A 144179-nucleotide genomic window follows, 5' to 3' on the forward strand; every position below is an offset into this window, starting at 1 on the left:
GCCCCTGCCCTTAGGGAGGGAGCTTCCAATCCCATGGGGATGACGACCGCCCCTCAACAAGCCATCACCAGCAGGACCCAGGCCGAGAACAAGATGCCAGGATGTTCCTGGTGGCACAGCTGGGATTTGAACCCAGATCAGTCTAACCTGTGGAGATGCAGAGATGGAGAAAGCAATGGCACCCCACTCCAGTACTCTTGCCTAGAAAATCCCATGGACGGAGGAGCCTGGTAGGCTGCAGTCCATGGGGTCGCTAAGAGTCAGACCTGATTGAGCGACTTAACTTTTCACTTTCATACATTGGAGAAGGAAATGGCAACCCACTCCAGTGTTCTTGCCTGGAGAATCCCAGGGACAGGGGAGCCTGGTGGGCTGCCGTCTATGGGGTCACACAGAGTCGGACACGACTGAAGTGACTTAGCAGCAGCAGCAAGGTGCAGAGATAGGGCCTGGCTGCCTCCCTGGGTCTGGGGCTTGAAGGTGGACCTTTGCCCATGAGGACTGCTTGGGGGCAGTTTTGGGCAGGGCTGTGCTGAAGCTGTGGGTCTCACCCCTCTCCCTGCCCCCACAGATCCACAACGCCCCCGAACTGGCCCTGTTCTGCGAGGGCTTCTTCCTCAAGCACATGAAGGCCCTGCTGGAGCAGGACTCCTTCCGGCAGCTCATCTACGGCCGCAGCAGCAAAGTGCAGGGCCTGGACCCGCTGCAGGACCTGCAGAGCACCCTGGCCGAGCGCGTGCACTCGCTCTACGTCACCTCTCGGGTGTGACGTGTGGGGGCGGCTGGCTCTGTCCCTAGGCCTCCCGGCGGGAAGAAAGGCTGGGAGCTTCCTGGGGGTGTCTGGGTCAGCACAGAGCCAGCACCGGTGGACACGCTGGGGCCCTGCTGGGCTGAGACTGGTTACCGGCACTCTTGGAGCCAGACTCGGGCAGGCCCAGAGCCTAACCATTTGCTCGACCAGGGATGAGCCAAGGGCAGGTGTGGCCACAAGTGGCCCTTCCCCACACCTGCCGCCTGCTTGCACCGGAGGGCTGCCGTGCACTCCCTCGTGTGCCCCTCCCGGAGGCCCGCGCTGATCCCCGCTCTGCTCTGCACAGCTTCTTGTCATGCCCTCCAGGCTCTAACCAGCCCACTCCCAGGGCCTTGGGCAGCTCAGACTGTCCTAAGTGGGGCTTCTGGGGGGTGTGGGCATTCTTAGGAATGTAGAGAGCGTATGTTCTATCTAGGCCCCAGGCCGTTTCAGTCAAAAGCTGGTGTTTGTTTTTCTCACAGTGTCACGTCAGACACTGAACTTAAGGCTGTGCCTTTGAAAGACCTGATGTGGCCTCCAGGGGGCCTGGGGATCCTTCGAAGAGGGTCATTTTCAGTCTATTTCCTTGGTGTCCAGGCTCCTTTGGGCAGAGGGACCGCCGGCCTGCTCAGTGAGTAGTAGAGAAGGCGGTTAGCTCCCCCCGCCAGCGCCTTCAAAGCTTTTGGTCTGAGCCAAGGGCGGCATGGGCAGCGTGGAGGAGCCTGGTGGCCTCCGCTTGTGTTGCTGCTGCTGTTTTCAGGGGCCAGTGTAAAGGGGATGATTCTGAAATCCCAAGCCTAGAATTAGGCAGAGTCCTAAACATCCCGCCAGTCCAGTCTCTCCAGTGAAAGAGTCCTTTAACTTGGACTAGGGAGCAGGGCCCAGACTTCCCATTGGGAACTGCGGGTCTTGGGGAACTTAAAGGTCGGGGCTTTGGTAGACGGGAAGGACTGGGAGAAGAGGTCCTTCTACTTCCCTGCTACCTGCCCCTGCCATCCTGTAGGCTCCAGGCTCCCTGCTACCTGCCCCTGCCATCCTGTGGGCTCCAGGCTCCCTGCTACCTGCCCCTGCCATCCTGTAGGCTCCAGGCTCTCCGGGGTGGGGACGCATCGCTGGGCCTGGACCCTCATCGTATTTATGTACCAGACATCTGAGGCGTCTTCCGGAACAGCTTGTGCCGGATGTCCCCTTTGGCTGTCTGGCCGTACCTTAGAAACTATTTATTCACCAGAAGCCCCAGGCACTTTAGGAGGTGTCCTTTCAGTCACCTTGAAAAACCCTGGGGGTTTACAACCCTGGAAAATATTTTCAACTAGCTGCTTGAGCTGGATGTACAAAGGAATAGGTGTTATTTTATTGCTGTAATATTGTATGATACTGTAACTATACATTAATGTTGTCACTTATTGTAAATGTACTATGGTTTTATTAACAATAAACACTTGTTAACAATGACCTTGGCCTCATGGCTCCTTATAGAGGGTTACCCAAAGTTCAGAGCTAGGGAGGAGCCCTAAGGACCAGGAAGAGAACCCAGAGCTGATTCCCTGTTACCTGAGACACCTGTGTCTCAGAGGGAACAAAGCCTCTCCCGGAAGCTGTGCGTGGCCAGCCGCTAACCCCTGCCCTGCCCCTCCCAGGACCTGAGCCTGGATCCAACCCTCACTGGGCCCGAGTCTTCCTGTTCTGTCAAATGGGGTAGGTGTGTTCCCATTCGTTAAGTACTTACATGGCGCTGAGCTGGACTGGAAGGACGGGAGCCCAATGCCAGGAAAAAGCTGTCAGATTTTGGGGACATCCGGACATCTAGTTCACAGAACTAGAACAAATAATCCTACAATTTATACTGGAACCACAAAAGACCCAGAATTGCCAAAGCAATCCTGCAAAAAAAGAAAGCAGGAGGCAAAACTTTCCCAGACTTCAGACAATACTACAAAGCCACAGTAATCAAAACAGCACAGCACTGGCACTTATCATATAAACAGACATATTAATCAGTGGAACAGAAGAGAGAACACAAACAAACCCACTTACCTATGGTCAGTTAATCTTCGTCAAAGGAGGCAGGAATAATGGAAAAAAGAAAAGTGGAAAAATGATAGTCTCTTCACCAAGTTGTGGTGGGAAAGCTGGACAACCACATGTAAATCAATAAAGTTTGATTTTTTGTGTATGTTGGAAGGGAGTGATCTAAGTGCCTTAAAGACTTACATATAAGACATAACACCATAAAACTCCTAGACAAAAACATAAGCAAACTATTCTCTGACATAAATCATACCAATGTTTTCTTAGGTCAGTTTCCCAAGGCAATAGAAATAAAAGCAAAAACAAACAGGACCTAATCAAACTTATAGGCTTTTGTAAAGCAAAGGAAACCATTAACAAAAAGACAACCTACAGACTGGGAGAAAAATTATTTGCAAATGAAACTGACAAGGGCTTAATTTCCAAAATACAGAAAGAGCTGTCACAGCTCAACATCAAAACAAAAGCAAAAAAACCCACTCAAAAAATGAGTAAGACCTAAAGAGACATTTCTCTAAAGAAGACATAGGCACAAGAAAAGATGCTCATCATCACTAATTAGCGAAATGCAAATCAAAACTATAATGAGGTACCACCTCACCCCAGTTAGAATGACCATCAAAAAGTCTACAAATAAATGCTGGACAGGATATGAAGAAAAGGGAAGTCTCCTACACTGTCGGTAGCAATGTAAGTTGGTGCAATCACGATGGAAAACAGTATGGAGTTCCTCAAAAATTAGAGAGAGTTGCCATATGACCCAGCAATCCCACTCCTGGGCATACATCCAGACAAAACTTTAATTTGAAAAGGTACTTTCAGGCCCACGTTCACAGCAGCACTGTTTACAATAGCCAAGACACGGAGACGGCCTACACGCCCATCAACAGAGGGACGGGTGGAGGAGATGCGGTGCACGTATGCAGTGAGACGCTACTCAGCCATGAAAAAGGATGAAATAAAGCCATTGCAGCAACACGGATGGGCCTAGAGATGATCATACTCAGTCAGTCAGAGAGACAAATCCCGTATGACATCACTTACAGGTGGAATCGAAAATATGACACAAATGAACGTATGTATGAAACAGAACAGAACTGTGGCTGCCAAGCGGTGCAGGCGGGGAATGGATTGGGAGTTTGGGATTCCCAGATGCAGACTATTATATATAGAATGGATAAAAAATTAGATCCTACCGTATACCACAGGGAACTACGTTCAGTATCCTATGATAGATCATAATGAAAAATATATTTAAAACTTAATCACTTTGCTGCATAGCAGAAATTAACATAACATTGTACATCAGCTACAAAAATTTTTTAAAAGACAGCCGTCAGGGACTTTCCTGCGGTGCCCTGGCCCCCACCACCCTGATGCGCAGAACTACTGCTAGGCTGTCAGAAGTTGTTTGCAAATCCTTCCACGTCCAATTCTGTGTGGCCCAGCACAGGGAGGAGGGGGCCTGATGAGGGACCCCTGCCCTCTGGTGGCTGCTGCCTTCAGGCCCCGCTGAGCGCTTGCTGGCTGTGTCACCTGTTAATAACAGGACAGAAGACCGGAAGCCAGTGACTCAGGCCCAAAGGCTTTCTGGAGTAGGTGGTAGTTTGTCTTAGGTGCAAAGTCCAGGTAGAAATAAAGGTTTTTAAAATGTTTCCCGTCTGAAGCAGGAGGAGAAATTCCTAAGGTCACTGGGAACACTGACGGGAGTGGCTGTGGTTCAGTGACCGACAGGCCAGGACTCTGGATTTGGGGGACAACGTGAAGACCCCACAGGGTCAGTCAGTCCTGGGAAAGACCCACTGTGGGCTTTGCTGAATGGGGGCCCAGGGGTGGCAGCTTGAGGCCCAGCCTGGGGCCCTGGCCTCAGTGGGCAGAGGGCTCACCATGGACCCATGGCGCCCTCTGGTGGCCTGAGGTGGGAGGCACACCCCTTGGCACCATCCTCCTGGGCAGAGGCTGCTGCGAAGGTGGTTTGAGGGTGGGTTGTCCCTCCCAGCACTCACCATCTCCAGGGGCTCCCCTTAAAACGTCTGTGCCCACCCTCCCTACGAGTTCCCCCACCCCTGCAGGAGATGCCTCAGTCAAGTATTCAGCCTAAGAAGCAGCTGGTCTAGTCCATGAGCTCCATATAGGAGCACAGCTGTATTTCCTCTTTTTAGGGGGCAGAAGATTGAAGGCAAGGTAACATAAGAGGAGCAAGGCCTCTTCAAGCCTGCGTGTAGCAGAAACGTGTTCAAAGCAAGCACTTAAATGATAATTAGAAAAAAAACCAGACATTCTCCAAGGAGCCAGGAGAAACTAGCGTGGAAACGGGAGTCTTGTCACCTTACCTTGCCCCAGTGACCAGGCTTCCTCCTCCAGCCACCGCTCAGGAGCGTGGGGGCTTCTCTCCTCTGCTGCCCACTTCAGGCTGTTAGCAGCCAAAGGCAGGCTGGGGAGAGGACGGTGAACTTCTCCTTAGCAGGGGACCCTGCTAAGGGAAATGAGGGGGTGGTTTCCTTCTACTCCAGTTGCCCTGCAGGCAGTTGAGAAGCTGGGCTGATTCAGGAAACTCATCCCGACAGGCCACCAAGGCTAAAGCCGAGTCTGCCCCCAGCTCCTGATACTTTCCTTTCCCTTCTGGTCCTGTCGGTTGGCCCACAGCAGCCAGATGTCGGGATTATCACAGCTTTCTCCTCCGCTGAACCACTGAAAGCCCAAGAAAAACCTCAGCGTCTCCCTCTCCCGCCACCCCCTGCCTTCTGCAGAATCTACACCACCTTTCGGCTTTCACCAGTTGTTTAGAGAATGGAGGGCAGCGTCTGGAATCGCCTATTCAGGCCCCGGGGAGGCCAGTCCCACCCTCTCCGGGCCAGGGGACTGGCGGCTTGTGATGGCCTCGGATAATGAGCCTACATTTATCCGAGGTGGCGGTCACTCCTCTCCTCCCCTCCCCCAGCCTCACAGCCCCCTTTGTGTCACTCCTGGTCACTCGAGGGTCCTCTGGGACTGTGGGGGACAGATGAGCAGTGGAAGCGCTGAAGCGGCCAGCACCGGCCCCCTTGCGGCTCAGCGGAGTGGCGGGGGGATGAGACCATTGAGGAATCTTCTTTGTTCAGGCTTTTTCGGCCCCTTCCTCAGCCTGGTGACAGCATTCATCGGCGGCCTATCTGAATTCATTTTGCAAGTGAGATTTCCTGAGACAGCGAGCTTTACAGATGTCACTCTGTCTGGAGGCCAGATGGTGAGGTCTGGGGGAGGCGTGCTTTCTCAGGTTTGGAGGAGAACCCAAGATCACAACCACCAAGGGCAGAGGCCTGTTCAGGAACACACACTTTGCACATAAGCACCAAGACTGTACACAGTAGGCGGAATGCTCACTTCCTTTTCATGCGCACAGAGAAAGGCCAGAGCACAGGCTGTGGTTTTAGAACAAAGCCCGGCGTCACTCAGTCCATCGTAGTGCTTGTGGGTAACAGAGCAGCTCCCCCGGGTTACACGTGCCACAGAACACAGAGCCTTGGTGAACGCCTGCTCCACACCAGGCACTGTCTGCTCCTCACAGCAGCCCTTCCAGGGAGGTGCTGTCATTACCACCTGCTGTTTACACACACGTGGACCTGGGTGGAAGAAGTGTGCTCCAGGTCACAGCAAGGGCCAGGCAGAGCCAGCATTGAGTCCACGGAACAGAGCAGAGGACAGGCTTTGACGCTAGAGGTGCTGAGCAAGGACTAGGCCAACCTGGGTATGATGTGGCTGGAGAGGTTTTAACACACCAGCCAGCTCAGATCATTTGGGGCTGTGACTGCATTTTAGCCACTCTCTTTAAGAAAACCCTCTTTGATGGGCTTCCCTTGTGGCTCCGTGGTAAAGAATCTACCCACCAACACAGAAGACGAGGGTTTAATCTCTGATCCAGGAAGATCCCACATGCTGCGAAACAACTAAGCCCGTGCATCACAACTACTGAATCTGCTCTTCTAGAGCCCAGGAGACTAAAAGCTCACATGCCTAGAGCCTGAGCTCTGCCACAAGAGAAGCCACTGCAATGAGCAGCCCTTGTACCACAGCTAGAAGAAAGCTCTCACAGCAAGGACCCAGCACAGCCAAAGAAATTAAGTTTTTAAAAAATCCTCTCTAAAAGGCAGGCTCAGGCACTTACCTGAGAAAAATGGATCAAAAAACTTTTTTCATCTCATTGAACTTTCCTGTAGGGAGAGGGCATGGTGGTCCCAGGCACAGGTGGTCAGAATCTGCTCTCCTCCCTGTGGCCATCTGTCCTGGGAGCTGCACATTTAATCCTCCTTGCTCCAGAAGCTCCTCTTCCTTCCCTGTCCACAGGCTAGACTTCTAGGAACCAGATAACCTACCAGGGCTGAGGAAAGGATCTACTTGGATTCACAGAAGACAGTCCTTTTAAAGTCTATGAAAAACCAACCAAGACTGCGGTAACCAAGGCCACCGCAGGAATTTTTTAGATAAAAATAAAAAATACAGAAGCTGAAATTTGACTCAGGGAGCTCGGAAAGATCACCAGCAACTCACACGCAGAGGCGAGGAGAAAGGTAGATCAGAACCAGAGCACGTCGGAGCCAACTTCCACTCTGAACTCTCCCTGCACTTGGTGACATGAATAGGGAACGATTGTACAGAATCAGCAGAGGGGGAGTTCCGTGGTGCTCCAGTGGTTAGGACTCCAAGCTTCCACTGCAGAGGGCCCGGGTTCGATCCCTGGTCAAGGATGGCAGGGTCCAGGTTTCAGTAACAATGGTATCGGATTTAGGACTGGAAAATAGATCCCAAACATTCCAAAGTACACATGAAGCCACCGCACTCCTGTCCACGAGAAACGAGGGAACCAAACGACGTGACAGGAGCTGGAGATGGAGCGAGGCCCCTCTGGCCGGCCTCCAGGTGCTGCACCAAGCCCTGTGGAATGACCGCAGGAAGCACGGGTCGGCGCAGTCAACTCCCCCCAGGCTCCCAGCTTGGTAAGCCCCAGCCACCCTGAGCCTCGATGCCGGCACCCTCCCAAGTGCACCTGCAGCCAAGATCCACCAGAAGAAACGGGCAAAGGCAACTCCCATCTAGGTGCAGTCGACGAGCACACAGGCCGCTGGTCTTTCTAGGATGTTATTTATTAAAAATAGATTCTCTATCTCCCGTCATCCCTGCTAGCAAAGGGGTCTTTCCCAACATTTTTTCCCCAAATGGATGAAATAACAGGTTTCGGGGACTCAGATATCATATCGTTCCCTAAGTTGAGAAGTCAAGCTTTTCTGGGTCACTGCTGGGGGAGGAAAGGGTCGGAACATGGCAGTGTGGGTCGCGGCGCTTAAACGTGGCTGACACGGCCGTATGGCTGGACTAGAGCTCCTGGGACTCCAGGCTTCAGGGAGCCTGGGCAAGTTCATGACGACAGGCCTTGATGCTCCCCCCACAGCCTCTGGGGTCTCCAGACAGCCGAGTACTTGATGCTTGAGAAGAGACGAGAGCCAGCACGGCTTCAACACGTGCAGGAAGGAATGGAGAAAGCTGAGCCCAAAGCGAAATATGAACGCACGGGAAAGGCAGGCCTGGACTCGGGGAGGAGAGACGGCACGGACGGTGTGCCAACTGTCGCGCTCTAAGCAGACCCCCTCGGAAGCGACTCTGCCTTAAGCCGTGTTCAGCCCATAGACTGAATTCCTGGCCAGCTTCTGGGTTTCCTGGGGATCCTGTTGCTTTTAATAGTCCAGTCAGCTGCTACTCAGTCCCACAAGTCAGGGTATTTCCTTACGAGTCAGCCGCCGACACCCAAGTGTCTGTCCACTATTTCTTCCGCTTCAGTTTCATATCTTTTTTGTTCTTCATCTCTCTGTTTTTCTTCAACTTTTTGTTCTGTTTGGGTTCTTGTTTGGCCTCCGGCTTCCTTTTCTTGTCACTGGAAAAGAAAAAACAAGAGTCGAAAGAAAAACACGCTGGATCTGTTACCTCTTTCAGACTGCTCTGCTTTGTCTGAAAAAGGGTTTCCGTCATCTGAAACTTGATGTAAGAATGTGCAGTCACACAGACGTGTTCTCTGTAGGCCTCTGGGGCGCTGTGCTGGGGGCTGAGGACACAACGCACCAACCCAGCTCCCGCCCTGACCAGGCTTAGTCTGTGGAGGGGAAAAAACCTACACCTGAACTCCTGAAATTTCCCCTCCTGAAACTTAAGAAAAATCCAAGGCATCACAAGAAGAGTTCATTCCCATCAATTACCACTGAGGAGTACCCTGGAAACCAGCCATATTATCCCAGTGACCGTGAGGACAGTCCCCACTATAATACAGAGCATGGAATTCCCAGAAAAACATACAGTTCTTCTTGATGTGCTGTTATCTTTCCTAAGTGAGAAGAAAACCCAAAGGAATAGGGACACACTTCAGCTGGCCACTGGTCCCTGACAGATTAACAAGAGAATAGCTAGAAACGGCCACCTTCCTTCCATCTTACAGGTTACAAATTTCTCTCCAGTCTCATTCTGCCCTGGAAACAAACACCTCCTTAGAAGAAGAGGGTGAACAATTCTGTCCGGAAACCATTAACATCACCTGAATGAAATTACTGCTAATAAAACAAAGAAAAGATGCCTCAAATGCATACATAATGACAGTCAGTGTTTTCACCTCCAAAAGCACAAGCTTTGACATCAACACTGAACCGTGGATGCACGAACAGCCACACGGGCTGCGCAGTAATGCAGAGGCTCCTCCAGGCAGTGGCAGCCAACCCAGAGGCAGGAGAGGCACAGCACAGGGCTAGGCCGTCACACACTGTGTGCTCAGCCAGCCTCACTCCAAAGCCACCACAGTCGAGGCGGCAGCCACCATCAGCCCTGGGCTATGTCTGCTTTTTCATCCAAACCAGAAATCAGGACACACCGACAGTGGGCTTTTGTGCCATGACAGAGACCATCATGAAAACGAGGCCAGCACTGATGGTGGAAACTTCCAGGCTGCACAGTGATTTATGGAGATGGCAGAGGAGGATATCCTGATTTCGGGGGTCTATGGCTTCTAGAGTCACAAGATGTCCTCTTTCCAAATAAACTTTTCAGCGGACCCTGTTGATGGCAATGCCAACAATTCACCCTCTCCACGAACCCCCAAGCCAACCCTGGAAGCCTCATCTCCAGAGGCCCAGGGTAGGGGAGGCCTCACGTGTTCCCAGGCAAACTCCAGTGAACGTTCCGGCCCACGGAACTGCTGCCATCCTCAAACACATGGCTCTGCAGAGAAGCAGCTGGGGCAAGGGTTTATCAAAAAACTGTCCAGGGAGTCCTGGAGCTCAAGATACCTCCAGGTGGACCCCAAAGTCAAAACTATTTTCAAGACAATCCTAATCATAATGTGCCTTTTCCACTTTCATTCTCTCCCAACTATTCTCTTTTCCAGGGGCTACCAGCCACATGATAGCACAGCAGATTGAAGCAGAAGCAGACTAGAGAATCCAGCTGCTTTCTAGTTTCCCAAATATTAGAGAGATTTGGAAAGACATAAATGTAAAACATTCCCACTCTTCTCACTGAAGTTTTTATGAAAAGACTATTTAAAAAAAGTTTTTAAACCCATAATGAGTCTGACTGTTAATTTTGAATGAGAAAACTTTTTTTTAAAACTTCTCAGTATTTCATTTCTAAAATGGGAAATATTGATAGGTACAACCAACATGCACAAAAGCCATTTGGGGTCCACAACCAAAAACGTTGGGAACCACTGGCTTAGAGGAAGGAGAGCACAGCAGGTAAACTACGGGCTTTGCAGTGGAAAGAACTGGTCCTGATTCTGGCTCTGTCTCTTACAAGTTATATGCTTCTTGGGAGGCCACTTAACACCAGAGAGCCTTGGTTGTTACTTCATCTTTAAAGCGCTGATATAAGTATGAAACTCCTAGAAGAGAGCACGGGCAAAACATTGTGACAGATATCATACCAGTGTTTTCATAGGTTGGCCTCCCAAATAGAAACGAAAACGAAAATAGATAAATGGGATCTAATCGCACTTACAAGCCTTCACACAGCAAAGAAAGTGAAGTCGCTCAGTCATGTCCGACTCTTTGTGACCCCATGGACTGCAGCCCACTAGGCTCCTCCGTCCATGGGATTCTCCAGGCAAGAATACTGGAGTGGGTTGCCATTGCCTTCTCCAGGGGATCTTCCCGACCCAGGGACTGAACCCAGGTCTCCCACATTGCAGGCAGATGCTTTAACCTCTGAGCCACCAGGGAAGCCCCACACAGCAAAGGAAACCATAAACAAAAAGAAACCTAAAGAACGGGAGAAAACATTTGCAAATGATGCAATCAACCAGGGCTTAATTTCCATTTCCAAAATATACAAACAGTTCATATAGCTCAATAAAAAATAAATAAATAAATAAATGGGCAGAAGACCTAGAGACCTTTCTCCAAAGAAGACGTACAAATGGCCAAAAGACACACCAAAGTATGCCCAACACTGCCAAGTATTCGAGAAACGCGAATCAAAAGCACAGAGGTACTACCTCATGCTGGTCAGAAGGGCCATCATTAAAAAGTCTACAATTAACAAATGCCGGAGCGAATGTGGAGAAGAGAGAACCCTCCTACACTGTTGGTGGGAATGTGAGTTAGGGTAATCAGTATAGAAAAGAGAGGATGAGATGACTGGATGGCATCACGGACTCAATGGACATGAATCTGAGCAAACTCCACCGGATGACGAAAGGCAGGGAAGGCTCGAGTGCTGCAGTCCATGGGGTCGCAAAGAGACGGACTGAACAACAACGGAAACCAGCGTGGAGTTTCCTCGGCAAATTAAAAATTACCAGATGATCCGGCAATCCCACTCTTGGGTACATAGCTAGATAAAACTATAATTCAAAAACGTATATGCACCCCTATGTATACAGCAGCACCACTCACAACAGCCGAGATATGGAAGCAGCCTACGTGCCCGCTGAGAGATGAGTGGGTAAAGAAGATGCGGTACGCATACACAGTGAGCAATACTCAGCCACAAAGAGAATGGAATACTGCCATTTGCAGCAACATGGATGCAACCAGAGATCATCACACTAAGTGAAATAAGTCAGAAGAACGACAGATACCATATGACATCACGATATCTGGAATCTAAAATGTGACACAAATGAGCCTCTCTCTGAGACAGTCACAGAAACAGAACAGACTTTGGCTGCCAAGGGGGAGGGAGGCAGCAGAGGGATGGAGTGGGAGCCTGGGATTAGCAGGTGCGAGCTGGTACATACAGGATGGACAAGGCCCGCCCCACTATACAGCACAGGGAACTACAGGCGACACCCTGTGACGAACCGTAACGGACAAGAACATGAAACGTACACGTGTGTATGACTGAGTCATTTCACTGCGGTACAGCAATGCTGCAAGTCAATTACACTCCAATACAAGAAAAGCAGTTATGTAAGAACAAAGCCACCTCTGCTGTCCTGAGCATGAAGGGAAAGCAGCATTAAAGCCCCCAGGAAGTGCTCAGTCAGCAGCAACTCCAGGGCTGTTCAAGCCCAGCTCCCTGACGTGTCTAGGAACATGAGGGACGCAGAGATCCAAGCCTCCAACTGATCAGTAGGAGATACGATACAGAAGGAGCAACCCTCAAAGCAGAGAACAGTGACTCCTCAAAGCACCTGCTCCAACCTCCTTTCCCAAGTGAAAGCTACTAGGGAAGCAGAGAGAAGGCCAGAAGGCCTCCCCTGCCTGGTGGATGCCGGGCCCTCACCTTTTCAGGCTGACGATTGATGCATTCTGCCCGGCTTTGTTCAAAACTTCATTCCATTCTTCATCGTCCCCACGGATTACATATCTAAAAAAATTAAAGGAAATATCAAAGCCTGCTCAAAGGAAGAGAAGACAGCTTAAAAGAAAGTAAGAGGGTGGTGATGTTCTCATCACACATGTCCTGCCACGAAAGCCAGGCTGAGATACGCCAGCGTCTGTACATCAGAGAGCAGGGGACGGGAACGTCACCGGAGCAAGCAGGGCCAGCAGGGGTCACGGGCATGGAAGGCAGCCACCCGACTTCTCCCAGCTGACTCAGCAACCACCCAAGAGAAGCCTCCTGTCACCCCCACCATCTCCCTGCTCGCCCCCACCTCCACAGCCCACAAGCCCCTAGACTGCGCCCTGCCCCCCCACCTCTGGGATCTAGCAGTCCTGGCAAGTCAAGGGTCTGATGCTGCAAAGCCAAGGGCAAAGCTCAATACCCTGCTCTCGGACCTCCAGGCTGCCTCCATCTGATGTCCAACCACCATCCCTAATGACCCAGCAACAGGACTAAGGGTCAAAAAGGCTCAGAGGCTACCAAATTCTGGAGCATTATTCACAATCTATGGGGAGGACACCACCATTGTAGCTGAAGCTCAAAAAGAGCTGTAACTTCCAGGGCATAGAAGGCTGGAGAGCAAGGGAGTTTTGTTGGAATGTTGGCCATAGAACCCTTTCTTCAAATTCACATCAAAAGCCAAGTATTAAAAAGTAGTCACTGAAAGTGGGTGCTTATGGATCAGCAGCCCCCTCCCCTAAGGGGCCTGGGACACAATACCATTTGCAAGCCATGACTTATAAAGTGGCAGAGCAGATCTGGGGAAAACAAATCTTTCAAGATTATGCAAATGGTGAATGGGGAGGTTTTTAGCTATTAGTGCTTCTAAGAACAATCCCATGAAACACAGCTTTCAGGGCACGCAGGATGTGAATTAGAAGAAAGGAGCAGAGCCTCTGTGCTTCCCGCAAGCAGCCGAGGGGCCTTACTGAGAGAGGTCCATGTCCTTCAGCTTCCCCACTTCTTTCCTGTGTTTCTCCTGAAACTCCTTGGCCGCTTCGTCCTGTGGTCAGTCAGGCAGGGGATAATCAGAGAGAGGTGAGGGAGGGAACACCGTCACACCTCTCCTTCACCACGTGCACCACCTCCCACCCCTGCAGAGGAAGCTCTTGCTAAAGTGTACACGAACGTTAAAACATGCCTTCTGAAAAATCTAAAAGGACAAATAAGTATTGCAACAGAAGCGGCCTGACTGCTGGCTCTCACACACACTCAGCGGGAGGCCTCGTCCAGGGCGGGGAGCACATGCAAAGGCAGGGAAACTTGGGGAGTGCGCTCCTCACACCCCTTGGACCCCAGCGCCCCTGAGCCGTGCCAGCGCCGAGGGCTCTTCTTCAGGGCAGAGAGAGGAGGTTCGGTGTTTGTACCAGGTCGTCGCTCAGCGTCTTCATCGTGGGCTCCATAACCACATCCTTCACTGCCACCATCTGCTCCTCGATGGCCTTCTCCTGCACTTCATTAAACAGCTACAAAAGACCAAGGCCGAGAAGCAGAAGATGAAGGAGCAGCCGAGACCCAGCCACTAGTTACTAAACCATTTAGCACACACTCCGCGTGGTTTAGGAGTCCATGCACTCGTGGAGGAGCAGGAAAACAGAGTGGAGACAAGGCACACTCCAATCAGGGGTGCCTCTGGGAGAGAATGTTACAGCTGAAGCCCCCTATTTCTGCGTGTGTGTGAGAGAGAGAAGATCCGAGGCAATCAGAACCAAATGTTAACATTTCTGCATCTTTGGGCAGAAAATGGGCCAAAACCCTGCCCTCGGCTGAGGTTACCTTCACAACCTTGCGGATGATCCGGTTGAAAAGTCCCATCAATTGGCCCGAGGGCAGCTCGATCTCCTTTTCCAGCTGGTCCACAGACTTGTGCTGCAGGCCAATCCCCAAGAGAAGAGCCTGGGGACAGGAAATCTGTTGGAGTGGCTGCCAGAACAGGCTTTTATCCATTAAAATGGCACTGAGAACCAGAGTTACTCTCCCTTGGTCAAAACGTCGACTGGCACTACTGGGAAATCTTCCCGCTCATCCACCAGGAAGCACGCCTTCCTCCTGAAATCCCCAGACTAACTTCTTATCCCGGCAAACAGCCGCTTCACAGCTGTGTGACAATACAGGGTGCTCCTGGACCTCTGATAAGCAGAGAAAGAATCGAGGCAGATGGTGGGGTAGAAGAATGTGGATTCAGACAGCAGCTCTTCTACTAACTGTTTTGCTGGGTGCATGACTTGACTAGAGAGCCCAAGGGTCCCCTACCTGCAAAAGGAGACCCCTACCCCCTCATCAGAACCATGAAGAAGTAAATGCTATCAGAACCACGAAGAACTAAATGCCCAGTTATGTCATAGCAGCCGATCAACTCCCAGCATATAAACTGTTCCACAAAGCCAGCACACGAGCAGCGGGTAACCTACCGACTGGGCCGCAGACAGGGCCAGGTCCCCAAGCTGGTTCAGGAAATACAGCCGGGAGATGGCTGGGATCATGTCCATGATGAGGTGATAGTCAACCATGTTCCGTGAATACATCTCCAGCCTCTTCAGATCGTAGGGGAGGAAGAGTGCTTCCAGCTCCTCCCGGCGCAGGGCTGGGCGTGCGACAGAGCCCGAAGGGTCAGCGCAGCCCGGCGCAGGGCTGGGCGTGCAACAGAGCCCGAAGGGTCAGCGCAGCCCGGCGCAGGGCTGGGCGTGCAACAGCGCCTGAAGGGTCAGCGCAGCCCGGCGCAGGGCTGGGCATGCAACAGAGCCCAAAGGGTCAGGGCAGCCCGGCGCAGGGCTGGGCGTGCAACAGAGCCCGAAGGGTCAGCGCAGCCCGACGCTCCTGCCGGAACTCCCACGTGGAACGCACAAGGGTCCCCGGGGGGCACCCAGCAGCTGTTCCTCCACTAGCGTTCAGCCAGAGCAGGGGAGGACCACCCGCAAGTGCTGCCCACCCATACAACACCCCGCCTCAGGCAGCCCTGACCTCCTCATGCAGAGGGGAGGCAGCCCGGGCTGTGTGACGGGGTGGGTGGTGTGTGACCCTCGTGTTGGCATGGGACTCTGAGCATTTTCCCCACTTCATCACTTCTCTTCAGGACCCAGCTTCGCAGGCAGCACACAGGCTCCCACCCTCAGCTCCAGAAATAGATTTTTCCACCCAAATATAATTGATCCCAAAAGAGACACACATTCACATAACAACCAACAGGGGGAAAAATCCCCACAGCTGTTAGCACTAATGATCCTTTACACCTTTTTTATATTTTAAGTATTCAAACAGAATCTGTGTGCCCAGAGCACTTCTGTGTGTTGGCTACAGAAGGCTGGCAGCAGATTCTTATTACAATTTCATGAATGAGGAAATGGAGCCTCAGAATCGAGCTAGTTGCCCTAGCTCACAGAATTTAGAACAGGTTCCAGAACTGACTAGCTGCAGGCCTTACATATGTCTCTGAAGCCAAGTCACACATGCCTCTAGTCCTGTCTTGGGGATGACAGGCACAGCGCATGACAGAGGCCCTGGGATGGGGCAGGGCCTGCTAAATGGAGGTGGCGGCGGGGGATACAGGCCTGCAGCTGGTCCCTCCAAGCCTAGTCTAGCCCGCGTCCTGGACCACACGCCCGCCTCTCATACGTTCCGCACAACCAAGCCCCTCCAGCCGCCCGTCCAGCTCACCCGGCTGCACAGGTTTCCCGATATTTCTGTTCTGAAGGATGTTCAAAGCCAGGGGAGGAGAGAAGGTGCTGAACTGGTAAGACAGCAGGGCTAGGAACCGCCTTCGGAAATCTGCGGGTCCAACCAGATGGAGTCAGAGGTCTGCAGGGCCCAGGGCCCGTCACCTGGCTGCCCCCCTATGTCCACTCCCCACTCACCTTTCCAAAAGGCGGAGAGCCAGGCGCCCTGGTCTGCCTCCTCCTCGTCCATCAGTGTCTTCAGCATGATGCACGAGTGCTCTCCGGTCAGGTCATTCTGGGGAACACAGATCCCTGACTGGTACCAAGGCCCCCTTTTATGAAGCCCCTGTCAACGCGCATGGGTAAGCGTGCTCTACGGACCCTTGCTTCCTCCCCAGAGGGAGGGGCAGCCTCACCCTCATTCTCGCAGGGCCCACTGCCTACGTGACAGCTTCCAGAGGCTACTCTGTCCTGATGGCCCCTGCGATGGAGCAAAGCTGCTCAAACCTTCGGAGCGTGCCTTCTGCTGTGAGCCCCTGGCTCACACCAGGTCAGACTATGAGCCGAGAGGCATTACAGCTTAAACACCACGTGACCCAGTCAACATGTTTTGGGCGCTCACAGCAAAGACTCCATGGCCAGCAAACAGGATGGCGAGGGCTCTCATGCTGGCAACAGGTTTACAGGGGCAGGCTCCTTTAGGTTCTAAAACAGTGGCCACAGGTTTTAAGATTTTTTACTACACAACAACCACACAGCCCAACACCATAAAAATATCTAACGGATTTCAACTGAAGGGCATTCAAGTAACAAAATGCCACCACCAAGTCACAAGCAAGCAATGCACGGCACCAGAACACAGGGAAGCACCGCGGACTGTGCTGAACTCGCTGGCTCCAGTGTGCTCCCTGCAGTCGACGGCCAAGGCCACGCCCCAGCCTCGACCAGCCTCGCTGATGAGGACCCAGCCCCTGCACAGCCGCCCCTGCCCCGTGGAAGCAGCCACACACCCAGTGTTCCTCACCAGTCCAGCTCTGAACACTCAAATGAGCATCTCCCTTGGATACTGACCTTGAGCTCTCCAAAACCACACCTCCCACACTCCCTCTGAGCTGCTGGCCACCCCTCTCAAGCCAAACAGAGCGATCAGGAGAACATCACCCTCCTGGCATGACCTCCACCAGCCGCCCGACGCCCTCTGTGCCCACACTCTTCACTGCCCGAGGGATGTGCTGGCCCCTCTCCTGCCCTCTGGCCTCTTCTGGGCCTGCAGTCCTGTCATCAGCCCCCTCACCTGTGTCTGCATGAGCTCTGCAGGACCACCGCCTGCAGCCGACGAGCATGTTCTGGAATCTCCCAGCTGACGAGCCCACCCCCAACTCCAATCTCCCTCCAGCGACCTATTCCTCTGGCCCCTCTGCCTCGTGTAGGAACCACCTACTCAGTCTATCTCCTCACCTCCTTCTCTTCTCCCGTCAGGGTAACCCCTCCACAGAAGCCACCTTCACTTCAACCACCAGTGCCAGAGTCCACTGGTCAAATGTCCTCAACTTATTCATTCTCTTGAGGGCAATGACTCCCCTTCTTTAAGCCACAGACCCTGCCCTTCTCCTACAGATCACAGCTCTTCCTCCTCAGCTCCCCACCTTGATGTATTTTCCAACTCATTCCTCTAAATGCTGGAACGTCCAAGGACTCACCTTTATTCTTAGCCCCTACTTTCAACAGCTTTAAAAACTTACTCACTGAACAAAAGTATGTACTGAACACACACTATACACAGCAGACGCTATTAAGTGCTGGGGTTACAGCTGTGAAGAAAACAGACACTGACCCCCTCCAAGATCCTTTATCCAGGAGTATATTCTATTAAGAACACACTGATGACTGAAATCTCTGTCTCCAGGCCTAGCCTCTTCTTCAAATTCCAGATTCCTGTGGTCAACTGCCTATTCCCTATGTCCACTTGGAGGTCTTATTAGACCCCAAAACAGTTCTCACTTCCACCTCCAAATCTGGTCCTCCCCATTTGAGTCTTATCTCAGCAAACAGCAACACCCAGTCTCTCAAGCCAAAAATCAAAGCACTACCCTCAAGCCTTCTGTTCACTCATCTTCCACATCTCCACCCTTCGACTCGACTCAGTTCACCTTCCAAACACCCCTGGCATCTGGCCCCTTCTCTCTCCTATGTCCCCCTGAGCCATGCCACCCCTCTCATCCGCTCATCTCCCCACCTCGACTGCGGTCCACTGTCCACATGGCAGCCCCAGAACCTTCCCTCTAACCCCTCCCTCCACCAGAAGAGGGACCATGACCCACCATCCTTTCAAGGGTCCTCCAGCCACACCGGCCTTGTATCTCCTTCAAATCACCAATGTCCTTTCCACCTCAGGTCCTCACATTTGCTGTGCCCTCTGCTTGGAAATGCTCTTCTCTGCGGGCAGGGCTGTCACACGGCTGGCCCACTCTGGCCGTTGAGGCTGCAGTGTGACAAGTCACCCCGGAAGCCTGGCCATTGACCATGCCATCGCCACCTGAGCGTTTCTTGTTTGCTCACTTTGTGCTGCCTATTTCCACTCATCAGAAAACAAGCTTTCCTGGCTTATCTTACTCACTGCCTGATTCACCACAGGTGCTACATATTTTTTCTGATAACCTGTCTCACTAGCTCTCCCACATTAACACTTTATTCTCTGTGGCTCTGTTGACCACACAATCGCATCCCTCCTTCAGATACCAACTTACCCCAAGCACTGCTAAAACCACTTTCCTTCCTGTTTTTTTAAAAAGTACATATTCGAGAAGGCCCCCAGTGATAGGATTCCAGAACCAGGGGAACAAGTCCGTGTACACCTCTGCCATCTCAGTCAAGCACAAAGCCGCTCGACTGCGTGAGGCGGAGATGGGGGCGGGAATGGGTGTGACCACGTGGCGTCTCAGTGAGGCCGGCTGCCCTGGGGGCTGTCAGAGCCAACCTCCTGGCAGCTCAGGGACGCCTGCTCAGAGTGCAGCCAGAGGAACCAGGGCTCTGCAAGGACACACCTGTCGCCAGCCCTTCTTTGCCACAGGCCTCACTCACCGGGGTCTGTCGCAGATAAACAGGAACAAACCCAGCTCGTTTCCAGAACCTGCAAAGACAGAGACAGCAGGTCGCCACGTGTGCATTCTGGGAGCGGCTGGCATACAAGGCTGGGAAGGGCCATGGGGAATCTTCGATGGCTGTTGCCCCAAGACAGACAGACACAGCCCATAGAGCGCAAGTTCTCAGGACACCAGGGCCCAGAGGACACTTACTTGAGGAGCCTGGGGGTCAGGCCGTAGGACACCCCCAGGTAGTCCAGGTGTTCAGCAGGCCTCTCGTTCAGCTTGAGAAGTAAGGGAGGCAGGTCCTTCCGGGGAGTGACGACTTCTTCCAACAAGCTGACGGCCTGGCGGACGCCGGGGGAGGGCATGTCCACCCAGCGGGGGAGGAGGAAGGTTAGCGACATGCCCAAGCACCCCAGCCACACCAGGCTCTGGACGAACACACCAAAAACTGGGGCGGGTTTCTAGGTTTGTTCCCATGGTTTTAAAAATGAAAACACACCACTAAGCCCAGTGATCATTCCCAAGAATCCCAAACCCCTAGACGAGCCTGGAATCACACTCCTCAGAACCCAGAATTCAGGAAACAGCCACATGTTTAGAAACACCGAACACAAAGACAGAGGCAGGGTTCTCAAGATAGGTTGAAGACGCAGGTCTGCCACCAGATGGCTGCAGTGTCTTGGAAGTGACAAACCTCTGAGCCTGACCTTAAATACAAGCCCTCCCCACCTCCTGAACAGGCACGTTGTGAAAAATCAAATGAACCCGCATGAAAAGCCACCCCAGTTCCTAGTGTTATATCCAGAAAGACGGAGCTTCCCTGGGTCTGGCTTCAGTACTGAGGGGAGGAGACTCTGCAGAGCTAGGGCTTCAAGCTCAAAGATGCATCAGCATCACCTGGGAGCTTGTTAAGACCCAGATTACTGGGTCCTGCCCCAGAGCCTCGATTCAGGGGGGATAGACTTAACACGTCTCCAGATGAGGCTGATGATGCTGATCCGAGGGCCTCGGTTTCAGTGTTAGCTGGAGAGAAAGAAGCGTCTCCAAAGCCAGAGAGGAGCTCAGCTGCTGCAGCCCACGGTAGCCCAGACCATGAGACTGCTCTTGAGGACGATCCCGAAGACCCAGAGAGAAACCTGGTCTCTGCCAGGAGCCGGTAGCCCAGCCAGAAGACGCTTACCTCACTGCTGACAGTGTGAATCTCCTGCGACGTCTCCAGGACCTTCTCCTCAAGACAAGGGAACCTGCCCTCGTAGTACATCTGCAGCAGCTGCAGGGCTCGGCTGCCGTAGCCCATCTGTGAGCACACATGAGGGAAACGGGAGAGGGGAGCAGAGATGTCCTCAGCGTCCGTGCACTTCTGCACCCCTGTACCGCTTCTAGAAAGCCTCACTCCGGGTCACCCTGCCCTTGGCAAAGAGAACCAATGAAACCCCCCAACAAGGTCAAAGCAGAGACCCTCAAGACCTTGTGTAGCAAGACCCTCGCTCTTGCACCATCTAGCCCACCCATCTGCCACCCGGGTGGGAGGCCGGCCGGCCACGCTTTCTGATCCACGGCTCAGCCAGCCCCAAACTGATAACTCTCCAGCTAACTCCTCAGTGGAGGCTTCCAAGACAGGCAGTCATGACAGTAAGATCTGGTTCCCCAGCCCTCTGTCCTCACAAAGGGAAGAGCAACCATATACAACCATCCCGCCTGCCCATCCAGCCCCAGGCAAACCGCCCACAGCACTGGGTCTGCTACTCCTTGACCAGCTTCCTATGTAAACAACCAAGTACACCTGGCCCACTGAGTGGCCAGCAACACGCCTGCAACTAATAATAGCACCAGGTTTGAAGGCACAAGGACACGTTACCCCTTGATAATCCGGGTGAACAGCAATGCGAACCACCCTTCCACCTGAGAGACCGCCAAAGTCTGGGTCTTGGAACTGTGAGGGAGGCACAAGCCAGTAACTTAGCAACAAAGACAGCCTCCAACATCACCAGCTTAGCCCCCCAAGACACACCAGGGAAAGCACTCCACCTGTTCTGACACTGTCCATGGAATCAGGTCACCTGAGGCCTTCTTGCCCCGAGACAGGCTGTTCAAGATGGACTGGCGAGAAATCTCCCCCTCAAGGCACACCTGTGGGGAAAGCAGGATGGTGCAGAGAGAGGCCGGCTCCAGGTGGAGCACCCACCCACAGAACCTCACCTGTGCCCTACCCTTGCTCTGCCCAGGCCAGCTGTTTCCACTCCCTCCCACACTTAACCCTGTAACCAACTCATCTGTTTCTAAGGGAAGTTTCATTACTATGTCCTGTGGGCATCCTGACACCGTCACCTAAGGAGGCAGAACACTGACATCCTCCTGGCCCAGAAAGCAAAACCACACTAGATGAGGGTCTCCACACACGGTGTACACGTGAGCTCATCGATTAAGACTCGGGAGGGTCATATGGCTCTGTACAGAACTGTGCAAATTCACAATGACTCATGCATGGGTAAACACAGTTAAACACGGTATGTGCATGTAATGAAATACAACTGTAACCCTTAAAAATTATGCAAATTATGAATATTTGACATGTTGGAAAAAAAGATTGCCAAATACTATGATCCCATGTTTGTGAATAAGAAAAACAATAAAGAAATGCATAAATATGTGCCAGGCACTACAAACATGTTTCCAATCTGCCTTTTAATTTTACAAGTACCATGGATTGCTTTTGAAATAGAGAGGAAAACAAAGTTCTGTTTCAGGAGCTATAAGTCAAAATATGCAAAGCCAGTTCTGCCTTTCAGCCATCCGTGAACAGTGAAGCTTTGGGTGTGTGTTAGGGTGGTGGTTTCCTTTGCACCCTAACTGCCTGCCTGGATACACCCAGTCACTTGGCTCCAGCCCAGGAATCAACAGCTTCTGCTTCTGCACTCCCGTTACTGAGCCACTAATCCTTGATTGCCTAAGCGGTTCCCAAATTGATGCTACAAGGACACCTCAGCTTCTGTACCTGGATGACGGCAAGCACTTCTGGAAGGGCATTCTGGGTGGGGGGCACAGGAGGCAGGAGGCAGAAGAGATGGTGAGCAGGGGCATCAGAAAGCATCTGAAGGTCGTTGGGAGAGTTCTGTGGAGCACAAACAGGGTCAGTGAGAACCCCTCCTCATCCCGTCCTTACTCGAGCGGCTACTCCAGAATCATGACTGCAGAACTGCCTTCCCGAAGCCGAGTGAAGTGCTGACGCCCAGGAAAGCACATGCCAACATCTCGGCTGGGCAGCCTGACACTCTCCACAAGGGCTTCAGTGCGAGGCGCCTCCTATGTTCGCGGTCACCTCACCATGAGTGCTAAGGCTGCAGAGCAGGGGTGGACAACTGCTTAGTTAGCACTACGCACCTCACAGCTTGGAAGCAAAGGTCCTCTTGATAAGAGGCTGCTATTTTAGGAAAACCTCTCAGGGCTTCTAACACCAACCCTTCAGCTTTCTATTAAAGGCTATTATTCATAAAAATGCTACCTAGACACACACAAAGTGTCCTTTCCAATGTTATCTTTTTAGTTTTTAAGACTTCCAAATATTCTAAATTCTCACTCACTGATCCCTGAAAATAGCCCGGGGGTGTAAGGCTGGTCTCAGGTCACAGAGCACCCCTCAGATTACAACTGCTATGTCATCTCAGCCCATCCATTCAGCCAACTGGCAAGAAATATAAGTACCCCTTTTAAAATGGGCAACACTTACCACCCTCTCCAGCCACCACACACGGAGCTACATGCAGAAATCCCATGCTCCGTATACAAAGCTGGAGCAAAAGACAAGCCTGAACAACGGGAAATGCAACTCTGAAGTAGAAGCCCTGGCCCCTGCCAACATCAGGACATTCTAGTCCCAGTGGAATGGTCACCTGAGCCACTGGGTAACAAAAGATGCAAGAAGTCAAGTAAAAGGCACTGCCAAGAGCTGCAATTCACTGCTGAAGTCCACATGAGGGCTGGTTTCAGTTACCTTGTAATGAGAAGCCACGTAGAGAGCCATAAGCCGTTGGAGGAAAACCTCGGAGGCCTTATGGTAGCAAAAGAGGGTATCTCTATTAACATAGTAGCTGGATTTGAGGTTAAGCAACCAAAACATATCAAAGAGAGCCCCGAACAAGGCACGCTACTTCCAAGGACAACCTGGATACGTGGGTTCCCTCAGCCTGGGAAGAGGAGGCCCTGGTTCTAAGCAGAAACATAGCAGGGAAGGAAGAGAAGGAAAATCGAGAACATTCCACCTTGTCCTCTTCCCAGAGCAGCAGCCTATGAGGCAAAGGGCCAGAACCTTCAGTTAAACTCTCCCATCACCTCCTTTCCCTTTCACAGGACGAATGGAACCCAGGAGGATACAGCTCACACGCTTCAGGCAAGGGGCAGCCGGAGACAATCCGAGTGATGTTGAGGCAATCCAGGCACAGCAAGTCGTTCAGCCACTTTTCCACGGCATCCCCAGGGGCGTATCGGATCGACTCCTGCAGGGAAACCTCATGCAGGGTTCGCACTGTTCAAAACACACGCAAGACTAAATACGTTTTGTCCAGGAGATCAAGGCAAATGTTCTACTTTATCTCTGTCACGTGGTACCCACATAAATATGGCTCAAGAATTTAAACTGAGTGGTTTTAAATTGTTCTAGTGGAAAAAATAAATAAATAAATTGTTCCGGTGGATGTTCAACTTGTCTGGACACCAACCCCCAAAGGTCTCACTACGTCAAGGCAACCAATGCCCCGAGATGGTGACAAACAGGAATCCAGTCACCAGAAGGCCCAGGTCAGCCTCCTGTCTGGTCACTAGTTTGCTGTTCCTCAGAGAAAAGCAACTTCATCTCTTGGGGACTCAGCCTCTCTGCCTGATCATCAGGTCTGCTATCACCCATAATGTCATGAGGGGAAGGATCCAGGAAAAGTGTGACGTGACTTGCTGTGCACCGCAGGCCCATCCAGAGCTCCGGGGGTACCTGATGCCAGCCTGGCCGTCGCCGTGGTCTTGTTCTCAGCGGTGGTGCTGACCTGGCTCTGGGCACTCTGTTGACGGAGCTGCTGAATTAGCTTGAGGGACAGGGACCGGCCAGTGCCCTCGTAGCTAGGAGAAAAAGCAAAGGCAGTTAGGCTCGAGGTGCCGAATCACCTCTGCAGGAGGGGACAGAGAAAGTAGTTCTCTGTCCTCAACCTGATGAAACCCCAGACTCCTGCTTGCTGAGAACAGCCCTTCACCTCTGAACTTCCAGCAGGGCATGTGCATGGCCAAAGGAAGCTGGGCTGCATGGTGGCTCAGCTCGGAGCCATCTAGGCCTGGGCTCAAGTCCTGGCATGTCCGTTTAGTACCTCTGGGCCAGGAACTCAACCTCTCTCAGCCTCCTCCTCAAAAGGGGACTAGTGTACACAGCTCACAGGGCTGTACTACGAACTAAAAGAGAAAGATCAAAAAGATGACGTGAACAAAGCCTGTAGGATAATGGAACTGCAGCAAAGATGAATGGTCGATTAACGAGAAGTTGCATGCTTGAAAGATGAACAGAGAGCATTTCCAGTTTGGAAAAATCAAGATTAAACAAATCCACCATCTTTTTTTTCATGACTACTTTCCCTTGAAAGAGGACATAAACTAGAAAATTTTTCTAATTTTCAATTAGAAAAATGAACAGAGGACCTGAATAGATACTTCTCCAAAGAAGATACACTGTGGCCAAAAAGCACATGACAGGACGCCCCACATCAGCCAACTAACAGGGACACACAAATGAAGGTCACACGAGCCACCATTCATGCTCACTAGGACGGCACAGTCAAAAAGGACATACAAATACTAGCAAAGACGTGGAACCCTTACACGCTACTGGTGGGAATGCAAAATGGCACTGTTGCTTTGGAAAACAAGCTGGCAGTTCTTCAGTTAGAAAGTTCCCATTTGACCCACTAGTTTGACTTCTAGGTATACCCTCAAGAGAACAGAAAACGTTCTACACAAAAACCTACACGCGAATGTTCACAGCAGCACTGTACTAGCCAAGAGAGAAATAAACGATCAACAGACGAATGGAAAAACAAGATGTGCATAAACACACACCGGAATGTTACTTGGCCAAGAAAAGGAATGAAGTACTGATATAAGCTACATGGAAGAACCTTGCAAACATTATGGTTAGAATCACAAAAGACCACATATTCAAAGATTCCACTTATATCAAGAGTTCAGACTAGGTGAATCCATACATATAGGAAGTTGATTAGTGATTCCCTAGAACTGAGGAAAAGGAAGGAATGGAGGATGATAATTAAAGGGTATGGAGTTTCTTTCCGGGAAAATGAAAATGTTCTAAATTGTCGTGATGGCTGCACAACTCTATGAATATACTAAAAATCACTGAGTTACACACTTTAAATGAGTAAATTGTATACTGTGTGAATAATATCTCAATAAAGATGTTACCAGAAAAAGTAAAATCCATCTTATTTAACTATTTTCAGTGTAAGTAAAGCAGTCAAATAATAAATCTAAAATATAGAATCATTTCTTCAAAATGTGACTTCCATATAGAAATCAACAATGAAGGCAAGTACACGTTGACCTGGGAAGATTTCACAGTATATTCTTTTTTTTTTTTCTGGCCACACTGTGTAGTTTGTGGGATCTTGGCTCCTTGACCAGGGATCAAACCCAGGCCACCTGCAGAGGAAGTTCAGATTCCTAACCACTGAACCACCAAGGAATTCCCAGTATATTTTTACATGAAAAAGCAAACGCAAAACATTATGGAAACTATGCTTATGTTCTTATTCAAAATGAAAAAGTAAAATAAATGTACACCAAAAAACAAGCTATCTCTAGAGAGTCAGATCACTGGATTTCTTTTTGCTTACCTTCCCTTTCTCACTTTCCCATAGCAAACAACTAAATATTTCAAAATTTTGAAAAAGCTCTTGAGTCTGCTTTCTTATGATAATTACACAGTTACTTTAATACTACATTTTCACATAATTCCAGGGGATAAGACATTGGTGCGTGTGTGTGCTAAGTCACTCCAGTCATGTCCGACTCTTTGTGCCCCTATGGACGGCAGGCTCCACTGTCCATGGGATTCTCCAGGCAAAAATACTAGAGTGGGTTGCCCATGCCCTCCTGCAGGGAATCTTCCCGACCCAGGGATGGAACCTAAGTCTCTTACGTCTCCTGCACTGGCAGGTGGGCTCGTTACCACTAGCGGCACCTGCGAAGCCCAACACACTGGTATCGCCGTCCATGTGCTCCCTAGGAGCTGGTCAGACCTAGACAGCAGACGCTCGTCAACTGGGTGATGAAATTCCTGTCTGGTGTTGCCTGTTCTGGTGGGCTATAGCTCACACCAGAGGGAGCTGTAGTTCACTATGAAAGGGTAAAAGAGAAGGCCGATGAGAGAGTGAAGCGGGCCCAAAGACTCAAACTTTAGGTATCAGCCCTATCCACCCAGGCGCAGGTCACGTTCACTAAATCCCACCCAACTGGCAACATCCTGTAAAGGAGGCAACGGCTCCTGCCCGGTGCTCACCCATTGATGGTGGATGCCATGAAAACAAGGTAGGGGCCCAGAAGACTCTTCACCAGGGGAAGGGGGATGGCAGCAGCTTCATCAATCACAACGAGCTCAGCCTGGCCCAGTTTCACAGCATCTGCAGGATGTATGTACTGCAGGAAGGAAAAATGTACATTGTTAGCTTGGCCGCCGATACCATGGCTGCAGTCGCTGGTGAGTCACCATAAAGGCCCTCTCTTTCCCCTCTCCCCCGTCCTCCGTCTTCTTTCTCTCATTCCTTCCCTGATAGGACAAAGCAGGGACAGCTTAGAGTCAGATGCCTGGGGCCTAACAGTTCAACCACTGACTGTGCGGCCCTTCTTCTCAGAGCCTCAGATTCCTCTCCAGAAAATGGAGGAAATACTGATGGCTGCTTGAGAAAAAAATTAGGTAAAATTAAGTAAATCTGCACCAATGCTCTGCCTAGGACCTGGCGAGTGACAGGTGATGCCTCTACTTCCTTTCTCTCCCCTCTTTCTCATACTTCCCCCAGCCTCACTCTGACCTGTGGGCCAGAGGCAAGCTTGGCCCCAGCGATGGCTGAAGCGGAAGACTTCAGGTTCCCAAGCATCTCCGACACGCTGCGCACCGTGTGTCCTGCTGTGACACCGTCTCTATTAAGCCCAAATCTTCCTGCACTGGTAGGGGCACTTCTAAGACTCATGGTCTTCTTACTGCTCGCACACTTGTGTTATTAGCCTGTCACAAACTCGCCACGAACTTGGCTCCCTTACGCCCATCAACAACCTCTTCAGTCCCTTCAGGGGTTCCTGCTTCTTTCAAGTTTGCAAAAGACCACGAAGAGGTATTTTACAGGAAAGGAAACCTGAAGAGCCAATTAACATCAACAACAGTATTCAACCTCACTGGTAATTAGCACAATGCTGAAGACAACAAGGAGATCCTATTTCCTATGCATGCGGGCAAAATTTAATTAGCAGTAAAACACCAATGTTTGTGAGGACATGGGGAAACAAGAACTCAGCAAAGTGCTGGGTTGAAGGTAATCCCGCACAAACACTTGAAAGGAGAATCTGGCAAAATCCGAGAAAGATGGAAAGCTATGCATATTCTAAAACCCAACAATTCCAATTCTAGACACATATAAACTCTAATGTACTCACACAGTGATTAAAAATGAATCAATCAGATCTCAAGCTTCAATCTGGACAAACCCGAAAACAAGTGTTGAGTGAAAAAAGGCATGCTGAAAAAGTATGCCTATACGGTATGCTACCATTTATGGATACATAATTACGTAGGAAAATATAAACACATGAATTGAAAGGAGATACGCAATCTCAGAGCAGAGTTATCTAAGGGGAGCGAAAAAAGGGAACGGATGGGGAAGGGTACAAGAGAGACTTCCACACTGAGGTTTTAGATCTTTAAAACACAAATATAAATGGCTTTTAAGATATGAAACAAACACAGCAAGCAGCAAAATGCCAGCATTTCTTAGGCTTGAGTGCTGGGCACCTCGGTATTATGTTACATCGGTCTCTGTGCTTTTCTGTAGTCTGAACTATTTCATTACAAATAAGATTTTGTAACTGTTTTGCAAGAAGTTGAGGGATCAAAGAGGCAGAGACCCCTCTCATTTCCAACAGTGGGATACATGTCCTCAATGGGGCCCCATGTCTTGGATTTTTACAGAGAAGAACTAAACAAGCACCTCATAAAAGCAGCAGACCCTGGAGAGGCGGAGCTGACTTTAAACCTAATATTCTTCTATATCTCATTTCCAACAAGAAGAGGCCTCAAAGGGACATAAATGTGGCCTCATAAAATCAGGTCACCTCTTCTGCACTTCAACTCCAGCCTAGAGACAAAATGACTCTGGTAATACGAGAGGGTCTCTGAAGACAGACCCCAGGAGCAGCGAGGGCTGAGCCAGGCATTTCAGGGCAAGGCTTCCCTTCTCTGGTCTGTGTATTTCTCTCAAGTTTCAACAGATCTCTGTATTCTCACGGCCTGCAGCCTGCCCCTCACCCCTACCCCAACACTGGCCTTTCCTCCTCGAAGCTGAGAGAACCAGACCAAAGTAGGAAGAAATTACAGAAAGAACAGTCTAGAGACTCAGCAAGAAAAAAAATTACAGTCCTTGAGGAAAAAGGCATGAGCACTTAACATTATTTATAGCCTAGATCTTTGATGAAAGGTGTACCTACTTGACAGACATATACACAAAGGTCAAGGGTGTAACCTGCCACGTTTACCTGGCCCACTTCCCACCCCAGCCCAGCTCCAAAAAATTCTCAATAGACCTACTCCATTAGGCGCCCATAGGGCCCCATCCCTTCTGCAAGCCTGTCATGATTTAACAAAATTGTAGCCTTTGGACAAGTACAGACCATTCAGGCTTACAAAGCACAGGAGATTTATAGAGCTTTCGGGGAAACACTGTTTAAAAAGGAAAGTAGGCCACTGGCTAAACCACAAAGATTCAGAGTACATCTCACAAAGACCTTTTCTTCTTTCAAACGGTAAGGTTATTGTTCTAGCTATAGATGCATGGTTTCAAAACCTGCTGTAACTAAGCAGAATTAGAAATGACGTCAGAGAAAATGATTCCATTTCTCTTAGTTGATTAGCATACTCACTCAGTTTTCAAGGGACAAACTACAACTTTTCGATCTGGCTTACATACATCTGTTAGTTCGTTTGAATGTTTGTCTTTAGAAGAGGCTGAAAATATGGAACAGGTTTACCGTAAAGCAACAACACTGTCTAAAACATACATAATTACACATCACATAAAACAGCTATAAAAGGAGACATCTTAGAACACTTATACACAGCGGCACACTGGCCCCACGTGGCAGGATTCGGAACAAGCCTCACCTGAATGGTCTGCCTGTGCTCCCGGAACACGTTCACTCTAATCACTGCTTTGTTAAATTCAGGATTGAGAGACTGAATGATCTCGTAATCCAGATGCTCCTGACGGGGAAAAAGCCAAACCAATGCCAAACGTCAGAAACAAGCTTTCGAAACGAAAATAAGTTTGCATTCTACAGACTTCACCTGGATTTATACTCAGCATGGAATCAAAATAAGCTCTTATCCTAACTTCCTACCTGATACTGCAGAGCATCAAATCCTTTAAACACAAATTCAAACAGAGTGTGGAGGTTATCCGGGCTCGGGGAGGTAACAAAGATATTGGAGTACCTGTTGAACAAAAGGAGGATTTTTTTGCTTTTAAGTAATTAGGAAATTGAAGAAATGTTAAGAGAATTTAAAAAAAGAAAATATTTTTGTTTGCCCCTGTTACACAGGTGATAACAAGAGACAGTGGTGGGGGATAAAAAAATCAGGACACACATTTTGAGGAGGAAAAGTAAAATAACTGCAGACCTGAGGGTATTTTTGCTCCCAACCTAATGAAAACAAGTTGCCAATTTGAAGGGAGCACACCCCAGCAATTAGCTACCAGCATCCATGAAAGCACACTGCTGAGGGCACAATGCTTTCAAACTGTGGTCCTGGAAAAGACTCCCGAGAGTCCCCTAGACTGTAAGGAGATCCAACCCATCAGTCCTAAAGGAAATCAACCCTGAATACGAATGAGAAGGACTGATGCTGAAGCTCCAATATTTTGGCCACCGGATGCGAAGAGCCGACTCACTGGAAAAGACCCTAATGCTGGGAAAGATTGAAGGCGAAAGGAAAAGAGGATGAGATGGTTAGAGAGAATCACCGACTCAATGGCCATGAATTTGAGCAAACTCCAGGAGACAGGAGAGGACAGAGGAGCCTGGTGTGCTGCAGTGCATGAGGTCGCATACAACTTAGTGAGTCAGACACAACTGAGCGACTAAACAGCAGGAGGGTGCCCTGGGGACCGCTCCCTCAGTGTCAGAGATGGCACCGGCTCCCCAGTCCTGCACCCCTGGCCCAGAGAGGGCCTCACGCTCATCACTAGCTATGCTGACAGGTTTTCAAATCATGCAGCCAAAGTGCTCCGTCGTGAGCAGGCGAAGGCCACAGTGAGCCTCTGAGGGATCCTTGTTCAGTATAAAGGATGCGAAAGGCAGAGGGCCAGGTGGTACCACTAGAGCAGCCAGAGTAACAGAGTCAGAAGCTGAGTTCAGTCCCAGCACAACCAGCACTGACTTGGGGGAACCTTGGGTGAGTCACTGAAACTCCCTGAGCCTGGGTTTATCCATCTATGAAACACTAACATTACTCTCAGGAGCACCAAGGAAGATCATGTATATAGGACACGGTAAATCCTAGTCCATTATTTGTATCTGCGAAGCTGTAAACACATGCTTTCCTGGCAGCTGCATAAATCTTCTGTCCAGGACAAAAGAATGGCAAGTGATGCCACACTCAAAGGCAGCTCCTCAATGCAAACAAGATTTTCTATTGATCAAATCATTAAAATGACAAACCTGTATTTTTCTCGGTCAGCAAAGCTGGTCATACACAGGCTCATTTCCTGAGAGTTTTAAAGTTCCTTACCACCATTTCTTTGCTCTTGTGTGTTTGTTCAACTCTAAATAGTTGTCACGAAGGCCCTGGTATCTGTATGCCAGGACACATATACGCGTACCTTTGGGATCTGGGGATAACAGCATTGTTCTTTCAAGCTGTTGCTGTTTAATCACTAAGTTGACGCTGGGAAAGACTGAGGGAAAGATTGAGGGCAGGAGGAAAAGGGGGTGGCGACAGACGATGAGATGGTAGGATGGCATCATCGACTCAACGGACATGGGTGTGAGCAAATTCTGGTAGGTTGTGAAGACAGGGAAGCCTGGCGTGCTGCAGTCCATGGGGTTGCAAAGAGTTGGACACGACTTAGCAACTGAACAACAACTGAACAAGTCACTAAGTTGTATCCAACTCTTTTGTAACCCCATGGACTGTAGCCCGCCAGGCTCCTCTGGGATTTCGAAGGCAAGAACACTGGAGTGGTTTGCCATTTCCTTCTCCAGGGGCTCTTCCCAACCCAGGGATTGAACCCGCATCTCCTGCACTGGCAAGTGGATTCTTTACCACTGAGCCCCCAGAGACACCTGCTCTCTCTAGACAGGTGCCCAAGATCTAGAGAAATCACTCAGGAGCTCGCTTACACCAGGAACAGCCCCCCGACCCCTCGTCCTGCACACAGATCCCGCAGAGCTCAGGGTGCCTGAAGCCCGGGATCCCCCTTACCCAAAAGCCACCGCCCCAGCAATAGCCAGTCCCAGGGCTGCAGATTTCCCCCTTCCTCGGGCAGCCGTGAGCGCAACAGTACTCCTCAGGGTCTTTTCTGAGATCCCCTCAATGAATTTCAAGACAGCTTTGGCCTGTGGAAAGAGAAACATTGGGTGAGCTGTGAGAAAGGCTGAGGTTCAGCCACTTAAACTGAAATTGCGGGGGAGCAGGGGACAGGGGGCCGCTCTCGCCGACCAGCACCTAGACTCTTACTCCTGTGATCATGTCCTCTCAGTCTCCAGGCTTTTAACACCAACCAGATGCTGATAACCCCGCAGTTCACATCTCCATCCAGACCTCCTCCCCCACCCAGACTCTCCCACACACCCAACTGCCCCCCTACGTCCACCACCCATCTCACACTCAATACCTAACGTCCCCCCAGTCCTCCTCCACCTACCATCTTCCCCAGCTCAGCTAGTGTCCAACTATTCAGGCCAAAAATTGCCTCCATTTTCTCCTCATACCCGACTCATCAACAAATCCTGTCCTTCAAAACATAAAAATCCCACATTCCTCACTATCCTCTTCCTCCACCACTATGGTCGAAGCCACCACTGTGTCCTGCCACCATTTCTACAGATACAGCAGTGGGCATTATCTCTAGGATACATTTCCAGGAGAAGAGCTGCTGAGTTAGAGTATGTGTGCATTAAAATGGGTGTCATGCCCAGTTATGGAACCCCCACTCATGTATGAAAGGCCTTCTTCTCTGCAGCCTTGCTGTCTTGCTGTATAATCCTGCAACTATGCCAACTGTCTCCCTGTTCACACTGTGCACATTGTTTGCTGAACCCGTGGTAGGCAAGGCGTGAGCAGGGAAGCTGGAAGAAAACTCAAGGAGTCATAGGAACTGCAAATGTTTATTCTCTTCTGACTGGCACAGAAGCCGTAGCAGCAGACTCACTACGCTCTCCTCTCATGGTTGACCCCGTGGACACAGCCATAAGACAGCCATAATGCAGACACAACCGAGTGGCAAAGGCTTTTCAGGTGGACCTTATGTATGCTGCTGCTGCTAAGTCGCTTCAGTCGTGTCCGACTCTGTGCGACCCCATAGATGGCAGCCCACCAAGCCTCCCCATCCCTGGGATGGGTTGCCATTTCCTTCTCCAATGCATGAAAATGAAAAGGGAAAGTGAAGTCACTCGGTCATGTCCGACTCTTAGCGACCCCATGGACTGCAGCCTACCAGGCTCCTCTGCCCATGGGATTTCCAGGCAAGAGTAGTGGAGTGGGGTGCCATTGCATTCTCCAAGCTTATGTATGTTTACAGAGCAAAAGTGGCCTGTCGCCAAGCAGATACACCATGATGCACAACCAGCCTGTTGGGATTCAGCCCCAAGTGGGTGGCATCACTGCAGCTGTTTTCCATCATGAGGGAAGATCCCAGGGCTGACAGGCCCGTGCTGCTTGTCTGCTCAGGCTGGATCAGAACTCTGAACACACCTGACAGCCTGCAGGTCTCTGGGCCATGTCTATTCAGCTCCCATCGCCATCCAGGAACCACCAGAAAAGCCAAGTTATATAACTGTATATTTACAAAACGTGGGGCGAGAGTGAGAGGCTGTGGGGCAAGAGGGTCTGATGACCACCATCTTGGCTAATCTGCTCTCTCCCCACACTTGCCAACACTGGGTACTGCTAAACTTTTAAGTCTTGACCAACCTGAAATGGGAACGTAGGATCATTGTTTCAATTTGTGTTACTTCAGTTATGACAGAAAGCAGGCACTTTTTCAAATCGATATAATTACTGGCTATCTATTTTGTTTGTAAATTACTCTGCTTTTTTTCATTTATTTTAGAATATTATTTTAGAGTACATTTTTTGTCCAAATTTCATACCCTTTTATTATGTTCATGGATTTTTCCATGTACATTTTATCAGAGTGCTTCACTTCTCTATTCTAGAGCAACAAGCAAAGGATATGATACAGGGTTCAGCAAAGGCCAGGTTAGGGTGAGTAGGACCTGGATCCCCTCTGAGTGTTTCCAGCTGGAGAGACTTGAGCTTCCTCAAGCCCCACCCCTTCCTCCTGCCTGCGCCTAAGTGTCACTGCCCAGTCGTGAATGTAGAAGGTGCCCATGGGGAGACATGAAGAGTAGCACAGAGGGCAGGGGCGCCAGGAGAAGGGAGGGGCACTGCCAGTCGTGGTCACTTCTGCCCTCTCCCCATCCTCTCTCTCACTCCCCCTCTCTGATGATAAAGAAGGTACCAGGAAGTAGCTCAAAAGCAACCTGGAGCCTGCAGCCTGGGCCGCAGAGAGTGCTGCATAGCTGGTGATTCTATTTCCAGAAAGAAAAGGGAAACCAGCCTGTTGGGATTCAGCCCCAAGTGGGCGGCGTCACTGCAGCTGTTTTCCATCACGAGGGAAGATCCCAGGGCTGACAGGCCCGTGCTGCTTGTCTGCTCAAGTTGGATCAGAACTCTGAACGCACCTGACAGCTTGCAGGTCTCTGGACCATGTCTATTCAGCTCCCACCGCCATCCAGGAACCACCAGAGAAGCCAAGTTTACCAGCCCTGGTCACTTGGGGGAGCACAGAAATGCATCCTGGAAGCTCCCTCCCAGCCTGCTGTCTGTACCTACAGACCAGGTGGACCGGGTACCCTCATCACAGGGCCCTCCTCAGCACTCACACTGGAGCGGGGCTGAGTACTAGGTGCCTCCAGCCCTCCTCAGTTAAGAACAAGGCATAAGCAAAAACCTATGTCATCAACACTCAGTGAGAATGAAAGAATGCAGGTCCATCAGCCTGTGCTGGAGGGGTTCCTCTTTAAACACAACCCGTCTCCTCCCGACCCCAGCTCCTTGAACAAACAACAAACAACAGCTACAAACAACAAACCAGGGGGAAGGGGCAGATAAGCCCAGACTTCTGTGCTATGCTGGTGCTGCGTGCCCACGTGTGAGTAACAGAAAAGGCCCTGCCCCACAGAGCAGCCAAGCCTCATCCTAACTTGGCTTCTGTTCTCTGCTCGCTGTCTTTTCCCTCTGTGTGCTTCAGACAGGGATGGGGGTGTTCCGAACACATGTCACCTGGTCGAGGGTCTTGCAGCAGTCCACCAACACGCCCACAGGCTGGGTGTCCTGCAAGCTCTCCTTCAGCTCCTTCAGCTCCAGATCAGAGGGACCGAGACTCTCATCCTGCCAGAGAGGAGGAGGAGAAGGTTCACCGCTGCCGTCGGAGGGTCCGCCAGGAAACACAGCCTCCCCCAGATTCCCGGGCCCTGGCAGCTCACCGGCGTCTGGGGAGGCAGGGCCTCAATGCTGGCGGCGTGGGAGGAGATGGGCAGGATGTTGAGCTGGTCATCGATGACAAGACACTTCTTACATGAGGCCAGAGAAAGAATAAACCTGAGGAACAAAACCACCGTTGTGAGGTGCTGGGAGCAATGTCAACACGACAAGGAAGGGCTTTTCTTTAGGAAAATTATCCAGCCCACGTCTCTACACCATCGTCTGTAGAACAGGGCTGGATGATTCCTGCCTCCTTTACAAGGCACCTGAACATGCTATGCAGAGGAGACCAGTTACAGGGAGCTCTCTCGAGAGACTGATTATGAGTGCTCTTTCTGTGCAGAGCCCCTCAGCTCCGGGTCCCCTGGCCCTTCCCACATCCTCCAGGTTCACCCTTTAGTACTGTCTCCTTGAGCTGGGAACCCCAAAGCCACCCCACATATTCTCACCAACCACAGAGGCAAACACACACACACAAATGGACACCCTTCTGCCACAGTGAGGGAAAAACAAAGAAAAGGGTGGAGAGGACAGCTCCCTTTAGCTGTAGTGCACAAACATTTTTGCGTGTAGAAAAACATGTTTGGCTGTAAAATCCACAGCTGCAAGAAAAGGGCCTCCTGCTCTACTTTCAAGGGCTTCACTCCCATCCGGCAGCACCGGGTGACTTCCAGACCCGCACCTTCCACTGAGCAGCTTCAGTGGGGTTGAAACGAGGCCCCACAATTCCCCCAGGCCAATTCCTAAACTGCAGTAGTACTGACACTATGGGCCAGACCACTTTTCTTAGGGGGGGGTGGTGGTGCTTTTTGGCCCCCTTTCAGCTTTTTAGCAGCATCACTGGCCTGTACCTTCCAACGCCCCCCACCCCGCCCCGCCCAGCCAGGTCCCACTATCCAAGTGTCCCCAGATACTGCCAAGTCTCCCAAGGGCAAGACCGCTCAGGTTGAGAACCACTGCTCTAGACCATGGCTTATCCCTTCTTAAAGCTGTCGAAAGTTGCTGACTGGTGTTCCCTAAACGGGGCTCTGGGTCAAATAAACTGGGGTCCCTCGTGCTGGGAGACTTTTCAGAGGCTACAACAGGCTCACATGATTCTTCAGAAAGGAAAAACTGTATCAGCCATTTCCTAGACATAGTGGGCTAGAAAACCCTTTTGTCATAAGATCCCTCCTTAAACACCAGTGTTCTGTGAAACACATCTGGGGAAACAGGATCCAGACAGATTACCCCTCTGACAGCTGCACAGGCGAAAAGCCAGAGTGGACAGCGACTTGGTGAGGGCCAGAAGCAAGACAGAATCCAGGCCCCAGCCTTCCACTCACTCTACCGCTTCCAGTGAGCTGCACGACTACCGCTGTGATTGGGGACCTCACCGTCTGGGGCTCCTGTACCACCCTCCCTCACATACAGCATGGCTTTCAGCCGCATCCAAGACAAAAACGCGCCCACCCCCCAACCCCCATGTCTCCCACAGGTGAGAAAGTGGAAAATGTGTTCAGACCAACCTCTCATTAAATCTTCCCACCACATCCTGATGGGCCTCTGTCCTGTATCTCGAATGCACGTCCTAAGAGAGACAACGCCCATTAGTAGAGGCTAATGGCACTGAGGCTCAGCGTCCAGATGTGAAGAAGTTTCAGCAAGCAACCCTGGGATAAAAGAGGCACCAGCGATGCTGCTACAATCAAAATCCATTCCCACCTAACCTGCTGTGCTAACCTGGCTGAATGCGATTTGCTGGAGCTGGAATCAGACGCTAAATGCAGTGTTTCTCATCACAACAAACATCCCCTCACTTCATCTTTAGCTTTTCCCACATTTTATCTAGCATCTCAAAATATATTCATTTGCTCAACAAAATGCACATGCCAACACCAGACATGAGGGGTACACACTGGAGTTTGGTAAAGCATGACCCCTACTCTCATGAAGCTTATCATCAAATGGTTGAATGGAGACAAGTCAATAGAAATTTTGGCAAATGCTACGAATGAGAAACAGAGCATAGTGACAGCTAATGGGGTGGGGTGAGAAGGGGGACACCTCACACAGGGTAGTGAGGGAAGGCCCTCTGAGGTGGTAAGCAGGCGGCCAAGTAAGAGCAGGGGGAGAATAAAGAGACACCTTTGTTCACAGATATTTTAAGGAGGGCTTACTAAAGGCCAGGTACTCTTCCAGGGTCGAGGAATATACCAGGGAGGAAAACTGAGTCCCTGCTCCCATGAAGTCTGGAGACTAGCACAGGAAGCCAGATGATAAGCAAGTACTGTCTGACTTTAGAGGTCTGTAACATGCTTTGAAGAAAAATAAAACAGGCTGAGGAGTGATGGGAGAAACACATATTCTACAGGGGGTGAGAGAGAGGGCCATGCTAAGGAGGTGGAATCTCGGCAGGGACTGCACTGCAGTGAGGAAGTGAGCCAGCAGACATTCCCGTGAGAAAAGCCAGTGGGAAGGGCCTCGGGTAAGAGTGTGATGAGGGGAGAGGACATCTGAGGACCTCTGAGGAGGCCAGAGGGGCTGGGGTGAGGAGAAGTGGTGGTGGGAAAAGGTGACAAGAAGCGGGCTCTAGATCTGAGGAAAGCCCATTTCACCAGATGAAGGCAGCTCATGAAACCCCGAGGCAAATCCTAACAGTTCCCGAGCAGCTGGCCATGGACATGATTCAAAACCTGCCGCGCAGAACACGACACCCACGTGGCAGAGCCGATGAGTCAGAGACCAGCTGTGCATCCAGGGGGACACTTTCCTCACTTACAGCCAGGTCCAAAGCTTGGGCAGAAAATACTCCCCCCACCCCACCACTTGGAGTCGAAGTTTCTGCCAACCTGGGGGTGGAATGGCAGTGTTCCTTCATCACCTACCAGGGAGAGGGCAGGGGAGGACGTCAGGACACGGTCCCCTTTCCGCAGTACACAAGTGCAGGCCCTGGCGTGGCTCTCTGTGGAATACTACTTCAGAAATTTAACTACACAACAGCCGCATCCTATCTGCATCTCGCTGGTGTAATATTTGCAAATGCCTGAGAGCAAAGGCACAATTCACATTCCCCAGCAGACCCAGGGCCAGTGAGACATCTCTGCAGTCACTTTTTCCTTAGTTGCAGTTAAAGAGCTCCCAGCCCAGAGATGATGCTGACTGTCCACTAGAGTTGCTCAGTAAGAATTCTTAAAAGAAAGTAGAAAAACACAGATTAACTTGAACCCCCATAATCAAGTTTAAAAAAGCAGGGACTTACCATGGTCATTGTGTACAACTGCTTGAGTGAGTTCATGGTCCGCAAGAGGACAACCACCAACCCACCGCCTTCCACTGTTTCTACAGTCCTGGCCAGCAAATTTGGAGTCAAAGCTTCAAAATCCTGGAAGGAGGAGACCTTAGAACTAGCTGATGATGCAAAGAGCACGGCGGGGAAGCTTAACCAGGAGGCAAAGAAGGCTTTAGAGTACAAACTCAAGATAATACCCCCTACCAACTCACCAGGACCCCCATACACACACACAGTGCTTATTTAGGACTTATTTAGAACAAGTGTATCTGGTTTTATATGTCAAAGTGTTTCCCATCATCCCTGATAAAATCTTATTTGGAAAGAAGTTCTCCAGTCTTCATTAATTCTCACATGAATTTCAGAAATAGCTCACATTCATTTTCTGCTATGTTCATAGGTGGAAACTGACAAAACTCTACTGTACCACACGGGGGAGCCACTGCCTAAAGGAGCCATCATCATTGCATCTGGTAACTGGTGAGCAGAAGCAACTCCCTAGCAGTCAGTGATGGGGTGAGAACAGGCAAAACGCTCTCCTCAGCCTCCAAGGTGGGATGTAACCCAGCAATGCATGGACAACCCACTGGACTGCAGAAAGAAAAAACCAGAACTTCTATTCAGAATTTCCCATCTCATTTCTTAATTTATGTTTTATAAGGTATGTTTTATAATACATGTAATTATAGCAGTGCATGCATATAATAAATACATGATGAAACAGTGGGAACCTGAGCTTAAATGTGGAGATTTGTGCTTGAATGTTTTCTTTCGGGGGCAGGAGAGGGGGCAATGGATGAAATCACAGGTGTCAAAAAATCAAAGAATAAAACAAAGACCACCAGAGCTCAAAACAAAAATGTGAAACAATATGAACTTGCCAGGCAAGAGAAAATATATGCCAGTGAAGAAACTCACCAGAGTTTTCTGCGGGGGGGTTGGGGGTGGGGGGGTGGAGTGAGGGGAGTTTAAGAATTAGACGGTTGATTGTGGGGGCTGGTTGTTCAGTCAAGCACTTTGGATAGGATATAAGAGTGCTCAGGTCTGTACCCAGTGAATTAAAACAAGTCTGACTCCTGTCTGGTCTTCAGTTAGTTCTAAGAAGACAATAAGTTCTAATAAAAGCCTTCAGTTGGTTCTAACAAGGTCTGGGGTTCTAGGGTCATGCAAAGTTCTGTGCTCTATCAAGCTGGTTAGACCCAGGTGTGACGGAGTGTCACGACCAGTCTGGGTATCTCTGGACAAGTGCTGCTTTAGACAGAAATGCTCTTTTTATGGTGGTGAGTTACTAAGTTCCTTGGGAAAATGATAAATTCTGGGGGAAGAAGAATACACAGGCATCTTCTCTCCTCTCTGTCCATCTGTTCTCGTGGGTCACCAGGCGGCCCGAGCACCCCTCAGTGCTCTGCCCCCGGTTGCGGGCTGGGGCAAGTCACCCACCTGGAGAACACACATGCCAAACGTGTTGCCCAGGATCTTGTGGGTCTCGCTGTAGTAGCAGTAGCGAATGTTGGTGGCAGCTACGAAGAGCTCAAAGGGGTCATCTTGCTTTATGTTCAGCGTCCCGTTCTTTATTTTTTTCTGCAGCTGTCGCATTCTTTTCTTCCGATGACTGTAATCACCCCACCCCACCCCCAACCCCATGAGAGTCAGTTAACTGGAGAGGCTAGAGTTGGGAGAAGGGAATAGACCCAACAATCCCCCACTTAAGACTTTCAGAGCTAGAAGGGAACTTGGAAATTGTAGGGCTAATTCCCTTGCTTTAAAGCTAAAAAAAATAAAACAAAACTGGAGAGGCATTAGAAGAGAAGGGCTTCAGAGGAGGATAGTATAAGTCTGTTTGTGAACCCTGCCATTTTGATACTTCACTTAACAAGAAGGGTAATGGGAGTCCCTAAACCCCACATTTAGCCAGAGCTTGAACCTAAACCCTGGTGGACTCATTATCTCAGTCTCAAGCCAATGCTTCAATTTCATGGCACTCCTTCCCAGAGAACCGGAGAGGCATCATGATGGTGGGTTACTTTATTCGTTTTTCCTAAATGAATTCATCCACTTCCTTCCCAGGTGGTTGGATCAAGTCCTCAAGGGCAGTTCTAATCTAAGACAACACCGACAGAGGATACATGAGTTAGAGTGGAATCTGGACATCTCCTAGACATCCCTGAACTTCTCTCTCATCCTAAACATCTCTGAATACCCAAGTGTCAGTTAACTTCTTTAAGACTTTTTCTGCTGTGGACCGTTTTTAAAGTCTTTACTGAATCGGTTACAATACCGCTTCTGCTTTACATTTTGTTTTTTTTGGCCTCCAGGCACATGGGATCCTAGCTGCTGGACCACGGGCTGTGAACCCCCAGCCCTTGCACTAGAAGACAAAGTCTTAACCACTGGACCGCCAGGGAAGTCCCAACTCTTTCTTTCAGAGAAAACAGAGAACAAGAAAACTCCAGAACCAAGGGGTACAGCAGACCAAAATTTTATCACAGCTTTCTAACTGAAGAGGAAGGCCAAGGCCTTCCCCCTGGGCCTCCAGTTCCTCAGCCTGTGACTTAGCATCAGCTTTAACCTGATGCTCTGCCACATCTAGACAGGGCTGGGAGAGCTACAAGAGGCACAGGAGGGATTTTTTTTAAAAGTGAGATCAGGTGGGTTAAGTTCAAAGGCAAATCTGCCCAGAATACCCTGAATTGCCATTCTGACATTTACCAAGTGTACAGCAATGAGAATCAGAGCACCAGAAACTTAAAATTCTGCTGAGAGGCAACAGGCCTTATTCTCAATCTGTATTAAAAATGGTTACCTGCCCAATTATGAAAGAATATACCAATTATGGCTTAAAAATACATACTGCATATACAGCTAAATGCTAACAATGCCTAAGTATTGAAAATATGGTGCTTTTTATTTTCACCTTTAAGATTTTTCTGTATTTTTCATATTCTTACAATAAAGCTTTTGTAATGTTTTTAAAGCAAAACTATCTAATTCAAAATCTAGTTTCCTTTAAGCAGAATCAAGTCTCTTAAAGACCAAAGGATAAGAACTAATCAAATATAGCCTTTGGTACTTAAGTAAAATTAAAATGTTAGAGCCTGTTAACAATACACTCAACAAATAGTAACTGAGCACCTAGTAAAACATGGCAGATCCTTTGAAAATATGAAAATATAAAGATAAGCAGGAGAGGCCTCCTCGCTAAATGAACTTACTTACCAGTGGGCAAGTGATCACATCTTGAGGGAGAGAGAAGGTAAGGTGCCAAGCACTGTACAAAGAGACAAGGGCTAAAGAGGGCAGCAGGGCCACGCTAAGTCTGAGGGCCTTAGGAAAAGCTTCCTGCAGGACACAGGCCCTGAACAAAGGGGCGCACCCGAAGGGAGCACCTCAGTAGGTGAGTACAGAGAGGTGGAAGTGGCACCCCAAGTGGAGGAGGGAGCAGGGGCAAAGGCAGGGGGTTTCACCGGAGCAGAGAGCAGCCGGGGCTGGAGACGCACCCTCGGAGTCCACCCCAGAGACAAGCTTTACATCTGGGGATAATGGAGGGGGAAGAGGCCCAAGGACAGAACCACACAGGTGAACGGGTTGTGGGGGGAGATGAGAGCAGAGAGAGGGAAGCGCTTAGGAAGGTGGTCGGAGTAAAAGGAGAGCGTTTCTGAGGTGGTGCTATAGTGGGATATCTGCCAAGGATCAGCACCCCGCACCCCAAACTCCTCCCCACACACGGGCGTAGGTAGAACTGCCAGGCTCCTACTCGGTGGCCCACCCCATTGCCTCTGGCCCAGGGCTGGATATCTTTCCAAAAGAATTTGGGAGAAAGATGGATTTCTGTGTTGTTGAACCCAAACCACGTAAACCTCAAGGGCAATTTCTGCAATGGGGACCACAGAAGGCAGAGAGCTGTCCTGAAGTGGGAAAGAATAGAGCATTCACGAGGGATGACACAAAGACGGGGGACAGGGCAAGGACCAGGGTGTCAGCACTGCGGCTGTTCACCACCCCCAAGGCAAAGCTGAAATTTCACCCCTGTAGGCTTCAGGAGCTAACCCGAATACTGCTGACCCTTGAAAAACCTGAGGGTTAACCTATGTCTGACTTAGAGTCGGCCCCTCTGTAACCATAGCTCCTCTGTATCAGAGAATTCAACCAACCACAGACCACAGAGTACTAAACACATCCACATGTAAGTGGAGTCCTGCAGTTCAAACCCACACTGTTCAAGGGACAACTGTACTTCAACAGATCCCATTTGTGCCTAAGTATGTTTGTGTTAGAGGTCTCATATTTACTATAAGAAGTCTTAAGTTCAACAATAAAAAAAAAAAAAACTAGCCAATTGTCAGACAGCAGACTAGGAGAAGAGCTCTGAAAAGAAGAGAAAAGCTGCTGCATTAGGCATCAGGTGGAACCAGCATTATTAGATGAGCTCGATCAGCCAAGAAAACTAGGAAGAAAAATGGCATGCAGAAAGCAAGGAACTGGGCTGGGAACATAAAAAAGCATGAAAAGATTTTGAAATTTATTGTCAGGAATGAAGAATGAACATCAGTTCTATTATTTTCTCTACTGGGAAGTGTCCTCAGAGACAGCACCTTTACTAACAATCCCTTAAAACCTAGGTCAAAGAATCATTTCCTGGCATTTAACTAAGGATGGGAAATGGGATGGGACACTCAAAAGGGGCATGACTTACCTGCTAAAGCCCAGCTCTTTCTTATAGCACCACAGCACCGAAGGCCGAGCTTTCACAGTTGCTTTGGACAACATGTGATGGAGTATGACTACCTGCCAGAGAAAAAAGCCACAGAATCTTAAGGACAAAAGAGACCTCTGGGATGGCCAGGCCCAAGACCACAAGGCAAGCAGCACCCAGGTTGGGACTAGAAACCAGATCACATACACTTACTCTTGTGCTCAGTATCAAAAGCTGTTAACCTATCTGCTAATAACTCTAAATACTGAGTATTCATCACTTTCAAGAAACAAAGGAATGTTCCCACTAGGCAGTTCACTTAAAGAAAACCAAAGAGACCTTAATGTCATTATGTGTAAAACCCCAGATGGTCCATAACATGCTGACTCTCCGGAACAGGACACAAAGCCAGGAAGCATTTACCAGGTCTTACCTGATCCTTCCCTCGATCTCCAACCACAACAAAAAGAGACCTTTGCCGCTCAGCTACCCCGTTCTCAATGAGAATCCGGATTCGGTTATCCACTTTCTTCCGATGCATGGTGAAAAATTATCACTAAAACAGAAGGAAAGGAAACACGACTGGACATGAACATCCAGGTTCTGGGTGAAAACCATTAGCTGGCTGCCTCCTGTGGGATAGGAGCTGAACTACACACATTTAAAAGTATTATTTTTTTAACCCTCAAACAGCTCCCTAGGGAAGACATCAGCCTCGTTTTTTATATTAGGAAACTTAAGCTTGTAACCGGAGAAGGCAATGGCACCCCACTCCAGTACTCTTGCCTGGAAAATCCCATGGATGGAGGAGCCTGGTAGGCTGCAGTCCATGGGGTCACTAAGAGTCGGGCACGACTGAGCGACTTCACTTTCATTTTTCACTTTCATGCATTGGAGAAGGAAATGGCAACCCACTCCAGTGTTCTTGCCTGGAGAATCCCAAGGACGGCGGAGCCTGGTGGGCTGCCGTCTATGCGGTCACACAGAGTCGGACACGACTGAACTGCGAACATGTAATCTGACTCCATCACAGCATGACTGAAGCTCAGAAAAAAAAGAGATGAAGGAAGAAAAATTCAGGAAACAGAACTTCTAAAAATACCTCAAGAAATGTATAGATTAAAAGAACTGTGTGACTTTGCTATGTATCTTTTGTACATTTTCATGCTTTTAATCTTAATCACAATGCTAAGGACATTCTGATAACATTGTTTTGAAATAGCTGTTTTGATAGTCTTAATAATAAGCCATTTAAGATTTAGCTTAAAAACATTACCAAATAGTTGACCTAGGGTATGTCCCCTTGGGCTTCCCTGATAGCTCAGTAGGTAAAGAGTCCTCCTGCAATGCAGGAAACCCAGGTTCGATTCTTGGGTCCAGAAGATCCGCTGGAGAAGGGTTAGGCTACCCACTCCAGTATTCCTGGGCTTCCCTCATGGCTCAGCTGGTAAAGAATCCGCCTGCAATGCAGGAGACCTGAGTTTGATCCCTGGGTTGGGAAGATCCCCTGCAGAAGGGAAAGGCTACCCACTCCAGTATTCTGACCTAGAGAATTCCATGGACTGCCAAAGTCCATGGGGTGGCAAAGAGTTGGACACGACTGAGCAACTTTCACTTCACTTAGGCTTGAAAGGTGAAGAAAATGTTCCCATAGGCATGGAAAGCTATAATTCACACCCCTCTGGAGGAGTTTTTTAAAAATCAGAAATAATGTTTAAAAAAAAAAAAAAAAAGAATTAAAACCTATGATATATCCAGGGGAAAATAAGGAAGTTTTCAAAAATATTTGTTCAAAATCACTTTCAAGATTTATCTAAGGATATGGATGTAGATGCTTATTAGAGGATAACACAGCAAGATATGTATATGTATATATCTTATACACACATTTTTAAAAAAAACTGAAATGTAGTTATTAATGGACAGTGAGATAATGGATGATTCTTATTTTGTTCTTTTGGGGAGTTTGAGTTTGTTTTTTTTTTCCTAATTAACATATATTACTAACAAAATCAGAAAAAGAAATCAATGAATATTACTATGATGGAATGTGTACAATTGCTTCCTCAGGGGAAGGAAAACTATACCTAAGCCTGTACAAAGAGATTTCAAGTTATTGTGATTACATATGATAGAACATTGCATCATTACCATAATAGACACACCAAAAAACACCAGAAATATCAATTATGTTTCTACAATTAAAAATAGAAATGACATGTTACTTAGATTCTCCAGTGTTAGCTGCATTCTACACACAAAGCTCATTAACTGAAATTTAACCCTGTACTGTCTTCCTAAACTCTCAATCCAAACATGGATTTTAGCAGTTCTTTCTTACTGTAAAACACTATGTCACAACCAATGGCTCTTATTTTATGAAGAAAGGACCCAGTATAAATACTCAAATACCATCAAGGAAGAAAAATGATGGGAGACATGATTCACGTTCAGGCGCCCTCCTGATTTCAAAGTATGAACTGTTTCCAGTTCACCAACCAGCTTGTGAGCTCAGTTGCCAGCCACACAAAAAAACCCCACCACCAACCAACAACCAATTATTGCTTTTTGTTCTAGTTACTGTGGGAGTCCCCGAAGTAGTACCAAATAAAGTCCTGACTTCAAAGAGTTTTCACTTTCCTTAGACAAAATATTTAAGAGAAAGAAATGAGGGATAATCTGCCTAAAGACAGATAAAATTAGATGTAAAACTAATTGTTACAGACAGGTGAAAGTCTGAGATTACTGTGGGCTGCAGTTGCTAAGGAAGGCTTAATGGATGAGGAAGGCCTTGATGGCAGAGAAAGATAGTTATTTTTCAGTATTCATTTATCAGTCAAACAAATATACATATTATCTATGCGCCAGGCATCATTCTAGGTGCACTGGTAAACAAAATAAAGTCCTGAGTGTTCCTGCTGAATACAGAGTATAAACGAATGAGCATAGTGATGTAGCTACCAGCTTGGGAGGATCTGGATGAAATGAGATTGTTTCTGTTCAATGCCAGGTGCTGCCATCAGGAACTGTGGACAAGCTCCGCGGAAACCAAAAGTGTTGTCACTCACCCACTCAACCTACCCCACTCCACCCCAACTATAGCCCCTAGAGGGAAGCGATCAAGTCACGCAACCCCCAAGAGCGCTTAGATGACAGGACCCTCTGCGAGCACCCGGATGAGGCGGCAGTCGTGATGGAGCGGCAGTCGGCATGTGTCGGGCACCAGCACTAATGCAAAGCCTTCGTCCTGGAGCCAGTCTCATCGGGCCCAAAAAGGACGCCGACGCCGACCTCGGCACCCGCCCCCAGCCATCCCGTGAAGGATACCTGCGCCCCGAGCCCGGCAGACTCCAGCCAGCAGCAAAGCGGAAGCACGTGGGGACACCGAACTTTTGCGGAAGAGGCGGGCGCAGCCTAGCGGATGCCTGGCCGCCGGCTCTCACAGATCACCCCTCCGCGACGCGCGTCTCGCTCGGGCGCTTGAAGGCGGGGCGTGCGCCGGCGCACTAAAGGAGCGGCGACGGCGAGAAGGGACCTTTTCAACCCGGTCGCTGAGTGATGACGTCCGAGCTCGCGGGGCGGAGCTGTAGCAACCGCGGCTGTATGGTTTGTCTCCGCGGGCTTTAGCAGTGGTACTGGGAGTGTCGTCTGCCTCTTCAGGTCAGAATTAAGATACCGTGGCTACGGAGGGCAGAATAAGTAGATGTTCGCACCCGCATGGACTGTCACTGCGTAGAGCTAGCTCGGGTTCCCAGACAGGCCTAGGTTTTGAGTGTTAGCCTGGTTATGCGAGATGACTGGCTCCCAAGATGTGCGCATAATTTTGAGTCCTCTTATTTTAAATAACGTCCTAATGTGACAAGAGAGGGAGTCTCAATCAGCAGACCTTTCTCGTTCAGCTCACTTGACCCTTCTCATCCTGTCATGACCTCGTAGATTTGTCTGGGAGTCCGTAAGTTTTCTACCCAATATTATTGCCGCTGTACTTTGCAGGCTCTTTAGGCCTGTACCTGGCTGTCAAACGCTGGAGTTCTTATGAAAACCAGCTCTAGGGTTCTGCTGTTTGGTTACTTCCCTCTACCCCACCCCCAAGCGAACTGTCAAGCAGTTCACTTAAAAGGCCATATATAGTCATGAATTTGGGGGCCAGAAGGTTGAATTAAACACATTCTGCTCGACTTTTCTCTGATGCCTCTATCAGCCAAACTAATTTCCCTTTCTACCTTAAACTCCGTCAAATCAAAATGTAATTCTGTAGCTACAAACCTAATCAGCACCATCCATGAGGTCCAACAACCATAATTTCATAATTCCCTCAACAAAATGTCAATATGCTAGACGAGATGAAAGTGATCAAAATTTTCCTATCCCTCTTGAAGTTTAACATAGTCTAGGTAAGAAAAAGGTGATCAGAAAAAAGTATCCAGTGACTAAAAACTAACACACACAGAAGACATGGAAGGACTGTGAAATGGTGACCTGGAGCAAAGACCTTAAAGAGAATGAGCTTTTAAACAGTTGAGTGGAAAGCTTTCCACACATGAAGTTTCCAGGATGGTGAAAGTCTCAGCAAAGCGTTCAGTGTGGCCAGAGTACAGTAACCAAGATAGAAAACGGTAGGAAATTAGGCCTGACACATTAGGCACATGGACCAGATTTAGGATTCTAAGTGTGGCATGGTTTCTAGGGAAACTGGAGTCTGAATAACAGGGAAGTGACAAAACCTGATTTGCCCTCTAAGGCTCAATCTGACTGCTATGCAAGAAAACTATACTACAGGAGAGCAAGAGTAGAAACAGAACCATCATAAGCTACTATTGTTACCTGTTCTGATAGTGGTGGTGGTCACAAGTGCTCGCTGACTTAGGACATATCCTATTTTTAAGGTAGAATCATATGCATTTGCTTAAGGACTATAGATACAAGGTATGAAAGGAAACCAATGATATCCAAGGTATTTGCCCCGAGCCACTGGATATACGTCCATGAACAGATAAATCTGAAATACTCATGACATTCAAAATCGAGACATGAAGTTTGGGTGTGTTTGAGGGAGTTTGGGACCTAGAAATACTTCAGAGTGACTAAAATGATGACTGTAGTCAGTAATGGGATTGGTTAAGATCAACTAGGGAAGAATGTTTGCTAGAGATGGAGTCTGCAACCAAGTCCTGGAAAACTCAGTAAAGGATACTGAGCAGTGGCCAGTTAGATAGAAATGTGCAGAACCCATTCACAACCACCCTGCACTTTGTTGTAATCGTTTCTTACACGGGCTACACCAAATCATCTCTTGCACCCTAGTATTTTGCTCTCAACACTGTCGTCTTTGCTTTTGCCACTGGACTGCCAGGAAATCCCCTGCCTTGAGTGATACTAAATGGCAATTTTATTAGGTGACCCACCATCCTCTCCTCCCCCAATCCCAACCACTATACACACAGCTTAAAACTTACTGGTTTCCAACTCCCAAGAAACAAAACTTACCATGGAATAGAACCACAAAGCTGTTCTGAGTAGTCCTTACCTGTTGCTTCAGCCTCTCTAGCTCTATCAAACCTATACTTCACTCTAGCCAGTTTCTCAGTCACTGGCGATTGGACTTGGACATGCAGTTCTCTCCCGTTCTTTACCAGTTTACTACTCCTCATCCTTCAAGTCTTAACTATTCACATCAAAAATGTCTTTCCTGATCATTTTGACTAGGTCATATCCTATCACAGCCTTAATATCTATCATCAACCATGTTGCTGCATCATGGCTTTTGCTGTATTTTAGTATCATCACATCAACATCTTTGATCAGATTGATGAGAGCAGGAACCAGCGATTCTATCACCACTGAATGCTTAGTGCTTGGAATGGTGACCTGGCAAAGAGGACCCAAATTTGCTGAATGAAGCTTTGGTGTACTGACTTAATACAGTGACTCCCTCATCTAAATACAGTACTTAAAGAAAACCAGTACTAAAAGAACAGTAAAAACTGCCTTCACTGAATCAGGTTATCTTTCACTGCTTACATACTCAAGGAGCCAGTCTTCTGCATGAGACTGGATTAGGCTTCAGAACCACTGTTTAAGGTATTAAGATCCCAATTGAGAAGAATTGTAGTAGTCTAACAAGGTGAGGCTAACAGAAATTTAAGGTTTTTCCTCTCTTCTCACAAGTAGCACTTCTTCACTTAGAGCTTTGCTCAGTGGTATAAACAACTAAAGCAAACTTCACTCAAGGACAATTAAGGTATCAGGTTTTAATATGATTTAATCTAATGTAATTTAAAACATTCACTAGTCTTTTCCAGTATATTTGTAGAATTCAAAATGAGAAAGGGTATAGAATGAGCCTTAACAAATTATTTTCATATTCCTGAGGGTTTTCCCTCCCCCCATTAACTCTTTAGAAGGGATAATAAGCTTAAGAGCAATACTGATTTTTTAATATAACTTAGTCAATAAAACTTCAGAGTGCTTAATAAGAACTCAAATGGGATGAGATTCAGAAACTCAGATGAGATGAAACGATGGGTTTTAACTTTGTGCTTACCTGTATCCAATTCCCCCTAAGATATATTATTGAAAATATAATGAACAATACAAATTTCCTAAGACACTTAGGAGGCTGAATATTCAACTACTTTCTACATTTTATGAACTGGTTGTTAACAGAACATCTGTTAATTAACTTTCTGAGAATAAATACACATTCTCATGTCTCTAAGTGACGTCTCCCACATCACGGAGTCATATATATATATACATAGGAGGTTAAAGAACAGCAGAAGCTAGCTGATTAAAAATACTTAACGGATTTTGTTTTAATATGAAGATAACGATGATCAGAAAACCTCTTTCAATAATATTCTTTAGGGATATTAAGATCTGAAAATAAAATTGCCCTAGCCAAGGTAATCAATGACACTGTAAAGCTTTAAAACAGAAGTCTCATTATCCACATGAGATGATTGATACTGTGCATTTAAATGAAAGTACTTTATATATGGCATCTTGCTATACCAAGCCACAGTGCCACATGTGACAACCATCTCTTTTCAACTCTGCTAGAATATGCATTTGCCCACGCAAGGCCTCCTGCAGGGAGGATAAGCATCAAGCATCCACAAATTATACAGAACACTTAGTACCAAGACTCAGATCTTAATGGGACTTTTTAAAAAGTTCTCTGCACCACAGAGAGGTGCTCCTTTAAAAAATATAGTCTAAATTGAGGCATAAAAGTTTTAGGTTTAGACTACAATGGTAGAATGCCAAAAAAAGGTATAATATCTCAAAAAGAACAAATGATTCTTTTAAAAACATACATAGAAATAATCAAATTACTAATATCTTTACACATTCACAACATCTGCACTAATGCATAGAAGTTTGAAACCTAGAAAGCATTTCTCCCCCATCCCATCTCTGAACTGATTCAGAGAGACCACTGTATAAAGAACTTATTTCAATTCGGATTTTAAATGTCATGAAATTATTTTCTACACAGATAGCAAAGTTAGTTTTATATATAGAAAGATTGTAAGCACACATCATCTAGGGATTACCCAGTAAACCACAAATATTTTATCTATCTGCCTAAAATAAAACAAACATATGGTTGTGGTACATCCCAGGCAGATGTCATTTAAAGCACACAAGGGGAGGTGCTAGCAGAAGAAATACTTATTTGCAAAAGTAAACAGATAACCCTTCCAATATGATGTACCACAACCACACATGAGAAAAGTCAAGAACTTCTTTTATTTTAAAATAAACATTGAAGATTCCCCCCTTCCCCACCACCCTACAAAACTTTGAATGTGGAATGTTCAATAGCCTATCCATTTTAGAAGGTTACAAAACCAGCAAAAACTCCAGTTGTCTAATGATGAATGTTTGAGAATAGTTTTATGGGTTTAAGTAGCTGAGCACCTACTGGAAAAAGTCCTTAGCTAAAGGCTGAAAACTAAATTCAATTTCTGCACAGAAAATACCATTAACTTAGTAGCCTTTGCTTAATATAAGGTGGGGTTCATTTCCCATGAAGTCAAAGTGGGATACAACAAGCAGCATTAAGTTCACAGGCACACACAACTAGTGCTCCAACTGCTGGCACAAATTTCAGCATCGCACATAAATTACTAAACTGTCCACCGTCATCAGGCTTGGGACTCTCCCTATACATCTAGGGGAGGGAATCACCACTTTGAATATAAATACCTCCATGTGAAACAGATAATTCAGTTAGGGTTAGACAAAAGGTAAGTGCAAGTACTGTAGAAATAGCTGCTGGAGATAACCATAAAATTTGTAACACTAAACTGCATGGGTGAACCACATAAGCTGCTAACTGTTGAACACCAGTGTTTCAAGATACAACTTTTATAAACATGTTTTATTTGTTTGCTTATACCATCAGAAGTGAAACTACTGACTGTCATTTCCCTAAAATAGGGAAATCAATCTAAAACACATACTGGTGCTTTTCAAAAGATAGCAATTTAAAAGGGTGGCAGCAGCAGGCATTTGATGTCTTTTTCTTATAAAAACTTTCAGGCTGCAGGAAAAACATGTAACCAAGAGTGTTATGATTATCCATTAGATTTTCATCAGTACCTGTACCAATTTAGGTGACAATACAGCAAGATCCAAGGATTAGTGACAGACAATGTAAGTCATAAGGAATGATATTTACTACCAATCCTTACAAAACTCATTGTCAAAGAAACTGTTAAGTGTTTGAAAGGTATCTAAATATTTCACATTAAGTACAGAAGCGGCCATCCAGATTATATCCCTTAATTGTTGCATATTTTTCGAAAAGTGCCAATCAAAGCCTAATTTTGCATTTTGGCTTTGTCTTATACAGTATCAGCTGTTAAAAAGCAATTTACATGTCTTGAACCACAGTCGTCTGGCCAGAGGGTGAACAGTGCCGTGTCAAGCCTAAGGCTGGCACCAGCCTTGTCTGTGTGATTAGGGCCCATGCATAATTCGGTATGCATCTAAATGTTCAGTGCTCCAATTTAAGTGGAAAAGCTGTGAAATGCAGTTGTTCTGCCAAACCACACTCCACTCCTTCCATCTTCCTTTCAAGGGAAATATTTTAGTTTTGTCAGTTACCACTGAATGACTCTAGGGCTGATTTGTAGATTTTATCCAATGTCAGAAGTCAGTCTTGCTTTATCCAAGCCACTTCAAATAACTATGGAGATATCACCCCATTAAAGTATATTATGTTTTACTCCTAAGCAAGGGTGAGGAATCTGAGTTATCATGTGCAAGGCTCAAGATGACGCTTAGGACAGAACATGCAGAGTAAAAATAGTTTCCTTCCATATCCAGGTAATATAAAGCTGACAATTGTAGTCCTGTCTTTATGGGATGAAAACAGTCCCTTTACAATAAGTTTCCTGAAAGGGAGAACAAATAGATAATAACTCTTCTGGTAACATATTATGGTACACTGGCCAGTGTGTTTTTGGCGATTAAACATAATCCTGTGAATCAGATTAATTCACTTGCTGAGTGTTCATTTGCGGCATCCCTCTGTTGGGTCTTGGGGGCCCTCCACGACCTAGAAGACAAAAATGGCATTTGGTTTTTCTTTCAAATATTATTTGTTTTGCCTTCAAGCAGATTTTCATGTGAAGTCAAGAAGCATGTGGGCAGCTTGTCACATTATTAGGTTTAAGAGGTCAATTCTTCAGTGTTCAAGTTTCACCTGTCCTGGAAGTTGTCATGCGCAAATTTGCTCATGTTCTCTAGTTAAAAGAAGAGTAGAGCTAATGGAGTATTCCACCAGTACTCATTCATTCATTCATTCAACAAGTATTTATTGAGTGCCTACTATGTGCCAGGCACTGTCACCAGGCGTTGGAAATAGATACAGCAGTGAAGACAGACAAAGTACCTGCTCTCGTGGAGCTTACATTCTAGTACACACGCTAGCTTACATTTCAGTGGTAACATCATACTATCAAAATTAATAAAAGCACCAGAATGAAAAACAGACCTTATTACCTAAACTGTTATAAAGAAACTACATAACATTCAAAATTGTATAATGAGTTGTAACAGATAAAGTAACTTTTTACATGCTGTTAAAACAGATTTTTAGCTACCAGTCAACTCAACTTTCATTGAATATGCTACAAGGTGAGAAAGAACATAACCCACATTCACATGCAAATATCCTTTGATACTTCAAGTCAGTAATTCCCAAGTGATCCATAATTAAAAAAAAAAAATGCACCTTTTTTGCTGGCCAGTTTCTACTAGCATTGAAATTAAAGAATTTTGTAATTCCTCCTTAATATACATTTGTATACATATTATGGCCAATATCTAGAGGAAATCAATTCAACTTCCCTCAAATCAGAGAACCATTTAGAACTTCAGATCGTATGAAATGCTACCTCTAATTGTTACACAGATTGACTTCCTACCCAAATAGGAAGTAGTTTTCCTATATTAAGAAACAAAACAAAAAACTCTTAAACCTGTAATTTTTAAGTATAGTCCTGCAAGTTGGTTATGAATTTGGAGGCTTTGTTTAAAAGTCAGAAATAATGACATTTATATCACTAATAGTGGCCCAAAAGTCATTGAAATTTCAATTTTCTATCACTTCTAAATGGTTCTCTAAATGTAACTATGGCTTATCCGGCCATTAAAGGGTTTCTGGCCCTAAAATATAATAAGCATGTTTCAAAAATTAAAGAGGAATAATAAATTTATATAAATGTTCAATCTCATTCCAAAAATGTCTTACAAAAATGTTTCAGTTTAAGTACTTCCTAAAAACATTTAGCAGGTTTTAGGACCTGAAAAATAATTTGCAGTTGGAAAAACACTTTCTGAGGAGGAGAAATGTTCTAGTTTTCAAGACAGTTTATATAGTAACAGGGATAATCATTCAAAAAATTAAATTTGGGTTCAAGGTAAGTTTTAGAAACAGAGCATTTCATTTAATCCCTAGCAACAACTCTGGAAATGATAAATGTATTCCTAACATGTAACCTACATGCAGACTATGAACAGCTCTTCCAAGGCCAGAACAGAAGCTCCACTTAGGAGCTAGGATCACCACCACAAAATATTACCTCGTGGGGCTCCCCGTGGTCCACTCTGCCCAGAGCCTCGCTTGAAATTCTGCTGATATCCATCCTAAAAGACAAGCTAGTTAGTACTGAAGAAAAGGTAATTTTTAATGCTTACTCTATTCTTACAGTCTTTTATAGCATACAAAATTCTGTTATTCTTTTAGACATTTAAACATAGCATTGCTGTAAGATATTCCGTAGTAGTACTTCTCTTATTTTCAAGATCAATGAGATACACTTCTTTGCTCATAAAAATCATTGTGTTTATAAAACTCTATTAAATGAATCCCTATACTGAGTGCTAAGGAAAGCAAAAGCCATCATTCTCCACAAAGAAGTATCTTGTACAGAGGTTCAAAATTAGCCCCCAATTACTTATTCTAGTTCGTCAAGCAACTACATTAGTCCCTTTCATTGCGGTACTTAGGTCAGGTTTATATTTTTAAACAATTTCACCTACCCGCTGATAGCCAGAGTAGTCCCGGGGAGCACTGAATTGAGATTGTGTATAACCACTGTTTGGAGTGTTAGTAGAGAATGAAGGGCGGTAACCATCATATCCTCCTAAAATTTAGGACAAGAAGAAAAAGAATATATATATTTTTTTATCTTAAGGAGTTTTTACCTTCTCACTACTGACCAAGGAAGAACTGAAACCTGTAAGCCATGCTAGTTATTCAAACTAATTTCTAATTTCCTACCCTGATCTATTTGTCTCTATTGCCTTAGAAGATGAAACTAGTTACCTATACTTGCACATACACACACAAAAACAACAAATCTCCATAAGGTCTCGTAATTTATAGAAAGCACTATCCCTTACAGGACAGTGGTAGATATGGGTTTAATAGATACAAAATACTCAGTCCCAGTTCTGCCAACTTAAATAACTCTTATCAACACATACAAAAAAAAAAAAAAACTGGTTTACACTGTACATAAGAAGCTAATGCAGAGAGATACAATTTTTCATAAACAACATGACGTATTTCTATATACTGTGCAAATCAGAAAATATGAACTTTCTTTTGGGGGGTTTTGTCTTTACCTCTGAATCCATTAGCAGGTCCTCTGTATCCATTCATCAAGCCTCTAGCACCACGGGAACCTCCACGAGACACACCACGACTGTTGTAATAGGGCTGATTGCTACGTGGAAATCCAGTGTTCTGCTGAGGAGGCTGCTGGTGGTTACCAGTCACTTGATGGGGCTGGTCCTGAGAACCATGATAAGTGCCAACCACTATAACAGAAAGAAAAAAATACATATATACATGTATACACACACACAGATACACACACCATTACAATTTGCCTGATTTCCTATATGCTTTCTCGCTTAAGAAATGTCTTACAGTCTCCTCAAAGTTTAATTCTGTCCTTAAATTTTCATATTAATAACAGAGAAAACTACACATTAATGAAATCCCTGTCTTGCTCCTACCCCTGTACTAAGCTAAGAGAATGAAATTCTCCAACAATAATTCCAGACCTCTGAGAGCACACGTTGTGTGAAAGCACACCATTCTACCCTTCCAAGTGACTTGAAAGGCTGTATTATTTAAACATCTTCTGAGAGGCACCTCTGTATAGCACAAATGACCTACAATAATCAAAAGATTTTATGTACTGAAATACTTAGATTCTGTACCATTTAATTATTTCTTTTCATTATAATAAAGCTCCTATCGCTAGTTTTCTTATTCCTCGAAATTTCCCTTGATATTTGTTAAAACATACAAAAACATACCTTCCCATAGCTAAGCAGCTATAGCTACAATACTCAGTTACAAAGATAAATCAGCAGAGGCCTTCAACATATACCCTATCATAATACTTGAGTACATTTCAAGTATCTTTAATGCACAGCCAATTTAGAAAAGAATTAAATAGTACTCACACTGGCACTTAACCCCCTGAAGTGAAGGTTCTATTATTGGAAGTATGGAAGTATTCTAGTATGGAAGGTTGTCCATACTCTTAGATCCCTCCTCCTTCCACAATGGGGAGAAGCCTAAAATCTAGAAACCTTCAAAAATAAAATAGCAAGGTACATTCCTGGTATTACCCCAATGTTCATAATTCACAGGAGAGAAAAAACAATGCTAACAGTAACTTTGGGAGATAAGGAAGGTATAGACCAAAGGAAGAGCCATACTCAAGGAAGAAAAAGTCAGCAGCCTCTAGTCAGCCCAAATCTCGTATGTTTGGGCAGAGAGAAAAGGTAGTTTGAGTCTTGAAAATTTATCTGACCTACTTTGTATCTTCAAGAAATCCATGTTTATGAGTTCTCAGAATGCTATTTTGCAATGAAAAAACTAGAGAATGCCTAGGAAGAAAAGGCTCTTTTTTGAACCATGTAATGGACCAAATACACCTAAGCACAATGTGATCTTTCTATATAAATTATCTTTTACTACATTCTCAAAACATAATTATAAAGCAAATATCAGAAGTACCAGTAACATTTTCTATCCATAAAGATTCACTCAGGAAATTCCCTGGCGATCCAGCAGTTAGGACACGGGTTTGATCCCTAGTGGGGGAATTGAGATCCTGCCATGCCACATGGTGTGGCTAAAAAAAAAAAAATTTTTTTTTTTTTTTTTTTAAATAAAAAGATTCATTCATACGCAAGTAGAAAATGGTCAGAAGAAGTGAATTTTCGACTTTGTCAGTAAGAACTTTATTATCCTTGGTCAAATCTCACTGCAACAAACTCAAAGCAGAACAATTAGTGTGATCTTTAAAGATCCTAGTTAAGTGCACATAAAGCATAAGCACACACTTTTAGTCCATAAAAAAAAGTCAAATATCCTTGCCAGATCTTTTTTTCAGGTCATTCTTGATGAGATACTAATCCAAAACTTCTGGAATGATAGGGGACTTTCCTGGTGGTCCAGTGGCTAAGACGCCACGCTCCAAATGTTGGGGGCCAGCCCCCTGGTTAGGGAACTGGATCCAACATGTTGCCACTAAAGATCCACATGCCACAGCTAAGACCCGGTGTGGCCAAATAAATTAAAAAAAAAAAAAAAAATGTCTAAAACGATGGGATACACTGACTTAATCAATGAATATCGTTTAACGCCCTCAACATGCCAAGCCAGGTCCTAGACACAAGGGATGAGATAGTTTCTGACGCCTAATTCTTGCCCATAAGGAAGTTTTAATAGTAGGAAATAATAAGTGAATAAAACATACATACAAGTAAAAACATCTATATTATTTCAGGTAATAAGAGATTAAGCAAAACACCAAGTAGGGTAAGTGAATAACTAAAGTAAGCACATTATATTTGGACAAGGCAATGAAGGGAGGTCTCTGTGAGGTGGTATCTGAGCACAGGCTTAAAAGTCACAAAGCAAGGTATGCAAACAGTGGAATAAAGTTTCAGGCAAAAAGAAAACAAAGCATAAACGACTTTTTCTTTACATTAAAGAAAGAAGAGAATTTGTGTCTGTGGCTGTTTGTTTGGGCACATAAAGAAGAAAATAGGACATACAACAGGATCAAGGTAGGGGCCTAGATCATGGATCTCGTAAACTAAGGTAAAGACTGGGTTTCTTTTCTAAATATAATTGAAAGTCACTGGGAGGCTCTGAATAGGAAGAGAGACATCTGATTTACATTTTAAAATCACTCTAGCTACTGTGTAGAAAACAGACTGGGCTAACGTAAGAGTCAAGGGAGAGAGTTGCAATATTCTAGATAAGAGTTGATGGCTATCTAGTGGTAGTGTGGATGTATTTGAACAAAGCATATGGGGCTGATTTATTTTGTACTGAAAATCTCTGTAAATGTATTGAAGTTAATTTTCATTAATAACATATATTTTGACATGGTAAAAAAAGATTATCTAGCATCAATGCTTCATAGTCAATTAGTGAAGTTGAGTAGAATATAAGATAGCTTGAACTCAACTGGCATGAAAGGCAAAACTAACCAAATCAAATGATAAATCAAATTGATAAATTTATCAATATGATAAACCACATATTGGTAATTGTCACAATATTTCAAACTGTTTCATTATTAGATAAGTTATGGTGATCTGCAGTCAGCAATCTTTGATGTTACAACTCAAGTGAGGTCTTGGAGGATGGTTAGCATTTTGGGGCAATAAAGTATTTTTTAATTAAGGCATGTACACTGTTTTTTAGGCATGATGCTATTACTGCACACTTAATAGACTATAGTATAGTGTTAAGAGAATTTTTATATGTACTAGGAAACCAAAACATTCATATGACTCACTTTGAGGTATTTGCTTTATTGCAGTGGTCTGGAACCAAACCTCAAGGTATGCCTTTACATGGCACTGAATAATTAAAGAAGCCTGAGAATGAGAAGTCCAATTTTATCATTCAGAAGCATAGACTGCATAACTGCCAAATTTCTATCAGAGTATGGTTGATTCAAACTCTACTGATTAGTGATGCTAACTACCACAGGGATATGTAAGAAAAATTATTGTTGACCCAAGTCTGTCAAGAAATCAGAAGAGTTATTCACATCAGTCAGGTTTACTAGTTTGCTGTGGGATTCAAATTAAATCTCTAATTATTTGAATTGAATTAGCAAAGACCTAAAAATATATATATATTTATGTCTTACAAATATAAGAAACCTACTATTGTGAGAGATATGGTAACCAGCCAAATTGTGACCTTATTTGCTGGCAAGGACTTTGTTTTAACCTAGTCTACTAAATGTAGACTTACCATGCCTTTACTGCTTAACTTTGTATAACTGACTTGCTGCCAGATATCATGCTACCAGGCTTCAATTAATTAGCAATTAAAACCAAAGTTGATCCTAATTCAAATATCAAGTTTAATTCCACTAAAATCACCAATGACATAGGCTATTATGAAAACTCACTGACCAAAGGAAAATGGGCATATGGTCTCCAAAACCTGCACATAATTCACATACAACAAATATGGACTTGATTGTACTCAGAATCAGCAATGAAAAATTAATTTGTTTTGGACTACTACCAAAATAAAAACTCTTGGTCACTGCCACTGTCAAATCCAAACTCGCCTAACAATGTCAATCACTCCAGTGGAAAGCAAGAAGCCAATGAGTGAGTGACACTGGTTTTCCTACCTGTTTGAAGCTGTTCTTGCTGAAGCTCTGTTTGTTCTACTTGGTGAGGCTGACTGGAAAAGCTCTGGTTGTAACTGGCCTGGTACTGATTTTGCTGTTTTAAAGTTTCTGGTTCATTAACAGGAGGAACTGGGGCATTCATATTGAATACCTATAAGTAAATAAAGTAAATGATTAGTTCTTCCCTTTATGCTAATCATTTACCTACTTTTAACGTGGCAGATTTCAATGTTGGTTTTAACTGAGATGTAAACAACAAGTATCACAAAAGTCTCAAAGATATTTATTTCTCTTTCTCTCATACACACACACACATGTCATACAGCACTTTTTAGCAGAGTATAAACAGGGATTAAAAATCTGAGAAGACACAGAATCAGAATCCTTGGAAATGCTATTATAAATGAGAAATCTTAAAAGATGCAAACCCCTGAGACATTATCACTTCGATAAATTAAATCTATGAACTTAAAGTTGACTATTTCATTATATTTTAATCGAAAATTAGTATTTTAAGCATTTGACTATGAATTTTCCTGTGAGCACTGTTTTAGCTATATTCCATTGATCACAGGATTTTCATTATCATTATTTTCTAGAAATCTTGCAATTTAGAGATGCTCACTGAAGAACCAAAGAGTAGTATCATAACATCTATTACTCTGAGATATAATTCTGTAAATTAAAAGATTCAGTAAATATGGTAAAGTGTAAACAATTGATCTCTAGGTAATGATCTGTGTTGTGTGTATGCTCCACCGTGTCCTACTCTTTAGGACCCTATGAACTGCAGCCCACCAGGCTCCTTTCCGTGGAATTTTCCAAGCAAGAATACTGGAGTGATTTGCCATTTCCTTCTTCAGAGGATCTTTCTGACCCAGGGACCGAACCCACACATCTTCTGTTTTGGGGGGCAGATTCTTTACCACTGTGCCACAAGGGAAGACCAATGATATATATCAGTCTACTTTTTTCAAATTTAAAATTCTGTTAAAGGGTGAAACTACAAAACAAAATGTAGGCACATAACTCCTAAGATTCAAGTTTATCTCTGTGAACAGAAAAAAATGAGTTTTATGTTCAATTAAACATAACCTAAAGTTACAGTAGATGCAGACTCAAGCACAAAGTTTTTGTGACATTTTGCTGAGACTCTACATGAAGATAGTACACACCAGGCACTTAATGTCAACTGACTTAATCTGCTTACCGTTTGCATGGATTGGAATGGAGCTGCATTTACATTGATTCCACTGCTATGTAAAGGTTTGCTTGTCCCAGCCTGGAACACTTGAGGCTGAGAAGCAGCAGGAAGGGATGATGATGCTGTAGTCTGGTCTGTATTTAAAGAGATCGTCGCCTAAACACAAAGTGAACAGATGCACTTTAACAGATGCAGTGAACTAAGACCATACGTATGTTAATAAACGCAACTATCTTATGAAATAAAAATATAGTGAATGTGTTAGGTCCAAAATAAAGAGATACTGTATTAACAGTTATTTGCCTCCACCCAATTCAAGTGCCTCATCAAGTTTATATGACCTAGAAACACAACTTGCCTGAATCTGATCAATCGGTTCCTTTTGTGGTCGTTGGTCAGTAGCATGAGAAGGTTGGTACAAGGGTTGAGATGCTGTATATCCCTCACTTGTGGATGAAACCAAAGGAACCTAACAAAGAAGTAAAGAAATCAAAGCTTCATTCTGTTATAAACCAACTTCATTACATATAGGGCTAAGAAATAGACATTCATGTTAAAGAGACTATAAAACCTAACAACTGGGAAAATACATATATTATTAAAGCTCAAAGTTAATAAACCCAAGCCCAATTACGAAGTTCCCTATAAATGCAGATAATATCTACACTAAATTTTAAAATTATGAAATCTAAACTATGTCATCTCAAATTCTCAGTTTGAAATTTAAAAACTTCATTATAATTAAAAACCATAAGGATTAACAAATAAATTGTTTTTATTAGTTTATTAAAAGAAAAATAAATGTAAACATGGAAATAAAAGTTGATAGCTACTCATGCCAGACTTGACAGTGATCAAACTCACACTTGGTTTTCATAAGCTAGCTAAGAAAGAGACCAAAGAACAGATTAAAAACAAAAACTACAAAAATATTTCAGTCTTACCTGTGTAGCTTCTGGCTGTACAGAAACTTGATTAGGTTGAGCAAGTCTAGATTCAGAATGAACTGTAAAATTGACCAAAAAAATACTGTCATACAAAATAAAATTTCTTCAGAGATGTATAAATATCTTTTACTTAGTCTCTAAAGTCAATTTTCTATAGCCAAATCCTAAATAAACTATTTAGCAATTAGGAAAATAAATGGGGAAGTACAGGAAGGATTTTAGCTTTCAAATGAGCATTTTCAATTAACTGATACTCATTATTATTAATCAACTACCACATGCCTTTCACTTTTTTTTTTTGGAGTGTTAGTGAAACAATACTAACAAATAGGTGTAAAGCAGAATAAGAATCAATGCTAGAATTATCCCTGAAAAAGAGCTTTTTAAAGCAGTTAACTACAAAGGAGCATAGTCAAAATTTTGAGATAGATAATATTCAGAAGTATTTTAACTATCTACTTTCAATATAATTTCAAATGCTTCCACTGGAAAAAATAAAAATTTATCTTTAAAAAGCCTATATTCAATTCAGTGTGCATGTTATTGTCAACTTTCATCATTCTTCCACTACTCTTCCAAATCATGGTTAAACAGATAATCAAAAATACAGTATCTTTGGTTAGTCATTTGGAAATCATCCATTTTCACTGGAGAGTCTAGTTGACTTACCACCACCTGAAAATCTAAATAGCTTTACAGGTTATATCAGTGGTGCATGTGTTGACTGGCATAGCTAAGAAAACGATGTATTTTCTTCCTCTGGTAGAGCTCAAAAAGTGAACACTAATAACTTTGTGAGTCCCTGATCTGTTTTCTAACTCTTGGTAGAGATAAGAGCTCCCTTTCCTTTAGAAAAATCCTAACTTACCATATTAACTATGTTTATCAAACATAGTTTACTAGTTGCTTTCACCAGCAACTCCTTTTATAACATTTAAGATCAACATTAAATGTGTTACTTCATATTGTTCCACGTTTATGCCCTTAATGCTGACATGTTGTAGGAAAAAAACAAGACTCAAAATTACTAATGGTCTTTAAGAGATGCTCCACTTAACCCAATACAAAAGCACCAACGCTATTTATTGTGCTGTTTCAAATAATGGTATAAGACTAGTGAGAAATGGAAACTTCAGCTGTCTTCTAGTCCATCTCTTCCACTTTCCTCTTAAGCATTTCCTTACCCACTCACTACTCCATCTCATTTTTAAAAGTAATAAAATGTTCAGAAATCCTCCTAAAAAGCTGCAATCATCCTTCAGAGAAAGACACCTATCTTTTATAGATTAATTTTTAAAAAGTAATTTGGTGTTTCCTTTTTTCAAATATAGATAACGTTTTTTTGTCACACAGCATGTAGGATCCTAGTTGCCTCGCCAGGGATCAAACCCGCACCCCCTGTATTGGGTACATAGAGTCTTAACCACTAGACCACTAGGGAAGTCCATTCCTAGGTTAATTTTGAAATTTAAAAAGCCAAGCAAAATTTCATCATACCAAAAAAAAAAAAAAAACAACAACAACCAGGTATAACACATCTATAGTTGTACAAGTCAGGATGTGACTGCTATAGGGCAAGGGAAGAGGTAGTAACTAGACTACAAGAGAACACAAGTAGGCTTTTGGGGTATTAGTAATCTTCCACTTCTGGGTGCTGGTGAGTTCAAATTTGTAAAAACTCATCACACTTTAAATTTGCATGTATGTTTCTGTATGTCCACATGCCAATAAAGTTACCAAAAAAAAAAACCCACCACTAATAACAATGGAACTACTACATTTATGGTTCTTATTATAGGAAAAAAGAGTTAACATTTCTTACCAAATTAAAAGACACAAGATCTGAAAGTAAACATTAAAAATAAAAAGATTAATTTTCACAAACTTTACATAACCTAAAAACACTGGTTCTGTATTTCTCACATAAACATGTCACTACCAACCTGGAGGGCAAACCAGCTGGGGTATGTCCATGTTCTGTGCTGGATTCATCGGCTGTGCAGATACAATGGCAGGATCAAGTGTCTGGTTTTCAAAATCCAACATTGAATCCTAGGATATAATGCAATTCATATTTAAGTAGGATATAATGTATAAAGTTTAGGTAGGATATAATGTAATTAAGTTAATGTAAACACTTAACCTATCTATCATAGTGTTTGACTAGTATCTACCTGTATGAAATTATAGGGCCCCTGCATTTGTGCCATAAGGTCCTGTACTCGCTGTCTTCTCACGAGGGGATCGGCTTGAGCCACTGGGGTCAAAGAGTGGGGTTCTGGTACTGAAGGAGATGCAGCCTGAGGTTGCTGCTGGAGTGAATTTACCACCTAAAGCAGAAGAGGAAGACAGGTTGGTAGAATGACAGAGCTCCATCCATCACCGTCATGACTGGTCCCCAAATTACACATACCATGTATACTATAAACAGAATAACAGATTTGAATGTCATCAACCTGACCAAATTAAGTTGAAGTTAACATTCTGATCAATGCTCTCACTTCTACAGTGTTCCCAATTCCACAGGGTTGCCACATATTAATAGCATTTCAGGTTTACCTTGTAAACAGCTTTAAAAAAAAAAAAAAAAAAAAAAAACCGTGTCTACGTCCTAAAACCAAGTATTTTGCTTAAACTATTAACCCTTCTACAGTAAGTAAACCTATACATCTATATATAAACATATATCTATCTCAGTACCTGATATATACTAAGCATTCAAGAAAATGTTAGCTATTATTATCATTAAACTTGAGTTCCTATCACTTCACTCTCCACCAGTACCATAGGATCAAGCTCTATCACACCTTGTCTAAATTGCTACAGAAGCCAAATTTCACTCTACCTATCATCTTCCTAATAATTTCTCCCAATTATTGTTTTAAGTAATTCCCTGCTCTGCTAAGAAATCTCACTAATTGTTATTACCAATTTACAAAATTCTCTGCCTGGCTGTTGCTGCTGCTGCTAAGTAGCTTCAGTCGTGTCCGACTCTGTGCGACCCCATAGACGGCAGCCAACAAGGCTCCCCCGTCCCTGAGATTCTCCAGGCAAGAACACTGGAGTGGGTTGCCATTGCCTTCTCCAATGCAGGAAAGTGAAAAGTGAAAGCGAAGTCGCTGAGTCTTGTCCGACTCTTAGCGACCCCATGGACTGTGGCCCACCAGGCTCCTCCATCCATGGGATTTTCCAGGCAAGAGTACTGGAGTGGGGTGCCATTGGGCAAGTCAAAACCTTAGTTCCTTTATACGCAATACTGAGCTAACAGAACTTGGTAATCAACAGCATCAGGGTGAAGGAAGAGTCTGAGATGACACTTCAATGTATCCCGTTAGGTAGTCTTTCTGAAGGCTATCCATGGAGACCAGATTTTCATGGTGCAACCTGATTAACAGGTTGTGTACTTTAATAGATTGAGCACATAAACCACATAGATATTTGTATATTTTCTTGTAATTAGAACAGTCAAGCAGTGATTATATTAAATATCAACAGAAACAAATCACCTTTTAAACAGAACAGTCTTATATAATGAGTCTGTTATTATAATAAGTGTACTTATAATGCAAAATACTTAAAAATCTACATTTGTTCTTAGGAGAGATAAAAAGTACTAATTAAAGACAAAAGACAACCTTGTAATCGAGAACTCTTACCTCAACTGTTTCAACTGTCCAATCATCTACCTGCTCCTTTTCACCACTGCTGAACTGTGTTTCTGCCATAAATTGTCTATTTACATACTGCAAAGCAAAGTACATGTTTGAGACCTCTGTTTGAAAGACAGAAAGAAAAAGCTAGCATAAAATAAAAATCATACCTCTGTTGATTCAACCTCATTTTGTTCAGTATATTCTTCCACTGGCTCAGGTTCTAAAAGGTTGAAAAATGATACAAAGAGTGTAAAATATATTTTTAAAAGTTAACAATTCATTTAAATCCAGTTCCCCATCATATAGTCTGAATTTACAAAGTTATAATTAATAGTAAGTTTCTGTATTTTATTACTCTTACAATAGGAGAAAACTTTTTTTTTACCATGTATTCCAGGCTTATTTCAACAGTAATTATTCTGGATCAAATATGATGCCAATAAACCAGCACCCTAGTCTCCACACTAATCTACTTCATAAAAGTGGTGGTGGTGGGGTGGTAAAGACTACTGAGGAATTTCCTGGCAGTCCAGTGGTTAGGACTCAGTGCTTTCACTGGCAGGGCCCAGGTTCAATCCCTGCTCAGGGAATCAAGATCTTGCAAGCCCCTTCCCCCCAAACAAAAACAAACAAAAAAACCCTGACTTAAATTGCTTTATATGGATCTGCAACCGTAAATTCCACCAATCTGCAATGTTCCCGTCTAGTTTCAACCTAATAGCTAACACTTGTATGAAATGCTTACCATTGTATACATACTACTTCCTAAATGAAGAACCTGAGAATACTGAACTTATAGAAGTTCAGTAAGTTGCCCAATTTTTCACAGCTAACACGTGTTGTAGCCAAGATTTTATCCGGGCAATCTGATTCTAGAATCCATGCTTTTACCTATCACAACAAAACTAACACTCCTTAGATAATGCTTCCAATAGTACTCAAAATTTTATTCATCAACTTAACGTAAAAGTCCACATAGTAACTGTTTACCTATATATTAGTGATACACTGGGTGCTAGAATAGATCTCTGCTGCCTGAGACATTTATAGTTGTAACTCTCCATCATAGAAAACAACAACCAAACCTCATACCATTCTCCTCAAATACTGGCATGGTAATAAGCCACAATAAATGAGCACACATCAAAAATCTATTTGAAAAGCCATATATACAATAGTTGCCCCCTTATCCATATTCCAACTGACCAATAATGTAGCAAGAGAAAGACATTTGTAACAGGGATAAAGAGCAATAAGATAAATAACTGATATTTAATACCTCTGGGAATTACTCTTAATGTGTTTTGTCAATATTTGGTCATGCTTCAAGTTTCTCTAAAAATCTAAGTGTACAAATGTAACTAAATAAATGTCTAGCTTGAACCTGTGGCAAAGGAAAGTAAAATCAAGACCCTAAACTAAAGTTCATAGCCACCTGAGTACTCACCAGCTTCAGCTGCCTGGTCTTCAACTGTAGGTGCTGAGGCTGCCTCCTCTTCCTCACACAGACCATTCTGGTGGTTGTGGGTGCTGTCAAAGTAGTTTGACTGGAAAACACGCTCAACAATTTCCTTTAGAGCTTTATCTAAAAACACATTATGAATTATAATCTTAGACTATCTGACTTAAAAGATTAAACATTCTACAAGATATAGTAGTAAAAAAAAAACAAACCCATCAACTGTTACTTAAAAAATTAAAACATTGAATTCCAAAAGAAATTTATTACAGAATAAGTGAACAAGAAATTATTTGTATTAAATTTTAAGCATTTTAAATAAGTTAGTCCAAAAAAAAAGTCCAAAATAAAATCATTAATTCTTTCAATAACCATATATTTAGCACCTAACTATACCGTACTCAATGTACTAGGCACTGGCACTACAGAAAGGTATGTAAAAGACACAGTATCTGCCCTCCCGATTATCATTTATTCATTCACTAAGCATTTATTTAGCACCTAACTATATGTTAAAAAGTGTACTAGGCACTGGGGCTACAGAAAGGTATGTGAAACAAGTAGTATTTGCCTTCCCTAAGCTAACAGTCCAATAGAGAAGAGCTCTCAACTACTCACAAAAACAGTAAAATACCATCTGTGAAAAGAACTACACAGAAGTACATGCACTGGACCTAATCAAGCAGAGACCATGAGAGGCTTTCCTGGTGTAAGGATTACAAGAGCTGAGATCTGGAAGATGAGTCGTAGAGAGGGAAAAAGTATTTCAAGGCAGAGGCAACAGCATTTACAAAGCCCTGTACAAAGAAGGATGCCAAATACAAGTCAATTTAAGTATGCATTGAGGCTAAAGCAAAGGAAATAAGGAAAAAGCATAAGGAAGATATGTCTAAAGACTGTTAAGGGCCAGAGTTTGTAAGGTCTTACAAACTATATATATATAAAAATGTAATTAAAATAAAACCATTAAAAGATTCTAAAAAGGGATGGATGGTGAATTCAGGTGAGAGCATTACAGAAGAGAAAAGGCAGAAAAATAGAGAAAGAAGTAGATTCAAAAGATATTTAAAAGGCAAATATAACTGTCAGAACTTGGTACATAAAGCTGTCAGGGCAGCAAGTAAAGGTCTATGTCAGGAGTTAATTTCCTGGCCTTGTATAGTACATGTAGATCAAGAACTATTAATGTTCAAGCTGGTTTTAGAAAAGGCAGAGGAACCAGAGATCAAATTGCCAACATCTGCTGGATCATGGAAAAAGCAAGAGAGTTCCAGAAAAACATCTATTTCTGCTTTATTGACTATGCCAAAGCCTTTGACTATGTGGATCACAATAAACTGCAGAAAATTCTGAAAGAGATGGGAATACCAGAATACCTGATCTGCCTCTTGAGAAATCTGTATGCAGGTCAGGAAGCAACAGTTAGAACCGGACATGGAACAACAGACTGGTTCCAAATAGGAAAAGGAGTTCGTCAAGGCTGTATATTGTCACCCTGTTTATTTAACTTATATGCAGAGTACATCACGAGAAACGCTGGACTGGAGGAAACACAAGCTGGAATCAAGATTGCCAGGAGAAATATCACCTCAGATATGCAGATGACATCACCCTTATGGCAGAAGTGAAGAGGAACTAAAAAGCCTCTTGATGAAAGTGAAACTGGAGAGTGAAAAAGTTGGCTTAAAGCTCAACATTCAGAAAACGAAGATCATGGCATCCGGTCCCACCACTTCATGGGAAATAGATGGGGAAACAGTGGAAACAGTGTCAGACTTTATTTTTGGGGGCTCCAAAATCACTGCAGACGGTGACTGCAGCCATGAAATTAAAAGACGCTTACTCCTTGGAAGGAAAGTTATGACCAACCTAGATAGCATATTCAAAAGCAGAGACATTACTTTGCCAACAAAGGTTCGTCTAGTCAAGGCTATGGTTTTTCCTGTGGTCATGTATGGTTGTGAGAGTTGGACTGTGAAGAAGGCTGAGCGCCAAAGAATTGATGCTTTTGAACTGTGGTGTTGGAGAAGACTCTTGAGAGTCCCTTGGACTGCAAGGAGATCCAACCAGTCCATTCTGAAGGAGATCAGCCCTGGGATTTCTTTGGAAGGAATGATGTTAAAGCTGAAACTCCAGTACTTTGGCCACCTCATGCGAAGAGTTGACTCATTGGAAAAGACTCTGATGCTGGGAGGGATTGGGGGCAGGAGGAGAAGGGGACGACGGAGGATGAGGTGGCTGGATGGCATCACTGACTCGATGGACTTGAGTCTCAGTGAACTCCGGGAGCTGGTGATGGACAGGGAGGCCTGGCGTGCTGCGATTCATGGGGTCGAAAAGAGTTGGACACGACTGAGCGACTGATCTGATCTGATCTGATACATAAAAATGAAACTTCAGAGACATTATATCAAAGGAGTATAAAGTTAATCCTATACTCCTTTGATATAAAACTATTAGGAATTTCCTGGCCATACAGTGGATAGGACTCTGTGCTCTCACTGCCAAAGGCGTGGGTTCAATCCCTGGTCGGGACCAAATAAACTATTTAACAATTTTTTGAATACTGAACAGAACACTTCATGTGCTCTCTCCCCCTCTCCTTCAGAATCTCCTGCCTCAGAGCTGTTTTAAAAACTTATGAAAGCTGAATGCAAAAACCATACTAATTTGAGTAAATTACACCTTTGTATTAACTGTACATTCCTAAGATGCAAGAATGAGGCTAGGTAGAAAATAACATCAAAACAAGGGACAGGCTTAGACTTTAACCCTTATTACTCAACAGAGTTCATGAAAATTTTATCAGACATGACCAGAAGCTACTTTTGAATCTAACAAATTTACACCCATGTCAATTACTTTCTAATCAAGTGGGGAATTCAGTACATATTTGTAGCAAAACTAAATCAATAAGTTTTTTTTTTTAACCAACAAATACAAACAACATGGGTCAACAAATCAAGAAAACGGATTTCTTACATGAAAAGATACACAAGCATTGGCTCCTCGTATTTGATTTACCCGTTTCCTTAAAGCAAATACATCCCAAATTATATCATACAGTTTTGCCAAAAACTCTTGTAATTTGTTTTCAATCGTAATAGCTAAAAAACAAGGCATGCAGATACTTTACTTTTGCCTTGCTGCTGCTGCTAAGTCGCTTCAGTCGTGTCCGATTCTGTGCAACCCCATAGACGGCAGCCCACCAGGCTCCCCCATCCCTGGGATTCTCCAGGCAAGGATACTGGAGTGGGTTGCCATTTCCTTCTCCTAAGTATATTCAAATATCTACTTCCGTAAATCAACATTAAAAACTGCTAACAATCCAGTCCCTTTTACTAAGTGGTTAAAATCTAAAATTCCTAATTTACTGAAGTAAGAGAAGGCAATGGCACCCCACTCCAGTACTCTTGCCTGGAGAATCCCATGGGCGGAGGAGCCTGGTAGGCTGCAGTCCATGGGGTCGCTAAGAGTCAGACATGACTGAGCAACTTCACTTTCCCTTTTCATTTTCATGCACTGGAGAAGGAAATGGCAACCCACTCCAGTATCCTTGCCTGGAGAATCCCAGGGATGGGGGAGCCTGGTGGGCTGCCGTCTATGGGGTTGCACAGAATCAGACACGACTGAAGCGACTTAACAGCAGCAGCAGTATAACTTAAAAATATCTTATAAAAAAAAAAAAAAAACTACATATTTACAGTTAAGGAGCTCATATATAGATTGTTGGTCTAGATAATTAATTAGCTTTTTCAAAATACAAACAAAAGAATATCCGAAATTAGCAGAAGTCTAAGAAAAAAAAAAAAAAAAACTAAGGCAATGATCATGAATAGAATGCATGGGGTGGAGTAAATGTTTTTCACAAGATTTCATCCATAAGGAAAAACCAGTCCCCATTTAACACCAAAAACAATGAAAGCCAATTTGGTGTTAATCTGTCCCCCAGAAACAGAATAAGTTAAGAACAAAACTATGTTAATTTAGGACTCCCATCTTTACCAATTTTTGGTTGTTTGAGCTGATGTTTTGATTTATATACACAAAAAAAAAATTTGCAAAAAATAAAAACATACAAAAAGGAAACAAACCAAAAAAGTAAAAAAGTAAACAGTGGATGAATATTACTTACATATTTCTAAAGTTTTCTTCAATTAACATTACTTTTAAATAGGAAATTAAACTTTAAAGGTTCTTAGTCACAAAAATCAAAAGTTGTCAGTGATACTCACAAGTTGTTCCACATACAGGTTTTTCCTTTCCTTCCAGCAAGTCCCACAGGTGAATGGAGGCATGTTCATACTGCTCATTCAACCTAATAATAAAACATCTGGTTAATTACTTTTCAGTTGTCAACACAACATTTAGAAGTTTCTGTTATACCACTATACCTCAAGCTCATGTCTCGTTCAGGGTCTGCTAATTTGTAGAACTCATCTAACAACGACAACTCCTCTTCAGACAATATTGGCACTCCATTCAAACCTTGCTTCAGGTCAGTTCTCACTTCATCATCTCCTAGTTTGTCCAAAACATACTGCAGCTCAAGTACTGTTTTTAAACGTTTCTGTTCAGCTTCCTCTCTCATAAGCTGCTCCCGACGTGCTGTCTTCTTTATTGTTTTCTGAATCTGCATAAAGACATAAACATAAGACATAGAAATAAATTTTATAAAAACTCATTTACTTCAATTTCAGGTCCAAAGTAAGTAAGACACGTTTCACTCACTGAGTTAGATGTGACTCTGACATACAAAAGAATGACTCCCAACTTTAAAAGTTTAACAAATGGAACTGTTTTAAGTAGTTATTTATTAGAAATTCAAAACACATGTTTTCCTAGAAGGTATTACACTATGGAAATGGTACCAATGAAGCAAATATTTGCTTCAAAATAATCTAGCAGACAGGAAATGAGGACATAAGTGTGCGTATAGGTAAAATATAATTGCTCATGAAATGATGCTAACTGTAGAAGCTAGGTATAGGTAAATGTAAGTTCATTATAGTCTTTAGTTCTTAAAATTTTCCATAATAAAAAGTATAAAAACTAAAAATTTTCATTAAGGTTCAGAGCCAATTTTAAAAAAGAAACCCTACCACAGCCACAATTAAAAAAAAAAATTTATGTCTATCTTTAATAGAAAATGGTTCAAAATTCTAATTTCAATTGCCTACTACTGACTTAAACGGAGATGTCAAACACACTACTACCCTCTTATCCCAAATAATCCACCACTTCCATTCTAGGAAGAAAGTCAGGAATGAGAAAATAAGTTGAGAAAGCAAAAGAAGTATGACAATAAAGAAAGACACTTTGGATGAAATGAGAAGTAGGGAAGACTATAAAGACTAGAAAAGGTAGGCTTGAACTAGGTTAAAGAAGCTCTTGAATAAAAAACAAAAAACATGTTTAATAACTGTGGAAAATGCAACAAAGGATCAGAGTTAAAAGACTGCCAAGGAAGTTAAGGGCCCAGTGAAAAGTTCCTTTTTTAACCAGTGTTAAAAAAAAATCAAAGGAAGATACAAGTATCTTCATTTACACTGTGACAGTAGCTTCAGAAATAGATACTCTATATTAAATTGTATATGGTAATTCTACTTCTATGACTCATTAAAAAAAAATCAGAAACAAGAAATTGGGCAGGGTTCTTCAAGCCTGAGGCTTTGACCTAAGCTAAATGGAACAAATCCCTACTTGGATGTAAATCAAATAACCCCTATTCCATTTTCAGGAGTATCATCAATATTTCCCACCTTCAATAAAATTTAATAAGTAACAATAATATTAAGTGCATGAACCATTATATTAAGTGCATGAACCATTAGTTACGCTTCAAATACTGTTCTAAGCACAACCCTATAATGAGGTAGGCACTAATTGTTTTGTTTTTTTTTTACAGATAAGAAAACTGAAGCAATGTGACAGCCTTGTCCCTCTTTTTCTCCCTTTCCTTTCTAAACTACTGGCTCTTTCTCTGGAAAACCCTGACTGATATAGGTATAGGAAAGTTAAGTAATCCTTTCTCTAAAGTCTTACAACTATTAAGTAAAAGTGGCAGAATCAGGATTCAAACCAGGCAGCTTGGTTCCAGAATCAGAACTTTTCATCTACGTACTACATTGTCTCTCATCACATAATAAACTGTTTATCTCAACAAATCAGAGGCAACTTTATATTTCAAAGTTGTTGCAAGCCCTTCTCCAAGGAGCCAACACTAATTCAGAAGGATATTAACTTTCTGGTCTAAACTATCAAGAAAAGTATTTGACTCTGCTCGTACTTTTTATCCTGTTCCCAAAGACTTTGGTCACATCAAAAGATGTTGGGGAAAAACACACCCCTCCGTTGAATCAAGAGCTGAAACAAGTGCAACATATCAGCCGGCCACATACCTTAAGATCCCTAATGGAGAAAGTCGTAACCAATTATATAAACAAGCCTCTTTATTTTCTGATAGTTAACAGTATTGTAAGATAGTCCTGAGGCATAAGGGAATACGTGAAAGGCAGAAGTCTATCACGTTTATACAACCATCTCTTGGTATCCAAGGGGACTCAACTCCAGGACACACTACTCCACACCTCATGGATGCCAAAACATCTATAGATGTTCCAAGTACCTTATAGTACACCCTCTGTATCTGTGGATTCAACCAACCTAGGATTTCAATCCTCGGATCCAGACCCCTGCAGATACAGAAGGCTGACTGTATATATTTGCACAGATAATTTTTAGACCAATGATACATGTCCGTCATATATGAAACTCAGTCCTTTTAAAGGGCATCTTCAAGGTGTTACATTAAACTTTACAAAATTGTAAAGAAACTTAGATATAATTGGATCCAATCCTCTCCGCCTTGCAGAGAACTTATCAACAGTAATGCAAAAACTAAAACTCAAAAAATACAACAAAATTTTCTGCCTTCATTTTTAATATTTTATAAACAGATATGCCACCTTTTACTTACATCTTGGCTTAATGCCATGAAACTCCTCTGTAATTCTTTTGCAAACTCCAAGTTATTTGTGACTTCCTGGTACTTAGACACGGCATCCTAAAATAACAAAAAGAAAATCCAACTTTTACTGGAAACACAAAGAAACACAGAATCTTATTAAGTTACATAAAATCTAAATAAAATATAACATATTTACCAGCTGATCTTGATTAAGCCTTTCCCCTTTGTTCATTCGTTCCTGATAATCATCAAGCTTGCCCTATATTAAAAGAAAAAAATAATTATATTCCATACTGGAAGTATATACCAGCTTAACAATGCTAAAATAACAAACCCATATAATTCTTTAAGTTTGTCTGAAATCTTGCCCTAAACATACTTTTTACATACTTTTTAGATAAACTACAGTTTAAGTTAGTATGTAAACAGCATTAGTTTAATTGTGAATTTAAAAAATGAATTTAAATATCCCTGCCATGCTGATACCAAATATTGTATTATAAGTCAATGATACGTTACTGCTTATTTTTAAAATTATTTTAATTGGAGAGTAATTACTTTACAATGTTATGATGATTTTTGCCATACATCAACATGAATCAGCCACAGGTATACGTGTGTCCCTCCCCATCTTTGGGCTTCTCAAATAAGATGTGCACCAGATGGCCCAAGCTTATGATACCCATCCACATGAGTGACAGTCACAATTCAATGAGGAGTCCACTTACACTCAAGTGACCATATCAGATACCTTATTTTACTAAGTGTTAAATTTTTGTTCTTCCCCTCCTCGCCAAAGAATTCATGTACGTTGTATATTTGTTTTTCTCAATAAAGACATGTGCATACTGTCTTTGATGTGCCCCACTCATTCCCCTTAAAAATGAAGTAAATTCAAGCTATCACTTACAGTCACAGTACACTAGTCATCAGCTTTGCTCTTTATTTTCTCACAAACGTAACTAAATGAGCAAGAGTGGGGGAAGAAAATTAAGCCTCTGGTTTAAGATCATTCTCCCATCCCTCCACCCGCCCAAAGTTGGAGGTTTCCTAGGCTACTATTCTTAAATTTAAAAAACTCCCCCACAAACATACTCAGGTAATAAGGTATAGTCAAAAATTCAATTGTTTTAAGGGTCAGAGGAGAAATAAATAGAAATATAAATTAAGGAAGAAAAATCTTAAATAATCACAATAAATTACAAACATACGTAGTTATTCCTTACCCTTGGCAATAGTAAAAAAAAAAAAAAAGAAATCAAGAAAACAGATACAAACTAAGGTTCTGATAAAACTCAGGCACAGAAACAAGCTTAAAAGCAGTGTTCAAAAGTTGTTTTCAAATGATCCATTTTGTTTGTACCAGAAAACAGTATTCAACTTTCATAATCATTTTACCTTAAAGTTTATCACACTTTAGGTATACTAAAGGTAAATAAAATCAGTACAATCATTAAAACATCAATGGATGATGAAACTATTCAATCTTACTTAGGTGAACTATTTATACAACAGTAAGCCCCCAGGGCTTCCCTGGTGGCCCAATGGTTATTAAGAATCCACTTTGCAATGCAAGGGATACCAGTTCAATCTCTGGTCCAGAAAGATCCCACATGTCCCAGGGCAACCAAGCCTAGGCACCACACCAATGAACCTGCACCCTAGAGCCTATGCTCTGCAACAAGAGAAGCCTACACACCACAATTAGGGACAGCCTCTGCTCTCAGCAACTGAGGAAAGCTTGCTCTCCACAACTAGAGAAAGCCCCTGCACAGCAATGAAGACCCAGCACAGCCAAAAATAAATACGTTTATATAATTAAAACGTTAAATATATACATTAAAAAAATAAGCCTCCAACTAAGTTAATATAAAATTCAAGTCTAGAATTACAATGTCAACAATTTGAGATTTTCTTTAGTAATCAGACGAAAGAAAACTTTACTAATACATGTCCATGTATTACCTAAAAAATCTGACACTTTATGAAAGTGAACCATATTATTCTGAATTTCTTCCAACCATGAGAGACTTTGTGGTACTTACTCTGTTTAAAAAGAAAGCTTCATCTTTAAGAAAATGAATCAAGATTTTTACACTGATACGGTACACCTAACCCCTAAGAGAGAAGTTAAACTGCCTTAAACACTGAGGATGAACAAAGACAGTTCATGTTTTTAAAAGGACAGGCTACTTAAAAAAAAAAAACTAAACAAGTTAAAGATTTGCTTTTAATTATGATTTATGATGTAATAATAGCATTATAATCTGTATTCCAGTACTTAGAAATATACAAATAAAGATATGCCAACAGGAATGCCTGAAATTTAGTGCCAGTACACAGTTAAAGTTCTAGCACCTAGGCAAAAGAAAAACTGCTGTTAGCTTATACATTTATTATCTCCCCCTTTTAATAGCATTATACATTTTTCAAGAAAAATGTTGCTAAATCAGGACATTAGCACATAATGAATGCTCTACAAATCCACAGGGGATGGTTTCACATACCTAGCATTACCATTAAATGTCTGGAGAACTTAAAACTCCTAAAAACTGTGTGTATGTGTGTGTGTATATGTACACATATATATAAATATTTTTTAAGGTGTTAAGAATGGTACCTGAGTGGTAGAATTACAGGTAGAATCTTTTCCTTCTGTTTTGTACACTTATTTTGCAAAGACATAGCTTATATAATAGTGATAAAAAAAATTAAAATCTTGTGCTACACAAAAATGTTAAGATTGTCAGATTGCAGGATACTGTCAGGACTTTCACCTACAAGAATCCTTGAGTATGCATCTATATTATCCTAGGACGAGATATGGCAGAAAAGCTCCAATTTTCTACACAGCAGGAAATTTGCTCTTCATCCAACCCCAAGATCTACGTCAGATTACATTTTCTCAAGACGACTCACGTTGTACTGTTCTACAACGTGACCTTGGCACTTCTCGTTAAAAACTAGTCTAATTCCTCTGCCATAGTACTGAGCGGGCTTCAACCAAGAGAACAGTGGAAATGATCCTATGTGACTTCCAGGGTTGAGTCATAATAACAATGCATCTCTGCCCTGTTTGCTGGTCACTAAAACCAATCATGTTTGGAGCCCTGAGCCATCATTTAACACGTCCAATAACCCTGGGATTGCCATGCTATGAGGAAGCTAAGCTATGAAGAGAGGTCTCAATTAAGAATTCTGGTCAGCAATTCTAGCGTTACGTCATCCGAGCCCAAGCATGAGACATGTGAGGAAACAAGGTTGAGTCTTCCCAGCTGAGACCCCAGGCATCACAGAGCAGGTCAGCTCCACTGTATGCCCTAAATCCCTAACAGGCATCATCTGTGTGCATGATAAAATGAGGTAAGTCCCGGAGTAATCTGTCACACAGCAATAACTGGACGGTTAAGAGGTCAATGACAAGAGAAAGCAGCTACTATGCAAACTGGGCTTCATGGTACACAAATTCTTGAAATACTGTCACCCGCAAGATCTCTGTGTAGCCAAAATAAAGATCTATGCATTAAATACAAATAGAAAAATTGCCCACTTGGGGTTAAAATTTGCAGTACAAACTAAGATCATTACATAAATAAGGATTTGCTTGTCAAACTGACAGGTCCAACATTAACCCCCACAAAAACAGAGGGGCAAAGACAGGAATAAAGTACTCTAGACAAACACAGCTTTTTCATTCCCTAAGCTCCAAGACAGTTTCTAACATAGTGTTACAAATTTGTTAAATATTCGTATCATCCACATAAAATGAATATTAAGTTTTTTTCCCAGCAGAATGGAGTTGTTTTTCTAGCATTAGATATCTTCGTCAGAAAGCCTACCACAATATTGATATAACTGAAAACCTGCCCTCTTAGATTCTATCTTGAAATATCCATCTTGAAAATTCAATTCAGGGTTCCTTTTTCAACTGAGCATCCCTAATGTATTAAAAATTCATTTATAGCACCACATATGAGCAAGATGGCACAGTGGTGAAGAATTTGCCTGCCAATACAGGAGACATAAGAGATGGAGGTTTTGGCGGTGCCGCGCCGCCGGGAGCGGGCCGGAGCCCGGACCATGGCGGCGGTGGCGGCACCCGAGCGGGGTGGCGGATAACAAAAAAAAAAAAGAGAGATGGAGGTTTGATCCCTTGGTCAGGAAGATCCCCTGGAATAGGAAATGGCAACCCACTCCAGTATTCTTGCCTGGAAAATTCCATGGACAGAGAGCCCATGGGGCTCCAACAAGTTGGACACAACTGAGTGACTGAGCACAGCACACATGAGCAAGATAAAAATCGGGCCATTTTCCAGGTTACTCGTAATCAGAATCTCTAAAGCAGAACCATGGAATTAGACGATACCCAGTACATGTCAAAGACTAAGACTATACTGTTATGTAGTACCGAGAAACCAGTCCCACTCTTCGGTTTCTTTGTTGCCTGTAACAGTTCAGAGTATTTGTTATGACAGGCATTCAAATTTAAAGTATCTTGCAGGCACTATTATCAATCACATTTCATTTAAATGGAAACTGAAAGGGCAATTAAATAACTTGCCTAAGGTCATCTATGAGATGAGATGGTTGGATGACATCACCAACTCGATGGATATGAGTTTGAGCAAGCTCCAGGAGTTGGTGATAATAAGACAGACAGGCAAGTCTGGCGTGTTGCAGTCCATGGGGTCGCAGAGTCGGACACATCCAAGCGAATGAACTGAACTGAAGGTCACCTATCCCAGAAAAATCACTTGTGCCTCAGCACTGTATTTCCACTCTATTCCAGCTATTGCTACACTTCATTTCTGCCCTTCTGCTGCTATCTTCTTCCTTTCTCCAGAACTGCAGTACACCCAGATCTTCCATCACCCCCCCCCAAGATTTTTTTCATCAGCAAAGCTGCTTTATCTAAACATTTTTTAAAAAAATTCACTAGGTGCTACAGGGCTGTGTGCTAAGTCGCTCAGTCATGTTAGACTCTCTAACCCTATAGACTGTAGCCCCCCGGCTCCTCTGTCCATGAGGATTCTCCAGGCAAGAATACTGGAATGGGTTGCCATGACCCCCTCCAGGGGATTTTCACAAGCCAGTAATCGAACCTGCATCTCTTAGGTCTCCTGAATTGGCAGGCGGGTTCTTTACAAGTAGCATCAACTGGGAAGCTATGAGGGCGGCATAAGATATTCAAAATGACTGTTCTCCAGAGATTCCCTTCCTTCCTGTTATAACCAACAAATTCCGTAAGTGAATAACTGGGAAAAAATGACAGTTAAAAAGAAATAGTAAAAAAAAATGAGAGACTCAAAAAACCACTAATTCTTCAACCAGACAACTGTGGTGGGGTGGGGGTGGGTTTAGTCGCTAAGTCGTGTCCATTTCTTGTGACCCCATGGACTGTAGCCTGCCAGGTCCCTCTGTCCGTGGGATTCTCCAGGCAAGAATACTGGAGTGGGTTGCCATTCCCTTCTCCAGGAGATCTTCCCAACCCAGAAATCAAACTCGGATCTCCTGCATTACAGGCAGATTCTTTACCAACTAGACAACAGTAACAGTAACAACTAGTTACTAGTAGACAATTAGTAAACAATAACAACTAGTTACTAGTAGACAACTAGTAAACAGTAACAACAAGAAAAATTAGCAAAGACAACATCTTTAGCTTGACTACCTAGGAAACTATGTTATTCTCATTCTCAATTAAGAAATCTCTAAACTGTGGGAGATTACTTAAAAATGAAGCTTAAAATAACAAAAATAGTAGTAATACCTAGCTATATCTCATATTACTTTCTCTCCAGGCCAAATAAATCACTTCTGTAGTACTGAAAGAACTTGTAGAGTGATAATGTAAATACAACAAGACAAAGATTTCTTTTCCTCTCATCTTTCCATAATCTTCAGTGGCCCTTTCTAGACATTTCAAGTCCCTAATCCCTGCATTCCTGTTCTTCATCTAGAAACATGAGTTCTGACTTTGCCTACATAGTGGTAGGCACCTGACTGCCTCCAACACACGTTCCTCAATTCAACTGAGACTGAGTTGCTAGTAAAATTCACAGCAGACAGGAAAGGCATCAAGAATCAAGTTCCTTCAATTTTTAAAAGGAGGGTATAGATAACATAGAGTACAATTCATAGAAGATTCATAGCAGCTCTCTCCAAATGCTAGAAGCCTTCACATGTTGCAGGAGTCTGAGCTGTTACAGAAAAAATATTTAACAGTGGTGTCAGGGATGTAACTCCAACATCATGAACTTAAGAGTTGTCCAAAAATGAAATAGACTTTCACTGAGAAATGAGCATTTCACCAGGCCCTAGAAGACTGATTAATACAGAAGCTCACTGAGTATCAAGACTGCAGGAATCCTTAACACTGAAAAACAGTAAAAGGATGCTAAATCAGTTGTTATCTAATGTCCCGTTGTAAGATAATTTTTTAGGCAAGTACCTAACCAGGAGTTATAATCTGACAAGACTTTTGTCCAACTGGGCTTCCCTTGTGGCTCTGCTGGTAAACAATCTGCCTGCAGTGCAGCAGACCTGGGTTCTATCCCTGGGATGGGAAGATCCCCCGGAGAAAAGAAAGTCTACCCACTCCAGTATTCTGGCCTAGAGAATTCCATGGACTATATAATCCTTGGGGTCGCTAAGAGTCGGACATGACTGAGCAACTTTCACTTTCACTTGTTCAACTGGAGGGGGAAAAAAGACAATCCTATAAAAACTTATTCCTTGTCCATGGCAGTAATTATGTAGTTAAGTCTGAATGAAAGAATGCACCTAACCTTAGTAAGAAAATGAAAAAGTTTAGAGTTCCAACATCACCTACTTTGATTTATATTCTTATAAAGTATAAAGCTTGTGAACTTGAAAACAAATGATCCAAAAAAGAAAGAAACAATTGACAAAGATAATCTAACAAGTGTCTTTTGAATTATTAGTTGCTTCAGCCAATGAGTTGGTACAACTAAATGGTTTATATACTCAGCAGGGACTTCAATTATTGATAGAAAGATGTGAACTTTTTAATTCATTTAAAATGGAGACCAAAAATTTTTTTCCCCAATGATTAGTATATTTCAGCTATCTCTGTATTTGGATAAGAGTATTAAGGGGAATGCAGTGAAATTTCTAATAATCTACAATAGTTCAAATACCAAAAATCATCTGTCCTCCTTCCTAAGACTATTAACAAATCTTGTTTACACTACCTAGATTTTAAGATAGGAGTTTTCTAATTGCTTATTCATCAACTCTCACTTTAAAAAAAAAAAAAAATCCTTCAGGAAAAAAACCCAATTAAAAAAAAAAGTGCAAGTAAACAGCTCTATACAAAAAAGCATTTTCCCCCTCATGGATTAATCCATTTTAACAGGATTTTATTGATGAAAATACAAGTATTGCTATGTAATGATTTAGTCAATCTACCAAATATTTATTTAGCATACGCCATGTACAAGGCACAGTATGATACTAGTAACAGTCTCTGCCCTCCAGCAGTTTACTACCTATTAGAAAAAATACATAAGGTGAGAACATAAGACAATATAAAAATGCAAAGAAAGTGTACAGACAACGGGTAGCACAAGAAGTTAAAGGAAACAGACTGCATGGTCAAGAAGCACACCTTACTCTTTCCTCAGAAATAGCAATTGAGCAGAGGCGCAGTAAGGTCTCTGTCATCTGTGTGTTTATATTCATACTCTGTCCAACTAAAGCACCAGTATACAGCTACTTGGAGAAATAAAAAGATGAGAAGTCAAGCACCTTACAATTTCAACTTTGACTGACTTTCTCTTCTGCTACTCCTCCCATTCTCCTCTACTGCATACATACTATTCATTTCCTCTCCCCAAAGGAACAAATTATTAAAAAAAAAAAAATCCAGAAACTTGGAATACAAGAATTAAGATGTAAATATTGACACATCTCCTACTTCTCTCTACTGGTAATGTTATCCCCACATTTTCTGGCCTATAACATACCAAGCTTGAGTAGAGACTAGCAAATGTGCATCTGGGGCTTAAGCAAGCATGAAGACAGACTTTAAATGGAACTTCACCTGTACTGCTAGTCACTGGAGGCCATTACCTAGACAGCCTACAAACACAAATTTAGCAATGAGATGTTACTATATAGGTCTACAGAAGAATAAAAAAGCCTTTTTCTTTCGCTTTCACCTTTTCTAAATAAAGAAACTCTAAAATTAAAGTATGTGGGAAAAAAAAATAAAATAAAATAAAGTATGTGGGGGGACTTCTCTGGCAATCCAGTGATTTAGACTCCATGATCCCAAATCAAGGGGAAAGGGTTCGATCCCATTGGGAACTAAGATTTGGCATGTCACAGTGTGGCCAAAAAATACATAAAAAATTTAAAAATAATAATAAAATTCAGTTATTTGAAGTAAAAGGCTTGGTTCCACAGGATCAGCTGTAACTTGAAAAACTACACTATGTTGCAAAGCATTACAGATTCTAATTAACCCCTCTAAAACATTACGAGAGACCTTGGAGTTCACCTATTTTAACCTGGGTCATTTCACATGAGCACCTCAATTTCTTCCTCTGTAAAATGAACTGGAATAAATTCTAAAATGGCTTTAAGCTCTTAACATATTTCAAAGATTCTATAACAGTATGATAATAAAAGACCACACTGTTTTTTAAGTTTAAACTTTTGCAAATATTAATTTTTTAAAAGATGAAGTAGTACTAGGTTAGTCCTTGTCTAGTTCTAAACAAACTAAGAAATTACATAAAATTATGACAAACTGTATGCTTAACCTCTAACTCAGACAAAACTTATTCTGATATAAATATCTGATACAAATATTCTGATACAAACATAGGAATTATCCTAGAATAAAATATGGCCAGCTTAAAACAACACATTCTTATTATCATACTTAGGATTCTACTCTCATTGCAGAAAAAGGTATTTGCGTCATCACATGAGATAATTCACATCATTTTCTTTTCAAACTCAATTTTTAAATACTTTTCTATGTCACATACTCACAGAGCACACCCAGACAAGCAGAGGGAAACAAACTAAGCATTATACTTTTTCTTCTGTGACAAGGTGAATGCAAAACAAAGTAATCTTGCTCTCTGCATTGCAGAGGAATAGTCCATGCAACCAATGGAAAAACTAGCACTTCAGAGATTTTAACTGTCAAGAAAAACTTCAGATGTTATCCCCAAGAAAAGGGTTTGCTTATACAAGTTATAACGTTTTTATTTCAAAAGACTGAGAATTCTGTACAACACCTGCACTGAAAATCCTTAAGAGAGGCACACTGCATTGCTCTGTAAAGAAATGTTATCCTAACAATAAGCAATCCTTTTTTCAGAATAATATGAACTGCAAAGAAATACAGAACAAAAAGACTTTAGGAGGTATGAAAAACAGTATCCTTGTCTATCACTTCTGGTCATATTGGTTAAAAACTGCCAGGTCATTTTGCTAGACAGCACTGATTAATCTTTCACCTACCAAACTCACTACTGTCTAAACTTACTATACTTGCAATGGAGTTTAACAATTTTAAATGTCATCTATTAAAACATCCTTTATTCTATCTCAAAAATGATTACCTGTTACCATATAAAAGAGCTCCCCCTTGAGTTAAAGCAGCTTCCCTGGTAGTTTAGTTGGTAAAGAATCTGCCTGCAATGCAGGAGACCAGGGTTCAATTCCTGAGTCTGGAAGATCCCCTGAAGGAGGAAATGGCAATCCACTCCAGTATTCTTGCCTGGAAAATCTCATAAACAGAGGAGCCTGGCAGGCTACAGTCCATGAGGTTGCAAGGGTTGTACACAACTTAGTGACTAAACCCACCACCTTAAGTTAAAATTAAGACTTGGTTTCAAAATATCATCTTGCATAGCCTAGGGCCCAGTTCTATGCCAATTGATGAACTAGACAATCACTCAGTTCATTGTCACTTGTGCTTTAATCAGTTGAAAGACTGGTAAATGGAATTTGACACGATTCTGTTTATTATAGCTGTGTTTCTTCTCTTTGCTGAACACTCACACAGTTTAAAAGCCCAAATTTCAAAAAACCACCAGGCCACTTAGTTGCATTACATAATAGGATCATATTTCATCAAAGTATGCATTCTCACTGAACAGATGCTTAGCTTTCCTCTAAATAACTTTGTTTTTTCATTGAAGTATAATAACATTATTTCAATTCTCTATGTCTTGTGGTATTACCTATCAAGCATTAATTTTTATCGGGATACTTAATTTCAGAATCCCTGGAAAAAGGCATTTTGTCCAGAAGGCACCTATGAAAAGGTCAAAACTAAAATACGACTCAAATCTAACTTGCTCAAGAAGCTGAAGACTGAAAACTGATTTGTAACGTAAATCCTACTTTAGGTGTATTAGAAACACTATTAAAAAATGGATCCTAGTTAAATCCATTCATACAGTAATCATCTATAGAAAATTTATATTTAAACTAGAAACTAGATGTGATTAAATTATAGAGGAAAACCCGAATGCCCCGAGTTTCTCAAAAATTAAAACCTACAGTTTTAATAGTAAGTCACAACATTGGTACTACCAACTCAACTATTTAACAAGTAGGTAGCTCAGTCTCTGAGTTACCAAAAAGCCTCATGTAACTGAAATTTGACCTTTCTGCTACCTAGCACCCTAACACTGGGAAGACAGGGAAAAAAGACAGAAAAGCATTTGTTGCTTTGTGTAGTGTACTAAATCTCCATCATTACAAGGGAATTTTTCACTACTTGCTAGCCTTGTCTATAATCTCTGTAATTATAACTACATTATTTTCTCCTTTATAATTGGGGGAAAGGGGGTAGGCAATGTATAGTACTACAAACCTATACACAGGAAAGACCTGTCACAGCTCAGGCCCTCATAGGGTTCATAAAACTAGCTTACTAATTTTTTCAGATACACTTGAACACTAGAATCCAACCTACCTCACAACCAAGTTATGTGGTAATCAGTGCATGACTTTATATTATATCTTTCAAGAATCACTTTTCAGTCATTAAAACATAAGTATCTATATTAAGATGTCTTAAAATATTACATCATTAATACTGTTCTTCATTTGGGTATTAAATACCAGATTGACAGGGTTATTTACTGAATTAAGAGGTTTTTATAATGTAGTTAAGTCTCAATTTCAAATACAGTTTACAAAGATGGCAGACAAACGACACTGGTCTGGAGCACGCTTATCTTATTACATACTTGAATGTAGCTCCTTAACAATAAAAATGCTTTTGTTGCTTTGGTAGCACTGATAAAACTATTATTTCAAAGTTATAATAAATCACACTTATTTAATCAAAATAAAGGATCAGCAAAAGGTAGAAATCCACAACTAGCACATCTCTCAATTTCAAATAAAGTTCAAGTAAATTTCCAAACATAGAAGACAGTCTTTAAAACTCTAAAAATGCTTTAAAACTCCCCCGAAAAATGTAAAATGAATCATTAAACAAGCGATCAAAATAATGAAGGCCTAAATATAACCAGTTTTCAAGTTATTTCCTACAGCCCAAATTTTAGCCAAGTAGTTACTATTACATCTTAACACTATTTGGTGGCTGGCAAAATAAACATTTTAAAGTAACTTCTTCAAAATTCAAGATGTTACAATAAATGTTTTACTAGAGGCAGATAAACAAAAGCTACTAAATGATTTATTATAACTGTTTGAAACCAAGTTATTTCCTTTTTAAGGTAAAAGGCAAAAGTTTGCATAATAGTTACAGATGTAACTACTCCATTTTTTTTTGTACTACTGATTTGTTTTCCCTTTCCACCTCCAATCTTACTGAAGGCTGAATTATTCATTCTGCTAAGACCCTTTCTCTACACGTACACACAAACACACACAGGCGCGCGCCCACACACACACACACACGTGTCCCTCTAAACAGAGCTGGCACAGTCCTGCGCTGAAAGCATAAAACAAAAGGCCAACTTGAAGATAAACCTCACAGTGTGACCTAGGAATGGTTAAATATTCAATCCAAAATTTGTGGGTGTGGCTCGATTTTTCTTTTGGAGGGGGGACCGAGGGAGGCCAGCCGGGCGACTGCCTGGCCTCTGCCCTCCCCCTCTTTCGCTTTGTGCTCACAATGCAGCTCCCGTACAGCGCTTCCCTCTCCCCGCAGCCGCCGCCATGTTAGACGCGCTCTCCATGTGCCCAGAGACCTAGAGAGCCCCTCCGTCCAACCCGGACCCACCCCACCGCGAGTCTCGACCCGTGCAGTCTCCCTCCCAGCCCTCTTGAGTGCGTCCCCAAGGGGCAAAGAGCGGCTGCAGAAAATCTTCTCGGGGTCGGGTGAAGCGTGAGGCTCGGGGGGACACCCGGACAATTGAAACAAAGGAGGAAGGGGCGCCCGTCAGAGGGGGGGCAGGGGTAGCAAATCCAAAGCCTGCCTGAGAGGGGCCTGAGGGAAAAGCGACTCTCGTTTAAGAACCCCAAGCACTTCCCTCCCGAGGGAGCAGAGGGGCCGCTGCGCAGGCCTCAAGTACGCGGCAACGGAGCGGACCGGCCCCAAGGCTCCAGGACGCAGGCCGCCCCGACTCCACGAGGCAGTCGGTTGGACCCTGAACGCCCCCCGCCCCGGGACCTCTTCCTTTCCCCTCGTTGACACCCGTCACAGAAAAAGGGCTTCCGCCAGCGAGAGCAGGGCATCACAGTTAAATGCCTGGCGACGGGACAGGCCCCCACCCTCACACAACCCAGTCGCCGAGGCCGGAGGCCTGGCCCCTGCGGGAGGACGGTAATAAAGAGGCCTGGGGGCCAGCGCCGCGTCCGCATCAGGTGACAAGCACCTCCCCGCGGAGCCCGTTTCCTGGGCTCGAAGCTCCGCTTAACTGCGGAGGCCGGGCCTGGGCGAAGGGGAAGCGTCCGAGGCTGGGAGGGTAAAGCCTGCTTGCGGCAAGTCAGGGTCCGAGCACCAAACCCTCCCTTCCCCGCCAGCTCCTGGCACCTTTTTCTTCTCCAGGTTCCGAAGTTTCTTGTCGATCACCCCGAGAATCTGCTTCATGGCCTCGGTCTGGACAGCCCCGGTGCCGGTCATGGGGTGTTGGGAAGCCGGCGCGGCGGCCCCGGCCCCCGCCTCATTCCCGGAGGAACCCGACGGCGGTGGCGGTCCGGACGACTTGCTGCCGCTTCCGCTGTGGCTGGTGGCCGAAGGCATCTTGAAACCGTAAGGGGAGAGAAGAAAGAGCGGGAGGAAGGACAAGAGCGGCGAGTCAATCGGTGGACGGGGCGAGACGCGGGACAAAACGCGCAGCGGGCGGGAGCCTGCGCGAGCGGGTGGGGGTGGGGACGGGGCCGGCGCGCGCCGCCGGGGCAGGAAGGGGCCGCGGGCGCGCGCGCGACCCGCCAGCGGGGCGCCCGGACGGGCCTCGCACCGCCCCCCGCCCCGCCCCGCCCCTCCCCCGCGCGAGCCTCCGGCTCGGCCTACCGGCCCCGGGGCACCAAGACTCGCGCCGGGGGCGGGGCCTCGCAGCGCCGGCCGCCAACGGCCAGAGCAACGGTCCCCACTGGGGAGAGCCGGGCCTCGCCTCCCTGCGAGGAAGGGAGGGAAGAGAGAGGTCGGGGCTGAGAGGCGGAGTAGGGTGAAGGGCACTGGAAATGATCGGGGGTGGGGGTGGGGAAGAGGAGACTTGAGGAGCAAGCCCCTTGCGCAGGTCCAGACGATCCGGAGGTAAAGGACACTCGGGGCAGCGACCCGCTTCCCCTTCAGCGCCCGGGGTGGCGCTCACCGTGCGCGCGCGGAGGCTGCTGGAGATCCCGAGTGGGCGGCTGAGGGGACAAGGGTGGTGGTGCGTTCCGAGCAGTGTCGTGCGCTCCGTGGGCACAGGCTGCTGCGCCCGGTCCCCGCTGCACCGAGAGCCGCTGCTAGTGAGGCGGAGAGCCGGGAGCGGGAGGGACTTAGGCAGCCAGCCCTCTGGGGCGGAGGGGGCGGGAGAAGCGGCGGGCGGGGGCCTTCGTGGCCGCTCGGGCTGCCCGGCGCGAACGCCTGCGAGGAAGGACGCGCCTGGCCGCCGGTCCGCCCTGCCCTAGGCCCTGACCTGAGGGGCGGCCGCCCGGTACAGGTCGGCAGGGCCCCAGGGAGGCTGCCGGAGCGGTAGCTTGAGTTTGGGGCGAAATCGAAGCTAGGGTCCTTCAGGCGAAATCGCTGGACGTCCAAACTGGGACAATAGGTGTCAAGCAGCTGTATCTGGAGCTGGCAACTGCCCCACGGAGAGCCCTTATGCGGGGGGGTTCGCGGGGGGAGAAAAAGGTTTCTGCAAGTAAGGGGTGCGTGGGGTGGGTGGTGCAATCCCAGCTTCTAGAATTCCTTTATATGCAGAGCGAGCAAACCCACACCTCAAAAGGTCTAAAGAGAAGTTGCCGCTTCCCCTACAACACAGTCACCTGGTAACCTAGGAGTTCTCTGTAGAACGCGCTGGAAATGAGCAAGATGGATGGTTTTAAGTTATAAAACTCTGGACTCATGTTACAAATAATCTTCAGCTGTCTTAAGATAACATGTACCCAATAGGCCTGAGTATTATGGATCAGACTTTTTTCGTTTTGTTTTAGATTTACCTAAAACTTTAAGCGAATGTTAAATGAACATGAGATTCTTTTTTTCCTCCAAGGGAAATATTCCAGCCTTGGAATAAGGTTGTGGACGGTGAACAAAAGAAAGGCCAAATGCTGGAGGAAAATGTATTAAAAGGAATTTAAGCAGTGGAAAATTCAGCAACACAATGTATGACAACAGTAAATGACCCAGTTTATTATTTAAATTCCAAGAAAAGGATTTAGGAAAGGATGCTACCAAACCCACTGTTTACTGGAGAATAAAATGAGTAATACTGGTTGGCAACGTGTATCCTGAGGGAGCCTGGAGAAGCAGCAGCCTACATCCTCAAGATATTCCAGTTAGTTGCAGTCTGTTGTCTATTCATTCAAATATTTATAGGGCACCTTACTATGCCTTAGGAACTCTTTAACGCTAGGGATTGTAAACAATTTCTATGTGCATGGAGCTTCATTCTAAGTCAGGAGGAGATATCAGAGTGAAGAGGTAGAGGAAAAAAAAGCTGGTCAGGAAAAGCGTTAGTGACATTTGAGCCAAAACTGAAGGAAAAAGGTCACTCACTTATCTTGGAGGAAGAATTTTCCAGGTAGAGGGAAAGCCATGTGCCAGGGTCTGAGATGGGAGTGTGTTTGGTGGGTTCAAGGAACAGCAAGGAGGCCAGAGTGGCAAGAGCAGAGTAGGAGATGAAGTCTAAGATATAAAAGAGAGCCAGCAGGTAAAGTCTGATAGACCACTGAGCACTTTGGCTTTTGCTGAATGAAATGGGGAGTCACTGTGTGCATAGTCTTAAACAAGGGAGTAACCTAATCAACCTGGGTTTTAAAGAAACCCTCTTGCTGCTATGTAAAGAATTTACAGTAAATGGGATAAGTGAGAGGGAGGGTGGAGCAAGAACGGAGGCTGGGAGCCCAATTAAGAGACTGTTGAAATAATCCAGTCCAGAGATGGTGGTGGCCAAGGTCAGGGTGTTACAGTAAAGGTGGTGACAAGTGGTTGGATGCTTTATAAATACATTATGATAGCAGAACCAAAAGGATTTGCTAACTCATTAGGTGTGAGTGAAGTCAAAGTTGACCTGAGGTTATTCAAGACTTAAGCACAGAACTGTGCTTGGCTCTAATATAAACACTATGCTAAGTGCTATAAAGGAAGAATCTTTTAGCTTCTTGCAGCAATTAGTGTCCTCAGCCTGGCCACTATCACTATCAAAATCTCAGGCCCCACCCCAAATCTGCAGAGGTAATCTGCATTTTAACAAGCTTTTCAGCCAATTTGTATGCCCAGTGAAATCTAAAAGTTTTTTACTGCTTTATTAGAACTTGATTGTTGCCTTTAAGATCAGACATGAACTACTAGACAAATTCTTCCCAAACCTATAAAATCAAAAACTTAAGGTAAAACCCAGCAATCTGTGCCCTCTGGGTGATTCTGATACCTGCTAAAATATGAGAACCAGTGCCTTGGAGACATTTGGTGATTCAGGTTTGAGCTGAAGAGGTCTTGTGATTAGGTATTAAGAAGGAAACGCCTTTTCTGCTTTTCTTTGGCACATTATGAAATAGCAGTTACAAGAACATGAAGAGACTGGTCAGTTAAATTAGGCTTCAAGAAAAGAGAAAGTGGATTGTTGAAAGAGGATAGATGACAACACATGATAAAGACTGTCATTTGGGGATTCATCTCAGCCCACAGGATATCATGATAGGCTAGGTTATTATGCTGCAGTAACAGTCCTGAAGACGCTTCTCCTTGGAAGGAAAGTTATGACCAACCTAGATAGCATATTCAAAAGCAGAGACATTACTTTGCCAACAAAGGTCCGTCTAGTCGAGGCTATGGTTTTTCCAGTAGTCATGTACGGATGTGAGAGTTGGACTGTGAAGAAAGCTGAGCGCCGAAGAATTGATGCTTTTGAACTGTGGTGTTTGAGAAGACTCTTGAGAGTCCCTTGGACTGCAAGGAGATCCAACCAGTCCATTCTAAAGGAGATCAGTCCTGGGTGTTCTTTGGAAGGAATGATGCTAAAGCTGAAACTCCAATACTTTGGCCACCTCATGCGAAGAGTTGACTCATTGGAAAAGACTCTGATGCTGGGCGGGATTGGGGGCAGGAGGAGAAGGGGACGACAGAGGAAGAGATGGCTGGATGGCATCACCGACTCGATGGACGTGAGTTTGAGTGAACTCCGGGAGTTGGTGATGGACAGAGAGGCCTGGCGTGCTGCAATTCATGCGGTCGCAAAGAGTCGGACACGACTAAGCGACTGAACTGACTGACTGAATAGTCCTGAAAACTGTGACTTAAAATAGGGATCTGCAAACTATAGTCCCTGAACCAAGTGGCCCTCTGTCTGCTTTTGTAAATAGTTTGGGGAGGTGGGGGACACAGCCACATCCATTCTTGTACATATTTTTTTACGGCCTCATGCCACAGAACCGCAGAGTAGAGGAATAGTGATAGAGACATTATGACGTGCAAAACCTAAAATACTGTCTCATCCTTTACAGAAGAACTTTTCCAAACTCTGGCTTAAAACAAATGACCCATACCCATCATGGTTCAGCAGAGGGCTCTGCTCACAGCACTCAGATTCAAGCTGATAGAGAAACCATGTCTCAACTATTGCTAATTACTATGCCACGAGGAGAAGGAAATGGCAACCCACTCCAGTGTTCTTGCCTGGAGAATCCCAGGGACGGGGGAGCCTGGTGGGCTGCCGTCTCTGGGGTCGCACAGAGTCGGACACGACTGAAGCGACTTAGCAGCAGCAGCAGCAGCATGCTACGAGGAGAAAGAGCTTGAGGGTTTCTCAAGCAGTTGGATACTCCAGAGAGTAGACTTGGGTCCTGTGTGCTCACACCTCATTAGCTAAAAAGAATCACATGACCCCATCCAACCAAGAGATGCTATCCTATCAGATGCCCAAAAGGAAGCCAGGTGAACCAGAAATACTTGGTAGACATAATAGCTGTTGTGTTCTCACTTCCAACAGTGTTATCCCAGTCCCATGTCCTTGGTTTTCTGACATTCTTGTAGTTGTTTATTCAGGTCAGCAGGTCCAGAAAGATAAAGCAGTGTCTTTAACCTCACTCAGCCCAAAGCCACCATCCCAGCAAACCAAATTTGCCTATATCCCACCTGCCAAAAAGGCAACTGAAGCTACATTTATGTGAATTTTTAATACTTTGTCTTTTTGCCTTTTCTTCTGCTGAAGAGCCACGTGGTACTTGGAGTTATAGTATCACTGAAGAAATAGGAAAATTAAAGGGTTTTCCCGGTAAGCCAGTGGGAGAGCAGAATATGTCTATAAATGGAAATACTTTCTCCAAAAACCCTGGTATTAAAGTTATACCCAATATTAATATGTTTTAAAAACACAAATCTCCCAAGTTGAAGTTCATTTGTTTAATTCATTAGACAATAGCACTCTGACATCTCCACAGTCTAGAGAAGTGAATAATTGAACCACTTACCCTGATCATTTTGGCAAAATAGTTCAGCTGCTTCAACTCACATCACCCAGTAAGCTAATGTTTCAAGCTTCTTTGTTGCAGAAGAGAACTTTTGTCTGAATTATTTTAACTGATTTTCTGTGTCAAGTTGACGGAAACCTGGCCAAGTGTGAACCACCCTGCTCACACAGCTAGGATTCTTATTTTTCAGTCATCTTATTACAAGTCAGAAGTAGACATTTCTATCATAATTTTTGCAGTACATTCTTTTTTTGTGATAATACAATTTGTCTGTGTCCCTGAACTCTGAGCTCTTCAATGGAAGAAAACATTTTCATCTCTGTATCTGCAGAAGCAATAACATGCCTGGCACAAATATTTTGTCAATAAGTATTGCCTACTAGTATGTCATTGTATCACTGCAACATTGCTATCACTGGTCCATACTGCTCTTTTCCCTCTTCTATTGTGATAATCTTCTTTTCCACTTACATTTTCTGATGTCCGCTTTTTCTTAATTGTAATGTTATGTTTCAAAATCCGCTTCTTATTTAACAGAGGTACAATGTGTCCAGAATAGTTTTTTCAGATTTCACAAAATAGTGTTGTTTCTTATTGAACACTCCTAGACGCGACACTGTTTTCAACATAAAAGCAAAAATACTTTGACCACGGGCATTAAAATATTCTGTATGGCTACTTAAGTGAATTGTACATTCTTTTAACTTGATGTTTCTATTTCAATGGTTCTCAACTTGTAATATTGCCCCCCTAAAGATATTTGGCAATGTCTGGAGTATAAGTTGTCACAGCTTGAGGTGGAGGTGCTACTGACATCTAGTGGGTGGAGCCCACGGATGCTTCTGAATATCCCGCAGTATTATCAGTCCAAATGCCAATAATGGGGAGGTTGGCAACTCTGTTCTATTTTATGAGACTTAAAATGCAGTCGTTTTTGCAGTGCTTTACAAGTAAAAATATTGAAATGACATTGGCAGAAAAAAATCCTTAGAAAGTGTGAAAGGATGTAACGCTAAACTGGGAACAGATAATCACCTTGAATCCTAGCAATTGAGGCATAATCATGGTCTCTTTCAGACTGTATTCATTTCACCCACTAATATTGATATATACGATCCACTTTGAACAATAATCTAAGAAAAAGAATATCCTTCACAGTGACAACTGCCACACAAACTTTAGAAGGAATATAACTTTCCATGTCTCAAAGTTATTAAGAGAATATAAGTATAGAATAAAGGTACTTTATTCAGGATAGTTTCTACAACTGGTCAGGATATGTATTATTCAAGAATAACTTTCACATCAAACAGCTGCTACATTAATGGTTTACTTTTCAGGTGTTAATTTTTTTTTTTAATCTTAAGAGCCAAAGAACTTGACTAAAAGATTTCTTAAACATTAAGTCACTAAAGATATGGAAAAGGTCCTGAAAAGGTATATGTCCTGTGTTACTTTTTTTTTTTTAACTGTAGAATTTTCCAGTGAGTGTCAACTTTGCAAAGGGGAGAGTTCTGGAAGCCCCACCCCCACCCTAAATCTCCTGCTTTGTGTGGTGTTTCTCAAAGGCAACAAGGCCCACCGCCTTCAGAATCACCAGGGTCACTTGTGAGTGTGAAGACAGGCTGGACTCCACCCCAGATAGTACATCTAAATCCCAGAATCTGAGACTTAGGGATATGTATTTTAAAAATCAAATTCCCCTTTGCACATTCAAGTTTGTGAATTGAAGTGGAGCACTTATTTTCACAAAAAAATATTTCATAACGTTTCATAAAGATTCAAACAAAAATACCTCTTTTCATGACATCCTCTTATCTTTCTTGCCAGGAAGTGCTATGAGGATCTCTTAAGTAGGGCATTGTTGGCAATCCCCAGAAACAATGAAAAGCACCACAAATTCTATTCAGAAAGGAGCAATCGGATTCCAAGATTGGAGAGAAAGTGTTGAGGAAACATTCGCTGGAGAGAATCCAGAGTGGTGAATGGACTGCTCAGGGTTAAGGGAAAGGGAGGTGACTCAGCAAATCTATACTGCCTACTACTGTATATTATACTGAAAAGCTGCTGGCTAAAAAAGGCGGGGCACGATTTAGTGATACTACAGCATGGGCTGTGCTTCAGAATCACTGGGAGGACTTCCCAACACTGGGCTCATGGGGCCTCACCCCCACGGTGTCAGAAGCATGGTGCAGATGTGGGACAGGCCCATGATTTTCATTTCTAACAAGTCCTCTAGTGCTGCTGCTGTGGGTCTAGAAACCACATTTTGAGAAGCACAGGATTAGAGGAATTTTTTCTTTAAAGATTGGAGCAAAGAAAAACAAATTTTTAAAAGTCATCAATGATAACTAATATATTCTAATATATTCTAATATATCAGAATATCACAGTTTCTGCTGCTGTTTGTTTTGTATTTTCCTCTTTAACAGGCCAGAAGAGAAGAAAATAGATGTTGCAGGAAAAGAATCTAAAAAAGAATGGTTATGTGTATAACTGATTCGATTTGCTGTATACCTGAAACTAACAGCATTATAAATCAACTATACTCCAATAAAATCTTTTTTAAATAATGTTTTAAAATTTTTTAAATAGATGGGGATATTGGACAGGTTAGTCAAACTCCATTAAGCCACTGTTCCAAAGGACACTGAGGGAAGGAACCAGCCCCTCCTTTGCCTAGGCTGCTCTTGTATAAACCAAATGCTGCTCACTACACTGTCCTACTGCAAGATCACATTCCTTGGCATTCATCTGGGATAGAGCTGGTGACACTTCATGAATGCAGTATTAACATTCACCTAAAGAAAAAAGACACCAGGACTTTCTTGGTGGTACGGTGAATAAGAATCAACCTGCTGATGCAGGGTACATGGGTTCGATCCCTGTTCTGGGAAGATTCCACATGCCTCAAAGCAAATGAAGCCCAGTACCTCAACTTCTGGAGCCTGTGTGTTGTAGGGCCCATGAGCCACAACTGCTAAAGCCCATGGAGCCTGTGCTCTGCAACAAGGAGTAGCCACCGCAATGAGAAGCCCAAGTACTGCAACAAAGACCCAGCACAACCAAAAATTAGTTAATTATAAACATAACCACCAACAAAAGAAAGGCACCAGTGCTTTAGGATTCTAGGCTGGGTTGATGAGAGGAAAAGGAGAGGTGTTAATGTGATAATATGTTTGTGCAACATCCTCACAAGAGGAAAAATACAAATAAATATATTTTTAAACGTTTTTAAATTACAGAAGTTTATACAAATGATTCAAATAAGTAAAATATGCAAAAAAATTTAATGTGTTGTATAATAGCTATATTGAGGTGTAATTAAAACACCATATAAGTCACCCTGTTCAAGTGTACAGTTCAGTAGTTTTTTGTGTATTCACAAAGTGATGCAATCATCATTATCCAATTTTAATGTATTTGTATTACTCTAAAGGTAGCATGTACTCATAAGTGATCATTCCCCATTTTCCCTTCCTCCAGCCCCTGGCTACTACTAATTTGTTTGTATGGATTTGCCTTTTTGGGATATTCTATATAGATGGGACCATACAATATAGGTGGGGCTTCGTGGGTGGTGCTGGGCTTCCCTGGTGGCTCAGCTGGGTTAAAGAATCTGCCTATAATGCGGGAGACCTGGGTTCGATCCCAGGCTTGGGAAGATCCCCTGGAGAAGGAAAAGGCTACCCCCTCCAGTATTCTGGCTTTGAGAATGCCATGGACTGTACAGCCCATGGAGGTCACAGAGTAAGACATGACTGAGCGATTTTCACTTTCCCAGGTGGTGCTAGTAGTAAAGAACCTGCCTGCCAATGTAGGAGAACTAAGAGACGCTGGTTTGATCCATGGGTTGGGAAGATCCCCTGGAGGAGGAAATGGCAACCCACTCCAGTATTCTTGCCTGGAAAACCCCATGGACAGAGAAGCCTGGTAGGCTACAGTCCATGGGGTCGCGAGGAGTCGGACATGACTAAAGTGACTTAGCACACATACAATATGCAGCCTTGTGTCTCATTTATTTCACTTAGCACAATATTTTCAAGATTCATTCATGTTGTAGCATGCATTTCATTCCTTTTAATGGCTGAATGATTTTCCATTGTATGTACATATAACAATTTGTTTAATCACTCATTAGCTGATGCACATTTGGCTTATTTCCACTCTTTGGTTATTATGAATAATGCTGCTGTGAGCATTCACATACAAGTTTTTATGTGAACATACTTTCAATTCTCTAGGTATATACGTAGAGTACAATTTCTGGGTCTTCTGGTAACTCTACCTTTAACTTTCTGAGCAATTACCAAACTGATTTCCAAAGCAGCCACATCATTTTACGCTCTTACGTGTCTGGTTGAAATTTCCAATTTCTCCAATCCTTGCCAATATTTGCTATCATCCATCCTTTTTATTATAGTCATCCTAGTGAATGTGTCTCAGTGAGAAGTGGTATCTCATTGTGGGTTTGATTGGCTTCATTGGGTATCTTTAAACAAGAAGAGCTTCTTCCCTGCTTTGGTTGGCTCAGATTTTGCCAGAAAGCAGGGAAAATACAGTTGTATTTTCAATTTTCAAGCTCTCTTTTAACTCTGTGTTTAGAACTGTCACAGTTCTGGTATTTACATTCCTGGCCAATGCTATAAAGTACCTAGCTAGGGAATCCTTGAGAAAGTACCAGAAGAATAGTCCTGGCAGTGGACAGACACTCAAACACGTATGATGATTAGCACTCGACTTAAACTTAGGCAGAGTAGATGGATGGTTACCTAAAAACTTGATTTTGGCATTTGAAAGTCTTCTCAGATCCTTATTACTTCTCAGAAAACAGTGTAGTCACTCAGGAAACACTTCCTTAGTACTTTGCGTGTGCCAGAAACCGTCCATGTTAACACACAATGCTGAATGAGACATAGTCTCATGACCTCAAGGAAAGTAGGATTGAAAAGGATAGAAAAAAAGGGGAATGTGTAGACAGACATATAAAGAGATAAAAGTGTAATATATCTCATGGTACTACTATACTTTCACTAAAGTGGCTAAAATTTGGAAACTGAAATGGATGAATAATGATGAGAATGTAGAGAAACTGGAATACTTATACAATATTAACAGGAATATGCATTGACCTCACCATTTTAGAACAGTATTTGGCAGTGTCTCCTAATGCTGCATATTCACATACCCTTTAAAGGAGAAAATTCACTTTTTGACATACACCTAATAGAAATGCATATATATGGTAACTGAAAGACATGATCAAGAATGTTCAGAGCAACATTGGTCTTACTAACTAAAAATGGAAACAATTCAAATGTCCATCAATAATGAAAAAGGCTATATAAGTGGTATATTCATACAAAGAAGTGCTATACAGCCCTGAAAATCAACAAGCCACCTCCATTAGAAACAACATGGACCAGTCTAATATCCAGAATGTTGAATCAAGGAAACTAGATACAAGAGTATGAGACTTTTTTAAATGGGCACGCTAATTTGTGATGAAAAGAAATCAGAACAGTGGTTATATTTGGGGTTAAGTAATGACTAAGATCGGAGAAGGCAGTGGCACCCCACTCCAGTACTCTTGCCTGGAGAATCCTATGGATGGAGGAGCCTGGTAGGCTGCAGTCCATAGGGTTGTAAAGAGTCGGACACAAATGAGCGACTTCACTTTCACTTTTCACTTTCATGCATTGGAAGAGGAAATGGCACCCCACTCCAATGTTCTTGCCTGGAGAATCCCAGGGACGGGGAAACCTGGTGGGCTGCCGTCTATGGGGTCACACAGAGTTGGACACGGCTGAAGCAACTTAGCAGCAGCAGCAGCAATGACTAGGATGAAGCAAAAGAGGGGCTTTGGGGGTCCTGGAAATGTTCTAGTTCTTGATCATAGGTGTAGTTACACAGGTAAAATTCACTTTGTAAAAATTATTGAGCTGCTACATGTTTATGGTTTGATCACTTCTGCAGGTATGTTATATAGCATAAAAAATGTCTCCTTAAAATATTTCCATTTTTTATGATAAAAAATACAGGCAAAACTGGATGCCTGTATATCAAAGAAAGGTGGCTCATAACTGGGATTGGTTAACTCTTTGTAGGAGTGAACCAGGGAAGGCTGTCTGGAAATGTTGCCAGAGCTGGATTTGAAAGATAAATTTTACAAGCAGACAAAAGTTGATAAAGGAAAGAGGAAAGACATTGCAAAGAGATCGACATGCTTAAAAGCACAGTTCAGTTCAGTTCGGTTCAGTCACTCAGTCGTGTCTGACTCTTGGTGACCCCATGGACTGCAGCATGCCAGACCTCCCTGTCCATCACCAACTCCCAGAGTCTACCCAAACTCATGTCCACTGAGTTGGTGATGCCATCCAACCATCTCATCCTCTGTTATCCCCTTCTCCTCCCACCTTCAATCTTTCCCAGCATCAGAGTCTTTTCAAATAAGTCAGCTCTTCGCATCAGGTGGCCAAAGTATTGGAGTTTCAGCTTCAACATCAGTCATTCCAATGAACACTCAGGACTGATCTTTTGGATGGACTGGTTGGATCTCCTTGCAGTTCAAGGGACTCTCAAGAGTCTTCTCCAACACCACAGTTCAAAAGCATCAATTCTTCGGCGCTCAGCTGTCTTCACAGTCCAACTCTCACACCCATACATGACTACTGGAAAAACCATAGCCTTGACTAGACGGACCTTTGCTCAAAAGCACATGGAGGCATAAAGTCATATAGTATGTTTTAGGAATCATAGCAGTTCTATATGGTTGGAGTAGAACTGGGGAGAGATGGCAGGAGGGAGATACAGATGGTAAGACTGGCCAGGTCATGAAAAAACCTTTCATCTCAGCTAAACAACTTGAGCTCAAACTGTAGGTCTTAGCTTTTCTATGGAAATATATTCCCCTAAAGTTCTGATTAAAATGGGCCATCTCATTGGGAAAATGCACACATAAAATATGTATATAATCCACAGTTCCTCTGATGCCCATTCATTTGGACTTCACTTCATGCTTCTCGGATTAAGAATCCTATCCTTGCAATAGGCACTGGGTGTTAATTAAAAAGTTTTAAAGAGAACAGAGGTGGGGCCATTCATGTTTCAGAAAGATCAGTGAATGCAGCATGGAGGTTGGATTGGAAGTTGAGACAATATGACCTGCAGGAACTGATTAGAAGATAAGAGAACAGATAAAGGCTTGAACTAAAACAATGTCAGAGCTGAATTCTAAGGATATTCATAGATAGAATCATCAAGGAAGGATTAGTGGCTGATGAGATATGAGGAGTTAGGAAGTGATAGCTTCTGGGATTCTCCTGTGAGTTAATTATCAGACAGCCTACCAAAGATAGGAACTAGAAGGTGACAGGAACATTTTGGTTAAAAATGAGTTTCTTGTTGATCACTTTGAAAGGTATATCATATATTTGAAAGATATATATATTTGAAAGAAATATCAAATCACTATGTTGTATACAAGAATTAGTATAGTGTTGTAGGTCAACTGTATTTCAAAAACAAACTTGGAGAAAAAAACTTAAAGGGACTTCCCTGATGGTCCAGTGGTTAAGACTCCATGCTCCCAATGCAGGGGACATGAGTTCAATCCCTGGTTATGGAACTAAGATCCCACATGCCTCACAGCATGGCCAAAAAAAAGGAAAAGAAAAAGTCATCAAATTTGTGGTTACCAGAGGCAGAGATTTGGGGGGAGGGGGAATTATTTGAAGGCAGTTGAAAGGTACAAATTTACAGTTATAAGTACTAGGGATGTAATGTACAATATGATAAACATAATTAACACTTCTGTATGTTATCCATGAAAGAGAGTAAATCCTAAGAATATTCATCACAAGGAAAGAAATTTGTCTTTTATTTCTTTAATTTTGTGCCTATATGAGATGATGGTTATTCACTAAAATCATCATTTCATGATGTTTGTAAGCCAACTCATTAAGCTGTACACTTTAAACTTATATAATACTTCTCAGAAATAAGTAGACCCTTAAACTAACTCCTTAGCTTCAAGTGCATCCTGATTAGCATTGGACGTCACACTGCCAGCCTCTGGTGACACCCTTTGCATTTAGGCCTTAAATGTTACAGGAGTAAACTTGAGCAGGAACAAATCAATTTGCATACACTAATTCATAAGTCACAATAAACTGGCAAATTCTGAAAGAGATGGGAATACCAGACCACCTGACCTGCCTCTTGAGAAATCTGTATGCAGGTCAGAAAGCAACAGTTAGAACTGGACATGGAACAACAGATTGGTTCCAAATAGGAAAAGGAGTACGTCAAGGCTGTATATTGTCACCCTGCTTATTTAACTTATATGCAGAGTACCTCATGAGAAATGCTGGGCTGGAAGAAGCACAAGCTGGAATCAAGACTGCTGGGGGAAATATCAATAACTCAGATATGCAGATGACACCACCCTTATGGCAGAAAGTGAAAAACTAAAGAGCCTCTTGATGAAAGCGAAAGAGGAGAGTGAAAAAGTTGGCTTAAAGCTCAACATTCAGAAAACGAAGATCATGGCATCTAATCCCATCACTTCATGGCAAATAGATAGGGAAACAGTGGAAACAGTGACAGACTTTATTTGTTTGGGCTCCAAAATCACTGCAGATGGTGACTGCAGCCATGAAATTAAAAGACGCTTACTCCTTGGAAGGAAAGTTATGACCAATCCAGACAGCATATTAAAAAGCAGAGACATTACTTTGCCAACAAAGGTCCATCTAGTCAAGGCTATGGTTTTTCGAGTAGTCATGTATGAATGTGAGAGTTGGACTGTGAAGAAGGCTGAGCGCTGAAAAATTGATGCTTTTGAAGTGTGGTGTTGGAGAAGACTCTTGAGAGTCCCTTGGACTGCAAGGAGATCCAACCAGTCCATCCTAAAGAAAAATCAGTTCTGGATATTCAATGGAAGGACTAATGTTGAAGCTGAAACTCCAATACTTTGACCACCTAATGCGAAGAACTGACTTATTTGAAAAGACCTGATGCTGGAAAAGATTGAGGGCAGGAAGAGGAGGGGACAACAGAGGATGAGATGGTTGGATGGCATCACCAACTCAATGGACATGAGTTTGGGTAGACTCTGGGAGTTGGTGATGGACAGGGAGGCCTGGCATGCTGCAGTCCATGGGGTCACCAAGAGTCAGACACGAGTGACTAAACTGAACTGAACTCAATTCATAAAAGCATTAACGTTTTGCCCCAGGGAAATGTAAGCAATTTTTGACACCTACCAGCAGCCTGGTAGGCTGTGGTCCGTGGGGTCACTAAGAGTTGGACACCACTGAGAGACTTCACTTTCACTTTTCACTTTCATGCATTGGAGAAGGAAATGGCAACCCACTCCAGTGTTCTTGCCTGGAGAATCCCAGGAACGGGGGAGTCTGGTGGGCTGCCGTCTATGGGGTCGCACAGAGTCGGACACAACTGAAGTGACTTAGCAGCAGCAGCAGCAGTGCTTCTAACCCATGTTTGTGAACAAAATGAGCTGTGTGAGGGAAGAGCTTGAACACTTGAGTCCCAGGCCCACCATGTCATTGTGCTGTTATAGATGAATATAACACTTGGAAAGAAAGATATTTTCCCCTATTTCCAGAACTGAAATACTATTGAACCTAGATCATCAAAATACTCTCTTTTCCTGAATAAGGCTTACCTTGGGCTATCTGGTGGACATTTGTGCCTAGTCACTGCAGATCATGCAACAACAGATAAGGACTAGACAAGGACAGAGGACCAGTGGAGTCTGGTGTTTCACTGACAGTCACAGCAGTCAAAAAGAACATGAGCTGGGCTTTCCTGGCGGCTGAGTGGTAAAGAATCCACCTGCCAATGCAGGAGACATGGGTTGGATCCCTGATGCAGGAAGATCCCACATGCCACAGAGCATCTAAGCCTGTGCACCGTGACTGTGCCTGTGCTCTAGAGCCTTGAGAGCCGCAACTACTGAACCCATTCACCACAACTACTGAAGCCCATGTGCCCTAGACCCCCATGGTCCTCAACAAGAGAAGCCACCGCAATAAGCCCAAGCACTGCGGAGTAGCCCTTGCTCACTGCAACTAGAGAAAAGCCTGCACACAGCATCAAAGATCCAGCACAGCCATAAATAAATAAAATTTGAAAAAAGAATATGATCAGGTTTTCCAGTTCCATTTCTTAAGACAATCTGAACCTTTGGAATGTGAAGTTATCACACAAGAGAGACAAGTTGAAAGCCCCCAGTCACCTGATTTGAACATGAAGAGGAATGTGACCGTATTTTGAACCCCAGGCGAGTGAAACCGGATATATAGGTTTAATCAGATTTGCATTTTTAAAAGATCACTCTGGCTGTTTTATAGAAAATGGATTTGGAGGGAGGCAAATATGTAGGAATACAAGAGGCTACTTTAATCAGTGAGGCGAGAGGTGATCATGGATTGAACCAGAGACTGGTGGTGGATAAAGGGGGAATGGATTTAATAAATATTCCATGTATCTTAGAGGGTGAACAAATAGAATGTGGTAATTGATGGAATATGAGGGGATGGTGAGGGAGAGAAGTCACAGATGACTCCCAGGTTTCTGCTTTGTGCAACTAGGTGGATATAGAACCATCTCTGCAGCAGGACCAGATGGGAAACCAGAAGACAGAAAGTTCAAGTTCATACATTTCATTTGTAGGTTTTATGAGACACCAAATGACTTGCTAAGCACATATATAAGTTAGGTCAGGAGCTTGGAGGAGAGGTCTTAAATGTTTAATGTGGGGTTCATTCACGTATAGATATTAATTGAAGTTCTGAGGTAAGAATAAGTGAGATCTATTGAGAAAGAGAAGAAAACCCAGGACAATACCAACATTTAAAGATGATGTCTCGCGGCTAAGGAATACAATCTATGTCCTTTCTCACCAGAAATACTGTAAACCTGTAGAAGTAAGACAAAGTCAGTATTATTCTTCTATTCTTTAAAGCTTGATGACTCCACAGCCTGCCACTGCATGAGAGGAAAGGAAGGTTAAATCGTTATGAAATTGCCCATTCATGTGGATAGTATCATTAGAATAAAGGAGGCCTGAATGATCAGAATGACAAACATATTTTTTGAGAAATTTCAATCAGTCAGGATGGCCATCATCAAAAATCTACAAATAGTAAATGCTGGAGAGGATGTGGAGAAAAGGGAACTCTTTTACACTGTTGGTGGGAATGTAAATGGATACAGCCAATATGGAGAACAGTATTGAAGTTTTTCTGAAAACAAAAAACAGAACTACCGTGTGACCCAGCAATCCCATTCCTGGGCATATACCTAGAGAAAACCATAATTCAAAAAGATTCATGCCCTCCAGTGCTCATTGCAGCACTATTTAAAATTGCCAGGACATGAAAGCAACTAAATTTCTATCAACAGAGAAATGGATAAAGTTGTGGTACACATATACAATGGAATATTACTCAGCCATAAAAAGGAACAAAACTGTGTCATTTGCAGAGATGTGGGTAGACCTGGAGACTGTCATACAGAATGAAGTGAGTCAGAAAGAAAAAAACAAATATTAAATGTTAATGCATATATGTGGAATCTAGAAAAATGGTATAGATGATCTTATTTGCAAAGCAGAAATAGAGACACATATGTAGAGAAAAAACATATGGACACCAAAGGGGAAGATGGATGGAATGACTTGGGAGTTTGGGGTTGACATATATACACTGCTGCTGCTGCTGCTAAGTCGCTTCAGTTGTGTCCGACCCTGTGTGACCCCATAGACGGCAGCCCACCAGGCTCCCCCATCCCTGGGATTCTCAAGGCAAGAACACTGGAGTGGGTTGCCATTTCCTTCTCCAATGCATGAAAGTGAAAAGTGAAAGTGAAGTCACTCAGTCAAAATAAATAACGAGAACCTATTGTACGGCACAGGGAACTCTACTCAGTGCTCCATGGTGACCTAAATGGGAAGAAAGTCCCCCAAAGAGGGGATACATACATACATATGGGCTTCCCTGGTGGCTCAGACAGTAAAGAGTCTGCCTACAATGTAGAAGACCTGTGTTTGATCCCTGGGTCAGAAAGATTCCCTGGAGAAGGGTATGGCTACCCACTCCAGTATTCTTGCCTGGAGAATTCCATAGACAGAGGAGAATGGCGGGCTACAGTCCATGGGGTTGAAAAGAGTTGGTCAGACACGATTGAGTGACTAACATATATATATCATATGGCTGATTCACTTTGCCATACAGCAGAAACTGACTCAGCACTGTAAAGCAACTGTACTCCAATAAAAATAAATAAATAAAGGTGATGTCAACAAGGAAAGTCAAAATAGGAAACTGAGAGGCACAGGAAGAAGACCAGGAGAATGTGGCATCACAGAAATCAAAGGAAGAGATTGTTTTAAATAGTTGATTGTGCTAAATAATTCTAAACAGTGAAGATGATGGGGTCTTGAAAACGTGTTGATTTTAACTTGGATGAGTTTTTTTTTTTTTTAATGTTTAACAACTGGTGTGGCTGGGCACAAACCAAGGAGAATGCATATTAGCCTGACGTAGGAGTTGGGTAAGGAGACTCTTTCTGGTCCTGGCATTAACCTCTTAGTTATTAGATGATGATAACTAAGGGGAAGGGTCTGAGTGAGAAGTGTGGAAGTATTGGGGTGGAGTTGGGGTGGCAGCTCTTTATAAAACTGATACAAAATTATTCTAATAATTTAATCTGAGGTACAGGCATACTTGTGGGACAAGGCTGAATGCTCTCTATTGTTCTAGCAGCAAGAGATCATTGGGGACCCTGGTGAGAGATCTTTCAGAAGAATGGTGGGAATCAAAGTCAGGTTCAAGCAGGTTAGGAAGGTAAGGTGCACTGCAATCAGAAGCCTACGCAATGGACAGTAGTCCCGCTTGCTGCAACTAAGAGAAAGCCCAAGTGCAGCAATGAAGACCCAGTGCAGCCAAAAATAAATAAACAAAATTATTTTTAAAATTAAAAAAAAAGAAAGTAAGGTGATTGTAGGATAGAGAGAGTATATGTTCTAAGATATTTGGCTTTGAGATAGACTAGTGGCTGGTGGTCGAAGTGAGGGAAATTATTTACTTTTAACATTCTGGCAGACAAGCTTCATGAATGCCATTCACAGGTAGAAGGAAAGGCTACAGTTAGAAGGAGGGATACCTATTTAGTATGAATAGAAGGAAATAATTTTATAGATATGGTAGCCACAAATTGGGAGAAGGCAATGGTGACCCACTCCAGTACTCTTGCCTGGAAAATCCCATGGACGGAGGAGCCTGGTAGGCTACACTCCATGGGGTCGCCAAGAGTTGGATGCGACTGAGCAACTTCACTTTGACTTTTCACTTTCATGCACTGGAGAAGGAAATGGCAACCCACGCCAGTGTTCTTGCTGGAGAATCCCAGGGATGCGGTCACACAGAGTCGGGCACGACTGAAGTGACTTAGCAGCAGCAGCAGCCACAAATTGAAGGAATTTTTGCATGATAGATTCTTTTATCACACCCCCTCCCCACCATGAAGCAGAAAGTGAGGGCTAATTGCTGAGAATGAAGAGAGAGGTAAGAGATCAGAAATTTAATAAATGTAGGTAAATGAGTTGGGGGTGCTTTAGGAATTTGCTTTCTAAATTTCCACGGGATACGGATGATGCTAGTTCAGGGCCTGCACTTTCAGAGAGCAGTACGGAACAAGCACATGGGTACTGTTGAGTCCTGCCCCCAGCCACAGGTGCGAGGTCTTGCACCAAGACCACAGAAGAGGAGTCCAGAACCAAGGACACCTCCAATGCTGACTGAACCCCTCTGTAACTGTTGCCAAAAGCCCTCTGATAATCACTAACAAGCTTCCTGACTCCCAATTAGGCAAAGATGCCCACTCCAGTACACACCTATAGTGCCCCAACCAAGCACCTGATGCCAAGCTTGAAGCAGGAATTTTCTTTGTCTTGAGGCTATAAAAACTGACTATTAACTCACAAAGATGGTTGACTCTCCCTGGTCTGTCAGGAGGTTGGCCCACTGCCCTCACAGTGCCCACATTATCTCTGCTCTTTATTCTTAATTGACTCACTCCCTTCTGAAATGCCCTGTGTCTGGTAATTCTTTTCCAGCCCACGCTGGGACTGCCTCATCAGTTACCTCCACAGTTGAATACCTTTATCTCCCAATTGGGGTTGGACCACAGTGACATTCCCATCACTATGTCCCAGCTACATCCATGCTTTCCCCACAGAATATTTTCTACACAGTATTTTTTTCAAAGAAAAGTCAGACAATTTTGATCAGCTGCTTAAAACTTTTCAGTGGCTTCTTTGGACAAACCAAGTCCCAAGTCCTCATTGGGGTCTGTAATGCCTTCATGATGTGGGCTCTGGATGTCTTTCCAACCTCATCTTCTACTCTTCTCTGCATTCCAGGCAACCTGTCCTCTTGCTCTTCTTACAGCAAAGCACACTCCCACTGCAACGTCTTTCTTTGCACCTGGTCTTCTTGAGAATGTCCTCCCTCACCATGGTTCTCACCTCACTGCAATTCTCTGCTAAAAGCCACTTCTTTGGTGGTTCATTTCCAGACCATTACATCTAAAATAGCACTGCCCATCCACTGTCTGCCCTCCTATCCTCATTGCTTTCTGTCCCCTTTCCCTGCACTTATATTTCCTCGAAGCACTTATCATGAGCTAATGTGCATCAAACTTCTGTATGTCTATTTTCTGCCACCACCAGCAACCCCCACCCCCCACCTCTGCAGGATATAAATTCCACAAGGTCAGGGCCATGATCTGTCTTGTTCATTTTGCATCTTCAGTGTCTATAAAAGCACCCGTCACAAAGTGGATGCTTATTCAATATGTGATGTATCGATGGTTGATAACCATGTTGGGTTTGACCAGAGTAGTGATAAAAGATCAGAAAAACAAAGCAAATGAAGATAATGGCAAGAGACTGATTGCAGCGATAGACCATCCGATCAAAGTTGGGTAAGGAACCAAGGAGTTGACAACGTAAATAGAGTTAAAGGGGAGCTTTTGGGCCGAGGTATCCCAAAGAGGTTAGAGACTGATCATAATGGAAACACCTGACCAAGCAACCTGTAACGCAAGAATCTGTGGTTGGGGAATGGGATGCTTATATTTGTGATTTGAGAGGGAAAGCAATTTCAAAGTGCAAAGGTTCTCAGTGTAACTGTGGAAGTCAGTAGTATAGGACAAAGGAGAAGGTCATTGGAGATAAGATGGTCAAGAAATTGAGGGGCTTGGGTGTTAGCCATCACTATGGACTTTGAAGTGGCCCAGGATGAACCTGGTACAAAAGACTTGAATGATGAGGAGGGGAAGGGTGGATTAACCACAGGGCATGAGCCTCAAAGGAATAGGAGATTTTACAAGAGGATGGGGTAGAAGTAATGGCCTAGAGATGGTGATGGGGAGAAGGAGGACAAGGGCCTGTCCCAGAGTAAACAGATATGAGTTTGATCCACCATCACAGAGGGCTGCTCTAGAAGGAAGCAGGTTTCAACTGATGCCAGGAGATATGGAGAACATTCCTGGAAACTGTAGTAGCTACAGGGGGATTTTCTGATCATAGGGCAGGTGCTCCAGAGGGCACACTGAAAAGTTTGGGTGGGGAGGTGTGTATTAGAACAGTGGGGAACCAATACAGGAACAAGAAAATAGGGAGGATTATGGGGGTGACGGCATAGTGTAGTCATTCTCAAACTTTCCAGTACATCAGAATCAGGGGGAGGGCTTGTTAAAACACAGATTGCCAGGCTCCACTCCCACAGTTTCTGATTGAGTAGCTGAGAATTCGCACTACAAGTTCCCAGCTGGTGTGGCTATTTTGATCCAAGGACCACACTCTCAGACTATGGATGTAATGGAAGACCAGTCACTAATGTGGCAGTGAAAACAGGGATGAAAGTGCAGAGTAGATTAGTCCCAGCCACCTCCCAGAGGATGTCAGGTTCTGATCGAATGCACAAAGGGCTTGGTGCCACTCACTCTAGATGGTATCAACTTGATGCCAGTGACCTTAATACATTCAGCATGGGGGCAGTATGAGGATCTGGTCTTAATTCAAATGATGTCAGCTTAGTTCCAGAGAATATACTATGGAGCCCAGAAATACATTTTGGAGCAACTGCCTCAGGAGCCTAGCACAGAGCAGCACTACCTAATGAATTAAAGATTTGTACTGCATCCAGTAGAATTAGAGGCTGGCCTAAAGCCGCATCCCAGTGGAATTGTTGGGCTTTGATTGTGAAGGCTCAGCAGTGATTGAATCAGGCGTCTGGCTCCACTAAGAAGCACTGAGATTGCCTGAACCACCAAGAACTACTGATAACTCTTGAGATCTCAGACTTCACAAGCTGAATTATATAAGTGGAGTCACAATTACACCAATAACTGTTATCTTGATGCTCCAAGACCTTACCTAATTGATTGGCAGGGACCCAAATAGTTTCTAATGTTTTCCCTGAAACTATCTGAGAAGGATTGGAGACGTGATATTTGGAATATTCATGTAAGAGTAACCTCATTGACACTTGACTTGAATTCTAGCAACACCTTTGATCCTAAACTCCAGAATCTCCAAGCCCTAACTTATTAATAGTTGATATGAAGATGGTATGGTACTTCTCAGATTTCCCTCTCTCTCCTAATGCTTGTGAAGTTCCCAGGGAAAAATCACACATGTCTGTGAATCACTCCTGGCCATCATTTGCTGCTAGGTAGAGGGAAAAGTCATGTGAGTTCTTTCAAACCGAAACACTGGAGTGTGAGTCAAACTAATGCTGGAAGTTCAGTCTGAGCACAGAGCAGGAAGTACAGTAGAGAAAGGAGTGGCATTTTGAGTCAGAGCCCAACCAACTCTCTGGGGATGGAGGGTAGAATCCCCCACTTCTGACACCAGTGTTCTAAAGGGGAACAAAAACCTCCATGGGGTCTTTAGAGGAGACTGATGACCCAAAGTTACACTAACTTAGTCTGTTAGTCTCCATGAAAAGAGAAAAAATAAGCTTACTTGTGTAACTTCTCCAGACAAGACTGGATTTATATGGGGCCCTCCCTTCCCTTTGATTGGCTATGGGAAAGAAAGGGGACACTCCGGAGTACCTTTGTGTACTCTGGCTCCAGGCAAGGGCAGGACAAGCCCTTGCAGAGGCAAGGACCTACCAGGAAGTAAAATATCTGTTTGGTAAGTCTTTTTTTTTTCCTGTCTGATAAGTCTTTAAAAGGTCTGAAGTCTGCCGTGTACCCTCTGGGCATGATAAAGTTAACTGGAAATGAGGGCAACTAAGCACAACTTGGCAACAGAATTTGACTTTGCTCCCAGAGGTTCTACACCGTGGAGTCTAGGGGATTGGAAATCCATTCATTCAAATTAATATTTATGAGCACACATCACAATCACCAGGAGTATTTTTTCCGCAAAATCACACATCTTAATGAGTTTGCTCTGCATAGTCCTTCAGAGGCTACTTTTTCCTTTTTATTGTTGTTCAGTCACTGAGTCTTTGTCCGACGACTCTTTGTGATTCCATGGACTGCAGCATACCAGGCTTCCCTGACCTTCACTATCTCCCAGACTTTGCTCAAACTCAAGTCCACTGAGTTGATGACGCCATTCAACCATCTCATCCTCTGTCACCCTCTGTTTATACACTATACCTGAAATTTGCTACTGCTAAGTCTTTTCAGTCGTGTCCAACTCTGTGCGACCCCATAGACGGCAGCCCACCAGGCTTCCCCGTCCCTGGGATTCTCCAGGCAAGAACACTGGAGTGGGTTGCCATTTCCTTCTCCAATGCATGAAAGTGAAAAGTGAAAGTGAAGTTGCTCAGTTGTGTCTGACTCTATCGACCCCATGGACTGCAGCCTACCAGGCTCCTCCATCCATGGGATTTTCCAGGCAAGAGTACTGGAGTAGGGTGCCATTGCCTTCTCTGATACCTGAAATTTAGGTAACATAAAAAAGATGTGATGGTACCTGTATAGGACTATATGTCAAACTGGGTTGTTTTCCCCAAGTCCCAGGTAACCTCCTCTAATCGTTTTTTTTTTTTTTTTTTTTCCTCTTTAAGATTTTTGATGTGGACCATTTTCAAAGTCTTAATTAAATTTGCTACAATATTGCTTCTGTTTTCTGTTTTGGTTTATTTGGCTACAAGGACATAAGATCCTAGCTCCCAGAGAAGGGATCAAACCCGCACCCCCTTCATTGGAAACCGAAGTTCCAACCACTGGACAGCCAGGGAAGTCCTTAATCAAGATTTCTTAATAAATTTTTCTTTACAAATCATTAATGAAGCAATTATAAATTTTAAGGAAATAATTAAAAAATAAGCCCTGAGTAATATCCAGTACTTTCTTCGACTTAAAAAAGATATGTAGTATGAAGTACTGCTAGTCTAATTCTGATTGAAAGGCCTAAGTAGAAATAATCATGGTTACCAATTATTGGCCACTTAACAATGCCCAAACACTTCATATGTGTTTTCACTTAATCTTCACAATAATTCAGCGAGGTGGGTGTTCTTTTATCAATATGAGAAAATGGAGAATCAGAGAGTTTAATGACTTATCTAAGATCTACAGTTAGGCTTCCCAGGTGGCTCAGTGGTAAAGAATCTGCCTGCCACTGCAGGAGACTAAGATCAATCCCTGAGTTGGGAAGATCCCCTGGAGTAGGAAACGACAAACCACTCCAGTATTCTTGCTTGGAGAACCCCATGGACAGAGGAGCCTGGCAGGCTACAGTCCATGGTGTCACACAGAATCAGACATGACTGAGCACTCAGGCAAGGTCTAGAGCTATAATTTAGGTCAGAGTAACTGAGGCTTTGTCTGATGTTGGGCCTAAAGTTTAGAGAGCAAGAAAACAGTTCTTTTAAAAGACTATATATTTTAAAGTACTTCTTTCTTTAAGAAACATTATATTTCTGTACTTCCGGCTTTGGTAGCAAGCTCCCCTGTAGGCTGGGACATTGCCGTTTGGCAGCCTACCACGATTTGCCTATGTATGGAGTACCTTCATTCCCATTCTACTAATAGTGAATGTCCTTGGGGCTTCCCTGGTGGTCCAGGGCTAAGAAAGACGCCATGCTCCCAAAGTAGGTGGCCTGGGTTTGATCCCTGGTCAAGGAACTAGATCCCACATTCTGCAACTAAGACCAGGTGCAGCCAAATAAATAAATAATTAAAAAAAAATTTTTTTTAAAGAGTGAATATCTTGCCCTTTGCCCTGGTGCTGGATTTCAATCCCAACTTCATGTTGGTCTTAAAGACCAAGTTTTTCCTCCTTATCTTTCCCTTCTTTCTCTTTCCTCCTCCCCTCTTCCTTCTCAGAGTCAAACTTCTGCTACATCTCTAGAAAAAGAATCTCATCTGATACAAAAACTTTACTCAGAGTCAAAAACCTTCAGGCCTTGGGTCATTAGCATAGCTTGGCTTCTGAAGCTTTGCAGCTGAAAGTCAGACTGACCTGCTGGTCTCAAGTTTGCTACATTTGCTCCTGGATGCTATCTGCTCACTCAGTTAAAAGGGAAACTGTGGGGCTCCTGAGCACAGAAACCTTTCTATCTTTCTTGTTTGTAGGGAACAGACTTCAGCCTCCGTGATCTTCCCTGTGTTCCAAAGGGCAGATTGGAACAATTGCTAGTTGGGGAAGGGAGGAGATACTGAGCAGCCGAGAAACCACCTGAGGCAAGATTAATGGAACCGGAGAAGAGCATCAAGATTAGGAGAACCTGAGGCTAGAGGAAAGGTGTGCAGGCCTTTATCAGCTACCCCACCCTTGAACCTTGAATCCCACCCTGAAAACTCATCAAATCCTCTCAGGTTGGGACACACTTTTTGAGGGCACCAGGCTGCTGTGTCCCCCTCTGCCTGGCAAAGCAGTAAAGCTATTATTTTCTACTTCACCCCAAACTCTGCCTCCAAGAATCGATTCAGCACCAGTGCACAGAGGCCAAGTTTTCAGCATCAAAACTGGCCCTCTGTGTGGAGAAGTTTTTGCTCAACACTGTTGCCGTGGGGCTAGGCCTGCTGAAACCCTGGCAGGGCAGAGGCAGGGCTAGGGCTGCTGGTCTTTATCCCCAAGGTGCTCTAGGCCAAGATCACCCTGAATTCCCGATGCCACAGCCACTCAGCGTCATCCACACCATCATTCTCTTAAAGACTGCTTCTTTAGGAGGGCGAGTCAGGGCCTTCTCACGGACCCAGTATCTTCATTTTCCTTTGCATGACACAGAAGCAAGTCCATGGTTCAGGGTCTTTCTTCATGGAGAATTTTATTACTGTGATTATTTTTTTAAATTTCCTATCACAAGAACCCAAGGATTACCTAAGTACACCCTGGTAGATTTTTTTTTTTAAACCCTCTGGTAAATTTTAATGACTTCCAATGTCAGACTCAAAGAATTGAGGATTTGAACTTTTTCCAGAAGACTGCAAATTCAGTAAGGTATATTGAGATGAGATAAGCCCCATGGTGCTGTTGAATTATCAACAACCAGTTCTCTGGAGGAAAGTGTGTGATTGCATGTGTGTATGTTATATACATAGATATATATTTTTTATTGCTATTTTTTAAGGCTATGAAAGGCTAGAACATAACCTATAATAAGATATAATACTTATTTTAAATTCTATATAACAATGGATTGTCACAAAACGCTCTGGATTTTTACCTAAATCTTACAGCCACAGCTAACCACTGGTTGCTGCTGATAAGTACAGTTTCAACATGAATGTTGGTAAATATTTTCCTTCACATGAACTGGTAGGATGAAAACAAAACAAAAAAGATGGGTGTCAGGACTTCTCTTATTAATCATGTCGATAACATGATTAACATCTTTACTGAATGAGATAATGGTTTTAAAACACTGGAAGAATATTTCTTCCGTTTTTTTTGTGCTAGTCACAGTGTAATGGTTACAGACATCATACACTTTGAAATTTAAACTGTGTTACTAACAGTTGTTCCCTAGACTACCTTAAGTCTAGGTAATTGACAAAACAATAAATCAAACCCTGATTTATAGTGTTTGCTGATTTCCATGGTATATATACTCCTACCATGGCCAATTATAATCTAATGAGATGTTACTGAGTGCAGAGTTGGAAAAGGATGCACCATAAAACATCAAAATTATAAATTATTTCTACCATTACAGATACAATAGATGGAAATAACCTCAAGAAAAGAGATAACATTAAAATATGTAAATAATTTGAAAATAAAGTGTTTTGAGTATTTATTACTTCTGTTTTAAATATAATTTATTTAATGGTAAGTTTAAATAATTTAATTAAAAAAATAATTTTTAATAGTGATTGTTTAACTATAGGTTTGCAAATTTCCTGTAAATTTTACAATCAGCTCTAAAAGTGGGTACAAGTTGGTTTCTCCAACAGACCACTGGGTAAGTCAAATCAGTAACAACACGTTTACTATTGTGGCTTTTAGTCATTAGGATCACATGTACATTTCCTATTTATAGTGTCTATGATGACTACTGATGCTGTCCTTACAAAGTGTTTCTAGCTCTCCACTTCAGAGCAGAGAATTACTGTAAAGATTGTACTTTCTTGCCTTTTTGGAATTCAGGGTGGCCAAGTAACTTCTTTAGCAAAGCAAATGTGAGCAGAAATAACATGTCACGTTGGTGTGACAGCTTTAAGAACTAGGACACAGTTTGCCCCTTTCTCTCACTCTATCACCAGCAACACTGCATTGAGTGACTTCTCCATCAGCCTGTGTCCAAGAGTGAGGAGGGCCTGCAGCAGACCCCCCAGTCAACACAAAGTGAACATGATACATGAGTGAAAAATCAAATTCTTGTTTTAAGTCACTAAGATTTTTGGAATTGTTTCCTACTGAGCAATAACGTCTGACTGATACAGTGCCTCATACAGTGAGAGAATCTGGCATATCAGAGAATCAGACAGCTTATTTTATCTGAAATATATGACTTATTTTAGACTTGTTATTTTAAGCTGAAGGATATGATAATTATTAACAGAACGACTCTTTGCAAGAGAAAATGATTTACTACATTAAAGCATTTTATTCATTGCATTTGTAAGAAGTGCTTAAGTGCTTAAAAAGATTTTGCAAATAAGGTTGTAAGTCTTACCTATAAATTATTTGAAGTGCTTGGGGGGATATTATGCAAATTCTGCTTAAAGTATTTATTACATGTGTAAATTTGAGGTGCTTCCCCAGTGGCTCAGATGGTAAAGAATCTGCCTGCATTGGGGAGGTTCGATCTCTGGGTCAGGAAGATTCCTGGAGAAGGGCATGGCAACCCACTCCAGTATTTCTTGCCTGGAGAATTCCATGGATAGCGGAGCCTGGTGGGCTACAGTCCATGGGGTGGCAAAAAGTTGGACACAACTAAGTGACTGCTGCTGCTGCTGCTGCTGGGTCACGTCAGTCATGTTCGACTCTGTGCGACCCCATGGACTGTAGCCCACCAGGCCCCTCTGTCCATGGGATTCTCCAGGCAAGAATACTGGAGTGAGGTGCCATTGTCTTCTCCCAACTAAGTGACTAACACACGGTAAATTTGAAACTAGTTATTTGGGAGAATTAAACCTGCTAAACTTTAAGTAATTGAGTGTCAAAAAATATTACTAGATTTGTAACTAAAATAACACTTACAAGGTAAAGTTTAAAAAAATCTAAGATAATTGCTTTTGATGTATAATTTTAATAAATTGAATATTAATTTAAAGCCCAAATAACTGTGAATTGTCCTTTTCAAGCAAAATTACCCTCCTTGATCATTTTTAAAAGCTCACACAGTGTGAGTTAATGACCATTCTTCACACTTCAGGGTTTAGTAGAAAGAATATTCAACTAAAACTTGAAACCAGAATTCTATTTCTGGCCTAGCCAGCAAGCAATTAGTGCCTTCAAGAAGCTTCTATTTATCTATCTACCTGTTTATATTTTACTTCAAGACACACATCTTTTTTCCATTTAATCTTTTTCTTTCAGCAATGTCCTGCACTGTGTAAGTTGGAAGTGTCCAGCATAATGATATGACACAGCTGAAAAGTCCTGCTGGTGTAGCATCCCAGTATCTCTGTGCCATCCAGAGAGCCATGGTCATGCCCTGTCCAACAAGATCTGGATCTCAGCCTTGGTGGCCCTGGGGGTCTTCCTTCAGTGCTCTAACTCAATCCTAGGGGTGAGGGCTATTAGATATTATAAAATAGACATGCTGTTATACAGTAAATCTACTGTTTCCATATTCTTTAGAGCCAATCCTCATGACTCCAAACTCCTGTTATAGTTAATAATTCTTTATATTAGGCTTTCCCTACTAATTACTATATGGTTTATCTCCCTTGATTATACCCAGACTGCTTTACCTTGGTACAAATCATAACTTATACCCTGCTATCTTACCTCTCAGCCAACTCAAAAAGGATGAACACATGCACTGCATTTTAATCCCTGTTTGATTTCTGAATTGTGCTGGGTTTTACTTCCTCCATACTACCCACTTCCCCCAGCAAATCCTTCTTGATGTAACCTATACTCCAGTATCACAAGCTCTGATGTTGATCTATAGACAGACTGTTCTGCCACACCCTTGCAGACCCCAATTCCTCTCTGCCTAGAATCTTTCCTTCCTGTAATGTCCTTGAGGGCTTCCCTGGTGGCTCAGTGGTAAAGAATCCGTCTGCTAATGCAAGAGATGTGGGTTCAATCACTGGGTTGGGAAGATCCCCTGGAGAAGGAAATGGCAAGCCACTCCTATATTCTTACCTGGAGAATCCCATGGACAGAGGAGCCTGGCAAGCTACAATCCATGGGGTCACAGAATCAGGTACAACATAGCAACTAAACAACAACAATGTTATTGAAGCATTTCTGCTTATTCTTTAAGGTCCAGTTCTAGCATTACCTTTTTGAAGCTTCTGCCGCAGAGTTATTCAAATATCTCTATTATAGCACTTGGCACATAGTATTTTATTTTCTACAATATTTATTTTCTTCAATAGACTGTAAACTTGAAAACAGAGGCTGAATCCTGTTAATCTTTACACCCCCAGCTCCTAGGACAGTGTCCAGCACACAGTAGGACATCAAGGCATCTTTGTTGAATGAATCAATACACCTACATATGATGCAAGAGATGGAAAATTTCAAAGCACTATAATTTATGATAATTAGCTATGATACATCTCAGCAATTTCTTTTTGGTCAAATTATGAAAGTTCAGTTCAGTTCAGTCGCTCAGTCGTGTCCGACTCTTTGCGACCCCATGAATCACAGCACGCCAGGCCTCCCTGTCCATCACCAACTCCCAGAGTTCACCCAGACTCACGTCCATCGAGTCAGTGATGCCATCCAGACATCTCATCCTCTGTCGTCCCCTTCTCCTCTTGCCCCCAATCCCTCCCAGCATCAGAGTCTTTTCCAATGAGTCAACTGTTCCCATGAGGTGGCCAAAGTACTGGAGTTTCAGCTTTAGCATCATTCCTTCCAAAGAAATCCCAGGGCTGATGTCCTTCAGAATGGACTGGTTGGATCTCCTTGCAGTCCAAGGGACTCTCAAGAGTCTTTTCCGACACCACAATTCAAAAGCATCAATTCTTCGGCGCTCAGCCTTCCTCACAGTCCAACTCTCACACCCATACATGACCACAGGAAAAACCATAGCCTTGACTAGACAGACCTTTGTTGGCAAAGTGATGTCTCTGCTTTTTAATATGCTATCTAGGTTGGTCATAACTTTGCTTCCAAGGAGTAAGCATCTTTTAATTTCATGGCTGCAGTCACCATCTGCAGTGATTTTGGAGCCCCCAAAAATAAAGTCTGACACTGTTTCCACTGTTTCCGCATCTATTTCCCATGAAGTGGTAGGACCAGTTGCCATGATCTTTGTTTTTTGAATGTTGAGCTTTAAGCCAACTTTTTCACTCTCCTCTTTCACTTTCATCAAGAGGCTTTTGAGTTCCTCTTCACTTTCTGCCATAAGGATGGTGTCATCTGCATAAAAGTTATGAAAGTTATGACTACCCAAAAAATCAATTCTGCTTTAGCAATTATCAGGACCTCCAAAGTCTGACTTATTCTCATTAACTGAAAACCACAGCTTTCATCCCCAGACCAATAGCCAAGATGTTCTTCCTAATCCCAAGGCCTCATCTCAGTTCCTCACCGAGGGAGACTATGTCAAGGACCAGGTGTCTGTAGCTAGACAGACGGGACATCTTGATAAGTTAACTGAGTTAACTTGGTGAGTTAAATGGATTTCTAAATTACACTTTCCTCATCCATACCTATATCATAGATGAGGATTAAATGAGACACAATAAGTAAAACTTGGGTCTACCCAGGTGGCTCAGTGGTAAAGAGTTTGTCTGCCAATGTTGGAGCCACAGGAGACCTGGGTTCGATTCCAGGGTAGGGAAGATCCCCTGGAGAAGGAAATGGCAACCCACTCCAGTATTCTTGCCTGGAGAACCCCATGGACAGAGGAGCCTGGTGGGATACAGTCCATGGGGTCACTAAAAAGTCAGACACGACTCAGTGACTAAAGAACAACAACGAGACTTGGAGATCTGGACACTGGTCTGCCCATTCTCTGCTATAGAATCTGCCCATTTTAGAATTTGAGGCATCCTCAGCTCATATCCTTGGAGCCCAACTCATGCAATATCTCAAATTCACCTGTGTCCTTGGGTAATTGTCCAAGTCACTACTGTGATCAAAATCCACAACCTTGGCAAACTATTCGGGACCCTTCAAGATTCTCTTCGGTCTCCCTTCCCCGCTCTTGTCCTGTTCCATGCTCATCTCCTTTACCCCACAGCTGACCACAAATCTAGCACATATACTGACTGTACAAAAGTAACAAAAGCAGAACAAAGTGAGCTTGTTGGGAAATTTCTAATCAGAAATAAACGATCCTGGGGTTTCATGTAATTTATGTGCAAGTGTGTGTGCTGCTAAGCAATGCTGGCTTTTCTGTTTTTGTTGCCTGGAGAAGAGGAAACATTGGCTAGAGCATCTCTATGCCTCAGAGGCTTTGGACCAGCCTCTTTGGCTTCTTCCACTGGTAGCTAACGTTGTTAGAGGGAGCGTTTACTCTTCAATATGGTCCTGAAAGAGTTCAAGTCATAGCCTTGTAATTTGCTTCCTGTGCAAGCATGGCATGTTTCTTAATTCCTCCAGTCTTCAGTTTTTCCATGTATAAAGTAGTTACGATAATAAGAATAATAGTTACTAAAAAATTGAATGATACACATAAATTAATCAGCACAGTACCTGTACAGAACAAGCACCCAACTGAATGAGAGCTAGTCCTAATTTTGTTGTTGTTGTGTGTGTATGTGTGTGTTTTTACAGGGCCCAAATGGTTTGGAAACAATAAAAGAATGCAAGCTACACAACTATGGAGAATAGTATGGAGGTTCCTTAAAAAAACTAAAAATAGAGTTATCATACAATCCTTCAGCCTGATTCCTGGGCATATATATCTGGAGAAAACTCTAATTTGAAAAGATACATGCACCCCAATGTTCATAGCAGTATTATGTACAAGAACCAGCACATGGAAGCAAACCCAAATATCCTTTGACAGATGAATGAATGAAGAAAATATGGTACATATATACAATGGTATATATGAAGATGACAGATGAATGAATGAAGAAAATATGGTACATATATACAATGGAGTATACACACACACACACACACACACACACACACACACACACACAAATGGAATATTACTCAGCCATAACAAAGAATGAAATAATGCCATTTGCAGCAATATTCATGGAGCTAGAGATTATCATATTCAATGAAGTAAGCCAGATAGGGGAAGATAAATATCATTTGACATCACTTATAAGTGGAATCTAAAAACATGATACAAATGAACTTATTTACAAAAGAGAAATAGACTCACATACATAGAAAACAAATGTATGGTTACCAAAGAGATTGGTAGGGAGGGAGAGAGATAAATGAGAAGTTTAGCGTTAACATATATTACAATACTATATATAAAATAAATCAACAAGGGCCTAATGTATAGCACAGGGGATTATATTCTATATCTTGTAATAACCTCTAATGGAAAAGAATCTGAAAAAGAATTTATTTATATGCATGTATATATAACTGAATCCCTTTACTGTACACTTGAAACTGTCACAACATTATAAATTATATTTCAATAAAAAAAAAGAATGGTTAAAAAAAAGCTGCTACCATTGAAGGGATGCCTATACAGACCTGCTGGGGGAAAAAAAAAAAGCCTTTTTAGAGGACTCTGGCAAAGATGAATTTTGAACAATTAGTAGGTGACCTCTCCAGGTATTTTTAGGTACACTCAGAAGCTCTAGACTCATAAGCTTGGGCATTTTTTTCTAGATATTGCTGCATGTAAAAAATTATGTTAAAATATACATAACATTTCGATTCCTGGGTTGGGAAGAACTCCCAGAGAAGGAATAGGGTACCCACTCCATTATTCTTGGGCTTCTCTGGTGGCTCAGACAGTAAAGAATCCGCCTGCAATGTGGGAGACCTGGGTTCAATCCCTGGGTTAGGAAAGTCCTCTGGAGGAGGGCTTGGCAACCCACTCCAGTATTCTTGCCTGGAGAATCCCCACGGACAGAGGAGCCCAGGGGCTACAGTCCATAGGGTCATAAAGAGTCGGACACAACTGACTAAGCACAGCACAGCACAACATACAACTTACCATTTAACCATTTTAATCTTATGCATGTTTTAGGGATATCCACAAACCTTATAAAATGATCAGTGATTAGTTAGGACCCTTTAGTTTCAAGTCATAGAAAATTCATTTAAGCAATAAATGGAGTTTATTGGTTTATTTAACTGAAAGTACAGTGGTATCTGATATTGGGGATATTTTGATCCAGTAGCTCAAATGACTTTAAGGATTTGTTTTTCTTCACGTTTTCCCTCTGCCCTCTGCTGGGCTGACTCTATCCTCCATAAAGGGCCTTCCTGGCAGCTCTGGGCACCCCCGAACTCAGTTAAGAAAATGACTACCAAGTGGGCCGGGCCTCTAGCTTTTATAATCTCTCTCTTTTTTTCTTTTCCTGGCAATGTCGTGTGGCTTATTAGATCTTCGTTCCCCGACCAGGGATTGAACCCAGGCCATGGCAGTGAAAACTGAATTCTAACCACTGGATCGCCAGGGAATTCCTTATAATCACTCTTCAGGGGAAGAGAGTTCCCAATGAATAGAAGGAACCCAGCCCTCCTCACACCCCCCATATCATGGTATCTCTTTGCACCTAGTCTAAGATTGCATTGTGTGCCTATTTTGGAAAGATGATGGTGATCAAAGGGCAGAGGGTGGCTTAAACCAATTACAGTCCATCCCAGAATTGAAGCCGGGGTCAATCCCACGCAAACCACATAGCTGATAATGGCGGAGGGGTGCTTTCCTCAAAATAAAACCTGAGGGCTCTTACCAGCAGAGGAAATGGCCACTGCAAACACTCTGTCCTGGTCTCCCAAGACTTCCCACCCACCTTCCCAAACAGGATGATTTCACGTGTTTTGTCCTCTTTTATCCATATTGCAGCAGACTCTTCTCCCTTGCTGGTATTCTGGCCTCATTCTCCACTGCTATTCATTTAACAACAGAATGATGAGACATGGCTAGTCCTGACCTGATGAGTTTCAAGTTGTCAACTACTCCAGAATGAAAGGGTCCTTCAATGAATTCAAAATATAGCTGCAATTGTCAACCTGTCCCCACAAAAATTGAGTCACCACGTGCCCTGAAACTCATCTTTGAAAATCTCATTGCCTAACGGAGAAGAAAACTTTAGAATCTAAAATCAACTTTTGACTCCAGACACACACAAAATCTGACAGATATGGCCTTAATCTGTTGCACCCTAGCTTAGCACCCTGAAAACACAAAGCATTTGAATTCTTGTGGAGAATGTGTATGCCATTATGTGAATTGAGTTGTTCTTCTGCTAATCTTTTCAAATCCACACATTTCTTCAGAACAAGGGACTTTTGTTTTTGGCCACTCTGACACACTTTTCTCCCGCTCTCTCTGTGAGTTGCAGTGCCTGTTTCTTAAAAAGCTTTCCTTTCCAAAGAAGACCAAAAGGTGTGACAATTAGGAATTTGCAAGAATCCAGTTATACTTCAATACTGATTTCTAAAATTGCTTTTGAAGTTAAAACAAATGCACATAACCAATATTGATAAATATCATTTTAGAGAGAGTTTTTGCTTAGTTTTTTAAAGACGAGTGCTCCTCTCTGCTGCTCTCTTTCAGTGACCCACACCTGAGATGGAAGACTTGCCATGTACACCTGTTGATGATACCTGAGACATAACTGCTCACTGATGACTATATTTTAGTTGCAGGCAAAGCATTCAAAAGGAAGTAAACAGCATCTCAGTGCTGATGGAACAAAATCTAAACAAATGACAATATGATTACTTAAATCTTGAAGCTTAAGGATCTTGGACCATATATACTTTAGACATGTATGGCATCTCATGATTTAATATTTTGTTGCTTTATAGGATGACCACTTTCTACTCAAGTCTAGCAAATCTGATTTCAGTGTTGTGACCCATTAAAGCAGAAGAATCTAAATAGAATCTACAATATAGATAGAATCTATAATCAACTTTTGACTCCAGACACGTGAAGTCTAATGGATATGGCCTTAATCTTGTTGCCCACTAGCTTAGCACCCTGAAAACACAAAGCATGTTGATTATATGCTCCAAAATTTATTTGGAGTCCATATAATCATACATGACTTCCCAGCTAGCACAGTGGTAAAGAATCTGTCTGCCAATGCAGGAGGCTCAAGAGATGAGGGTTCAATCCCTGGGTCAGGAAGATCCCCTGGAGGAGGAAATGGCAACCCACTCCAGTACTCTTGCTTGGAAAACCCCATGGACAGAGGAACCTGGTAGGCTACAGTCCATGGGGTCGTGAAAGAGTTGGACATGACTGAGCACGTGCATATAACATACCTATTATGTATTGTGTATATTTATATTATGCTATATTCATATATTCTTACTGTTTTCTTTTTATCAATATAATAACGGAGTTAAAATTTTATTTCAGTGCATATTTCCTACTGAAGTTGACAAATGAAAAAATATATAAAGTTTCTTTTGCTTTGTAAAATGCAAACTTTTTAAAATACAGACTTATTGAAGTATAAATGACATACAGTAAGCTACACATACTGGGGAGGGAAATGGCAACCCACTCCAGTATTCTGTCCTGGGAAATCCCTGCCTAGAGGAGCCTCGTTGGCTACAGTCCATGGGGTTGCAAAAGAGTCTGACATGACTGAGCGAGTAAACGACAAAGCTGCACATATTTAAAATGTAGAATTTCCTGAGTGTGACATATATATACACTCATGAAGCCATCACCAATAATCAAGATAGTGAATACATCCATCACCACCGAAAGTTTCCTAAAGCACTTTCTGTAATCCCTTCTGCAAATCGCCCTCCCAAACAACTATTGATCTGCCTCTGTTGTGATGGACAGAAAGTTTAATACTATGGAATCAGTCAGTACATAATCTTTTGTGCTTGGCTTCCTTCACTCAATAATTATTTAGAGATTCATCCATGTTGATTTATATATCAATAGTTTCCTGCATTTTATTGCTGAGTAGTAAGGAATATAGAGTTTTAATATTTGACCTTAAAATTCATAAAGTAGAAGCTCATTAATTCTGTTTAATTGGTTACTTGATATGATAACAGAGGACGTTTTTGTCAAGGTAATGTCCCTGAAATTTATTAAGTATGAGGCCTTATAACTCCTTTGCAACTCTTGGGGTACCTGTAACTTTAATTAGGTTGTCTTCATACTGCAAACTGTATGCATTAGGAGGTTTGACATTGATTTAAATGGTAGAATCACAAACTTTCATGACTAGAGGGAGCTTTGGAGATTATACCAACTACCTCTTCATTTTAGAGACGAGGAAATGGATGCCCAGAGTGGTTAAGGGGTCTGAGGTCACACTGAAGAGGTTTCTTTCAACATTATTTGGGGTGGTGGTGACGAGGCATTATAGTGAGGATACAGTCTGTTCTCTTTGCTGTCTTGGCTTTCTCTCATCATCCCCAGCTGCAGACCATGAAACTCTGCCTCAGCTTCCATCTGGCCCCCAGCCAGAGGTCCACTCTCTCTGGTGTCCCACCAGCTTTGGGGACAGGGAGAATGGCTTTGCTCCAGCACAGCAGTTTTATTGCAGCCCCTCGATGCTTGAGAGCTGCTCGGAAAGCCTTAACCTCAGGACTGCCTCTGTCTGACCCAGCTGAGCTACCAAATCTAGTGGGCGCGATGTGACTGCTTTCCTGATTGCTTTAGAACCGCGATCAAGGTGTCTCCAGAGACCCAAATGGGCAGCGGGGCAAAAGCCTCTTGCTGAAGCCCAGAGAGGGAAAATTGGACCCCATGTTTAAACACAGTTTGCTTCTTTTTCTTTCTCCTCCCTTCTATATATAACACCTCTGGGGCCAAGAAAAGGGCAGGCTTTCCCTTCTTCTTCCTTGGAACTCAACAAGACTAGAGCTTGAAAAATAAAGATGGAGATAAAGGTAAATATGCAATTCTCTCATAATAGTCTGACTTGCAAAGCTAGAGTAATATAGAAAAATCCCGTTTTTGAGTGCCAGAACCTGGATTTCCTCTTTACATTCCTCTGTAACACTTTCGATCTTGAGAGAGTCATTTCCTAGGCAGGTTGATAGGGAGTCTAGGGGTCCCCAAGGAGAGAGGGGTCTGGAATTCTCAAGGAGGAAGAAAGGACAAACTTTTTTTCTTTCTCCACATTCCTTAGGATTATATAACAATAATGTATCCTGCCTAAGGACAGTCTTTGGATTAAACCTTCCATTATCTTAAAATGTTAATTATGGGAGTAGACCTGGTCTTTACAACGATGTATCTTGCCTGAGGACAGTGTTATCTTAAAATGTAAATTATGGGAGTAGGTCTGATGAGGTCTTTACAACCTCCAGACATTCTTTGGATTATATAACCTCATTGTTAACACTAGCAAGCGGGTACTCTTTCTGCCCCCTTCTGATGCCTATGTCAGAAGCTTTCTCTATCTCCTTTATACTTTAATAAAACTTTATTACACAAAAGCTCTGAGCAATCAAGCCTCGTCTCTGGCCCCGGATTGAATTCTTCTCCTCTGGGGGCCAAGAATCCCGGTGTCTTCGCGTGATTCAACAACAACCTTTCAATCTCTCTAGGCAGAAGGATGCCCCAGGAAGACTAAGGTGAATATCATGTGTTCTGACAAACTAAATATAAAAGCACCTTAATAATTTTCAAACTATCAATAATACCTCCATTCCACTTGCCACCAAAAATGTCCTAAGTAATACCCACTCACTCAGACTTACAATGAAATTACACCTGCCCAAGATCCAGAGACCCTCTCCCTTCCACAATCCATCTGCTCTTTACTACAATGGTGATAATACTAATGCTTAAGAAAATGCACTATCTGCTAGGCAGATTATCTCATTTAACTCTCACAGCAATCCTATGTTTCAGTACTATTTTTTAAAATGTTATTGAAGTATAGTTGATTTTCAATGTTGCATTCATTTCTGCTGGACAGCAAATGACTCAGTTATATATGTGTGTGTGTGTATATATATATATATATATATATATATATATATACATATTCTTTTTCATTATGGTTATCACAGGATATTGAATTCAGTTCCCTGTGGTATACAGTAGGAAAGTGAAAGTGAAAGTCATTCAGTCATGGCTGACTCTTTGCAACCCCATGGGCTATACAATCCATGGAATTTTCCAGGCCAGAATACTGGAGCAGGTAGCCCTTCCCTTCTCCAGGGGATCTTCCCAACCCAGGGATCGAACCCAGGTCTCCCACACTGCAGGCGGATTCTTTACCAGCTGAGCTACCAGGGAAGTCCATACAGTAGGACCTTGTTGTTTATCCATTCTATATATAATAGTTTGCATCTGCTAATCCCAAATTCCCAGTCCTTCCCTCCCCCAGGCCCCACCCCCTTGGCAACCACAAATCTGCTCTCTCTGTGAGTCTGTTTCTGGTTTGTAGATAGGTTCATATAGTCATATTTTAGATTCCACATATAAGTGATATCATATGGTATTTGTCTTTCCCTTTCTGAATTACTTTGCTTAGTATGATAATCTTTAACAGTGACAGATTTTATTTTTTTAAGTTCCAAAATCACTGTGGATGGTGACTATAGCCATGAAATTAAAAGACGCTTGCTCTTTGGAAGTAAAGCTATGATAAACCTAGACAGCGTATTAAAAAGCAGAGGCATCACTTTGCTGACAAAGGTCCATGTAGTCAAAGCTATGGTTTTTCCAGTAGTCATGTATGGATGTGAGAGTTGGACCATAAGGGCTGAGCACTGAAGAATAAATGCTTCTGAATTGTGGTGTTGGAGAAGACTCTTGAGAGTCCCTTGGACTACAAGGAGATCAAATCAGTCAATCCTAAAGGAAATCAACCCTGAATATTCAGTAGAAGGATGATACTGAAACTGAAGCTCCAATACTTTGGCCACCTCATGCAAAGAGCCAACTCACTGGAAAAGACCTTGATGCTGGGAAAAACTGAGGGCAGGAGAAGAAGGGGCCAACAGAGGATGAAATGGTTGGATGGCGTCACCAACTCAATGGACATGAGTTTGAGCAAACTCTGGGAGATAGTGAAGGACAGGGAAGCCTACTGTGCTACAGTCCATGGGATCACAGAGTTGGACACGATTTAGTGAATGAACAACAACAATGATAATCTCTAGGTTCATCCATGTTGCTGCAAATGGTATTATTTCATTCTTTTCAGTGGCTGAACTATATATATATATATATATATATATATATATAAAATCTTCTTTATCCATTCATCTGTCAATGGACATTTAGGTTTTTTTCCGTGTCTTGGCTATTGCGAATAGTGATATGAACATAGGGGTGCATTATCTCTCTGAATTATAATTTTATCTGTGTATATGCCCCAAAGCGGGATTACTGGATCATATGGCAACTCTATTTTTAGTTTTTTGTGGGAACTCCATACAGTTTTCTATAGTGGCTGCACCAATTTGCATTCCTATCAACACCATGAGAGGACTCTCTTTTCTCCACACCCTCTCCAGCATTTATTAGTTGTAGACTTTTTAATGATGTTCATTCCAACCAATGTGAGGTGGTACCTCATTGTAGTTTTGATTTGCATCTCTCTATCAGCAATGCTGAGCATCTTTTATGTGTTGCTTCCCTCATAGCTCAGTTGTTAAACAATCCGCCTGCAATGCAGGAGACCCTGGTTTGATTACTGGGTCAGGAAGATCCCCTGGAGAAGGGAAAGGCTACCCACTCCAGTATTCTGGCCTGAAGAATTCCATGGACTCTATAGTCCATGGGGTTGCAAAGAGTAAGACACGACTGAGCGACTTTCACTCACTTCACTTAGTACTATAATTCAGCCATTTTACTGATAAGGAAGCTGAAGATTAGAAAGATGGCTGCTCAAGGTCATATATCTGGTAAGTCATAGAATGATGAGCCTGAAGCCTTAGCTATTAGCTGCTTTCTAGTTTTCACCTACTAGTCTCCACGGCTTCCTTCCTGGTCACCATAAGCACAATGGTTACATTCCTAGGCTGAACTGGTCAACTTAGCCCAACTGGAGGAGGGGCAGTTCTCAGGACCTTTCTTACCAATCGATGTGTAGAATGAAATTTGAGTGGACCTTTTTATGGCAAAACTACAGGTGGCTAATTTAACAGATTTTATTGCTTCTAGAAATCTTGGCACCAGTGATAAATTAATTACCTTAAGTGAAGATACCAGCCTAAAAAAAAAAGCCAAGGTGTGTTGTAATTTAAGTTACAGATTAACAAATCACTGTTCTGACCTTTATTTTCCCTTTGCCCTAATTTTCTTACATTTTATCCTGTTACATTTGATGATTCTTTTTTTAAAGCTTCTGCAAATCTCCTTGGGAATGAGGTGGGAAGATCCAGCAAATCTAATTAATGAGGTAGCAAATCATTGTATTTAAAAGGTTAAAATAATAAAAATAAAACTTTTAAGAAAATTAAATGTGTATTAATTTTTTTTAAACACTATCCTTGTAGAGAAGGGGGACAAAAAGAAGCAAAGGTAGAAAAATACGGGAAACCTATTGAAAATGTGTTCATTTCCCCACTTTGTAGTTTTGCACACATTCTTTACCATTAACTTTGAACTTTTCAGACATCATTTCTCCATTTGTCTTTGTATCGCTAGGATCTGTCACCATCCATCCATTCAATAAGTAATTTTGGAACTTTAGAAAACATGACAATACAAAGAGCTTGTTCTCCATGAGCTGACAATGTAATGGGTACTGTCAAGTCTGTTGGGAGAGCTCAGTAAATGTTTGTGGAATAACTCTCACTTCAGCTCCACAAAAGAAGCTTGTATGCAAAATTCAGCTTATTTCTAGTTTTTAGAGAGACGCAGAGAGGCAGTATGTCTTATTCATTGTGACTCGTTGGAAAGAGAGAGAGCCAAATATTCACATCCAAGTATTAATATCTGGACCCCAGTGTCCTTGCTTCTTCTGAAGGCCACATTAATATAAACCCACAGGAAGCAGGTGACATAGGTTTTTTCCCAGCTGCTGAGCATTTCTGTGAGTAGCCACTGAGGTTTCAAGGGAGGACACTGGAAAAGCACACCTTTCTAATCAGAGGCCTGTGTGCCCCTGGACATGTGATGTCACCCATGCCAAGCCAATCACTGCATAACCATGCCTCCCAACTTGGCACCTTTAAACAACCACGATTAGCTATTTCTCATGATTCTGTGGGTTGACTGGGCATTTTTCTGCCCCATGGTGTTGGCTGGGTTTACTCATACAACTGGTTTAGCTGGCAGCTGGGCTGAACTGGAAGGTCTGGGCCATGGTGATTGATGACCTTCAGCTCCGGGGCGTTGATTTTCCCCCATAGGGCTCCTTCCACATGACATCTCAACCTGCAGGGTTGCCCCGTGTGGTCTTTCTCCAGTAGTATAGCCCAAGATTCTTTATGGCATGAGAATGAAAACAAAGGCTGCTGGTATTTTAAAGGCTTGAACTCTGACATTCCTGAAGGTCATTTTCATCACCTTGTATTGGCCTGAGGATAACCATCTCAGGTTCAGTGGGAAAGAAAACAGACTCCATGTCTTAATGGAGGACTGGTGTGCTTACATAGGAAAGGGAAGAGTTGTTGGGGGGAGCATATTCAGGGAACCTGCCACAGAGCCCTCCCCAGGACAATTATGATATCTAGTCTCCTTCAGGAAAGCACAGATGCCACGAACCATGGAAACCTAGAGCTGCTGGGACCATCTTTGCCACCATGTAGAAAAAGCCTGCTTTTTCATAGAATGAAAAAAAAAAAAAAGCACATATATACATACACTTGAAACTAACACAACATTGTTAGTTTCATTTTACTGTGAAGCTGAAACTAACACAACATTGTAAATCAACTATACTCCAATAAAATTGAAAAAGAAAAGAAAACGCCCATTTGAGGACAAAGTCAGCCTACACGAAAGCAGAACAAGAGGTGGAAAAAAAAAATGTAGTGAAACTCAGTTCTCCACTGAGGTGGAACAGAGCTCATAGAACTAAGTGGTTAAACAGCTCAGGACGTGGAGTCATACCACCCTGAGTTCTAATCTGGCTCTGCTACTTACTAGCCATGTAACTTTGGGAAAGTTAATATCTCCAAGCTTCACATTCATCATCTATAAAATGTGCATAATAATAGTCCCTGTCTTCATAGGGTTGTTGTGATAGTTAACTGTGGTGATGTTTGTGATGAGTTTAGCAAAGTGCTGGGCTCAGCCAAGTCCTCGGGGATGCGTGCTATGTGCACTGAGATGCACCTGGAACCTCTCCCCCACAGAGATGCTCCCTGCTCTGCTGGGACCTTGAAGGTCACAAGTGAGGTTCCAATCTTCACTTGGATTGGAAACCCTTTGCTATGCTATGCTAAGTCACTTCAGTCGTGTCCGACTCTGTGTGACCCCATAGACAGCAGCCCACCAGGCTCCCCCGTCCCTGAGATTCTCCAGGCAAGAACACTGGAGTGGGTTGCCATTTCCTTCTCCAATGCATGAAAGTTAAAAGTGAAAGTGAAGTTGCTCAGTCGTGTCTGACTTTTAGCGACCCCATGGACTGCAGCCTACCAGGCTCCTCCATCCATGGGATTTTCCAGGCAAGAGTACTGGAGTGGGGTGCCATTGCCTTCTCCGGGAAACCCTTTAACATGTAGCAAAAGATCGTCTATGTCAGAAGTCTCCCAAGCAACATATTCTTACTTCCTCTTTAAACATATGAAGCTAACAAATGCCTGACTTTAATTTGGGGAAAAGAAAAGAACTGTTGGTAAGTTTTGTGTCCTTCTTAGGAAATGTAAGTCCTATGCCAGACAACTTGGAGAAATGAAGAACCGCACTACCATCACCACACCAAGAGAGGGGCATCAGTGGAACTTGTCACATTTGGTGTATTCCCATAAAGCTGAATTCAAATCATAGGCAGTTTCTTCTTAGAGGTTGGACAGATCTGGGTTTCAGTTCACCTTGACAAGCTAAAGGTCACTAGTATGACACAGAACACTTTCATCTGTTATGTACAGTATATTCACATCTTTTATACATCCTGTCAGTTCAAAAAGTGACTGCTTGTCTCCTCTGTTCTTTATTGGAAATGTAGTCTAGTTTTGCATCGGATGGATTAATCTGTGGATCTCAGAAGTTACCTTTGCATCTCTCTCCTTTTTGATAAAATATACATAACATAAATTTGTCATTAGTGATATTCAGTACACTCATAATGTTGTACAACCGTCATATCTAGTTCCAGAATACACTTTCTCTTAATTCTCTCTCTCTTTTAACCAAATATTAGAATGAACTTCCTTGGTTACCTCAGTTTACAGGATTTAGCTGAAGCGGGTACTAGAGCAGTTACTTGTTCAGTTGCTAAGTTGTGTCCGACTCTTTGTACCCACAAACTGTAGCCTACCAGACTCCTCTGTCCATGGGATTTTCTAGGCAAGAGTACTGGAGTGGATTGCCATTTCCTTCTCCAGGGGATCTTCCTAACCCAGGGATCAAATCCAGGTCTCCCACATTGCAGGTAGACCCTTTAGCATCTGAGCCACCAGGGAAGATCAATTACTAGAAGCCATGAATCCTGATCAGACTGGTTTGACGAGGTTGAGGAATCTGCTGTGACTGTCAGAAGAGGACATAGGCCTTCCTACCTGGAAACCTTGTGTGCTGTTTGCAAAGGGACTCATCATGGAAAGAATCAACTGCCTTTTGTTAATTGGGTAATTAGTATTCTCCCTCCTGGCACATCTCTGGAATAAGACAAAAGTCTACACTGTTGTTTTTAGATGTCTGACAGTATTCATAAAACAATATCATTATTTACAAAAAATAGTCACCCTCATGAACTGTTTTATGCGTCAGGCACCATGCTGCTAATTGATTCCTTGACATCTCTGTGGAGGAGGCCCTTCACTAGCTCCACTTTGCAGATGAGAAAATGAAGCCTCAGAGAAGTTAAAAAACTTTTCCAAGAGCACACATCTAGTAAGTTGTAAGCCAAGATTCAAACTCCAGTCTCATTGACCCTAAAACCTAGGCATTTAGCTCACAGTGAATGCAACTGTTTCACTCCACAATACAAGGTCAAACATAACCAACACGTGAGAAATGCAGCCTGCATTTCAAAAGCAAGAAGCATCATCAAAGAAGCAGCCTGAACAAGGAGAACCAACTTGATGAAACTGCAAGGTACCACATCTAACAGAAGTCATAACGGCTTTACCTTCGTCTACTTCGTTCTTCTCAAAGAGCTGACTTATGAAGCCACGTGGAAACCTCTGTGGACCTCAGTCCTCACCTGAAGAATTTGTTCATGCCATTTCCCTTTCAACTGGGGTAGATCCCTGGGCCCTGGTTTTCATCCCTCTAGTACACTTTCCCTCCTTTAGGTTGCCTTTCTTATCTCCCGATTCTGGCTCTCCACACTTCTGACTCTATGCTTTTTGACATGTCACTTAAACTAGAGCCAGCAGTCCCTCTTGGATCTGATCTTAACATTGACCTTGTAGGAACTGCATGTAAGAGAGGCTCAGCTTGGCTCCACACCCCTGCCCTGGGCTCTGGTTCCTAGAAGACGAGACATGCACCGTCAGGACAGTGGAAGAGCACACTCATTCACACTCGTGTAGAGCTTTGTTGTTTACAGAACTTTGTGAAAATATCCTGTAATGTTTATAAAGGAAGACAGAGCTGGTATTAATTTTTCTATTTTTTTGAAAATGTCACAAACATTTCAAGTGTACCAAAGAAATACACTGAATAACAGGAACATCCATAAACACTGTCTAGATCTGACACATTTTTCCTTAAAGAAATAAAATGGTGCAGATATGATGACATCCTCTTCCACTCCATTTCCCTCCCTCCTTCCCCAGAGAACCCACTGTCTTGAAATTGATTTGAATCATCCCAACCAGGTTTTAAAATCATGCTGCTGCTGCTGCTAAGTTGCTTCAGTCGTGTCCGACTCTGTGCGACCCCATAGACAGCAGCCCACCAGACTTCCCCGTCCCTGGGGTTCTCCAGGCAAGAACACTGGAGTGGGTTGCCATTTCCTTCTCCAAGGCGTGAAAGTGAAAGTGAAGTTGTGTCTGACTCTAGCGACCCCATGGACTTCAGCCCACCAGGCTCCTCTGTCCATGGGATTTTCCAGGCAAGAGTACTGGAGTGGGTTGCCACTGCCTTCTCCATTTAAAATTATAGGTATCTATTATTATCTGTGTGCATCCACAATGGATATTATTTTGTGTTCTTAAAACTGCTATATAATATCATACTATATGTATTGTTTAGCCACTTGCTTTTTCAAAATTTTGTTCTTAAGATTTATTTTTGTTGAAACATACATTTATGTTGATTCATTTCACCTAATAGTCTTCCTGGCTTTCTATATGCATATAGATAGCATATTTTATTTATCTAACCTCCTACTGATAGAAATTTATATAAATTTTTGTTTTGTACAATTTCAAAAGACACTGAAATGACCCATGTTGTACATCTGTTCTTATAGATATATGCCAGCCTTCCAGAGTGAATTCCTGGAAGTAGAATTGCTAGGTCATAGGGTAAGTACAGAGCTACAATTTTAGATTCTCCCAAGTGGTTGTACCAATTTACATTCCCATCATCTGAGTCTGAGAATTCATATGGCCCTTGGTCCTTGACAATTATTGGCATTATCAGATATTTTGATTTTTATCAGTCTGTTCACCGAAAACTCATTTCTCATTGCTTTATCATGAATAGATTTTGAATTAATGGCTCAATTTCTTTATTACAAAGTCCAGTGGAGTTTTTTTTTCTTCTTGACTCAATATTAATGATTTACAGTTGTTTTAAAAAACTGCTTATTTCATCTATATTTTAAATATCTTGGCATAGAGTTGATTATGATATTTTCTTATCATTTTAAAATTCACTGTAATTGTGTTCTTCTTTTCATTTCTGGTATAGCTTATGTCTCCTCCTTTTAATAGATCTCAGCAGAGGGTTGTCTTTATATTAATCTTTTTGAAACACAAGATTTTGGTGTTGTTGATATTTTGGTTCCTTATTTTCTATTCATTAATTTCCATGCCTCACTTTAGTCTCTCCCCTCTCCTTTTTTTGGTATACACTCTGTGGCTCTTTTCTAATTGCTTTCATTGCATAATAAGTTATCTTTTTTTTTCTAGTAATTTAAAGGATATAAATTTTCTTTCAAAAACTGCCTTAGCTATTTGATATATAGTTCTTTTGTTGTTATTTTTTCTTAAATATTTAATAATTTTATAAGATTTCTTAATTGATCAATGTATTTATTTAGAAAAGTACTTAAAATTTTCTAACTTTGTTAGAGTACAGTATGATGAGGGGATTGGTTATGTTTTTTCTAAAGTATTTTTAATTTTGTTGTGTGTTAGATAACGCAGTTTAAATGATATAAATTATTTTGTATTTATCGAGACTTCTCTGTGACCCAGTTGGGGTCACCTTTTGTAAATGTTCCATGTGTACTTGAAAAAATGTATAATATTGAATTATTGAGCACAGAATTCTATATGTCATTTGATTAAATTTGTTCAGATTTATTTTCTTTGAAAGCGAAGGTGTTTAGTCGCTCAGTCGGGTCTGACTCTTTGCGACCCCATGGACTGTAGTGTGCCAGGCTCCTCTGACAATGGAGTTCTCCAGGCAAGAATACCGGAGTGGGTAGCCATTCCCTTCTCCAGGGGATCTTCCCAACCCAGGGATGAAACCTGGGTCTCTTGCATTGCAGGCAGATTCTTTACTGTCTGAGCCACCAGGGAAGCTCTCTTATTTTTTTTTTTTTTGTCTACTTTTGTCTGCTTTATCTGTCTGTTCTGAAAGTGGTATGTTAAAATTTCCCAACTATGAGAATTGTCAATTTCTTTTTTGTAATTCCATCCATTTTTTCTATAAATATTTTAAGGACATGTTAGTAGGTATACACAAGCCCAGAGATGTTTATGACTGTCTGGAAATTACTCTTTTCCTCATTCCATAATGACTCTCTCTTTCTAGTGATACTTTTATTTTTTTCCCCTTAAGTCTATTTCGTGTGATAATAACATAGCTACATCAGATTTCTTTTACTTAGCTTTTATCTGAGGGTTAGGTAGTTTTGGTTTAGTTAGGTGATTTTCATCCTTTTAAAATGATATTGCTTGTAAACACCAGAGTGTTTCCTTTAAAATCTGAGAATCTTTGCCTTACAACAGGTAAATTAAATTCCTTTTCATTTATTTTTATTGATGCATATTGGGTTATTTCTACTATCTTATTTTGACTTTTCCTACCATGCTTTATGTCTTTTTGTTTGTGTTTATTTCTTTTTAACTCAGTTCTACTTACTTGATAGAATTTTCTGGATTCTCCCATTTTTCTACTCATTTGAAAGTTATATTAATATATTCTATTTTTATTCTTAAATTGATTACTCAGTAAAAGGTATAACTATTTTAACATAGTTTAAAGTTAGTCAATAGCTTTAGCTCCCTTCAATAAAAAATAAGGATCTTAAAACATTTTAATTGCAATCACCTATCTTCCAAGTGTTTGTTGTTTAGCATTATAGCTCTACCTTTTTTGTAAACTACTCTCTTTTTAATTATTATTATTTTTCATAATCTATAGACAAGAAAACTGAGGTTCAGGAAGATCAGGTTATTACCTACGGTCATACATTTAACAAGTGGCAAAATCCATCCAGAGCCCACCTTCATTTGGGACTGAAACATCTATAGACGTGAATTCTTTGGGGTGTGCTGGCCATTTCACTGTATGGCTAATTTTGATATGGCTAGTTTTAAGGCATGACAAGTGCTATTGGATATCTCCAAATATCTCTCATGGAGTGAGTGTGAGTGTGAACGTCACTCAGTCGTGTTCGACTCTTTGCGACTCCATTCACTACACAGACCATGGAATTCTCCAGGCCCGGATACCGCAGTGGGTAGCCTTTCCCTTCCCCAGGGTTAGTAAACCAGATAAAATGGATGTTTTGCCCTTGGTTTGACCTTAAATTGAAAACAGACTCTTTATGCACCTTGTGTTTCCCATTGGGTTTACAGAATTTCATTGTTATTATAAAGGCGTGATAAATGACAAGTGATGTGCTGAGAGTAGATTAATGATATAACAGAAGAGACCACTTCCTCCTTCCCCATGGAAGCCGGTTATCATACAAACAGAGCCATCCTCGAGACTCCTTACTTGAAATGTCAGTCTATATGTCCACCCATCCATCCTGTGATACGGGACAGTTTTATGGCTAAGGTTGGAATTGTAATTGCACAAATTTCCAGCCTCGTGCTTCAGTCTTCCAACCATGTTTCTTACTAATAAGGCTGAGATCCCAATGAAACATGTTTGTGGATAGCTCACCACCAACTATTGTTATTTTAAAAAAACAAACAAAGTCCATTGAAGGTGAAGAGTGTCATGGTGTCATCTCTGTTCATGAAAGACAGCCCAATTTTCAGTTGGGGAACAAAGAATATATTTGAGGGTGAAAGGCTGGTGAAATAGTGCGGCTGAGTAAATGCTCCTGCAGCAATGATTATTGCCTCATCACTCAAAGGTGAAAGAACAGGAAAATAAAATGGCAGATTGCATCCCCCAGGTAACAGATGAGAGACAGGAGAAGAATATAGTTTACAGGCTGGCAAGCACCCACGCTGTCCTCTGCAGACCCTGCAAGGGGACATCTGCACCAATTTTGGACTGTGCAATTGTATTGAGCACTCACGCCCCGTTTAAAAGACAAATTGTGATAAGATTTGGTGCAGTTTCGATGGATTCAGAAAGAAACATTTGAGAAATGCATCCCTGCTTGGCATGGAGAAGTGTGGAATTAGTATGAAATGTCCAGGGCCTGTGCCAGGCCCTGTGCCAAACACTTTCCATCCATTATTTTAAATTTTTCTTATTAGTCATTTGAGGAAGATTTTAATATCCTTTATTGACAGAATATATTGAAGGTCGGAGACTTGAAGTGACTTCTCTAAATTCACAGAGCTAGTAAGTGAGATTTGAAACCAGGCCTGATGGCTATCACTCTGTATTGTTTTGAAGTGAGATGATGTCTGCAGTTTAGCCGTTTAAAAGGTAAAAATGTGAGTGTAAGGTACTCATTCTGGATGGATTCCTTTCCTACTTCCCCAAGCCAATGAAGAAGAATTCTGCACAGACGTTTTTCTCTGTCTAAACTCAGCAGTCCTGCAAGCCACCCCTGCCTCTATAGTCAGCACCCTTTAAAAATAGGCCTTGAAATTTCACCAAGTCTCAGCCTTAACCTCTAGTCCTGATCCTCCAGGGCTACACTCTGATCTGAATGTCAGCTTCTCCCTCCTCATTCCATCTACTCTGCTTCTGACCCCATAGCTTTCCTGCAGTTTCTTACCTCCCTTCCCTGCCTGCAACAGCCTGAATACCGGGCACAGCTTTCCTGGAGGCTGAGGACATGACTTCTGTCCTCTGAGGCTGCTCTGGCTCAGCTCCATTCCTGGGACAACCTGCCTCCCACCCCATCTCATGCCTATTCAGTGCAGTCTCCTCCCCTCCGTTAAGCTTCCAACATTCACGAGTGGAAATGCCCTGAGCAGCTCTTTGTACCAGGCACTAAGCCAAACGTGGAGGGGTACAGATGTGCCCAAGGAGATGGTGGGGTCGGCACAGAGACAAACACATAAACAGGGTTCTGAAGCAATGCAATGGGTGCTGTGAGGCAGGCCCGCGATCTGGGACATCCGCGTTGGATAACGGGTGAGGTCGTCTCCTCTGAGGCTGAAGTGAAGCAGCAAAGAGGCTTCACAGACAAGGTGAAGACTTACCTGACTCTGGAAGGATGAGCAGGCATTTTCATCCTTTCCTACCAGCACAGTTGCTATGGTTAAAGCTGTAGTAGGCGATGAAGCTTGGAGGAGTAAGGGTGGAAGGACAGGTGAGGGAGGTGAGGAGGGAACTTCAGGACTTTCCATATCCTCTACGCAACCCTTTAATGTTGAGGGAAGATTATATTCCCAACTAGAGTGTCATTCTTCTGCTGATAGGGAGAAGTGCCTTCTCTTTTTTTTCCATTTTGTCAAAACAAAATGGTGGTGATGGCAGTGGGGGTGGGGGTGGGATTTTGTGAGTAATTAATTTTCCCATAATAATAACTACCATTTCCTCCCTCTCCACCGCCACAGGCAGTTACTGTGTGGAGAAGGAAATGGCAACCCACTCCAGTATTCTTGCCTGGAGAATCCCAGGGGCGGGGGAGCCTGGTGGGCTGACGTCTATGGGGTCACACAGAGTCGGACACGACTGAAGTAACTTAGCAGCAGCAGCAGCAGAGACTATTTGTACTACATTCTAGAAGATTCCCTCTTCCTGGGTACAAGGTTCTCAGTCACTTCTCAGATTACATTGTTTGAGGCCCTACCTGCTGGTAAGAGCTGGAAGGTTAGCAGTCGCATCACCCTGTCCCCAGGGCTCCACCCCTCTTCCTTTGGGTATCCTGAATCCAGGAGCTGTGACATGTGTCTTGTGGCAAGAAATTCACACGTGTCTGGTCCCATTTCAGTGGGTGGAGCACAGGGAAGGGCAGTGAGCATGGTGGGAGCCGGTTATGGTGGGCAGTGGCCAAAGCACTGGACGACAGTTCTCTGCTCCTGCCATAATCCCACTTGCTAGAGCAGAATCTGCTGCAGTGGGGATAGAGGAATTCTTCACAGACAAACGCTATGTCCTCCAGGGCCACTCTGCCTCAGGGGGCTCTCGGACAAGCTGTCCACAGTTCTCTTTGATTCCCCAATGGATAGCCACGTCCACTGGAAGCAAAGCTACTCCAGGATGGTGGGGATGGGGCCCAACTTCTCACTAACTTTGCAAGATGGCAGCAGCAGAGCTCACGTGAAGCCCAGTTCTTGCTTGAGATGCTGCAGAGGTGGGGCCTCAGCTCACCAACCCAGTTCTTCACTAACAGTTATTCAAGGGGAGGAGATGCCTCTAGATTGTGCTCATCAGAGAGTCTCCTTGTCATTCCTAATAGATCTGAGCCTCTAGGGTTATTTTTTTAATTTTTTTTTATTTTTATTTTTTTTAGGGTTATTGTTTTTAAAATACACTGGCCTTGGGATTCCCTAGTGGCTCAGTGGTAAAGACTCTGCCTGCCAATGCAGGAGACAAGGGTTCTATCCCTGATTTGGGAAGATCCCACACGTCTCAGAGCAACTAAGCCACAACTATTGGGTCTGTGCGCTAGGGCCCGGGAGCCCGACTACTGAGCCATGTGCTGCAACTACGGAAGCCCGCACGCCTGCAACAGGAGAAGCCATCACAACAAGAAGCCCGCACACAGCAACTAGAGAGAAGTCCCTGAGCAGCAAGGAAGACCCAGTACAACCAAAAATAAATAAATAAATAAAATTTTAAAAATATACTGGCCTTGAGGAATAGGCAGAACCAACGACAGCATCGAGCATTAAAAAGGGACCCAGAATCCCCATCTTGCACTCTCCCTTCTGAGTTCAAATTGCCAAGTCTGACGACAAGTCCCACATCTCTGGATTCAGTTTGTAATAGGGAAGAACAAATCTGACTCCATATTGGATCAGTTTCTTTCACTTTAATCTTTGTCTTCTAATGCTTTTGCTACAAGTTAATCACCAAAGTGATGTTACTTCTAGCTTAAAGTATATATTTTACTGTCTGGTGGCTCAGACAGTAAAAAATCTGCCAGCAATGCAGGAGACCGGGGTTCCATCCCTGGGTTAGGAAGATCCCCTGGAGAAGGGAATAGCTACCTACTCCAGTATTCTTGTCTGGAGAATTCCATGGACAGAGGAGCCTGGTGGGCTACAGTTCACGGGGTCGCAAAAGAGTTGGACACGACTGAGCGGACTAACATACATAAAAGCCCATCTCTAAGAACCCTGCCTCCCATGCCTGAGTGTTAAGCTAAAATACCTTGGTTTCACTCATAGGAAACCTCCTGACCCGGCCCACCTGTGAGTGGATCCAGGCAAGAAGGAATACAAACAGTGCCTCTGCAGTCTGGCCAGAACCAGGGAATATGTGAAACAACTTATTGCCTCCTTTTCTTTACCTCCTTTCCTCTTCCTCTTTGTTCCATAAAAGAAACTAGCATCCACACCAGGCAAGACAGTTCTTTGGGACAGCAGTCTACCATCTTCAAGGTCTACTGGCTTTCCAAATACACTTGCTGTTCCTTGCCACAACAACTCTTCCCTTGGTTTATTGACCTGCCATGCGGAGAGGAGTACAAGCTTGGACACGGTAACAAGTTGGACCTGTTGTCTTTTCCTACTTCTTAATCCTTTTCTGAATTGCCCTCAAGTATTTCCACGTATCTCTCTAACTCCAGCTCTCAGGGAGAAGGTTTGGGAATGGAGACAGGGTCAGCCTTTTCCCTCCCACATGTGTGGGTTCACTCTGCAAACTGGCTCCTCACCCTCCCTGGAGCCCTACAAGCAAGGAGGGGCCCTTCACTCGGCTAGACATCAGACCCACTAGACCTTTCCTTAGGGAAGGAAGGCTGTAAAGACCTCTTCAAGGGCAGTCTATACAAAACTGCTGACAGTTTCTTTTGCCCAACAGGGAAGAGGAGATCCGAGGTTACCTCATTTAATCTTCATGGTAATCTTCTGAAGCAAGCGTTATTGTTATCCTCGTGCCACAAGAAAGAACGCTAAGGCCCACAACGTGAAGGAACTTGCCCAAGTTCTCCGTGGTTAGTGACGAAGAAGAGATTCCAGAGCTCTTGCACACACTGCTGGCCTGCCTTGGAAGAATTCCTCGTCCTCCATGAACAGTCACCTGAGGAGAAAGGATGCATTGCAGACAGTGATGAAATCAAGAATGGGCTGCATGTGCACTGACATCAGATCAGTGGGTGCTGAGGGCTAGCTATAGCAGTGGATTGACTATAAGGATATATGAGGTTGGGCTTCCCTGGTGACTCAGACAGTGAAGAATCTGCCCACAATGCGGGAGATCCGGGTTTGATCCTTGAGTCAGGAAAATGCCCTGGAGTAAAGGAATAGCAACCTCCAGTATTCTGGTCTGGAGAATTCCATGAACAGAGGAGCCTGGCAGGCTACAGTCCATGGGGTTGCAAAGAGTTGGACACGACTGAGCAACACACACATAAAATGAGGTTACTTTTGGGGGAACAGAAGTGTTCTATCTTGATTGTGTTGGTGATCACATTACTCTACATACTTGTCAAAATTCATTGAATTGTATATATAAAATTGGTGAATTGGTGAACTGAGCATATGAACTTATTTACAAAGAGAAGTAGTCACCATGGTTACCAGAGGATGGGGGGTAGGGATAAACTGGGAGATTAAAATTGACATATATACACTACTATATATAAAACAGATAATGAGGACTCAGTGTATAGCACAGGGAACTCTACTCAATACTCTTCAGTGAACCAAATGGGAAAACAATCTTAAGAATGAGTAGATATATGTGTACATATAACTGCTTCACTTTGTTATGTACCTGAAACTAAGACTGTAAATCAACTATACTCCAGTAAAACTTAAAAAACAATAAAGAACAATAACAGCAAAAACAAAAAAAAAGGCTGCATATGGACCCACTGACGCGTTATTTCTGTTTGGTTTTGTCGTCTGTACCTGATACGCTGAGTTGTGTTCCCCCCGCCCTCTAAATTCATATGTTGAAGTCCTGACCCCTAGGACCTCAGAACGTGATTGTGTTTGGAGGTAGGCCCTTTAAAGAGGTGATTAAGATAAAACGAGGTCCTATCGGAGGCTCCAAATCCAATATGACTGGTGTTCTTATAAGAAGAGGAAGTTTTGGAAACTGTGGATGAAAGTGAAAGCCTGGGTCTTGCCACTCAAAGCGTGGTCTTAGACCAATAGCAAGCTTTATGTGCAGTTTGTTAGAACCGCAGAACCCCAGGTACAATGAACCAGGATCTGTTATTTCAACAAAACTCTCAGGCAGGACCAGCTGGATAATTGGTAGGGTCTGGTACAAAATGAAAATGAGAATCCCTCATTTAAAAATTAGTAAGAATTTCAAGACTTTGGCATCAGGGCATTAAGCCAACTGTGTATAGTACTAAGAGGCCTCTCACCTGTGCTGGCCCTGCCCACAGATGATAGGCACGCACTCTAAAGCTGGAGAAGCATCACAGTGGTGTGATGAAACCTTTCACCTGAGAGATGGTTTTAGCTGGATTTTATCTTTTTTGCATTTTATCCTAAATACACAGAAGTTTTGCGTTATACTCTTTGATGTATCTATTCTTCTCATGATAAAATAATATTTTTCCCCCCAAAATCTGGAAGGAATATAGGCGTTCCTGGACGATGCATCTTGTGTTCGTATAGTGTTGACAGCCTGTGGCACCCTGCCCATTCCAGGAAGTATGCACACTGTGGGAAAATCTTGGGGCTAGCCCATACCAAGTGTGGACTGCAGAGCCCTTGATTAAACATTTTCAAAAGAATCGCCCCACACAAGTTCATGTCCCCTATGTAGTATCCCTCTGGACCAATTATTTAAGCTCTCTGAACCTCAGTCTTTTATAAAATGGGGGTGAAGAATAGTACCCCTTTCAGAGGGTTATTGTAAGGTTGAAATGAGATAATACATAAAAACAAAACATAGAGACCATTTCCTATGGGATTTTTTGGTTTTGTTTGTTTTGCTGTGTAGCTCTTAGTTCAGACCAGGGATTGAACCTGGGCCCTTGGCAGTGAAAAGCACCGCAACCTAACCACTGCACTGCCAGGGAAGCCCCCTGTGTATGTTAAGTGTTCAATAAAAGTTATCTTATTACAGCCTGGAGATTAGGTTTTTGCTTCACTCTGAGGAAGGCAGGCAATGAGAGAGTATGTCTCAAGGTGAATTTGCCCAGCTCCCAGACATGGAATAGCATTTATTCTAATAAGTTCATTTTGATCTGGGGTCTGGTTGTCATTCTATTGATGCAGAAACCTGATTTTTAAATTGGAGTATGCTGCTGCTGCTAAGTCTCATCAGTCGTGTCCGACTCTGTGCGACCCCAGAGACGGCAGCCCACCAGGCTCCCCTGCCCCTGGGATTCTCCAGGCAAGAACACTGGAGTGGGTTGCCATTTCCTTCTCCAATGCATGAAAGTGAAAAGTGAAAGTGAAGTCGCTCAGTCATGTCCGACTCTTCACGGCCCCATGGACTGCAGCCTACCAGGCTCCTCCGTCCACGGGATTTTCCAGGCAAGAGTACTGGAGTGGGGTGCCATTGCCTTCTCCGAAATTGGAGTATAGGTGATTAATAATGTTATGCTAGTTTCAGGCGTACAGCAAAGTGATTCAGTTATACATGTATGTATATCTATTTTTTTGAAAAAATTTTTTCCAGTTTAAGTTGTTTCAAAATATTGAGCAGAGTTTCCTGTGCTATACAGTGGGTCCTTGTTGGTTATCTATTTAAAATATAGCATGTGTACATGTCACTGCCTAAAGCCCTGTCTATCCCTTACCCTACTCTTCTCCCCAGTAACCATAAGTTTGTTCTCTGTGAGTCTGAGAAACCTAATTTTGTAAGCACCCTGAGAGTGCAGCTATAATTGGGGGGTGTACTTACACGACTGGACACTGGTGTGTTTGTGCTTACGCGTGTGTGCGTGTGCTTACGCGCTAGTAGAGAAAGAGAGAAAAGGGGAAGAGGAAAGTTATTAAACAGGGCAAATGAAAACTTAGAGTCTTGTGAGGATGACTTTTATATTTTTCAGTGAGAGAAACTATTTCTACAAAGAGTTTGAAGGTTGCTGGGGGAAAACCACCAGCAGCGGTGATAAGACAGTCTCAAGGGGCTGGCAGGTTTCAGCTCTGACACCACGGTTACCTTTGGAGGTTGCATCTTCTCAAACAGACAGGGTTAGTGCTGAGGAGTCTAGGCCTAAAGGGGGCGCTCTAAGCTTATGCTCTAGGAACCAGGCAGGAGTCCAGCCAGGTTTTGCCTTTTGGATAAAAGCAAATACAGGGGCTTTTGAACTGTGGTGTTGGAGAAGACTCTTGAGAGTCCCTTGGACTGCAAGGAGATCCAACCAGTCCATTCTGAAGGAGATCACCCATGGGATTTCTTTGGAAGGAATGATGGTAAAGCTGAAACTCCAGTACTTTGGCCACCTCATGCGAAGAGTTGACTCATTGGAAAAGACTGATGCTGGGAGGGATTGGGGGCAGGAGGAGAAGGGGATGACAGAGGATGAGATGGCTGGATGGCATCACTGACTCGATGGACGTGAGTCTCAGTGAACTCCGGGAGTTGGTGATGGACAGGAAGGCCTGGCGTGCTGCGACTCATGGGGTCGCAAAGAGTCGGACACGACTGAGCGACTGATCTGATCTGATCTGATTGGAGAGAAGAGGTGGGTTGGTGGGTGGGCCGTCCTTAGGAGAGATTGGATTAGTCTGGGCATGTGGGAGCTTGAGAGGTGCGTTTGGGGACATTGCTTGGGGAAATGTTTTTTATCTTTCAAATTCTACAAGTGAATATGATAATCAATGTGTGTCACATACACACATATCTGATTATAAAAGTTAAACATGAAAAAACAAACAAAAGTTAAACATGCCTATTGTAAAACTTTCAAATATTAGAGAAAGTATAACTTTGAAAGTGAAACCCTCTGCTGCTCACTTCCACCTGCTACACCTCCAAGAAATAAAGCACTATTAAGAGTTTGGTATGTTTGCTATGCCGATATTCATTAAATAGCTAGCTAGCTAGCTAACTACACACACACACACACACGCACATACACATGCATATGTGTTTCTGCATAAATATGAATGATAACAATTAAATTCACAGTGATAGCCTGAGCTGTAGAGCCAGCTGAAAAGCTTGTGTCATGTTATCTACTGCATTCTCTTCCCATGAGCAAGCAGCACAGAAAAGCATATCAAAGAAATTTATGGACTGAGTGTGGAAACAAAATAAGGGGAGTGAGTTAATCTTCTGAAATGTCTGTCAACTAGGAGCTCCTGCTTTCCCCCACCAGCACACCAGGGAGCTAGTATCTCACAGAGTACATTTTGGAAAATGTTGACCTCTCTGCCTATGTCATTTCAATGTCTCCTTAAAGCAACAAACTATGGCTGGGTTATATTGTCACTTTGTAAATTCTTTGTATTTGGGAGAAAACTAATAATTTTCTGTAAACTACCAATGGGTCCTTTGAAAAAATATATTTAGTGCTTTATTTATGATGATTAAAACCATGATATAATTTTTAGCTGATGTTTCAAAAGAGAGTGGGATAAATTAAATTTCCAGTAGCAGTTATCTAAAATAAACTGAGGCCAATATACAAGGGTCTTCCATTATAGCTCAGTCAGTAAAGAATCCATCTGTAATGCAGGAATCCACTTGCATTGCAGGAGACCTGGGTTCAGTTCCTGGTCCAGAAGATCCCCTGAAGAAGGAAATGGCAACCCACTCTGTATTTTTGCCTGGAAAATCCCATGGA

The 144179-nt window shown here is 43.2% G+C and overlaps 3 protein-coding genes across 6 annotated transcripts in view; 1 reads left to right on the forward strand and 2 right to left on the reverse strand.

Moving 5' to 3' along the window:
* Window positions 1-2245, forward strand: part of ABTB2 (ankyrin repeat and BTB domain containing 2) — a 186447-nt gene extending 184202 nt beyond the window's left edge. Inside the window, exons 17-18 of one of the 2 annotated variants that reach the window (XR_003514667.1) lie at window positions 572-1793; window positions 1872-2244. Coding sequence is in view for 1 of the 2 variants with exons in the window: in XM_027562689.1 (XP_027418490.1) it covers window positions 572-769 (198 nt within the window). In the remaining variant the exon portion in view is untranslated. Of the gene's footprint in view, window positions 1-571 lie in introns of both variants that reach the window. The other variant, XM_027562689.1, reaches the window with a different exon arrangement.
* Window positions 2246-7920: 5675 nt separating this feature from the next.
* Window positions 7921-46896, reverse strand: NAT10 (N-acetyltransferase 10). 3 transcript variants are annotated; one of them, XM_027562692.1, is made up of 30 exons: window positions 46716-46863; window positions 44318-44432; window positions 43822-43944; window positions 43389-43480; window positions 40136-40307; window positions 38666-38788; window positions 36933-36994; window positions 35427-35541; window positions 35224-35331; window positions 32140-32273; window positions 30057-30150; window positions 29821-29919; window positions 26953-27089; window positions 24385-24509; window positions 23775-23925; window positions 23395-23491; window positions 22399-22515; window positions 21432-21533; window positions 21262-21336; window positions 20584-20700; window positions 19611-19744; window positions 19396-19444; window positions 16513-16609; window positions 16316-16426; window positions 15073-15245; window positions 14438-14557; window positions 14029-14127; window positions 13591-13664; window positions 12560-12643; window positions 7921-8726 (listed from the first exon to the last, which is right to left on the reverse strand). In XM_027562692.1, the coding sequence occupies exons 3-30, from the start codon at window positions 43927-43929 to the stop codon at window positions 8615-8617; spliced, it is 3081 nt and encodes a 1026-aa protein (XP_027418493.1). In that variant the 5' UTR covers window positions 43930-43944; window positions 44318-44432; window positions 46716-46863; the 3' UTR covers window positions 7921-8614. The 3 variants fall into 3 exon arrangements, with proteins under 3 accessions (XP_027418493.1, XP_027418492.1, XP_027418494.1); XM_027562691.1 differs by lacking the exon at window positions 44318-44432 and having other exon boundaries at window positions 7926-8726; window positions 46716-46896; XM_027562693.1 differs by lacking the exons at window positions 7921-8726; window positions 12560-12643; window positions 13591-13664; ... (2 more) ...; window positions 15073-15245; window positions 44318-44432 and adding an exon at window positions 15351-15433 and having other exon boundaries at window positions 46716-46875.
* Window positions 46897-50014: 3118 nt separating this feature from the next.
* Window positions 50015-87809, reverse strand: CAPRIN1 (cell cycle associated protein 1). The gene is made up of 19 exons (XM_027562694.1): window positions 87617-87809; window positions 86836-87045; window positions 74032-74094; window positions 73845-73931; window positions 71260-71498; window positions 71101-71183; window positions 66854-66991; window positions 65574-65626; window positions 65410-65496; window positions 63928-64083; window positions 63697-63805; window positions 61751-61812; window positions 61165-61275; window positions 60813-60962; window positions 59603-59753; window positions 55536-55730; window positions 54948-55051; window positions 54488-54551; window positions 50015-52959 (listed from the first exon to the last, which is right to left on the reverse strand). The coding sequence occupies exons 2-19, from the start codon at window positions 87043-87045 to the stop codon at window positions 52895-52897; spliced, it is 2127 nt and encodes a 708-aa protein (XP_027418495.1). The 5' UTR covers window positions 87617-87809; the 3' UTR covers window positions 50015-52894.
* Between the last annotated feature and the right edge of the window lie 56370 nt (window positions 87810-144179).

This window comes from Bos indicus x Bos taurus, chromosome 15 (genome assembly GCF_003369695.1).
Source record: "Bos indicus x Bos taurus breed Angus x Brahman F1 hybrid chromosome 15, Bos_hybrid_MaternalHap_v2.0, whole genome shotgun sequence".
Taxonomy (NCBI): Eukaryota; Metazoa; Chordata; class Mammalia; order Artiodactyla; family Bovidae; genus Bos; species Bos indicus x Bos taurus.

Bases quoted from the DNA above. Each gene is read 5' to 3' on its own strand.
- NAT10 (XM_027562692.1), bottom strand. From the start codon at position 43,929: ATGCATCGGAAGAAAGTGGATAACCGAATCCGGATTCTCATTGAGAAC. The intron at 35,332-35,426 runs GTGAGCTGCCAG...CCTCTCTGGCAG, and splicing joins CCCTGCCTCCCCAGACGCCG to GATGAGAGTCTCGGTCCCTC. The intron at 15,246-16,315 runs GTGAGCTGGACG...TCGCACGCCCAG, and splicing joins CGGGAAACCTGTGCAGCCGG to CCCTGCGCCGGGAGGAGCTG.
- CAPRIN1 (XM_027562694.1), bottom strand. From the start codon at position 87,045: ATGCCTTCGGCCACCAGCCACAGCGGAAGCGGCAGCAAGTCGTCCGGA. The intron at 64,084-65,409 runs GTAAGAGTTCTC...CTTCTGCTTTAG, and splicing joins GGACAGTTGAAACAGTTGAG to GTGGTAAATTCACTCCAGCA. The intron at 61,276-61,750 runs GTAAGACTGAAA...CTTCTTTGTTAG, and splicing joins TACAGCCAGAAGCTACACAG to GTTCCTTTGGTTTCATCCAC.